The 144179-nt window shown below is 40.4% G+C and overlaps 1 protein-coding gene across 2 annotated transcripts; it reads left to right on the forward strand.

The window, feature by feature from the left end:
• The first annotated feature begins 18832 nt into the window (after positions 1 to 18832).
• Positions 18833 to 79165, forward strand: VEGFC (vascular endothelial growth factor C). Of its 2 annotated transcripts, none has more exons than XM_081333182.1 (7): positions 18833 to 19603; positions 56056 to 56272; positions 63263 to 63453; positions 66459 to 66610; positions 67358 to 67467; positions 67728 to 68061; positions 78310 to 79165. In XM_081333182.1, the coding sequence occupies exons 1-7, from the start codon at positions 19457 to 19459 to the stop codon at positions 78422 to 78424; spliced, it is 1266 nt and encodes a 421-aa protein (XP_081189308.1). In that variant the 5' UTR covers positions 18833 to 19456; the 3' UTR covers positions 78425 to 79165. The 2 variants fall into 2 exon arrangements, with proteins under 2 accessions (XP_081189308.1, XP_081189309.1); XM_081333183.1 differs by lacking the exon at positions 18833 to 19603 and adding an exon at positions 22066 to 22082.
• The last annotated feature ends 65014 nt before the right edge of the window (positions 79166 to 144179 follow it).

Below are 144179 nucleotides of genomic sequence, written 5' to 3' on the forward strand. Positions count from 1 at the left end.
TACAGACTGCAACTAAATGAAAGAGAAATGATTCGTGGATTCCATGAATACTTACGGACTCTGAATACCACTCCTATTTCTTCAAGTGAATGTGAACGTGGGTTTTCACAGATGAATCTAATTGCCACCCCTACAAGAGCTTCGTTAGAGACTAAGACAATTTCAGCACTTTTGTTCATCAAACTTGTCGGACCACCTCTGAGACTTTTCGATCCCTCAAAGTATGTTGATCTGTGGTTACTCAGAGGACAACATTCGACCATAGATACTAAGAGCAAGGAAAGGAGTCGAGAAGATTTGCCAGACGATAATTGGACAAATGTTTGGAATTTTCTATGAACATTTGCCTTAAATACAATAAATTAAATGTATGTTAAGAATTGAATATATAATTGCTTAATTATATAAATAAATATATAAATAAAACTATATAAATAAAAGATTAACAAGATGAGAGTTCCGGCACCTTTTTTTTTTAGAAAAAAAGCCCTGCACATATACATATACAGAGAGAGAGACATTCCTGAATTTTGTGAAATGTACTGAGTGCTAAAAGTATCCCAGTTGTTTAGGACCAAATGACAAACTTCCTTGTAACAGAAAAGATAGAATCTGGTTACCTTGGGAGAAAAAGAATGGAAAAAAAATTATATACATTTTTAAGATTCAAATAGAATTGGGTTCAAACGTCAGTAAAGATCATAGTGATTCAGTTTTATTCTACATCTGATAGATTATTATGCAGATTCAATTGCATAAATTCCTACTTTTACCAACTTTTTATTACATTCTGGATTTGTCATTCTTCATTAGATCACAGTAAAGCATGCATAGTGAATGCATTTAATATAAAACCAAAACCTGATGGATCAGTCAACTCCTTTCTTCACAATGGTTTTAGACATTACATGGAACATATTACTATGTAGATAAATAGTTTTTGCTTATGCTAATGACTCTTTTGACTTTGTGATTAGAAGTGCAAGTATTAGATCTAAGAACAGTTGAATGTATGGTGGCAAAATATTACATTTTGCTTGATGGTTCCAAGAGTTACTATTTAATTTAATTTAATATTAATATATCCAAGTTACATTGAATGTAAAGTTAATGCCATCCTCAGGAATAGGAAACCAGCAGTTTTCTGTAGATTCCTATCTAATATAGCATGAGCAACACTACAAAGAATTTAATTTAGTAATTAAAATATTAAAACATACATTAGTAATTCTTTAGATACTACTAATGTATTATTTTCTTAAATCTGATTTTTAAAAAACATTTTTCTGTTACTTCTGTTTTTGAAGGAGTGTTGTAGGTTTTTCAGGTGCAATTAGGTAAATTTTGGCAGGCAGTTAGATAAAATATCTTCAATGAGCAATCTTTCCTAAGGGGACCAATCTTCTTTGACCTCTAATTCAGTTTATTTCTCAGCATTCTCACCTAGGAGCAGACAACAAAGATAGACAGATGGCAGTTTCTACATCTTGTTCTTCCTAGTGTGTGGCTCACATTTATTACTAGAGGATTACAGTTAGCACCTGAACAGGTAGCAATAACAATGAATAAAAACAGGTTAGAAGCTGTCATGATTTGTAGTGGTACCCTCACCTAAACATAATCTTCCTTAGGCTAAATATTTATGTATTAAATATTTTTTTTATTGAAAAGTTTTACAGTGCATTTTATCTTTAACAATCCCCCCTCCCCCCACCCCTACCTAACCCCCCCTATCCCTCCCCCCATTTCCCCCTCCCACCCGACTTCCCAGAGCTAAGTACAAGGTATAAAAACAAAGAACAATCATAAACATCCATATGCTAACAACAATAAACTATTAAATCTATCGCTCTCTTGCTCATATAAGATAACTACAAGCAATATTAATATACATATAAAAAGAAAAAGGAAAAGAAAAAAGAAAGGAAGACTTATTCAAATGCTAAATGAAACTTTTTAGTCCCATATTTGTTCTGGATATAATCAATCCATTTTTTCCACTCCATAATATAACGTTCTTGCAAATGATCTTTCAAGTAAGCCGAGATCTTTGCCATTTCCGCCAGGTCAGAAACCTTTAGAGTCCATTCTTCTATAGTCGGCAGTCCCTCCTTCTTCCAATATTGACCTATTAAAAGTCTTGCTGCTGTAATTAAATTCAACATAAACTTAGTGTCCACAACAGTAGCATCTGTAATTATGCCCAACAAAAACAATTGCGGACAAAACTTTATCCTTTGCTTAAAGATCTTCTGCATATTCCACCAAATTTTTATCCAAAAAGCCTTAACCTTTTTGCAGGTCCACCATATATGAAAATACGTTGCATCTTCGCCACCACACCTCCAACATTTTGGCTGATAGTTCGGATACATACTCGCAAGCTTTTTAGGATCCAAATGCCATCTATAAAACATTTTATAAAAGTTCTCTCTTAGATTTTGAGCTTGCGTAAACTTTACGTTCCTCACCCAGATCTTTTCCCACGTGTCCATTGTAATAACTTCTTGGATATTCTGGGCCCATTTTATCATACAATCTTTAACAAGTTCTGTTTCTGAGTCAATTTCTATCAATGCAAGATATATCCGTTTGATATGTGCTGGACCCTGATTTCTAATTTGCTTTATCAAATTTTCATCAGTCATTGCAAAACCAATTTTCTGATCCTCTTTCCACCTGGCCCGTAACTGAGTATATTGAAACCAAGTTTGAACAATCTTCTCATCTCGCAAAAGGTTGTACGGCTTCAAACACCAGACATTTCTTTCCAAGCTTAAAATCTCCTTATACGTAGTCACATCATGTTTGAAGCCAACATTTATGTTTTCTATTGCGTGTTTTGGGATTGCCCACAACGGCATCTTGTAATCTAGCTTATGTCTATACTTCTTCCAAACTCTCAACAATGCCTGTCTTAAAATATGCACTTTAAACACATTATCTACCTTCTTATCATACAACAAATATGCATGCCAGCCAAATAACAAGTCGTGGCCCTCAAGATTTAATAATCTCTCTTGTGTCAAATTAATCCAATCACTTATTCCTGATAATGCAGCAGCTTCATAATATAATTTAAGATTAGGCATTTTAAGACCACCTCTTTCACGAGTATCCTGCATAATCTTAAGTTTAACTCATGGCCTTTTCCCTGCCCAAACAAATTTATTGATACCCCGTTGCCATTCTTCCAGATTAGAATCTTTTTTAAGAACCGGTATCATTTGAAATAAAAATAAAAATTTAGGCAGGACATTCATTTTCACTTTTATGTATTAAATATTGTTCAAAATGCAAAAACAAAATAACTATTTAGATAAGTATGCATTAATCTAATGAATAAATGTACAGTATCTATTCATTTACAAATAGATACACATTAGAATTAATTCCAATAGTAAATAAAAATATTAAATAGTGTATAACATTGTGGCCTATATAGCTTCTGGATAGTAGTCTTGAGGTCAGCTACCAAAGATTAGCAGTGGACACTGTATTCAGTAACATGCTTTGCTAATGTTGCAAACATGTCTCAGAATCTCACCAAGATCTTGATCAAGAATTGCTTCAAATCAGAAACAAACACAACATCTCTGAACTTTGCTAGCAGTTCGGCAGTTTGAGTCTTACCGGCTCAAGGTTGACTCAGCCTTCCATCCTTCCAAGGTTGGTAAAATGAGGACCCAGATTGTTGGGGGCAATATGCTGACTCTGTAAACTGCTTAGAGAAGGATGTAAGCAGTATATAAGTTCAAGTGCTTTGAAGCAATTCTTCGACATTATTTTCAAAGTATGAGCAATCCTATTGAATGTACCACCAATGATTATTATGGACAGCAATTTCAGGAATCTTACTTACTTTTTATATTTAAACCAGATGTAAAACAAGCTGAACAAATACTAGATCAATCAAGGTACTGCAGCATTTCCAATCAAGAACTGCTCTCTGTAATCTAAATTCTGGTAAGTGTTTATCTATATCACTTAATCTGTCTGTGATTGAAAACTGGATTGGAGATTGGAGACAGCTATTTAAATATAATCCAAAGAATCCAAAAATATTCCATATGTCTAAGTCTAAGGTTACTCACTTATAGAACCGTACGTATTCAGTAAAACCATCATCAGAGGTTTTTCAAAAGTCCACAAGAAGTAGTATCTTATAGAGCCGTATTTAGTAAAACCATCATTAGAGGTTTTTCAAAAGTCCACAAGTAGTAGTATCTGATCATAAGTTAACAGGACTGGTGGGTGACAAACAAGAAAATGAAGAAGGCACTTAAGTTGCAGGGGTCTGGAAATTTTAACATCTACATAAGTTTCAGCTATTATGAATATTATGAGTGACCCAATTATGTCACTCAGCAATAAAGGATTACATTTACTTCTGAATAAATCAATTTTCCTAGTAAGCCTTATCCAAGTTGTATTTATGTTTGTGACAGTTACATTTATGTTTGTGATTTCCTGATTTTATGCACATATCTTATACTACTAACATTCCCAGGTTTTCCCAATGTGAAATTATTTCAGGATCAAAGTCTCTTCAGGAGGAGTAAGTTTCTTGATGCACCGTTACTCATCCAAAATTGGACTAACAAATTCTCATTTCCCTTTCCCCGTTGTCCTATAAAGGTGGCATAATTCTATAATGTAACTGCTGATTATCATACATCAAAGAGTATTTATTCAAACTGTTTCCTTCAGATATGTGGGCTTTAGTTTGTTGGACATATAATTCAATACACAGAAAAGGGTTACAACACTGAAAACATTTTAGCAGATTCTTGGCTTACTACTATCCAAATTCCTCATGAAATGAGAAATTGTTTGGGTAATAATAGAATGGAACTCCAATGTGTCTCAGCATGTGTAGGCTTCACTTAATAAATGACTACTTCTTTAGTATGAAGACACTGATAGTATAAAGGGAAAACAGCACTATTTCCTGGGCTTTACAGGATTGAACTTGATCAGGAATCAAGCATAATAACATGTCAGTGCCAAGGATTGGCATTTCACTATTACAAATTTCATTATGTAATGCATATAGAGTAAAATATCTTCAGCTATATTCACACATTGGTAAAGAATGCTCCAATGAATGTCATACTTTGCAGAATAAATAAACAGAATAATTTAAGTTAAATATACATTTAACTTTCTCAAATATTTCAAGTATCATTGCCTTCCAGGTTGCATATTCTCTACAGTCCAGTTTTCATGATTTCTGTGTTGTTACTTCCTACATACTTGACATCTCAATATTTCTGACATGAAACAAGCACTAGAAGACATCACAGGTTATTCTTCAATGACCAATTATTGCTGTTGAATAAACCTATAACATATTTTTATTCACATTTTACCCTAATCCAAATTATTTTTATTCCTATTTTACCCTAACCCAAAATATTATTATTGTAAGCCATATGGAAACTAGGATAAAATTATTTTCAATGATTTCTGTTTGTACAATCTTAATAGATGTCTTTCTGCCCTGGACTGCACAGAATTGAAAACAAAAGCTGAAAAAGTCAAATAGCAGGTGAAGTCGTTATCAAGATCTATGCACAGGTCAATCTAATGCATCACTGCTAGATCTGAAGGCACTTCAAAGAGTCACTTATGCCCTTATCTCACAGCTTGACCATTGCAATGTGCTCTGCATGAAGTTACTCCTAAAGACGTTTCAACTGATACAAAAGATGTTTCAACTGATACAAAATGCAGCAATATGGGCAATGGTGGGCACGTCTCTGAATGCCCACATGACAGCAATGTTCTACTGGCTGCTCATATATTTCCATGTGTAATATTAGTTATCATCTATAAAGCCCTAGTGGTATAGGGCCAGGTTATTTGAGGGACAACTTACATTCCATAGTTTCTGCCTGGCCAGTTAGAGCCAAGAGTGGCATGCTCCAGGTCCTCTTGATAAAACATCAGAATCACAGAAGTGTGCCTTCTTTGTCGCAATGCTTGTCCTCTAGAATAATCCCTCCCTTAGATCTGGGTGGCTCCCATCCTGATGGCATTCCAGATGGATTTAAAGACCTGGCTGTTTCTTCAGGCTTCAGGCTAGGGTGAATGGAACCCCTTGCTAGTGAGTTGGAGATTTGTTTCTTGATATTGTATGGATGGATTCCCAGATTACATTATCTTGTTTTGTTTACATTGTGAGCACCCACAATTGGTCTAGAATTGGCCGGTGCTGAAACTGAATTAAATAAATAAATAAATTTGTCATAGAGCCACCCTACTTTTATACAATATTGAAACCCTATAATAAATAATTCAATTAAGCAAACACACACAAATACACAAAGATATATGGAGCCATTACACATTATTTCAAAAATAAGTTCCACAAAATTAAATGGGAGTTTTAAGTGTATGTATTCAAGTATTAATATCATTTAAAGTGACATTTTATATTCTGAAGGCACTTTTTATCCTCCATAATTTTTAAATAAGTTGGGCAATGGTAGACTATCTTTTGGCAAATCTCTGTGCTGCAGTGGCAGAAATATTTTCTGCTGGCAGAAGATTTCTATTAATAAAAATAACTTGTTCATGTCTAATTTTAATTCCTTCCCAGTACATTTAGAATTACAACTATTTCCTTTTATTGCAGATTTCTTTTTAATATAGCATAGTGCTGGATTTAAATATATTTTTGTATTAAAAATATTCAAATCATAGTAAAGATAGATGAAAACATTTTTCTTGGTAAATGAAGCTACTCTTCAATTGATAAAAATGGTAAAAATGATAGATAAATTGCTTAAAATTATAAAAAATGCTTTCAGGGATACTTTCCTGATACTATACACAAGGTATAGTAATTTGGTAATTGTCAGTAGTCCTACTGAATGGAGATATAGATAATAACTTTGCTCCTCACTTAGCCAAAATCAGACAAAACTACGAATAGATTATATATTTTTCATTTAAAAAAGCATGTTACAAAATTCAGATGTGAATACTAGAACAGAAATTCCAGCAGGCTGTCATAAATCTGGTTTGATGTGTAGCTGCAGTTATTTCAGTAGTGCTGTCATATACAAGGTTCCCCTCCCACCATCATTCCTGCACTAAACTAGACTATTACAATTGGAATGTAATAGCTTTTCTAAAGTGTAGCAATATAAAGAACCAGCAATTAGAAACTACAAGCAACATTAATCTTTCCTATATTCCAGAGAAGAGGATAGAATTAATAGACACACAAAGGAAGTTTTATCATGAACTTGGAGTCATAGAATGGTCATTTTATCTTCTGGAGTCAGTTTCTTGCATCAGTGATAATTTCCTACGGCTAATACTTTAAGGCAGAAAGTGGAAAAAGAACAGAGTATAGCAATAAAGAGCATGTTATCTCTGAGCTGATTGTTCTCTTTCAAATGAAGTGAATGTTCTACTCTCTTTTAATCCACATCTCTGCTTAGACAGTGGCTTCTGGTTCAAGTTGCAATTAGTTCCTAACATAGGTGTAGAGGATATTTATTTGTATCTCATCTTTATTATTTTTACAAATAACTCAATGTGGTGATATCCAACTTATTTTCGTCCTCCTATTTTCTCCACAACAAGCCTGTGAATGAGAAACTAATGACATTTATTATAATTTCAGTTCTGATACACTTATAAAAATGAATTATAATGTCAGAGAACATTATTTTTCAAAAATAATTGAAAAGCTTAATATTGCTCATTACAATGGATGCAATGCTTTGCTTATAAAGATGTTCCTATTCCTCTTAATATTTTTATGAATGTATAATAGTGAGAAAACAATAACTTGTCAAAAATACAAAATTAGATTGTATTAGTTGTTAGACTCTGCTGTAGAACAGTGGAGAAAGGAGCGGGTAACTAAAAAGAAATTAAATTTATGCATAGGTATAAAATAAACATTAAAATATACAGTTTTTTAGTGTCTAATAAAGAATTTAATCTATAATACCTATTTACTTTTGTGTTAAAGTAATCTGACAATCTCATTTTTAAATTGGAATACTTTTATTAGAAGAAAAGTAGGCTCAGTGGCTTAATTATTCTAAACAGATATTTGCCAGAGACCTTTCCAACAAATCACAGGAAATTATTACAAAACTGTTTAATTTTGCTATATTAGAATATTAAAATATTATATCTTCAGTATAGCCTTGAGTAAGAACTAGGAAATGAAATTTCATGTATTATTTTACTGCTCTCTGTAAAAAAAATAACCTTGATGAAAGGACTATGTAATGTCTGAATTACATTTATATGAAATAGTAATATCTTATTTTCATTTTGAATTAACATTTAGCTTTCACTTCATAGGGAAATACTATAAGCCTCAAGCCCTAATAGGATTTTCTCAGGATAGATGTACTTCAGATAAAAGCCTGAAACATTTGGATAGCTGAAATAGAGTACATATTTAAAGGATTTCTCCACTGTGATCTTGTTGTGTATGTTCTTTTTTCTCTGAAGTTAAATAAAATCCAAATGTCACATGCTGTTAATCTTAAGGGACTTAAGTCTAACCAATAACAAGAAGGAGACTATAGGATTGGCAGAGAGCCATTATCAACTGCCAAACGATTAGTGAGGCCTTGGCTTTTTGATAGTCATACGTCATAGAAATTCTCTCAGCGGAACCATGCAACAATAAAGAGGCTACAGGGCGTATGGCCTCTGCTCCCTGATTCAGTAATACAGAGCTAAAATGGAATTCACCAGGACCTGTCAGCTGGGAAATATCTCAGTTCAATGTCATTCTACCAAAGATAAAATGGAAAAATTTAATCTAGTTTTCTGGACATATCTTTTTTCTAGAAGATTTGTTTAACAATTAAATATTTGTTAAATGTTTAAATACAATCAGTTTCTTCAAAGTACATGTTAGAGTGTACATTAAAAGAAATGGAACCCAACATGCCAGCTTTCTAGTTATTATGAATCCAAATAAACAGTTAAACAATTTAGTCAATATGCATAGAAAGACTTAAATATTCAAAATTATTTAATTCCCTTATTTAAAAATTATAACTATTAGATTTTCTAATTATTTCTGGTAATTTTGTTTTTTTCAATCAATTGATATTAAGGTTCTCTATAATACATATTTAGCAAAACAGATCTATGTGGAAGTCACAGTTTCAAATTATTAATCACTTATAATTTCAATTTTATTTAAGTTGTATGCAGTATGAATAGTGTTATACTATTTAATTATTTATGAACATGACACCTTCCAAAATTAAAGATAAAATAGTCCAGTAAGAGGATTAAAAACCAAACTTGAAAGAACAAGAAAGAACAAATTGCAATGGAAATGTACTTTATGTCAAAGAAACGAAATCAATATATATTATACTAGGAAGTCTAATACTTGCCAAAAAATTTCTTCTTAAGTCTTTTTAAATACTTGGGTCTTAATGATTTTCATTATTAATTGTTAAAGTGATTACAAATTATTTTACTCCATAAATTTACCTTAACTAGCAAATCAGATTATATATTCTATTCCAGAACACCAGACTTATTGATGTCATTTCTTAAATACAGCCAACTTAAGATGGTGTTTCCAGGTTTAATAAGCATCAAGAATCAGTTTATGTATTAATCATAACATTTACAATTTTTATTATTTATTTCAAGATGGTTTAGAACTATAATGCAAAAAACAATAAATATATTGAAAACAGTTCCACTTTCCTTGGAATTAAACATCACTCAAGATTTATATCTGAATAGGCCTGTAGATATTGCATTGTTTAGACTCTTATGGTAGCTTCACAGAAATGTTAGAAGTTAAAGATTAAAGAAAATAAAATGTATCCTTATGGAACTTGATAATGCAAGGTATGAAGCAGAAGATCCCTAGATCAAGTGGAAATCTTCCAGCAACACTAATTTTAATTTACATTTAAAATATGCAATTGTGCATGTAAAGAAAGACCCATTCAGATATGAATCTACATAGAAAAGGATCCAGTTGGCTACAGTTTAATCAATTGAATATTTAACCTAATGACTAAATCAGCCATCTATTGAACAGAAAAACTGTCTTACAGAGTTGCTCCTGCTACGTGAATAATACAGCTAACTATGGAAGATTTAGGAAAATATTACAAGTGGTTAACTTTTTGTTCTAAAAATAAATGTGTAAAGGTTTTATTAACCAATATGTTAAACTGACGATAATTATTCAGGTTATGACATAATCTATTCAGCAGTTTTGGCAAAGACTGTTTAAGATCTAATATTTTGACTTGCAGAGGGGTTGGCCTATTTCCTGCCATTCTTTTTCTATTTTGTTCATGATCTGCAGCACAAAAATAAAAAATTCTAATTGAAGTGTAAGGTAGAGTAACCACAGTAGTGACTGGTAAAAAAAATTTTTTTAAAGCTAAATCACTAGTATGAATTTCAAATCTGCTCAGAAATGGGGTGGGGATAAGGCATGTAAGAATTAAGACTTAATCCCTTCCCTGTTGGTTATGACCAAGTCAAGAACATCTGATTCCATACAATTTTTCTCTTTTATCTCATGCAAGGGAAGAGAGGGAGACAAACCAGAATTAGATGACCCCACCTATTATCTATGATTGACCTGTCCTTTTTTCTGATCTACTGATGCAGTGGCCACCAAGGACAATAGATGTAAATAAAATTAAAACATGACCTGCTTAGCTACTAAGCAACATGTTTTGTAAACTGAAGGAATGAGTAAAAAAAGAATGTCTGTAATCTCCTAATTTAAGGTGTGGATTTGAACATCAAAGTAAGCGTTTAAAACATTTGTTTTCAGCATATTTTCCCCTTATAATATAAATTCTACCAGGAAGAAAATCCTTACATTAGTAATGTGTAGGCTTAAAGAACAGCATGGTATATTTTACATTGTTATAGGACACGGGTCAGCAACCCGCGGCTCCGGAGCCGCATGCAGTCAAAAAAAAAAGTGGGGCTAAAAAAGTTCAACCAATCAATTCAAACTTCTCATGGAAAAAAAACTTGTGAAGCTTGAATTTATTGGTTGAAGTTCTTTGGTTTGTGGGACTTCCCACAAGCTGTTTCTGGGACTGCCCAAAAACCTCTTTTCTTCCTCGGACTGCACATGGCGGCAGCGGAGGAAGAGACAGGAAGACTGCTGGAAAGGTGAGTGGGTCGGTCAGATGGGGAGAGTTCTGTGTGTGTGTGTGTGTGTGTGTGTGTACACGCATGCGCGCCTCCAAATCCGTTCATTACCAAAGTTTCTTCCCAGTGAGGAGGGTCCACTACAAAGAGGGGATTTAGCAGCTTAGTTGGTCAGCCCACAAGCTTTCTCTTACCAGTTTTGCTGGATGAAGAAAGACACAATCCCCCTTCCCAATCTGCACCCTCCCTAATACCCATTGGGCACCACTCTGTCCATTAGAAGGAAAGAAACCAAAAGCCACTCCTTTCACATTCCTCCTTCCAAGCAGGGAACCTTTTGGGGGAGGAAAGGGTGAAGCAATCACACCCCTCCCCCAACCATTCCTTGCAGAAGAAACTAAAACTGATCAGCTGCATTTATCAGGAAGTGGCCCCTCTATTCTGAAGAGCCAGCAGGGCCCCTACTTCGCTTTTCCTACATCAGCAGGGCTGGCACAACCTTAGCCTGGAAAAAGAAGAATAAAAAACTCAAAAAGATGGTTCTTGCTAGAGGCAGGGAGCTGTGAAGGTTGGTGACTCGGGAGAAACGACCGGGGGGAAGGTCGTGTTGGAAGAAAGGGATAAAAAGAAAGCTTTTATCTCGTTCTCTCATTCACTCACACGTTCCTCGCAAAAGCTTCTTTTGCTCTCATTTTCTCACATTTTGTTCTAAAAAGCCTGTTTCACACTGTCATTCACTCACACTTTTTATTTATTTATTTATTTATTATGGGACTTATATGCCGCCCTATCTCCCAAAGGACTCAGGGCGGCTCACAACAATAAAAAACCAGCAGTACAAAAGTTAAGAAAAAATTAAATAACAGCCCCAAATATTAATTACACAATTAAAATTAAAACTTTTAAAAACCCATCATCAATCCAGGTCAGCCTGATGGAAAAAAAACATCTTGAGGTCACGGCGAAAGGACCGGAGGTCCGGGGCCATCCAAAGCTCAAGGGGGAGTTGATTCCAAAGGGCTGGCGCTCCCACAGAGAAGGCCCTCCCCCTGGGGGTCACCAGCCAACATTGTCTGGCCGACGGCACCCTGAGGAGGCCCTCTCTGTGTGAGCGCACTGGGCGATGGGAAGTTGTCCCCGGCAGCAGACGGTCCTGCAGATATCCCGGGCCTAAGCCATGTAGGGCTTTAAAGGTAAGTACCAGCACCTTAAATCAGCACTTTGCTCGAAAATGTTTCTCTCTCGCTCTCATTGACTCACCAACTCAAAAGGCCAGCTGCGGTGCCTCCATTGACTTCCATGGGGACGCTTGGCAATTAAAACCACTCCCGCTACTGATGCTACTGCTAACTTTTTCACTTGCTGCTTGGTTCCGATTTAACCTGAGAATCCTTGAATGCCACTGCTGGAGGTAGAGGAGGCTGCCCGGGTTCAGCCATAGCGGAAGCCAATGACAGTAGCGGTGGATGCAGCGGCAAGAGAGACGCTGGAGGTCTGCCAAATGTCTATCAGCCTCCGCCTCCCCCTCAGAAACAAATCCCTGTGCGGGGGCCCCATGGCAGCAGAGCCCATAGGAGCAGGCAATCGCTCCACCGGTGGCGGCTGCTGTTGAGGAGACCTAGTGTGCTTGCTGAGACGCTGGAGCATCTGTGGCAGCAGGAGTAGCAATGCCTACCTGCCAGGCGGAAGAAACAAGAAGGCTGGCAGCGGCGGCTGCTTTTGAGGCAACTTAGTGTCCTTGCTGAGATATGGAAGTGCTCCAGACCCGCGCTCCGTGGCTTTGATGGTAGGAGTAGCAACGCCTGCCTGCTGGGTGGAAAAAACAGAAAGGTTGGTGGCGGCGGCAGCAGCAGCTTCTTTTCAAGCAGCTTAGTGCCCTTGCTGAGATATGGAGGTGCTTCAGGCCTGCGCTCTGCTCCTCTCCACTGTTGGTGACTCTGTACAGCTGGCCCTGACCTCCGCCAACTGGAGTCTGTTGGCGGAGGTCGGGGCCGGTGGTACAGTCATCAGCTGATCAGCGGCCCTGTGTATGCATCCTCCTGGGCCAACGGGAGCTCTGGCGACTCCGTAAGGCCAGCCCCGAACTTCACAAGTAGAAATCGAGGGAGGTTGCCAGGAACACGAGATCGGCATTTCTCACCCCACACTGATCTCGCACTCCTTAGAGTCTCCCTCTCTTTGTTTCAGCTTGCTTTCTGCAATAGAAAGCAACAGAAAGCAAGCTGCAACCGAGCGGGAAAGTTTGCAGGAATCTCGCGCTCCTGACAGTCTCCCTCTCTTTGTTTCAGCTTGCTTTCTGTTGATCAGTGCGCACGGAGAAATGCCCATTCCCTCTGCTGCGCCATCCCAGTTGCTTGCCTTGCAGAAGGCAAGCATTTGGGACAAAGACTCGAGATTCAGCGTTTCTCTGTGCCCACTGATCAGCGGGCACGGAAAAATGCCCATTCCCTCTGCTGAGCCATCCCAGTTGCTTGCCTGGAGCACCTCCATATCTCTAAAGGGCACTAAGCTGCCTGAAAACCAGCCGCCACTGCCAACCTGTTTTTCATAAAAATCTTTTAAAATAGTTGACAAATATTTTTAAATCATGTAACCCCTGAATACTATACATCTTTCCAAAGTGAAAATTTAATATGACTTGCAGTGATGATTATATCATTAAAATTAGAATGATGTAAAAATAATCATTCGTGTTTGATTAAGAAACAGGAGAAATTATTGGGCTACTTTTAATGTTAATATTGTGTCACTGGATTTAAGAAAATTCATCTCAGAATTATGGAATTGACCTACAAAATTTAGATAGCAGAGATTATGAATTTATATATCTTACACTCATTTCTTGTCAATTTTAAAAGCATCCTAACAACATTCTTATCTTGGAACAGTCTAAAGATTATCTTAGATAACCTAAATACTATATAATTTCTACTGAAATTTGAGCAAATTATTTTGTTTTTTATTAGATTAGTCATAACTCTTTAGACATTCAGCTGCAATTAATGTTCTTAATATTTAGCATAACTAAAAGACTTTATAAAGGGTCTTATACCTTAAGCTTCTAGTCTCATATTTGACTAAGTGAAGTGAAATCTTTGTGGTGCTACTAGAATTAATACGTTTTTTCCTTTGCTCAGCTTTTTTCTCCCTAATTCAACATTTCCTATAATTCACATATCTTGCTTTTAAAATAACCATGTGTTTGAACAAACATTTTCTATCTGCATACATTTAAACAAAAATGTGGTCATATCAGATAATATGACTACACTATACAGAGGAATATTTGCCTACTGTAGTGTACAATACTAATCTGTACATAATATGACTAAGCCGTACAGAGAAATGTACTTTATAGTTGCCTACTGTACAATAGTAACATGATTAAAAAGTTTGGATTTCAATAGTAGTTCATAGATTCCCTTGATAGGAACTCTTAACATCACTTAAATGTTTAAATCTTATATTAAGCAGAGACATTATATACAGTAAATACAGAAATGTATTTACCAGTACCAGTGTGTGTGTGCTGCTAAATTCTACTGATATTAAAAGGCTCTTTAAATATACTTAAACAGATTAGATATTCACCTTACAAAGGTATGACAATAAGTTAACTATGTTTCTATTAGAACTATACCTAAATGAAAAAAATATTTTTTATTTGAAACACCTGCTTTCTCTGAATCATGTTACTGAGATGTAGGTGTGAATGATATAGCACCATCTTCGTGTACAATAATATATAAATATTACTGAATATTAAATACATTCAATAATATATTAACATATTTAATATATTCAATAAATTATACTTATATATTATTATTGTTTCAATGTTAACCAACTTTATCTTAACAATATTTATTCATGATATCTATTTTTGTCAGAAATGCCAAAACAATATGAAATTAATATTTTCACAAAGTATTTAAAAAAAGAAAAATATTGAGATAAAATTCTAAAACCAGATAGCATAGAAATAAATTATTCTGCCTTATATTATTTGGTGTAGTTTCTTGTCCCATTCCAAACCTTTACCACTTGGCTATTTCAGTTAGTATTAAAGCATGGAAGTAATTAGTAATTTATAAGAAAACTTAAGCTTAGACCATTTATGGTTTTATTTAGATAAAATCAGCACATCAAATTGAATGAGTGCAAATGGCAGAAAGTAGATAAAAAATTCTCTGGTGATCTCAATCCTACTGAGACAGGCAATAGGATTTTGTGCTACCCGATGTTTCTCATCTAGCAAGAAGATTAGAATGCCAAATACTGTACCTGTGGTTCTTTAAATCCAATCACTAAGGAAATACGTGAACCTATATATTTGTCTAACTGATGATATGTTACCTAAATCTTTAGTTCCTAAAAGAATTAACAACCCTTCTCCCCCCCTTTTTTTTAAAGGAAAGAAATTATACCTTCTGTGGTATATGAAGTTCTGGGCTTTCTTTCCAAAATGAGCCAACTAGACCCTGAGTTAGGCCAAATAGATAAAAACATCCATTGTTTATAAGATTGTGGTTCAGCTTTATGGAAAAGATGCTATTCTGATCCAGAATAGCACTAAAATGTAAATATTATCATTAGGTTGTAAAGCTGTGTCCACGATCAGTATTTCTGGTACACAGAAAAAGCACATACAGTACAACCCTTCTGAGCACATCAGAAAAGATCCAGAGCTGGGCAGCAGAGAAGGAGGACATGCCAATCTCCAGTGCCCTGAGGCAAACAAAGCTGAGCATCTTAGCAATGGATTTCCTAGAGGCCAAGACTGAAGCAGCCTCTGAAAGGTGTAGGCTTAGGACCAAAACAAACATAAATGCTTGTACAAATTATTTGGAGTATATTTCTGGTTTGAGCCTTCGCAACTGCAACCATTACTGAATGCCTAGCAGTAGAAAATATTGCCAACAATTCTATTACCGTATTTGGTTTTATAACTGAACACTATCTTGATGGAACCCAGATACTGATAACTTAAATGATGCTGCTTAGAATATTAAACATGAACAACCTTTGCCCTACTTTGGAGGACTCTGAAATAACCTTTTTGCAGAAGATATAGGACTGCTTTTTTATGTTGTCTCTGATGGGGAAAGTACATTTTCTTATCAAACGTTTTGGGAGCTGCCATATATGTTCCTCAATCCAAGATTAGGATAGTTTCTCCTGGTTAATCTAGTGTGCATCTTTCCCAATGAGGAAATCTTGTTCCAAAACAACTATTGGTAGTCTTCAATTTATGACCATTTATTTAAATGGTTCAAAGTTACAATAGCTTTGGAAAAAGGGATTTACGACTTGTACACATACTTATGTCTGCTGCACCACCCCTAGTCATGATTGCAATTTGGGCACTTGGTACGCAGCTTGCATTTACAACTGATTTTAAATCCTGCAGCCATGTGATTTGTGACCTTTTTTAAAAATTTTCCATTGGAGAAACTGGATTTGTTTAATGGCTATCTGATTCGCTTAACAACTGACATGAAATTTGTCATAAAATGGGGCCCAACTCAATTTATGTTTTATGTTTGTTTATGTTTTATTTGATTTCTATACCGCCCTTCTCCCGAGGGACTCAGGGCGGTTCATAGGGCATATATAAATAGCGGTACAAAAGTTAAAAGGAAATTAAACCAGTGCCCAATTAAAATACAACAATAATAAAATACTAAAAAACCAATTAAAAACCCATATTCCCCCATCAGGCCAGACCAGCAAATTCAAATAAGTGGGTCTTCAGCCCGCGGCGGAAGGATCGGAGGTCTGATGCCATCCGGAGCTCAACCGGCAGTTGGTTCCATAATGCCGGAGCACCCACAGAGAAGGCCCTCCCCCTGGGGGCCACCAGTCGACATTCCCTGACCGGAGGCACCCTGAGGAGGCCCTCTCTGTGGGCACGCACAGGGCGGAGGGGAGTTGACGCCGGCAGCAGGTGGTCCTTGAGGTAACCTGGACCCATGCCATGTAAGGACTTAAAGATCATAACCAAGACCTTGAACCTCACCCAGAAGACAACTGGTAGCCAATGCAGCTCGCGGAGCAAAGGTGTAACATGGGAGTACCGGGAAACTCCCAAGACAACTCTCGCGGCCGCATTCTGTACCAGTTGGAGCCTCCGAGTGGTCTTCAAGGGAAGCCCCATGTAGAGAGCATTACAGTAGTCTAGGCGAGAGGTCACGAGCGCATGAGTGACCGTACACAGGGCATCCCAGTCCAGATAGGGCCACAACTAGCGCACCAGGCGAACCTGGGCGAAAGCCCCCCTAGTCACGGCCACTATATGATCTTCCAAGGTAAGTCGTGAATCTAGGAGGACTCCCAAGTTGCGAGCCCTATCCACGGGGGGGGGGGTAAGAGCTCACCCCCCATAGAAAGCGATGGAACATTTTGAATGTCCCGGGAATTTATGACTGCAACAGAAAATGCAGTCCCAGTTGTGGTTGTAAGTCCACATATAGGGCAAAGTGGGAGATTATTTTTGCTTTTATACAATCCTTGCAGTTGAAAAAGAAAAAATGAGCAAGCAGAGATAATAACAAGACTTCCACTGACTCACATATTCTGGACAGCCTAGCAGACCAAACATGCTCTAAACAGAAAGTTTGTATCTCTATCAAGAAAGAGCAAATTTTTAGAAAGCCTCTTCTGCCACACACCTATCATCTCCTGCCATTTCTCCAACTTCTAAAGTCTTCCATATCAAGGATGTAAGGGAAGCATCTTACTCATGACTGGGCATCTAAAAAGGTCTCAGCAAGTGATGCTTGTCTACATACAATTTTTAAAGTCTAACCTTTGGACAACAGAGTTTGGATCGAACAGGGTTTTATTTGCATGAATAAACTGGATTACTATTAGAGATTATAGAGGTTAAAAATCGCCCCAAATGGTGCAATGCTCAAATCTTATTAAGTGAACATGCAGAAGCTTTCACAACCTTTCTTATCAGTCCTCTAATTTCTCTTGCATGGCATAGCCAGAATAGCTACACCATGTCGTTACTGTTGCACAATGCAGAACACTGTTCTTGCTTAAAACCAGGTAAAATTATTACTGTACTGTAAGGCTACAATAAAAACCAGTCGAAACTCCAGGAAAGACATACAGAAGAGGACATAAGCATCTTTGAGATTGGCTCCCAGTATATCAGAAATGCACTATTCTGCTAAATTCAAAGGTAACGACAGGTATTGTGATCAACAGCCTAGCAGCTCCGCCTCCCTCGGGACAAACGGGGTTTGGCGGGGGGGGGGTCGCGTCGCCAGGCGGTCCAGCGGAAGAAACACCTGGATCATGGGCCGCGGAGAGGTGCAGCCTGAAGGATAAGGCGTCTTCTTTCCTTCCCTCCTTCGCGGCACTCTTAAGGTCCCAATAACCCGAGAGCGGCGAGTCTGAGCAGTAGAGAAACCGAGCTGCAGATCTCTTTCCCGGAGGGGCAGCAGCAGCTTCGAAGAAAGCGCGTGCACTTCAGCAGCGCGTGGCTCGGGTTTCTCGACTAGCTTTTGCCCGGGCCCGGCGCGCGCGAGCCTCCCTTCTCGCGTTTCCTCGCGTCTTTGGGGAAAAGTCTGCGAGGCGAGCGGCTACTTGTGGGAAAGTGCAGCACAGACGAAGGAAGAGGAGGAGGGAAAGGCGGCGAGGCAGGGAGGGGTGAGAACTCAAGAAACACGCGACCCGGGCGCCTTCCGTCCTTTCTCTTTCCTTCCCTCCCTTTCCTTCCCTCGCCAGCCACTCGCTCTCAGGCAGAGGGCGCTTTAGCCATGCCCGCCCGCCCCTGCGGTTACCGCTGCCGCACAGCTCCACGCGTTGGAGAGGCTCCTGCTGCCCGTCCTCTGCTAGCGCTGCTGCCGCTGACAAGGCACCCGAAGAAGCGAGGAGGGAACTGAAGCCGGCTGCTGCCCCTACTCAGCTGGTTGGCATAGAGCCCCCTGGTGGGGCTGGGGGCTGAAGAGGACACTTTCCACCTTTCTTTTGGCTTGGAAACTCCGCTGACCTCTCTCAGCTCCCGGGGGAGCCCGGTTCGGATGTCCGGTTTCTTAATGTCCCTTTTTTCCTAATTATCCCCACGCAACTTTGGAAGAAGACAAACGAAAGGAAAAAAGAAAACGCGACCGCCGAGCGAGCGGGCCAGCCAGCGGGAGAAGGGGCGGGAGTGGATTTCGTGGCCCCTTCCTTTGCTCCATCCCGGGGAGCCCGCTGCTTAAAAGGTCTGCCAAGCGAGTGCCAGGACCGGACGGGAGCCCCACAGCGTCAACCACACTCTGTCTTTACGGCTTTTGCGGTCGCGCTTGCCGCTTTTTGCACAATGCACTTGCTGGGATTATTCTCTTTGGGTTACTATCTGGCTGCTGCTGCTGTCGTGCTGTTACTCGCTCGCGAGCCTGCGATAGCTGCTGCCTATGAATCCGGGCAGGGCTACTATGAGGAGGAGCCCGATCTGGGGGAGGCAAAGGTAAGCGGGGGCCCCGGTTGCTGGCCTGCCCCAGGACGAAGTGACTTCACTCCGCGCTAGCTCCCCGAGTATTATGTGATGCGATCACTTGATCTAGATTAAGTACCCTTCCAATATATATCCTCCCTGACAGCTGTTTTTAAACCAGAATGATCTGTTGGTTGCTACTCCTGCTGGAACGTGGAATTAATATTTAGAATGTTCTCTACTGTACATAGATGTTGAGTGTGACTCCTAGGTCTGAGTCTACTCACATTGAGTTGATATATGGAAATATTTGCCACATATTTTAATTTGATAATTCTTTGCTGTGTTTTTGTTAGGAGATTATAAAGGTAATTCTTGGCATGTTCAGTGAAAGCAAACATTACAGCTCCTGAAGATGTGAAGATCAGTAACCCTAGTTATTTTTTCTCTTATCTATTGTTTGTATAAGACTGTAAGTACTAAAGAGACAGATAAAGTCTTGGAAGTCCCATTACTTCCCAAAGTATGCATGAGATGGTTTACACTAGTAAAAGTCTGGGAATGTACTAATGATACCTCTGTGTAGAAGTAACTGCTTGATGATAACTTCGCAGGGGCTTTATCAAGGGGAAAGTTGTAAGATTATATGGTATTCTGTATCCTCAAGAGTAAAATCAGTAGTTGCTGCTGACTTAAATATGTAAAAGTTTTGGAAAGCTAGTGTACAAAGCTAAATAATGCAACTTCAATAAAATTTTCCAAACAGAAATAAGAACTCTAATGCTATACGGCCTTCACTTTTTACAGTATCTAATATGGTTTTTCCAGAATGTAGTCAAAACTATTTCCAGGAAGTTAACCTGATTTCTGCATTTGACAGTGATACCTAGCTAATTCTTGATTACCCTGGTATATTGATGTTAGATAAAGAGTTCTACTTCATTGAACCTGTAAGGATATTAAGATAAAAAAAATAAGATGTGAAATTGTATATATACATTTTAAAATGTGATTAGACTGTCTGCTAGTATTAACTTTAAATATAGACTGAAATGATCTTTTCTTATTTACACAAAATAATCATCCAATAGAGGATTTACCAGAATTTAAAAGGATATAATCCAAACTTGTTTAATTTTTTTAATGTGCATATTTTGCATATAACCTCCCCTATGTGTACAAAATAGTTCTGTGTAGGCCTGCTACAATTGTTAAGTTTTCATGAATACAGATTTTTTTCTTTTAACAGAACATTTCCATACATGTGGACACTTCATTTGTTGTTGCTCTTTGCTGTCAGTTTAAAGATGATTGCTGGACATGAGATATTATATTTTTATACAATTTTAAATCATTTCAGTTCTGATAATTGAACATAGAACTAATCTATTTAGTTGATAATCAGTCTAATTTACCAATTTCCCAAAAGTTGAAAATTAAAAATAAATTCTTTTTTACATAATTTTACAAATCAGTTGACAGAGATTGTGTTTTATTTTAAAATTATATAATTTATGTAATTTTTAAAACAGTTTGAAAGCTGAAAAGTGTGGGTCTAAGAAGAAGTTATATCATAAACATATGTCAATATTGTAGAAAATCTCCTCCACAATCTGCCCTGTACTTTTTAAAGTTAAGTGACTATGCAGTAAACTTAGGCTAATCAGAGGCACTGAAAGAAAATGAACAGTAGACTTAAAATAGCATACAAATTTCTTGGGTTAAGGATAAGACTTAATGGTTGGAATCCAGAGAGAGGAGGAATGTGTTTGAGGAGTTAAATGCACATTTCTCCGATTGTTTTCTAGTAGGGCATTCCCCCCCCCCATCTTTTAACTGCCGATATAAATGACTTTAGTAGAACTTAAATGAAAATAATTTGAAGGATTAGCCCCTATTGATTTTACATATTTGCCTCTCTAAGATAAGAAATGATTAAAGAGAAATTCTGAAGGTATTAGAAAAGATTAGCTAAGTATACTGTAAGTAATCATTTTGAGGAAAGTTTTCTTTTTTGAAAGTAATAAAAATGAATGCTTTGGTTTTGTTGAATTTATACTTTACTTACCAGCTTTCTCTTCATATATGCCATTTTTTTAGAAATTTCAAATAGATAAAACAGTTTAATTACATTGTGCCATCCATAAATGGATGTTATTTCTATATTAGATATTATAAGGTGTCTGTTGTTTCTTAATGTTTGTAACTACTGATTATGTTAAATACTCATTGGACAGCACCTTTGCAGTAGCCTCTGCAGTATACACTGAATATAAATCATATTCATAAGGATAGCTTATAATTCACAACACCACATCCTATCATTTAATCATTTTTTAAGAATTTGAAATAAAGTAAGAATCTCTTGTAGGATGTCAAGTTGTGTGATACCTTGCATTCAGGAGTCACTAGATTTTTCTGAGGAGTATGTTATTATTTTTTGTACTTTCAGATCACGCTTCTTCTTAAGAAAGCTGACAAAACATGGATTTCCCAATAATTTCTCATTCCGGTGATTCATGATCTATACTTTATAACAGGGCTTTTCAACCAGTGGTACGGGTACCACCTGTGGTACATTGGCACCTGGCAGGTGGTACGCGACCATCCTAGAAAAGTGGTAGCAGGGGAGGGGAATGAGCTGAACCGGTGGCAGCACTGCACAAGCCTGAGCGAGAGACGGCTGGAGCTGCAGGGCTCAGCGGAAGCACCATGTTCAGCGCTTCTTCGGGGCTGTCAGGGCTCAGTGGAAGCGCCAGGATTAGCGCCAGCCTCCAGCTGGAGCTCAGAGCTGATCCTGGTGCTTCTGAGCCCAGAAGAGGCGCTGATCAGCTGGAATGTTGCAGCATGTCCAGGGTCTTGTGATTTACATTCAGATGCTTGGCAATTGATTCATATTTATGACAGTCACAGTGTCATGTGAAGTGACCAAAACCTGCTGCAACCACACAGCAGATGTGGGGTGGTGGAAAACCAAACACCCCCCACCCCACCCCCACTGCCAATCCTCAACAGAAATGCTCACAATAATGAAGACCTTGGACAGGAGGAAGAGCGCTGCCGGGCAGGCAGGCAGGTGTCTTGCTCGGCTGTGGCTTGGGGGGCACTTTTTTCAGTGCCATTGTAACTTTGAACAGTCACTAAGCAAACTGTTGTAAGTCGAGGACTACCTGTACTTCATCACTTTTTTCCTTTTTTTTTTTGGTCATCAAATTTTTGACACCTTGCTAGCCAACTGGTGGTACTCAGATGTTGCCATATCCTAAAAGTGGTAGAATGGGTGAAAAGGCTGAAAAGCCCTGCTTTATAAGCTTCAGCAATGGTACTATATAAAAACTGCTGAGTGCCAATTGCTGGACCTTTTCTTTCTTATTTTCAGTTGCTTTATTGTTTTGTAGCAGGATGCCTTCTGATAATATTTGTGAATATATGGATCTACTGATTATATAGCGTGAACTAAAGAAGTTATTATCCTAATAGAAAAGCTTTATTCTGTACTAGGCTCAGTATAACAAACAAACAAAAACCCTGTAATTCAGGAAAGGGCAAACCTAGGGTCTTTGAGATATATTTGACCAACTCTTCTCAGCATACCTCATCATTGGTAATACCAGCCGTGTTTCAGGAGTTGACCAGCCATGTTTCTGCTAAAGGACAGCAGAAAATATATTTGCTTATCCTACTAGTACACTGAGTTTTAGCACATGATTTTCTTAGGACTATCTCTTGTCTGAATTATTATGCATCAAAGATCCAAGAAGCAAATGCTACTTATATGTAACTTTGTATTCTAATAAAATAAACAAACATCTATGTAAAATCAACTGCACTTGGTTTTATATTATTCCACTGAATTTTCCTTTTACGTAAATTAACACGATTTAAATTTAAATTAGCATATTTTTACAAATAATTACAGAGATGCTCACCTAGTTATTTTCCCTCATTTGTCTGCCCAAGTATTTTTCATTTATCTAGAAAATTTGGGGGGAGGAAACAGGAAGGATTGGCCTTTGAAGAGCAATGGATTAGGAATAATTTGGAATAACTCATATGTGTAGCCACTTTGCTTTTCAGTAAGGCCTCTTCATCCTTTGCTTTATGTATTATAAGAGCTGATCTGATGTAATAGTAAGGCTTGTTCTATCGTACAGGAGATGGAACTCATGACCTTCCATGTAGGTTGAACTCAATATAACTTCCAACCAGATAGAATATATTTGTTGGAGAGGGAAAATTCAGAAAAGATAGCAAGTGTTTCAGCATTTCTGTCCTGTCCAGTGGGACTTTGGACTCATCAGAACATACTGATATTGAATCACTACAACTATCCTACTTTCTAATAATGATACTTTAAAAAGATAAAACTTCCAAGTGGCCTTCAAAGGTGGCTTCATACAGAGCGTACAGTGCAGTAATCATGACAATGACTAAAGGATGAATGGTTGTGGGTAGGTCCACCAATCTAGGGATTGTTGCAGTTGGTACACTGTACATTGGTATCAGTGGCGTAGTGTGGGGGGTGCAGGGGGGGCCGGCCGCACCGGGTGCAACATCTGGGGGGGGCGCGCTCGCACTGAGCTGCTCAGGGAGCCCCAAGGGCTGCACAGAGTTGGCTTGGCTCCGCTCTCGAGCTGCTCTTTCTTGCAAAGCGAAATGAGTCCGGCAGGTGAGATGGGCGGCCACATAAACTGAATAAAATAAATAGAAGCGGCCAACTCTCCGCCCAGGCTCAGGCCAACCGCAAGCGCCCCGCAGGCGCCCTGGCAGGTTTGGCCGAGCGAAGATGGACCCGCTGGCCGGCCGGCCTAGCTTCGTGCGCATGCGTGGCTTTATTTAGCGGGGCTCACGTGCGAGCTTGAATGCAGCAGCTCTTGCAGGTCGGAGCCCCGCCCAGCCGCCCTCGAGAGGGACCCGGAAGCATCCCGCATGCGCGCGACTCTTCTTGGAAAGTCTACGCCGCTGCGGGGCGCGTCTTTTCAGCAGTGCCGTGACGTCACCGCCCGCCCCTCTATTTCCGCTTCCGGTTGCCTTGCCCCGCCCCGGGTGCTGACAACCCACGCTACGCCACTGATTGGTATCCATCCACTAGACAGATTTGTGCAAAAGCCTTCCTGACCACAGCTGCTACTTGCTCCTGAAGCAGGCGCTGTAAGACCAGGACAGTCCTCAAAATACATACCTGTTCGGTTTGGATATGTGTGATTATATTCAGAGCTAAGGATAGAAAAATCCTAGGAGTGTGAGAACTGTGAACATAGAGCTACTTGGCTTTGTCAGGGTCATGCCTGTTCTTCCCTATCCAGACATTCTTAGCACCACTCACTAAGGCAAGATTTTGACAATATCACTATTGACAATATATCACCAGGGTTGATATATACAATCAATAAATAATAAACCTTTATTGTCAAAGTACAACATGTGTACATTGAGATTAGCTGAGCCTCCCCCCATGCTCTCTCCCCCCAACACACAGTGACAACAAACCCTCCATCCCACCACACCATGTGAACCAACTACACCACACACCGGCCTCCCAAGTCAATTCTGCATAAGATTATGTCCCATTTAAAAGCCTAACAGCCCACGGATAAAAGCTATTTTTCAGCCTGTTGGTACGGCTGGCTATATTCCTATATCTCCTACCGGATGGTAGGAGAGTAAATAGATACCGTCCAGGGTGTGAGTCATCCCTGAGAATCTTCCTCACTCTTCCAAGGCAACGAGCCCTGGCGATGTCATCCAGTGGTGTCAGGGAACAGCCCACAATGTCTTGTGCTGTGCTCACTACCCTCTGTAATATTTTCCTATCCGCGGCTGTCAGACCAGCATACCAAACCACAATACCATACGAGAGGACGCTCTCTATAGTAGACAGGTAAAAGAGGGTCATTAGCTGTTGTTCTACCCTGTTCTTCCGCAAGACCCTAAGAAAGTGAAGCCTCTGTTGGGCCTTTCTAGCTTTCTAGTTGTGTTAACTTTCCAGGTCAGATCTTCACAGAGGTAGACTCCCAGAAATTTAAAGGAGGAAACTCTCTCTACACAGTTCTCTCCGATGTAAAGTGGGGCAGGTTCCTCCTTTTTTCTCCGGAAGTCTAACACCATCTCTTTCGTCTTGCCGATGTTTAGTTGCAAGTTGTTGTTACTACACCATATGGATAGTTTTTGTACCTCCGCCCTATATGCTGTCTCATCCCCACCTGTAATAAGACCCACCACAGTTGTATCATCTGCGAACTTGATTATCGCAGTGGATGGGTCAGATGATACACAATCATAAGTGTATAAAGAGTACAGGTAGGGGGCTAAGCACACAGCCCTGTGGTGTGCCGGTGCAAAGCTTCAGGGGGGTGGACAAAGCAGACCCGACCCTCACTGTTTGTAACCAATCTCCAATACATCAGCTTACCAATGACACTGACCCTTCGCTGACAAATAACATCATCCAGTAGCCTCATGTAAACAGGGAGAAGTGTGTGAGCCCGCTGCCACACATACTAAGGAGATACGGTCATATTCCTCTCCACCCCATCAATATGGTCTGGCACTGACCTGTGAAGAAAGAGGAGAATCCACTGCCAAATCATGCCTCTAATTTCCAGCACCTGTAGTCAGTCCAGAAAATATTGTTGCATACTACCCTAATAGGGATTGGCGTACTTGGTACAAATAAGTTTGATATTTGCAACATAATTATTTCTTTTCTGTCATCTTTGATACTGTGCTCATTTAAGGATTGAATAATCTTAGGCTGAAATCACACAGTGAACAGAAATGCCTTTTATTCATTTGAACAAGCCACATTGGCCAAATTCACAATTGTTGCTAAGCTAAAAAACCAAGTTTCATAAATGCCAGTAGTTTGTGTTGACTGAAGTTTAGTATTAGAAATCTTATAGGGGAGTGGGAAGAGTATTATTATATAATACATTAAGTAAAAGTTGAGCCAATTATATTATGCCCTAATACATTATGGATGCAACCACAATCCAATTTAATTTAAATATATTTTGTTTATAGTTGCTCATCTCAACTTTTCTTATTTGTGCTGTGAGTGGTATCTACTTCCATAGCATCTTTAGTGTATATATCATTTTATAGTTTCATAGATCATAGAGATTTGTGAGTGAATTTTGAAGAAACTACAAAAATATATGACTACTTATATTGTTCAAAGAAAAGTACTTTGCACATGCTGAAGTTCCTGTAAAGCACTTCCTTGAAAAGATTTGCACAGACTTATGCGACTTTATTTTTTCTTAGCTATGTGGATTCACTGGCCCCTAGTGCAGAAAATATTCATTTAAAGTTAACTATTCTAGGGATTTGTTTTGAGAATTAGAACCTAAGTGGGACTCATCGGTTCTTTTCCATATATATCTGTTCCAGTTGCTGCAAATGTATTTATTTCAGCAATATAATTTAAAAGAGTAGATTCTTGCCAATCTGCCGTAAATCATCAAGAGGTTTGCTAGTTTCATATTTTTCCTAGTCCTGCAGTATCCTGCTAAAATAAATATTTTCTATTATTTTTTCCTACCAAAGCACTTGGCTGCACTTGCTATGTAAGTTGATTGCTTTGGGAAATGCCAACTATGTTTTGTAAAGTAGCTGCGTCCAATAAGAATATATTTACATACATATTCATCTTTCAACTTTTGTGTTTAGATAAATTCATCATATGATAGTAAATACATTCTGATATAACAGATATTCTTTTTGAACTCTTTAAGTTTTGGTGTTTAGGTAGAATTATTCTTACTGAATTATATTTTGTTTTGTACTATTTTTTTTGTAGCAGAAAGTTTTTTGTAACAGTACAAATGCTACATATCCCAAAATAATTCTTACATATTTCAGAATGAAATCCCCTGCAGATTTTTAGCTGAAATATTCACCAGATATTTTGTAATTATCTTTGATTTCTGTCATATTTTCCTCTTAAAATCATATTTCTGGAATGTAACATATATGTAACCAAAACAAATTGCTGGTTTTATTCCAATAGGGGTAAAAGGAAGAAATAACATCTTCTATTATTGAAATAATTACTTTTGCTGGAACAATTGTGTTGTTAGATTAAGTTTAGGAGTCTCTACTACATTGTTCTAAGGTTTCCTGTCGAGACTGTGTAATACAGTGATCGTTACTAACCTTGGCTTTCTCTAAAACTGTTAGCAAAATATGCATGGTGGAAGAATGAAGTTTAAGTCTGACCATCATAGTGCTGTTGTACCCTGCTTATGCTAGCTAACAAGAAGGATTAGCAAAATGCCAAACTGAATTCACAGAGGGGTGTCAAACTTCCGGCCCGTGGGCTGGACGCATCATGTGGAAGCCGTGCCCACCCCATTGCAGGCAATGGCAAAACAGTCCTGATACGTTGCACGAGATCACATGACATCACGAATTTGACATGTCTGGATTAGAGCTTCAGCAATGGAAGTGATGTAATCCTTTACTAGCTAAAATGGGTAAATCAAACTGGAAGACTGGCTAGTATCCCTGGTCTACACATTATATGGGCAATTGTTCCCATTTAATTGTTTTGAAACATTGCCTCTATTATGCCAGAAAAGGAGTGTGTGTGTTTGTATGTATATATGTATGTGTATGTATGTATGTGTGTGTGTGTGTGTACATATGTATGTGAATTCTGTTTCTGAGTGAATTTATTTTGTGAATAAGCAAATATTAAAGATAATATGTGGTGATTTGCTTTGTTTCAGTCTGAAGTCATGGAATTGGCTTATACAGGAGCATATTTCTTTGTACTCTTTCTTCATAGAGAAGAAACTGACTTTTCCTTTTCCTACTCCTGTCATCACTACTTTTTCTTCTTTCCCTACTACCAGTGCTGCATTGAGCTACATTATATACCTTTTCTTAATCACAGCTTTTCTTTGCCTTTTCTCTTGCTTTTTCTATTCTCTGCTTCCTTCGGTATCTGGGCTGCTAAAACTGGGCTGGAGGCATGGATTTTCATTTTATTTCTCTGTCCTTAGTGGAAAAGATTTTTAGATCTCACTCACTGGCATTGCTGAGTGACAGAGGTCAGCAATCAAGTTCATGTTGGCATCAGGGCATTCATAGCTTAACTGAATGGTGCTTATGGAGCCTAACGTTGGAACAGCAGTGAAAGAATTTTAAAAAGTCTGTAATTAAGATCACCAAATCTTGCTAAGTTTGGGATGCATAACATACATTTTTGTCTACTTGAGCTATCAATATTCTAATTCTCTGAAGTTTCACTGTACTATAGCAATACAAATCATATATATCATGAATTGTGGATAAACTAATTGTATGCCTCAAATACAAGTGTGAGTAGTTAAGATATTTTGCTAAAATTGTGAAGATCCAGGTACATGTCCAATCCCTTGGTAAAAAGAAGCTTGTTCAGCTGCACAGAAGCTCACTTGGATAACTTTGGGCTAGTCCCTCTCTAAGCCAGTATATCTCAGAGGATTGTTGTTGGGGAAAGCAGGAGGAGGGATCACTGTATATACTTGTACTGGGTATATGGAGATGACTTTAAGAGACAGAAGGCAAGGCATAAACTGGACAACCAGCATGTAAAAGGTATGGTATGTGGGAATGGCCTTGGGAAACAAGAAGGTGTTGCCAAGGACAGGATTCCCCAAACTTTCCAGGTTGGCGGCCTAGCACAAGGGAAGGGGGAGAGGGGATGGTTTTGTGTGAGGGGCAGGGACACATGCATGCACACAGCTTCATTTGTGTGAGTGGGTCTGTGAGCACCAGTGACCACCACTAGCGCTAGTGGGGCTGTGTGTCTGTCTGTGTGCCGCCTGCCACTTACGTGGCCCAGTTGCACATAGGCTGGTTGGGGCCCCTGGCCTAGGAAACATTTGAATAAGAGACAACATATCCCACAGTTGCATAATGGTGGAGAAAGAGACTCAGAAGGGATGTCCTTTAAATTTTCAGGCTGTAAAGGAAACAGCAGGAGATTTATACTTTTTCAGACTTTCAAGATGTTGTTAATGTTGCCTTCCCAAAGGTGCTTTTTCACAAGGCAACTGGACTTTTTCTTTCTTTCTTTCTTTCTTTCTTTCTTTCTTTCTTTCTTTCTTTCTTTCTTTCTTTCTTTCTTTCTTTCTTTCATTTTATATACCGCCCTATTCCCAAAGGACTCAGGGCAGTTTACAGGGCGAATTAAACAATACAAATAAATACAATTAAAATAGAATTAAATTAAGACTAGCCCACAATTAAAACAAATTAAAATTTAAAATTTAAAGTTAAATTGAAAACCCCTCAGTCCAGGCCAGAAAGATCAAATAACCAAGTTTTCAGGTCCCGGCAAAAAGAGCGAAGGTCTGGGGCAGTCCGAAGTTCCACCGGCAGTTCATTCCATAGGGCAGGTGCGCCCACAGAGAATGCCCTCCCCCTTGGAATCACCTGCTGGCATTCCCTAACTGGCGGAACCCTAAGGAGGCCCTCCCTGTGGGAGCGCACAGGACGATGGGAGGCTGATGCTGGCAGCAGGTGCTCCCTGAGATACCGGTAATCTTCTTTGAAGATGTTTCGCTTTTCATCCAAGAAGCTTCTTCAGCTCTGACTTGATAGTGGGGGAACGGAAAGAGTTATACTCCTTGCAGACAGCTGGTCATTTGCATTCTTTTAGAGAGTCGTTGATGCCACCTGGAGGTCTAACTGTGTCATCAGGGTCATCTGAGTAGTGCAAATGGGTGTGGAGGCTTTTTGGAACTGTTGAAAGAACTGTGTTGCAGACTGGAGATAGATGATGCTGTATCCCTCCCCCTCTGTTGAGAGAAGGCTATTCAGTTTTGACGTAGATGGCCTCTTTGACCCCTCTTTCAAATTATAAATAGATTGACAATAAATTATTTGGTTTATGTCAACCAAGGATTTCAATATTCAATAAAAATATTCTCTAAATATTTCAACTGATTTAAGTAAAAATACATTTTCCAAATTGCTTTTTCTCTTTTCTTCAATTTTTTATTTGGGGGTAGCAAGTGAAGTAGAATAAGATTTTTTTTTCCCTTACAGAAAATAAAACATCTCTGGTTGAACAGCTTCTTGAGTAATCCAAATGTTGACATTTGAAAGAATGACATCATATTAACAAAATAGAATTGTTTTGAAAAAACTGAATATTTACACTGTCATTTGCACTCCTGAAATAACATTTCATTAAATATATAATTGGGTATAACTGAAATACAGTTATAGAAAGTAATTAACTGTTTCCAGGTATGAGATGAAATATCTATTTTTCTATAGGACTTAGATTTGTCACAAAAAAGAAAAGTAGAAAAACAGATAACACTTGTATTGGTGTTCATTGATTTTAACTAAATTTAATTATTATTTTTTATGAAACTGCACTGATAGTGAATATATCCATTCTCATCTATCTTAAGTCATTGGCAGCTCAGTTAATGATTTCATGGGTTTTAAATCTTTATGCAAAATGATACTTCCTCTTTCCTTAAGATTGCAAGAAAAGACATCAATGGTATTGGAATGAAAGTATCTCACTCTTGTATTTATATAAGATATTTTTATGGCATCCTTGTTTTTTCATGGTTATATGTGACATTCTCAACTCCATCTAGAAAGCAAAATCTTTGTCTCTTCAAATAACTTTGCAACTCTGCATGGGTTCCTCTCTATGCACATTGAAAGTACATTGTTTCTTTGGTCCTAGTACTTCATAGGCCTAGTACTTCCTTCTTCCACCTTTTCTTTTTAAACTAGGGAATACAGGTGGCCCTCATTTAGTTACCACAGCTGGGAACAGCAACTTGGTCACTGTGCTTATGATCTTATTTAGCCTTCCTTTTTTTACAGACTTGTGAAGATCGTCAATCTGACAATTGATCTTTTTCATCAATGTCATAACTGCGGTCATTAAACAAGGCAATCATTAAACAAGGACTACCTGTACAGAAAGGCTAATAGCATCTCTGCCTTGACAATTTTTCAAGCTCTTATTTTTTTAGAATTAAAAAAGTTAGTTGTCTATTAAACCAGGGCTTTTCAACCAGTGGTACGGGTACCACCTGTGGTACATTGGCACCTGGCAGGTGGTACGCGACCCTCCTAGAAAAGTGGTAGCGGGGGAGGGGAATGAGCTGAACCGGTGGCAGCACCACACAAGCCTAAACGAGAGATGGCTGGAGCTGCAAGGCTGTCAGGGCTCAGCGGAAGTGCCAGGATCAGCGCTTCTTTGGGGCTGTCAGGGCTCAGTGGAAGCGTCAGGATCAGCGCCGGGTTCCAGCTGGAGCTCGGTGCTGATCCTGGCGCTTTTGAGCCCAGAAGAAGCACCAATCAGCTGGAATGTTGCAGCATTTCCAGGGTCTTGTGATTTACATTCAGATGCTTGGCAACTGATTCATATTTATGATAGTCACAGTGTCCCAGTGTCATGTGAAGTGACCAAAACCTGCTGCAACCACCCAGCAGACGGGGGGAATAAAAACCAAACACACCCCACTCCACCCCTGCTGCCAATCCTCAACAGTGAAAACCTCGGACAGGAGGAAGAGTGCTGCCGGGCAGGCAGGCAGGTGTCTTGCTCGGCTGTGGCTTGGGGGGGCACTTTTTTCATTGCCATTGTAACTTCGAACAGTCACTAAGTGAACTGTTGTAAGTTGAGGACTACCTGTACCTCACGTTTTTCCTTTTTTTTTTTTGGTCATCAAGTTTTTGACACCTTCCTAGGCAACTGGTGGTACTCAGATGTTGCCATATCCTAAAAGTGGTACACGCGTGAAAAGGTTGAAAAACCCTGTATTAAACAGTTTATTCTCATTTTTAATAAATCTGGCACTCAATTTGAGTTCCTACATTTTGATTACAATAATGTTTTATAACATTACTAAATTTGGAGAGATACAAGTGCAGCAGAAAGGCACATTACAAATGTAATGTCATGTTGTCAGTTGTTTCAGAATTCAGAATTAGGAGTTATTCTTAAAATCCCAAGGTAATATGTCAAGCTCAATACTTTCTTTGTTTTTTCCTCTGCAGTATATAAATTATTCACAATCTGCAAATGAAGGACTGATTGGACCTGTGGTATCAATAACACTCCCTGATGTGGCTTCTTGCATTTGTTTTGTAGCTAGTGCTTGGAACCGAGCACTACTGTATTGACCTACAGCATTGCTTTTTATTGTAAATAATTATACAGAATTTCTATCGAATGCTCAAAATATATAACAGGGGTATTACAATTATTTTACAACTGTCCAGTAGGGTGGGTTACATTTCATTCCATTTCATACTTCAGTGCATTAATCACTAAGTTAAGCAGAGCTCATTTAACATGGAGCCTAAAATGTTTCAGATGCAAATTAAAAGCAAAGCTTCATAAGGAATAAAAATGAAAGAACTACCTAATCTTTAGGAATTATTTTTTGACATCTGGCATAGTATATAATGTCAGTTCATAAGTGTTAAAAGCATAAGCTAAAATCAAGCCAATATTGACTGATTACCAAAATTTCCTTTCTTCATAATAATAATGTAGTTTTGATAATATGTCTGCATTTCTATCCTACTGGGGAAAGGGGAAAGAAATTATTTATGAATTCTAGAAGTTTCTTGATTTTAATTCTTAACCGCACTCTGTCAGCGGTTAACTAACTAAAATTCAAGATGTTACACTGTATTATTTATTCATGCATTATTTTTGTATAATATATTTTTTGTTGTTAGTTGCGAATTCGTGTCCGACCCATTGCAACCCCATGGACAACATTCCTCCAGGCCTTCCTGTCCTCTACCATCTTCTGGAGTCCATCTAAGCTCACGCCTACTGCTTCAGTGACTCCATCCAGCCACCTCATTCTCTGTCGTCCCCTTCTTCTATTGCCCTCAATCTTTCCCAGCATTAGGCTCTTCTCCAGTGAGTCCTTCCTTCTCATTAGGTGGCCAAAGTATTTGAGTTTTAGCTTCAGGATCTGGCCTTCTAAAGAGCAGTCAGGGTTGATCTCCTCTAGGACTGACCGGTTTGATCGCCTTGCAGTCCAAGGAACTCGCAGGAGTGTTCTCCAGCACCATAGTTCAAAGGCTTCAATTCTTTGGCGCTCAGCCTTTCTTATGGTCCAACTTTCACAGCCATACATTGCAACTGGGAAAACCATGGCATTGACTATATGCACTTTTGTTGACAGGGTGATGTCTCTGCTTTTTAGTGTGCTGTGTAGATTTGCCATGGCTTTCCTCCCCAGGAGCAAGCGTCTTTTAATTTCTTGGCTACAGTCCCCATCTGCAGTGATCTTGGAGCCCAGGAAAATAAAATCTGTCACTACCTCCATTTCTTCCCCATCTATTTGCCAGGAATTGAGAGGGCCAGATGCCATGATCTTGGTTTTCTTAATGTTGAGTTTCAAGCCCACTTTTGCACTCTCGTTCTTCACCTGCATCAAGAGGCTCTTTAGTTCTCCTTCACTTTCTGCTATTAGAGTGGTATCATCTGCATATCTTAGGTTGTTGAATTTCTCCCGGCAATATTAACTCCAGCTTTTGATTCATCTAGCCCTGCCTTTCTCATGATGTGCTCTGCATATAAGTTAAATAGGCAGGGTGACAGTATACAGCCTTGCCGGACTCCTTTCCCAATTTTGTACCAATCAGTGGTTCCGTGTCCAGTTCTCACTTTGCTTCTTGACCCGCATATAGGTTTCTCAGAGACAAATAAGATGGTCTGGTACTCCCATCTCTTTAGGAACTTGCCACAATTTGTTGTGATCCACACAATCAAATGCTTTAGCATAGTCAATGAAGCATAGTCAATGAAGCAGAAGTAAATGTTTTTCTGGAACTCCCTAGCTTTCTCCATGATCCAGCGTATGTTGGCATTTTGATCTCTAGTTCCTCTGCCTCTTCCAAATCCTGCCTGTACTTCTGGTAGTTCTCGATCCACATACTGCTGAAGTCTAGCTTGTAGGATTTTAAGCGTAACTTTACTAGCATGTGAAATGAGTGCAATGGTGGGATAGTTTGAACATTCTTTGGCATTGCCTTTCTTTGGAATTTGAATGTAAACTGACCTTTTCCAATCCTGTGGCCACTGTTGAGTTTTCCAAATTTGCTGGCAAATTGAATGTAGCACTTTTACTGCATCATCTTTTAAGGTTTTGAATAGCTCAGCTCAGATTTCCTAAGGCCCATTTCATTTCACATTCTAGGATGTCTGGCTCGAAGTCAGCGGCCACCCCATCATGGTTATCAGGGACGTTAAGCTTGTTCTTGTATAGTTCTGTGTAATTTTGCCACCTCTTCTTAATCTCTTCTGCCTCTGTTAGGCCCCTGCCATTTTGGTCCTTTATCATTCCCATCTTTGTATGAAATATTCCCTTTATCTCCAATTTTCTTGAAAAGATCTCCGGTCCTCCCTATTCTATTGTTTTCTTCTATTTCTTTGCACTGTTCATTTAAGAAGGCATTCTTATCTCTTCTAGATATCCTCTGGAATTCTGCATTCAATTAGGTGCATCTTTCTCTTTCTCCCTTGCCTTTTGCTTGCCTTCTTTCCTCAGCTATTTGCAAAGCTTCCTCAGACAGCCATTTTGCTTTCTTGCATTTCTTTTTCTTTGGGATAGTTTTAGTTGCTACCTCTTGTACAATGTTGTAAACCTCCATCCATAATTCTTCAGGCACTCTGTCTATCAGATCTAATTCCTTAAATCTATTTGTCACCTCTACTGTGTATTCATCAGGGATACGATTTAGTATTTTAGTTCATATCTGAGTGGCCTAGTGCTTTTCCCTACTTTCTTCAATTTAAGGTAAATTTTGCAATGAGAAGCTCATGATCTGAGCCACAGTCAGCTCCTGGTCTTGTTTTTACTGACTGTATAGAGCTTCTCCATCTTTGGCTGCAGAGCACATAGTCAATCTGATTTCTGTGTTGGCCATCTGGTGATGTCCATGTGTAGAGCCGTCTCTTGGTTTGTTGGAAAAGAGTGTTTGCTATGACCATCGTATTCTCTTGACAAAATTCTATCAGCCTGTGCCCTGCTTCATTTTGTACTCCAAGGCCAAACTTTCCTGTTATTCTGGTTATCTTTTGGCTTCCTACTTTAGCATTCCCATCTGGAAGAAGAAGAAGAAGAAGAAGAAGAAGAAGAAGAAGAAGAAGAAGAAGAAGAAGAAGAAGAAGAAGAAGAAGAAGAAGAAGAAGAAGAAGAAGAAGAAGAAGAAGAAGAAGAAGAAGAAGAAGAAGAAGAAGAGGAGAAGAAGAAGAAGAAGAAGAAGAGGAGAAGAAGAAGAAGAAGAAGAAGAAGAAGAAGAAGAAGAAGAAGAAGAAGAAGAAGAAGAAGAAGAGGAGGAGGAGGAGGAGGAGGAGGAGGAGGAGGAGGAGGAGGAGGAGGAAGAGGAAGAGGACCAACCCCCCTCAGGCAGGAAACCCTGTACCATTTCAGGCAAATGGCTGTCCAGTCTCTTCTTAAAAACTTCCAGTGTTGGAGCATTCACCACTTCTGGAGGCAGGTTGTTCCACTGGTTAGTTGTTCTAACTGTCAGGAAGTTTCTCCTTAGTTCTAGCTTGCTTCTCTCCTTGACTAGTTTCCATCCATTGCTTCTTGTCCTGCTTTCAGGTGCTTTGGAGAATAGCTTGACTCCCTCTTCTTTGTGGCAGCGCCTGAGATATTGGAAAACTGCTATCATGTCACCCCTCACCCTTCTCTTCATTAAACTACACATACCCAATTCCAGCAACCGTTCCCTATATGTTTTAGCCTCCAGTCCTCCAATCATCTTTGTTGCTCTTCTCTGTACCCTTTCTAGAGTCTCGACATCTTTTTTACATGATGATAAGGACATCATTTTTTGGTGTTAATTCTATAAGGTGCTGTAGGGCTTCATAGAACCGGTCAATTTCATCCTCTTCAGCACCAGTGGTATCTGCAGAACAAAACAGAATGTAATTCAGTTAAACAAATTGATATCATTGTAGACATTTCAAATTGAGTTTTTCCACATTTTTGCTTACTTTTTAAAAGTAACTTTGTAAAATTAGTTATCTAAGTTACATAAAATATGAAAATTGTGGATATTATATTTGCTATTGATGTGCTTGTTATGAACTGATAAAATGTTTTTTAAAAATCCACATTAGAGAAAAGATTGGAATTTTTTTGTTATTTTGGCCTTATACCAATATTGAAATTAGTATGTTGGAGGGAAAGCAGAAAGTTTATTCTGACAAATATAATGTCTTATATTTGGTTTGGATTTCCCCCAAAAGATTTTTTCTGTTGTACTTTTCACTTATTTTTAAGCATTTTATTGTTGCTGCTGCTCTTGTTATTTAGATAATGTATATATTTTTGTGTTTTGGTCTTTTTGTTCCTTTTTCTGTTAAAAATCATGTGTGCCATGAAATGTGAAACTAAATAATTGTGGAAGGATTTCAAGAAATAGATAAAATAAATCCAAGTAGTTTGGAAAAATTAATGAGTATGATTAAATATGCTTAAATATATGTGTAGAAGGTATAATATAAAAGCAAGGGGCCATTGCTTCAAGAACAGGAGTGATTGGCTTGATGAACTGGATTATGGACTGTGAGTTTTCTGTTTTTTAATGATGGTTTTTATTAAATGATTTTATGTTGTTTTCTTTTTCTTATTTGTAAAGGGCTGTATTGTTTTTTGTTTTTATATTTGTTGCAATTAATTGTAAGCCACCCAGAGTTATGTATATGAGATGGGCTGCTAAATACATTTGTTAAATAAAATAAAAAAAAATTTATAAGCATACATTAAATCATATCTGAGCCAATAGATCTAAGTTTAAGCAGGAATAGAAAATTGGAAAAATAAATGCATGTAGTCCTCAACTTACAACAGTTTGTTTAGTGACTGTTCAAAGTTATAACAGCAAAGTGACTTATTACAATTTTTCACATGACCATTGCAGCATCCCCATGGTGATGTGATCAAAATTCATAAGCTTGGCAACTAACTCATATTTATGATGGTTGCAGTGTCCCTTCTGACGAGTAAAGTCAATGAGGAAGCCGGATTCACTTAACAACCATATTACTAACTTAATACGACAGTGTTTCACTTAACAAAGGTGGCAAGAAATTCAGTTAAAATGGGACAAAATTCAGTTAATAAATGTCTCACTTAGCATAAATGTTCAGCTCAATTGTGATCGTAAGTCAAGGACTACCTGTAAATCTATATTGGAATTATAGCTCTAATAAATTCCTAGATGAAGTCAAACCACATAGGATTTTGTAACAAATATGTTGTAGCACTGTATAAACATTTTTATATGGGTTGATTACAAACCTGAAAACTGATTTATGGGCGATGTTATAATTGTACCAAGCTTAACCTGTTTTTAAAAAAAGAAAAGACAGATAAAATTTCAGTCAGTTACCTGATGCTACACTTACATACCCAAGGTAATTATAATTAACAAAAAAAGTAAGCCAACTCTTAAGGATCACAAAATATTTGCCTGAGAAATGAAAAAAATGTCTAAATCAAGAAACAGAAGTATATTTTTATTCTCTAATGCAGACATGTCAAACTCATGACATCACGTGATGTCGTGTAACGTATCAGGATGGTTTTGCCATTGCCGGCAAAGGGATGGGCGTGGCTTCCAGATGATGTGTCCAGTCTGCGGGCCAACAGTTTGACACCCGTGCTTTAATGCTATAAGCCATTGCATTATTTTATGTACAAATCTAAGCAGCCAAGTACAAATGTAATGATCCATTAATACTGGAAGGACTGTAAAATCTGAGTAATAACGGAACACCTTTTATCCTTATAGAATAAGACATGCTTTTTAATTCAGACATCTCACCTAGCTGCAAGGAATTTTACAACTAGGTTTTTCCCTTAAAGGTCCAATAATATTGTCTTAGTGAAGGCATTATAGCTTTACAGTATAGGAGCTATTCAGCAGTTACCGTAGGCATTATGTTGGAAACGTAATCAACTGACTTTTGAAACAGTTGATTCTGTGCAGATTAAAATAGCTTGGAACCAATGACAAGTACCATGGAGGTTCTGGTCTTCTCCTAGAGCAAAGTGCCTGTGGAATTGTGCAGTTGATCCCTAACTATCAGAAGACAATTCAAATAGAATAGATAAAAATGCATAAATATGAAAGGGGTCAGTTCCAAAGAAACAAATCGATAAATTATTCTCTGAGGTTAGAATCTAAAATATAGTGTAGCAGTATCAAGTATATTTTAATTGTTTTCCTTGCCTTCTTCTATACTAATTCTATAATTTAATTATAACTTAATTGTAGTATAATGTAATTAATAATAAAAGTAATAACTTAATTTCAACTGTAATGTTGGAGCTGTGGTGGACAGTGATTAGAAAGTAGTAATGCAGGCTAACACTCTCCATAGCCAAGAGTTCGATTCTGACCATCTCAAGGTTGACTTGGCCTTCTATCCTTCTGAGGTTGGTAAAATGAGGGGCCATATTGTTGGGGGCAATATGCTGATATTTGTAAACCATTCAAATGGTTTACAAATGTCAGCATATTGCCCCCAACAATCTGAGAGTGCTGTACAGAGTGCTATAAAATACTATGGAGCAGTATATGTCTAAGTGCTATTGCTATGTTAGAGTGATACTAATTCCGTGTTATAGTTCTGATTTTCCTGAAAAGGGTTGACTATAGCCCATGTTTATTGACTTGGCAGCTATATCCTTGCAGATGTACCTTCTTCAATCCAAACTGATCCATGGAACACATATATTTCAGAAGATGTTGCTAATGATTCTCCACTTCTGTGAAATCTGTAGTGTGGAAACCCATGGGTGCTGCTTTTTGACGGCACTGACAATTTTATGAAACGGGCTTCTGGAAAAGATAAAGTTGATCCCCCTTCTGGAATCTTTGAAAACTGAGTTATTCCAGAGAGTTTATATTGAATGATAAGACATCTGGTACTGCATAATTACTTATATCAGACATGTCAAACACAAGGCCCGGGGCCCAGATCCGGCCCGCAAAGTGGTTTCATGTGGCCCGCGAAGCCATCCTGGAAACAGTGAGGGAACGGCCCCCACTGTCTTCGCCCTTCTGTCAGAGACCCTCAGATCTGTCCCACTCCTGCCCAGGCCCCCATAGGCACCCTTGATTCAAACGATGTACAGCTGGCCATGCCCACCCAGTAGGCCATACACACTCTAGCCACGCCCACCCAGTAGGCCACGCCCATCCTGGCCATACCCACCTGGCCCCGAGGGCAACCGCAATGCTGATGCGGCCCTCAATGAAATTGAGTTTGACACCCCTGACTTATATTTTAAGATTTATTATTTTAATTATAATTTTAACCTATAATGTTTTTAAAATATGCACTATTGCATTTTGCACTTAATTACTGTAACTGCTAAAAATCTCATCGGTTATAGCACATATAAATATGATAAATAAAATCCCAAGCCCATGCCATATTAATATATTTGAATTACCAATTTATTAAACTTGGTAATGAAAATTCTATAGGCTTTTTTTTTAAGATGGGATTCCTTTTGTGGCCATTAAAAACTTGACTGGAGTTGTTAATGTAGCCTTTTGAAATAAATCTGGCCTTTCCAGAATCAGGCTTGAACCAGCTTCCAATTTGATTCTTCTCTGTCTTCATTTGGACCATATACAGACACTTAATTTCTTTAAATGAAGCCACGGGAGATTAAAACCAGGCAAATATCCTGGAATATGGACAGAAGCTTTAGTCTCTTTTGAGTAATATTCTTGGAGACAATACAATTCCTGACATGGAAACAATCCAGAATAATTATTATCCCAAAACTTAATAAATATCCTTAAATCTGAAGTTCAGTTGCTTTGTTAAATCAAGATGCTAAACTCATTATAAAACCTCCGACAAGATAAATGAATCTGTTCATTTCACTTATTGCTTTCATTAACACAAACTTTATTGAAGCCTCCATTAATTAAACAAATTTTAAAAATATTGCATTCTAGTTACTGGAAATATAGTAGATCAAGAGCTTCTTTAGCACACATGCAGCTATTTTATCCAATAGCAGCAGATTTGTAGAATCTGATTTTTTTTTCATAAAATTTCTCAAAAGAGTGATTTATAACAAAATGAGGGACTTACATTTTCTATACTTTCAGTGATACAAATAAGGCACTTAATAAGATTTCTTTTAGCAGCTACATGCTTAGATAATAAATTTAAGGTTCAGAAAATAATATATATCATTTGCAAATTCTTATTAATTGTTTATTATCTATAGTAATACAAACTCATCACCTCATGAACAATCCAATTTAAATTATGGACAGGTGCCATTGATATAAATAACCGAACAACTAAAATACTTTAGCTCTCCCCCTGGAGATTTCCCTTCTGCTTGTTTCACTCTGTAAAATAAAAACATAGTATCAAAATAATTGAATTCCTTAGAAAGAAGTATTGTTTATAGAAGATGCTATGGTTGCAACTTTAAGTTGGAAGAATTAAGTTAAAAAACATTGAAGTCATTATCTAAAATATTGACTCTGTTGTTCTGACACAAAAGAGAACACTGTCTTAATGTTCACAACTTATCCAGAACAAAGAAAATAGTATTTCAGATTGTTGGTAATATGCTATTCATAGCTATTATATTAGCCCTGGGTTCTATCTCAGAAGAGGATGTGATGATAGCATGAGATGAGAATAGATGCCTGTTTCAGCGCATAGCATATTTAAGGGTAAAAGCTGAAGTAGAATCAGACCTTGAAACATTCTTAAACAAACAGTCCCAAGCCTAAAGAGTGCCATACTCCTTCCTCTGATTAGCACTACATTAGCTCCTGCATATTTGACTTAATACTTTACATTAAAATACCTGGGAAAATCCTGGAAAAGATAATCAAAAAACAGACCTGCAAACAACTAGAAGCAAACAAAGTTATAACTGGTAGCCAGCACAAGTTTGTTAAAAACAGATCATGCCAAACCAATCTTATTTAATTCTTTGATAAAGTGACCAAATTAGTAGACCAGCGAAATGCTGTGGACATAGTATACTTAGATTTCAGTAAAGTATTAAACAAAGTAGACCACTATCTACTGTTTGGTAAACTAGAAAAAGGATGGATTTGTAGCTGGCTGACAAACCGTACTCAACGAGTAGTCCTCAATGGCACTACATCTACATGGAGAGACGTAAGCAGTGAGGTACCACAAGGTTCTATCTGAGGCCCAGTACTCTTTAATATCTTCATAAATGACTTAGATTAGGGAGTTGAAGGGGAACTCAACAAATTTGCAGATGACACCAAACTGGCAAGAGTAGCCAACACCCCAGAAGACAAACTCAGGATCCAAAAAGGTCTTGACAAACTTGAACAATGGGCCCTGTCAAACAAAATGAGTTTCAATGTGGAGAAAAACAAAGTTTTACATTTAGGCAGGAGAAATCAAAGGTACAAGTACAGACTGGGCGAGACTTGGCTTAAAAACAATAACTGTTAGAGGGACCTTGGAGTCCTAGTGGTTGATCACATGACTATGAGCCAGCAGTGTGCAGCAGCCGCCAAAAAGCTAATACAATCCTGGGTTGTATAAACAGAGGCATAGAATCAAGATCACGCAGGTATTAGTACCACTTTATAAAACCCTAGTAAGACCACACCTGGAATACTGCAGCCAATTTTGGTCACCATATCACAAAACAAATGCTGAGAGTTTGGAAAAAAATCAGAGAAGAGCAAAGGCCTGGAGACTAAAATTATGAAGAAAGGCTGCAGGACTGGGGTTTGGCTAGTCTAAAGAAAAGAAATAGGGGAGACATGATAGCAGTGTTCCAATATTTGAGGGGCTGCCACAGGGCAGAGGGGGCCAGGTTGTTCACCAAAGCACCAGAGGGAAGGACGAGAAACAATGTTTGGAAACTGAACAAAGAGAGAAGCTTCCTAGAATTAAGGAGAAACTTCCTAACAGTGAGGACAATTAACCAGTGGAACAGCTTGCCTCCAGAAATCATGGGTGCTCCATTACTAGAGATTTTTAAGAAGAGGCTAGACAGTCACTTGTCTGAGATGGTATATGTTCTCCTGCTTGAGCAGGGGGCTGGACTAGAAGACCTCCAAGGTCTCTTCCAGCTCCATTCTATTCCTATTAACTTAAAAGACGAATATCAGATACATACCAGTTAATACAAGGAAAAGAAAATATTACTAATTGGGCATAAATTTTATTTAAAATATTGAGTTTATTTTAGATAATTAAAATGTAGCATATAGATTTATTTTACTCTGGAATGCACAGTATGAGTGGTAGAGTTTTAGTAGACTGATCTTGTTATTTTAGTTACTTTCTTGAATTAAAAGCAGAAGTCAGTCTTTTGAACCTGGCACAGTAAAGAAACAGAAGTAGCAAGGAGTTCAGAAATGCTGTTTAGTGTTGTATGGTAAATTAATAGAATATTAAATGTCTGACAGAGTTTCTACCTATTGCCTTGTGGTGAGATGGGTGACAAATTTAATAAATAATAATTTATCACACTTTATATCAAATAAATCAACAGGAAAAGAATAAAATATTGTTAAGTCAAGCTTTTTGAATAGACAGGAAGCTGACAAAAAATGATAGAAAACCACATTAAATCCCCCATTGCAGTCTTAATGCCATCTTGCCTAGACATATTTGCTTCATAGAGGTATATAGCCTTGGCCAAATCTCATTGGTCTTTAAGATGGAGCTTTGTAGCCTTTTGGAGAATGTTAGAGAGTCAAGAAACAGTGAATTCAAGACCTTTCAAGGCAGGTCCCAATGCTTGAATGGGAGACATGCTATTGGAGGAATGCAGCAAATTACAAAAAAAATTGCAAGAGGCAATACCTTAATTCAATTGTTATACATGATATAGCAATGCAATACTAGTTGAGTAATGTGTTAATGTTCTCCATCTGTCCATTTAATTCCGGATGATGAGAACATGACAAATCAATAGGAATGTCCAGCAAGCAAAACACAACCTTCAAAAATTTAGGAGCAAGGATCCAAGATGATATAATTTACTAAGTCCCTATATTGAAAAATATGGTTCTAGAAAATGTTGTATTTTGCTGAGCAAGTGTCAGACACTCACATGGAATAAAATAAACCATCTTAGTAAAGGAATCTGGTATCACCAAATTCTTGTGTATCCATGAACATCTGGAATACTGGTAATAAAATCCAAGAAACCATGTCTTGATCCAGAAGAGGTGGGAAATGGCTGGAGTAAATCATGTGATTTAGCAATGATAATTTTGTTCAAGTGACAGACATGATTTGATGACATATAGTCTTTGACATCTGATCTTATCGTCAGCTACAACAATGCTCTAAGCACTAGATGCAACATTTTGAACACTCCCCAATATTCTGCAGTTTTATTGTCATGGCAAACATGCAGAACTTCTCTGAGAGGAAGAGAAATAACTGCCCTTCAGTCATGACGAAAGGAAAATAATCAATTTAGAGGTAATCAGTTGAAACCCTGACATATGGCTCAAGGAGCTGTAAGTGAATCCAGACTACCAAATCTACTGCTTGTCTCACACCACTGGCTTCTCTGGACTTGTTCTGACTCAAAGGCTGTAGTAAATAGTGTACCTTTGGGGAATAAAATTGTTTAACTTCAAGATTGTAATGTGTGAGGAAGACTGGGGAATATTATATTCAGCTTTGTATGAAAGTCATGTGGCAGTTTGTTCTATGAGCTAAAAATATAGGAGAGTGAAAAAAGAATAAGTGGAAGGGAATTGAGTCCAAATGTTCTGGTGTTGAGTCAGACTGGGCACTTTTTGTAGATGCTCCAAATTCTTATGATCTGTTTGTACCTGTACAGGGTGGTTTATGTCTTCCAAGAAATACTTCTATTTTTAAAATATTTTATGGATAGCACTGAAAACACTCTATTTCCTTGGTAACAGCTGGAATGAAAAGTAACTTTCTTGCTCACAAAGAATAAGTAACAAGATCAGCTAAAGGTACGTATTCTAGAACTCCACATTAAAAACAAAAAACAAAGTTCCTACTTTTGTCATTTTTCAACTGCAGACAAGGACTTTTTTGCCATGTCTATTTATGTAATGGAATGAATGGATGAACTTGGGAATGAAAGTAAGAGATGCTTCTTAGGAAACAAATAATCAAATAAGAAAGCAAGGAGCCCCAGTGTCTTAACAGTCAGAGAGAGAAACTTCAGAAGAACTTGCCCTAATGGAGCAGGCAATTAAAAGTGTGTATGTGGAGGAAAGTTTGTACTTTTGGGCCTGCAAGATTCTGTTAATGTACCCTTGCAGTAAAATAGAATTAGTTCATCTAATTGTGTTTCCTGTCTGCCTTACCTGGGAGGCCTGACAATTTGCAGGCATTCTATGAAGAGGCAACAGAAAGGGGAGGAGTGAGTGTGGCAAAAGGCTATAAAGTTTTCTCCCTTTGTGGCTTCCTCTGTGCCTTAGTCTTCCAGTCAGCCATCATTTAATATGAAATACTGTAACAGTTCTTCCAAATTCTTATATGTCTTGTTTTACTAATTTATCGATATTAGTTGATCAAAACTTTGTCATTCTAGTCTTGAATGTCTAGCACATAACTGAAAATCAACTCACAAACAAGAAGATTTCCTAATTTCAGATAATGAAAAGCAATTTTAATAATTGTATAAGACAGCATTTTTCTCAATGACTATAATTACCATCTGGTTGCTTCTTAGCAGATTGAGGAGTAATACAAGTTTGGCCAGATAAGTCTCCCTTCAGGCTCACCTTAAACAGTTTAAACAAAGTTGTCAAGTTTCCGACGTATGGGCTTTTCAAGTGACTCTGAGGCATTGTTTACCTTAAAAAGTCCTTTATTTAACATAATACACTGGCAAATGCTTGCTCGAAGGAAGCTGGAATCTGAAATCTCTGCCCCTTGCACAATATATTAAAACACAATTCTCCACCTTTCTAATTTTGTCATTAATCATGTTCTCCAATTAATTTAAAGAATCAGTTTCCCTTCTGTCAGAAAAACCGCCAAGGTCTTATCTTCTTTAGTTAGAAATGGTCTTGAAGGTACAATTGTCCTCTTCCCCCCTCCCAACCTTAACTCAATCTCTTAAAGCAATACACAAGTTTAACATATGAAATGGCTACTTCTTCATCTCTTGTCAAGCAATAACATTCGATGTTAGCAGCATTGACATCCGGCCCCCCTTACAAAAAGGACAGATCATGTAATGTAAACAAAACACAAGTTAGGAACTGGCTTTTGGTTTGTTGGGGTGTTTCTCATAAAACCATTTGATAAATCTGTCAGCTTTCACATCAGTAGATTTCACCCAAATGGCTTCAGACAATAGGTATCCCTTCCATTGTACTAGGTACTACAATTTTCCCTTAAAGATTCTAGAGTCAAGAATACATTTCACTTCATAATGGGTCTGACCTGCTACTACGAGGGGTCCAGGTGCTATCTTAGAGGGAGGTCTTAAAGTGGAGTTTTGAAAAGGTTTCAGCAGGCTACAATGGAACACCGGGTGAATTTTTCCCAAAAGTCTGGGTAGTTTCAATTTTACTGTGACTGGGTTGATGATTTTCACAATGGAGAAAGGCCTGAAGAATTTTGGTCCCAATTTCTTATTAGGTAGTTTAAGGAGTAAGTATTTGGTCGACAAATAGACCATTTCCCCAACTTGGAATGTTCTTTGGGGAGCTCTTTTTTGTCAGCTTGCTTTTTGTAGGTCTCAAAAGTCTTTTTTAAGGCCACCTTTGTATTTTTCCAAACTTCTTCCCAACCCCTCACCCAATGATCAAGAGTCTGGGAAGCGGAGGGTAACTGAGGGTATTCCGGTATAGGGTTGAATTCTTTCCCTGTGGCTACACGGAAAGGAGTGTAGCTGGTGCTGCTATGTACTGAATTATTGTAAGCCACCTCTGCAAAAGGGAGGAGGTCGGTCCAGTTTGTTTGTTGGTAAGAGACGTAGCATCTAAGGTATTGTTCCACCATTTTGTTGGCGGATTCTGTGGCTCCATTAGTAGCCGGGTAAAAATCAGTTGATAGGCCTTGAGATGATCCAATTAATTTAAGAAAGTTTCTCCAAAATTTCGCTGTGAAATGCACCCCTCTGTCCGAAATTATTCGCTTAGGGGCACCATGTAGTCGATAGATATGTTTTAGGAACAACTTAGTGAGGCGTTGAGCCAATGGAAGTCCTTTGCAGGTGATAAAGTGAGTCTGTTTTGAAAATACATCTATCACAGTCCAAATGACAGTATTTCCTCTACTGTCAGGTAGGTCTACTATAAAGTCCATAGCTATTTCTTCCCATGATTGAGAAGGTTCGGCCACCGGTTGCAGGGGTCTTTCCTGGGATTCCTTTCATGGTGGCACATACAGTACAGCTCTTGACATAGTTTTCTATGTCTCGTTTTAGTCCCGGCCACCAAAATTGCCGGCGAATGAGATATAGAGTTCTTAGATATCCAAAATGTCCAGCCTGTTTGACATCATGGCTGTGTTTGAGGGCATTAAGACAAAGAGCTTGTTAGGGATGTCTGATTGTCTTTAAACCATTGATCAGTGAGGAGTTCTCGCTTTATTTTCTTTACCCTGGGGTCATCAGGATTAGGGGTCTTGTGAGGTGTGAGTTGGGCTGCAGTTTGTGGACCGGGGATAATTGCCTCGTGAACTTCTTCACGTTTGCTTTTGTACTGTGGCAATCAGGAGAGCGCATCAGCTAGGAAGTTTTTTCTTCCTGGTATGTACTTTAGAGTAAAGTTAAAACTATTGAAGTACTGTGACCATCATACTTGTTTTGGGGACAATTTGCGGGGAGTTTTTAGTGTCTCTAAATTTTTGTGATCTGTCCATACTTCAAAAGGCACCTTGCTCCCTTCTAAGTAGTGCCGCCAGTTTAATAGCCCCCACCTAATAGCGAAGGCCTCCTTCTCCCAGATTATCCATGTCCTCTCACTTTCAGTAAATTTATTAGAGGTGTAAGCACAAGGTTGCAGGACCCCACTTTTATTCTTTTTCAATAACACTGCTCCGACTGCTACGTCGCTGGCATCTGCCTGAATTACAAAGGGCTCCCCTGGGCAGGGGTGCTTTAGGACTGGTTCAGCCGCAAATAGTCTTTTTAAATTTTCAAAAGCTTTCTGATAACTCATTGTCCATGCTAGCGGTTGGCCAGGTTGCAGTTTTCCCCTCCCTTGTCCGTTTTGAGTAGTTCTGTAACAGGTAGAGCAATCTCGGCAAAAGAGGGAATAAATTGACGGTAGAAGTTGGCAAACCCTAGGAAGCTCTGGAGCTGTTTGCGGGTCTTTGGGGGCTGCCATTCAATTATGGTTTTTACTTTGGCTGGGTCCATTTCGATACCCTCATTGGAAATTCTATAGCCAAGATAATCTAATCGGGTTTGGTGAAATTCACATTTCAACAATTTGACATAAAGTTTGGCATTCAATAGTTTCTTTAACACTTCTCTAACCAGTTTTATGTGGTTGGTCATATTTGTGCTGTATATCAGGATGTCATCAAAGTATACTAGGACCCCTTTGTATAGGTGATCATGTAGGACCTCATTAATCAACTGCATAAATATGGCTGGGGCCCCCTGCAGTCCAAATGGCATGACTTTGAACTGGTAGCTCCCCAAGGGGCAGTTGAAGGCTCTCTTCCACTCATCCCCCTCCTTTATTCTCACCTGGTAATAAGCTTATCTCAGGTCCAACTTGGTGAAGACGCTCCCCTTCGCCAGGTGGTTTAGCAAGTCTTTCAGGAGGGGGAGACGGTATCTATTTTCCACACTCACAGCATTCAGGCCTTTATAGTCCACGCAGAGACAAAGAGACCCATCCTTTTTCTCTCTGAACAACACAGGGGCACCCATGGTTGACTTGGCCTGCTCGATGAACCCCCTCAATAGGTTTGCATCTACATATCGCTGCATCTCCTCCATTTCAAGGGGGAACATAGCATACATTCTTGGTGGGGGAGTTTGGTCCCTGGTAACAGTTCAATGGAACAATCATTGTGACGGTGAGTAGGCAAGGTGTCGCATTCTTTCTCACTAAACGCCTCAGCTAGGTCCTGGTACTCACTGGGGATGAGCGGCTCACCAGGTGGCCATAAGGCAGCCATGTGCGCTCGCTCATTGGGTGGGCTAAATTCTCCCGTAACATCTGTTGAATAAATGGGATCGGGCCCTATGGGTATTCTCACAGTTCTCATTCCCCTTTCCCACCAGATCAATGGCTTCCATTTGTCTAGCCATGCTAGTCCTTCGATCACAGTTTCAGACATCTTTGGAGCTACCAGGAAGCGAATAAACTCCCAGTGCTCACCTATTTCTACGCATAAGGGCTCCGTTAATTGCGTGACTAAAGTCCCTCCCATTAGGGAGCCATCGGCTTGCTCAAACGTCATAAGTTTGGATAGCAGCTTAGCCCGTGTGGCCAGTCTCAAGGTGCATGACAAGCTAATGATGCATTGGGAGCAGTTAGTATTGACTGGCACTTTCAGGTCTACTTGTGCTCCTGACTTAGGGATTATGAGTTTAGCAGGCAATAAAAAAGGTAGGATGCGTCGGCTCACCATCGGGTCGTTCTCCCCTTCATCGTCGCTGTCAAAACCGGGTAAAGTGGGGGTGGGTCCGGTCGGTGGGCCAGTGTCCTCCTGGGTGGAGGACATAACCTGGGTAATGGGCTCCTAGGTGGCCCACTTGGAGTTTTCTCTCTGTGGCTGTTGTGCGGGTTTCTTTCTCGTTGTTGGATCTGGTCTACTGTGCTGTTGCGTGTAAGGAACTGGGCAGTTCGCTGCTCAATGTCCCTGCTGTCCACATCGAAAGCACTTGATTGGTGGACCTGTAGGTGGTCTAGGTCTTTCGGCAGTAGCAGTCATTGGGGGTTTTCGGGGGAGTGGTAGCCATCTGGATCCTGGTTTTGGCGCAGCTTCAGGTGGGAGAGGCTTTTTATAATGGGCGAGCTAGACATCTAATTTCACCGCTGCCTGGTACCATTCATGCAGCTGGTCAGGCACAGCTCGGTAGATACATGCCTGAGAAAGGTGGTCATCTAACCCTTCTCTGAAAAGATGAATCATTGATTGCTCAGGCCATCTCTCTATCTGACCTGCCATCTTTTGAAACTCCCGCATGTACTCTAGGGCAGGCTGGCCAGCTTGCTTTATCTTATGGATTTGTTCTTCCGCTTTGAGGGCAATGGATGGGTCCTCAAATCTTTCCCTCAGCCCCAGAGGGTCCTCTTATTCAGGGGCCTGCTCATTATATAAATTGTTCAACCATTCAGATGCTTCTCCCTCTAGGTTGGATACAGTCACATCAACCATTGCACCCGGGTCCGGGTAAATGTGACTCCAGAGATTCAAGTGAGACTGTACTTGGTTGAGGAAAAAAATCAGTTTCTCTGGGTCCCCATCAAAGGTTGCTCTGAAGGGTGGGCTCATCATTGCTTGCTGTGGCCCCCATTGCTGCTGGCCCCACCATAGTTGTTGGTTCAACGGCTGCTGGGGGCCCCTTTGCTGCTGTCCTCTCCTTGATTGTTGGATCAACAGTTGCTGGGCCCCCCACTGCTTTTGTGCCCCCAGTTGCTGTTGGCCCCCTCCTGGTTGTTGATTCACTGGCTGCCAGGACCCCCACTGCTGCTGTTGGACTCCCAGATGCTGTCTACCCCATTGGTGCTGTTGTAGGCCCAGGGGTTGCATGTTTGGGCCCTGCTGCTGCCTCCCCTGCTGTGGTTGTCTGAGGGGAGGGTGCTGTTGGTCGGCGGGATGTTGTGGCACCTTCTGCTGTTGTAGGCCCCTCAATGGTTGTTGGATGGGCGGGGGTTGCTGTTGTCTACTCTGGATTTGGGCTGCAGGGAATGGTGGCACCTTCTGCTGCTGACTTACTAACAGTCGTGTTAGTCTCAAAGGCTATGGTGCCTCCCTCACTTGCGGGCCCCTCAGTGGTTGCTTGGCACTTGGGGGTGGTGACCAGTCTCCATGGCTTCTGCAACATCCCAATCTGCTGCAAGGCCTCTATCAGCTGATTTAGGCTCAGAGGTTGCTGCCCCTCCTTCTTTGGGTGCTGCCACACTCCCCACTGCTGAGGTGGCCCTAGTTCCTCTTCTTCCGTGGGACTGGAGGCCCTAGCAGGAAACTCCAGGGGTTGGAGGGCCATTAGCTCTGTGAAAAGGGGGCTGGGGGCCTCTTTTGGCAGGAGCTGTTCTGCGCTTCTCACTTCTAGTTCTTCAAACCTTTCTGCTAAATTGTCAATTGATTGGCTTTGGGCTGCAGAATACTCACTCACCTGAGTATTCAATCTCAGCTGGCCTGGCTGCTCCCCACCGGTCTGGGAAATACAATGTGCAGGATTCTCTTTGTTGTTGTCCCACCTCCTCTTCCTTTGAAGCCCTTGGGGATGGCAAGGCTGCTCCGAGGCGCCTGGAGTCTCTGCTGGGCTTAATCCACCCTGACGACCAGACCAATTCTCCTGCCTGTTTGGGTCTAGCTCCCAGCTGAGAGGATTGCTGAAACTCTTTCCCTGCCGGCTTCTTTGCTGGCCCTTCCCCCACTGGGGTGGCTGCTGGTGCCGGGGAGCTGGCTTCAGGCAATTTTTCTTCCTCCATTATGGGATCTTCCCCAACTCTTTGCCAGACTGCGTCCCAAACATGAAGACAGCGACAGGAGGTCGGGACTCCCTAATTAGTTTAAAAAGTAGGAAGATTCCAGCTTGATGTCAAGTTTCCGACGTATGGGCTTTTCAAGTGACTCTGAGGCATTGTTTACCTTAAAAGTCCTTTATTTAGCCTAATACACCGGCACTTGCTCGAAGGAAGCTGGAATCTGAAATCTCCGCCCCTTGCACAATATATTAAAACACAATTCTCCACCTTTCTAATTTTGTCATTCATCATATTATCCAATTAATTTAAAGAATCAGTTTCCCTTTCGTTAGAATAACCCGCCAAGTTCTTATCTTCTTTAATTTCAGATGGCCTTGAAGGTACAATCCTCCTCTTCCCCCCTCCCAACCTTAACTCAATCTCTTAAAGCAATACACAAGTTTAACATATGAAATGGCTACTTCTTCATTTCTTGTCAAGCAATAACATTCGATGTTAGCAGCATTGACAAAAGTTGTAAAATCCAAGAATTTGATTTTTCTCTATCAACCCTCTCCCCTCCCCCCCGCCCCAGCCAATATTTCTAGTAGTTTTGTAGGAGCATGGAACATGATTAGCTGTGCAGCAGTTTGTAGATGTAGAGTAGCCGTATAGGTTGAGTAATGGCCATTTTGCATTTCAGTCATAACTATGGCTTTCCTGTTATACATATCACACATATCTGGACTGATGTATGTTATTCTTATCTGGGCTAATTACAATTAATAACAGTTTATAAAAGCTAATAACAGGATTTGCTTTGTATTTGGCTAGCATTTTTTTAGAGATGAATAACAATACAGTAGCTAAAATGTGGGCAAATTAAAGAATCTCTAGAGTTAAAAAAAATCTTGGAAGCAGTGGGTGCAGGTTCTTAAAGCCCCAGGAATTGAGCTTGACTCAAGGGATTCTTTATCTCCATTTGTTCTTGTGTCACATTTTAATTCTAAAATGTGTAAAGAAAACAAAAAGCACTTTAGACTTTGGACATGAGCCATATTTAATACCTGCTCCAGGCCCAACTCAATTTCTGCTATGCAATTTGTAGCACATTTTGAATTATATTTGGGGAGTTCTACTACAATTGCAAAGGTGATAGAAAAAATATATATTGGCCAGGATCACCAAACACCCATATCTCTGGAAAAATGTCACATTGAAAGAACAAACAATAGCTTCAACAACATAGTTTGCTTTCTAAATAAACAGTAAATATAATTTTTCCAATAATTTAGTTTCTGACTCAAGTAGGAAGGGAAGTGTCATTCAGTATATTGATCAGAACACTAAGGATCTCAGGCATGTCCATTCTTGAAGAAAAGTAGAAAGTAAAAAAAGTGTGTTTGATTTGGAATATAAATTTATTCCTTTACTAATATTATGGTATGTAACTTTTTCAAAACTCCATCTTTGTAATTTAGGCTGTTAAATTGCTTCATAAGGATATATTAGTCTTGCTACAACAATTTCTATCATGGAGAAATCTATTCAAGTAGATGTTTGACTGTCAGCTTTGCAGAAAGTGCCATAAAAATAGTGGCTAGTAAGTACTGATTTCTTGTGAGAAAAATCAACTGCTCAGTACAAGTGTAGATATAAATTTGTTAATAAGACATTTTATCAGAGAGTTCTAAATTATTATTCTGAAATGTATGATCAGGCAATCAAGGAAATAGCCTTTTTTGTTTGGTTAAATTAGCTGTTATTTAAGATAAAGATGGATGGATGGATGGACAGACAGATGGTTAGAAGGTTAGGATTACAATAGATACTGCAACCAGTATACTTGAATCTGTTCCTGTAATTAGAGAAGTGACTGTTGGGAAATAATTTTGCACACTGAAAGGCTGTCTTTGAAACAAAGACAAAAGATTAAATCCTTGCCTCTGTTTGTTGTAATGTTTATTGTATTTATGTTATTGGCAACTATCTATGAATCCCAACTTGAAAGCTCAATTCCACATTGCTGCTCTTTAAAATTTTAACAAATAAATCTTGCTATCTTTGAAATGTTCATAGAAAAATAAAATAATTATTTTGCACAGTCTCCACCTCTCACTCTCTTTAGCTATATTTAGTTTTATTTGTGTGTGGGATTCCTCTTCCATTTAGTAACTTTTTGGACCAAAAGATTTTACAACATATGAGATCAAGGCAAAAATGTCAACTCAGTTGTTCAGAAATCCATGTTATGCAAGATGTAGAAGAATGAATTGCTGTTATCAAGACACTTGGCTTTCTGCCTGCTACTACCTAGTTTGTATAAGTCACATAAATTCAGTTTTCTAATCCACATTTGCCTTAATCTGCTTGCCATCATTGTTTACATCTGCAGATAATAACACTTCAGATACATAATTGTACAAAATAAATAACCATTCTGAACATTACAGATTGTTTTGACCAAAATGTTACAGTGTTGTAAACTTATGTAGCTGTCTTCTTTTATTGATTAACTTGTTTTATGATTTGTTTCTTTTTTATTTCTGTTGACACTTTGAATACTTGTCTGTACTTGACATCAGCATCTGATTTCATATTTATACCTTCAATTACTTCCAAATGTTAAAAAGTAGCCTGTACTTTCTATTTAATGAAACTATGTTTCTGCCCTCAACATTTTATTTTCTAAAAAGATCACACTGAAATAAAGTGGTTTTTTTGCTTTATTTGATTTACTAGCAAAGCAATTGGAATGCTGAGTCCTTCGGGAAAGGGCGGTATATAAATCTATGAATCTAATAAAATCTAAATGTAATGGTGTTAAAATAAATGAAAATACACATTTTTAAGTACATGGAATATTATGATAACTATTGTATAATTAAAGTTGTGGTACATTTTGCTACTGTTCAATTTAGTTCCAGCCAGCATTCTTGCTTTCAAAATATAATTATATCTATTATGTCTCATGCTGTGAAGCATGAACAATCAGATCCATACATGAAAAGTACAATTAGCAATCTTATTACTCAAGCCTGTAATACAGGAATCGTCTCAGACTGACCGTTTGCACCTGGGTGAGACTAGATAAGGTTCAATAGAATTCAAGAGGGTGGTGTGCAGACTTTGTCTTGCTAGAGCAAATAAGTTCGTGATATCCTTGAGAACTGTTGTATCTGTCTGCATATATGCACTACTATCTAGTCTTAGCAGGAAGCTGTTATTTCAGCACTGTTATTTCAGAGTGGGCAGTTTCAGTTAGTTCCTTTACTTAATCTAGAAGAGGCATTGAAATAATTAATTTCCTTTTTATTCCTCTGCTTCCAAATAGTGTGAAATAAAAATATTAATGATTTCAACCTAAGTAGCATATATCAGTAAAGGTATTTTTCATCTTCAAATATATTTTGCACCTATACAATCTTCCTTCTATATTGATAAAAAAAAATCACAAGTAATATGTTACTTATACATTCTCAGGAGTCAACAGGACTCCTGAGCATGTGTAAGTAACATATTTTATATTATGCATAATGTGTGTGTGAGAGAGAGAGAGAGAGAAATTCTCGATTTACAACAGTTTGTTTAGTGACCAAAGTTACAACAGTACTGAAAAAAGTGACTTATGATCATATTTCACATTTCTAACCATTGCAGCATTCCTATGGTCATGTGATCAAAATTAAGATACTTGGCAACTGACTCATATTTATGACAGTTACATTGTTCCAGGTCATGTGATTACCTTTTGCAACCTTCTGACAAAGTCAATGAGGAAGCCAAATTCACTTAATGTTACCAACTTAATAACTCGAGTGATTCGTTTAATGATTGTGGCAAGGAAAATCGCAAAATGGGACAAAATTCACTTAAAAATGTCTCATTTACCAACAGAAATTTTGGGCTCAATTGTAAGTCAAGGTCTATATATAGAAGTAGGAGCAACACAAGTCTAAGCATTGTTAGCAGTTAAAGAAAACCTAAATACCGTGTTTCCCTGAAAGTAAGACCTACCCCCCAAATAAGCTCCAGTTTTGGGGCGAGGCACACACATAAAAATCAAGCCAGGGGGGCAGTGGAGTTGCTCCACATGCCCCGCACCCACTTAAAATTGCAGCCAGGCCTCCCACGAATCGACAACTGCCTCGCCCAGCCGGTCACTTATTCTGCAGCTGAAGGAAATGCCTCTGCAGCTAAGAATGGAGCTCCAGCCTGCATTTCGCCATCTGAGGCCTTTCTGCCGAGCTACAGAAGCGGCTGCAGAAAGGCCTGTAACAGCAAAATGCAGGCCAGAGCTCCTTTCTCAGCTGCAATGGCATTTCGTTTGGCCACAGAAGAAGTTAGCTGGCTGGGCAGGGCTATTGGTGCCTCTGCCGTAAGGTGACACTGTGGAAAAGGCACCCCCCCAAAATAAGACCTGGTGCCTTTTTTGGAGGCAAAAAAAAGACCGGGTCTTATTTTCAGGGAAACATGGTAGCATAAAACTATATGCATTTTATTACAGTAAGTGTTATTCCTTCCACTGGAATAACATAGTTTGGAATTTCATACACAGTAAATAACACAAAGAAATTTTCAACGTCAGAGCAAAACTCTATAATTTTATTTCAAAATGAAAGACTATTGCAGCCAGAGATATACAAGAAAGAAACTATTACTTTTTTCTAAAATTAACTTGTGTTCTATGTTCATATCTTAAAGGGCAGTTAACTTATATCAGTAATAATATAAATGTTTTTCTTCTTCATTGAATATGAAACCTTAAAGAAATGATTTTATTTTATGTAAATTTAGCCATTAATTTGATTAATATGTATCAGTATTACCCTAAAAAGACAAGTCATTAAGTTGGAGGTTTTTTTAATCTTATTTTCTTTAACCAGAATTATGCAAATAAAGAGTTGGAAGAGCAGTTGCGGTCAGTATCAAGTGTGGATGAACTCATGACTGTGCTTTATCCAGAATATTGGAAAATGTTCAAATGCCAGCTGAGGAAAGGGGGTTGGCCACACAGGGAGCAATCCAACTTTGATGGAAGAACAGGGGATTCAAATCCAATAAAATTTGCTGCAGCACATTATAATACAGAGATCTTAAAAAGTAAGTAATGTATAGTCTACTAAGTTGTTTAAATCTGTATATAAGAATGTATGTGTTCTTTCAAATAAGTTTTAAATTCGAAGCACTAAGAAAGTATTATATATTAATATATGATTTAACATGCTTAGAACAACACATCTGCCTTAATGACTTAAATATTAATAGTTTTTAACATAGTTTACTATAAAATATGTTAAAATATAAAATATAAATATGTGTGTTATGAATGTCCACTGTCTATTGGACTATCAGTGGACTATAAGATAAGAATAATCAAAGTAGGTAAGTACAAGAAAGATGTGTAGGGAGCATCTAAGCTAAGAGAAATGGAGAAATGAAGTTAGGAACTAAAAAGACAAGTATGCCAGTTCCTTTTGCATACAATTGACAGATTGTATAGTTATGAGAATTGAGAAGAATTTAGACTGGTGACAACAAGCAATTTCTCCTTTAATAAGTTTAATAATCTTTTTTATCTAAGAGATTTAACAGCTCCAGTTTCTAATGAAGCTATCAAAAAATGAGGATTTAGGAATTGCATACCAAGTTTATGGGAACTGGATACCCTTGATTTAGACTAGTTTTAGGCTTCCAAAAAATAACAAACAAGAAATGTTTATCTGGGAATATCTGAAATATCTGAAAATAAGCATGACTTTAAGTACTTTCATTCTGGTGATGTTTTTGTTAACTTGATTGATTTGGGTTAGTCTTTTTTTCTTTTTTTCTTTTTTTAGTCTGCAAAGTACATTTACATGAGGTTTTAGAACACTATTTAGAAACTTTCTAGAGCTCAGGCCAAGGAGATATAGTCATACAGTCAATATCAAATCCAACCCTCCCTCCCTCCCATCCAGTACATTAAATGTATCTAAGATTGCTGTCCATTACAAATCTACAGATTAGTTGTAACACAAAAGATAGCTGAAAACCATTTCTGACAGATGACAGTCCAGTCTCTTCTTGAAAGCTTCTAGTGATGAAGCTCCCACAACATCTGAAGGCAAACTGTTCCATTGGTTGATTGTTCTCACTGACAGAAAATTCCTCCTTATTTCTAGGTTGAATCTCTCCTTGATCAGTTCAGGTGCTTTGGAAAATAGGTTGTCCCCCTCCTCTCTGTTACAGCTCCTCAGATATTGGAACACTACTATTATGTCCCCCCGGTCCTTCTCTTCGCTAGACTAGCCATGCCCAGTTTCCCTAACTGTTCTTTATATGTTGTAGCCTACAGTCCCCTAATCATCTTGGTTGCTCTTCTCTGGACTTTTTCTAGAGTCTCAACATCTTTTTTATAGTGTGGAGACCAAAACTGGTTGCAGTATTCTAGGTGTGGTCTTACTAAGGCTTTATAGAGTGGTATTGGTACCTCACATGGTCTTGATTGAATCCCTCTGTTAATGCTCTGTTAATGGCTCATATTTAATTGATTGTCCATTAATACTCCAAGATCCCTCTCACAGTTCCTGCTATTAACCCTGGTTTCACCCAATCTATATGTGTACTTTTACTTTTCTCTACATTAAATTTCATTTCATTTCATTTATTTTTATTTTTATTCCATTTATATCCTGCCCTTCTCCGAAGACTCAGGGCAGCTTACAAGCTTAGCAGTAGCCTTCATTCTATGTATATGCCTGCTTATTAGGGCTTTCACACACACCCCAAGCGGCATTATTACAAAGTCAGCTTAGTTGCCCCCAACAATCTGGGTCCTCATTTTACCTACCTCAGAAGGATGGAAGGCTGACTCAACCTTGAGCCTGGTGGGATGCGAACCTGCACAAATTGCAGGCAGCTGGTGTTACTTCAGGAGGCATTAGCCCACTGCTCCACCAAGGCTCTTAGATTTTGTTAGATAGGGCCCACTGTATAAGTCTGTCAAGATCCATCTAGGGTGTTGGCTATTCCTGCCAACTTAGTATCATCTGCAAATTTGATAACTTCCCCTTATATTCCCTCATCTGAGTTGTTTATGAAGATATTGAAGAGTACTGGGCCTGAGACAGAATTTTGTGGTACCCCATTGTTTACTTCCCTCCATGTAGACATAGTACCATTAAGGACTATTGGTTGAGTACAGTTTGTCAGCCAGTCACAAATCCATCTGATGGTGATGCTGTCTATTCCACTTTTTTCTAGCTTTCCAAGAAGTAGGTTGTGGTCTACTGTACTTTGTTGAATGCCTTACTGAAGTCTAAGTATACTACATCTGCAGTATTTTGCTGGTCTACTAATTTAGTTACTTGGTCAAAGAATGAAATAAGATTGGTGTGGCATGATCTGTTTTTAACAAGCCCATGCTGACTTCTAGTTATAACTTTATTTGTTTTTAGATGTTCACAAATCTGCTTTTTTATCATCTTTTCCAGTATCTTCCCAGGTATTGATATTCGGCTGATTGGTCTGTAGTTTCTTGGGTCTGTTTTTTTTTTCCTTTTTTGAAGATGGGAACCACATCTTTTCCAATCCTCTGTAGTTCCCCCAGTGCTCCAAGATTTTTGAAAGATATGGTACAGTGATTCTGAGATGACATCTGCCAGCTCATCTTTATGTTCATCAAGATCAGACAGGTGTTCTCTTACCATTTTTTTTATTTTAACTTATTTCTAGTCTGTCTTTTTCAGATATGTTTTTGGTAGGTTGTGCTATAATTTCTTTTTGCGTGAATACGGATGCAAAGAATGAGTTAAGCAGCTTTGCTTTCCTTCTACTGCCTGTTACTTCCTTGCTGTCTTCTCTCTTTAGTGGACCGATTGTTTCCTTGATTTTTTCTTGTTATTTGTATGTTGAAAGAAACTTTTTTTTTATTATCTTTGACTTTTGTTGCAAGTCTTTGTTCATTCTGAGTTTTTGCTTTCCTGACTTCGTCTTTGCAGATTCTGGCTATCTGCTGATATTCTGTCTTAGTTATGTGCCCCTCTTTCCATTTTCTTGCTGGATGTTGACCTTTTGATGAAAAAACTATTTGTGCACCTAACTCCTTGACCTTCTTGCCTAGCTGCTTGTAATCACTCAATATTATTTTCAGGTCCATTTTCGTGTCATTCATCCCTACATGTAGTAATAGAAATGGGTAGTAATCTGTTGGATTTATTAATTTTGTTAGGTTCTCACCCACATCTTTGATTTTTCCTCCAGGGAGACAACATACATCTCTGGATTGACTGTATAGTTTACAGATAGCTGATTCTGTTCCCTTGAGAATTGAATCTCCTATCATCAACACCTTTTTTTTCCTAGGGAGTTTTGGGGTATTTTTCTATCACAGAAGCACTTAATGCTACTATTTTAGGGACATTTGATGATGCTACTTTTCTAGGTGTCTCCATGACTTCTTCCAGGAACAGTCTATGAAATCGATTGCTTAGCCCCAGTGGGGCTGCATCAGAGTGGGTTGAATTAGATAGGGTTTTTTTTCTAGGTTTGTGTTTTTTTTCTATGAGTGACATGTTTCCATCTCTCTTTTTCTTCTAAGGGATCAATTCTTTTAGAAGTAGTTTGATCATTATTATTTTCAATTTGGGCACATTCTTCTTGCAAGATTTGGGGTTTCTCATTTTGTAGGCTGGGTTTCAAAGTGGTTAGAGTTTCCTCTAAACCAGGGGTGTCAAACTTGCAATGTCACATGATGTGTCACGATGCATCGTGACTCTTTTTTCCCATTGCCGGCAATGCAGTGGGCACGGTTTCAGCATGACGCATCCAGCCCGCGGGCTGGCAGTTTGAAACCCCTGCTCTAAACCTTTTACTTTGTCTTCTAATAACACAATTAATTTACATTTGGTACATTTATAGTTTGGATCTTCTGTAGCAGGGTTTTTCAGCACCTGGCTGGTGGTATCTGAGCCCTAGCTAATTGGAGTGGGGGAGGGAAACAGTTAAAACAGAGCTGCACAGACCTGGACGAGATCAGTTGGAGCTGCAGAGCTTGTCTGAATCCCCAGGATCTGCCACGTCACAACATACTAATTGGAATTTCCGGTGCACCCGGAAGAGAAAAAGAGGAGGGCAGAGAGAAGAAAAGGTATAAAAGGGGCAGACCGGCCTGTTCGGAGGAACAGCGAGCAAGGAAGGGTGAATGAGCAAGCAGCGTGTTTTGGGGGGAAGGGCTAGCAAGCAAAGGGCTCCTGCCCAGCTCACTTGCGGAAAACATGTTGCTTGCAAAATGAAGCCCCAAGATCAGCACCGGGCTACGGCTGTATCAGCTGTAGCCCACTGATCCTGAGGCTTCACTTAGCAAGCAGCATGTTTTCCGCAAGCAAGTAAGCTGGGCAGGAGCGTGGGATCAGCATTTCTGAGTACAGCTTAGCTGTAGCTGCACACACCGATCCCACGCTCCTGTCCAGCTTGCTTGCTTTGCACAAGCAAGTGAGCTGGGCAGGAGCGCATGATTGGCGTGTGCAGCTACAGCTGAGCCACGCTCAGAAATGCCAATCCCGCATTTCTGCCCAGCTTACTTGCTTGCTTTCTGCTTGCTTTCCACAAGCAAATGAACTGGGCAGGAGCGCATGATCGGTGTGTGCAGCTATAGCTGAGGTGTGCTCAGAAACGCTGATCCCATGCTCCTGCCCAACCCACTTGCTTGCGGAAAACATGCTGCTTGGCAGCGGCTGGCATGAACCCTACTAAATGTGTCCTGCAGGAGGGTGCACAAAGAGTGCAGGCACATAATGAGGTCCCGCCCTCCCCAGGGACTCATTGTGCAGCAACTGGATTCATTTCTTCTCGTGCACACAGGCCAGCAGGATCCATGTCACCCTTGCCCCCCTTCTTACTTCACAAGCAAGCCTGAGCTTGATAGGGAACAGAGCCGTCCACTCCCTTGGTGGGAAGGGGTTTGAGACCGCTTGAGTCGTGGTCCTGAGTGTCCACATCACAACCGCCCCCTCCTTCTTTTCCCCCTTCTGTCTCTCTGTTGTGGCCTTGCTCTCTTCCATCTTCTTTTCCTCTCCCTCCCCTCGAGCTTGCGATACCCTTCATGGCCCTCAGGTTGCCTCCCGGGTCTCGAGACTTTTCCCCCTCTCCTCCTCCCGAGGCACCCGACTTTATGGAGGGAAAAGCAAAGTGGCCACATGGTGCACACCCTCCCAGAGAACTCGTCCCACAGCAGCAGGTGGGAACCGAGGCCCACATTTTATAGTTTGTTTTGCTGACGAGCACCAGGTGAAGCCAACAGAACACAGGTGTGAAGGGAGAAATGAGCCTGCCTGACTCCCTCCCCCCACTGTTTCACAGCATTTAACCCCTCTCCATTTCTGCAACAGCCGGCCTGCCCACCTGCCCGCCAGTCAGTTTCCCCTTCTGGGCCAGCAAAAGCGCACAGTGTTGCCTGTATCGTGGGCTTAAAGTCTGAAACAGCCGGGCTCTTGGCTGACTGATTGCCTTTCTCCCCCCCCCCCCCATCTTTTCAGGGTTTTTTTAACTCACCGCTTTAGAGGCAGTGTAAAGGCAAACTCTGGGAAGCATGCACGGGGCAAGTGTCTCAGTCACCTTCCTCTCCACTGCTTTGCTTTTTTTCCTGCCTTTTCCTCAATGGCCTTGAACACGTGCTGAGGAGAAGTAGAGGTGTCCTGCCCTTTTTCTCTCTGCCGCTGCCGTTGCCAGCGCCATGTTGAAACAGCCATTGTTGCCGCCCTCCCCTCAACCTTCTGCGCCTTTCTCGGGCCCCCTTCCTCTGACCATGCCGCCGCCGCCTGTTTTCCGCAAGCAAATGACCTGGGCAGGAGGCCAGGCGACACCGGTGCTTGTAGCTTTTCTACAGCGCAGACCCGAGAGCTGCTTCATTCCCGCTTGGCCTCTCGCAGGACCCGGGCTGCCTGCACTGGCGTGAAATGCGGCGTTTCTTTTTCTGCAGTGGTGGAGCGCAGGCATCACTTGGCGACTCTGCGAGATGCCCCTTTGTAGTGGGTTTCCCGTTCCATCAGATATCGGAGGTTTGAAAGGCAAGCTGCTCCCAGGGCATAAAAATAGAGGGTCCTGAGGAGACCGTGCAGCTCCAGCTGATTGGGGTGGCAGCTGGCCTCACGGAGTCTTCAGGCAGAGATTCAGCTGGAGCTGCACAAAGCATTGCCTGGGTCCTGCTGAAGGGGAGGAAAGAGATGATATTGAAGGGGGTGAGAGAAGAGATGATATTAAAGGTTAGGACTACCTGTACTTCATCACATTTTTCTGGTTTTTTTTTCCTTTGGTCATCAAGTTTTTGACACCTTGCTAGGCAACTGGTGGTACTTGAATATTGCCATATTCTAAAAGTGGTACAATCAGTGAAAAGGTTGAGAAACCCTGTTCTATAGGCATAAGCCTATATACAGAACATGTTTTGCTGATCACAATAGCAACAGTTTCTTTTTTCCATTAGTGGATTAAAAAAATGAAAATGAGAAGAAATGAAAATGAGAATGTAGAAGGTTTTACCACAGATTTTTAAAAGAGAAAAATGTCCTGTTTAGAAATTGATAATCTAACAGATCATTTAAAAACTTAGGGGAAAATATGTAGTTTGAAAATTTAAAATTCTAGCAGTTTATTTAAAATGTCAAATTTTAAAATTTTCAGTGTTGAGTGGGGCTTAAATACAAGGTTGTTTCTTATCCTGTCCAGGTATGTTCTGTAGTTGTCCCTTTCCTCCCTGCCTTCTTGTGAGCTTTATTTGTCCCTTTCTTCTCTACCTTTATATGTGAACAAACCATTCACTGATGCAAATCTCCCATAAGAAGGGCAAAATATTCTTTGGGTAAAATAATTTTAGGAATTGTTATAAGCATTTTAACTCTATGTCTATAAATAATTAGATGAAACAGACTGAATCCTGCAGATACTGTCACTAGTGTCTTGCTTAACTTGTTCCATTCTCTGAAACATGATTGCCTAAATAGGACTAAATGTGGATTTCACCATGAATTATTTTATAATCAAAGATTGGTTATGAGTCTGATTTAAATTATTAAAAAGAACTATCTTATAAACTGTAAGCTTCTAACTTGGCAGGTATTGATAATGAGTGGAGAAAAACTCAATGCATGCCACGTGAGGTATGTGTAGATGTGGGAAAAGAATCTGGAGCAACAACAAACATCTTCTTTAAACCTCCATGTGTGTCCATCTACAGATGTGGAGGTTGCTGCAATAGTGAAGGGCTACAGTGCATGAATATCAGTGCAAGTTACGTCAGCAAAACGGTAAGTTGTTTTGACTGCATAATATTTAGATCTCTACTTACATTTAAAGTAAATGCAATATTTTATAATAAAATAGTAATAAAGTTTTTCTAGAACACAAAATGGCTTGTGTTAATAGCACAATAGGCAATAATCAGTTGCATAAATGGTGGAAATAGGAAAATATAATGATTAAATATAGCATATGAAAGGATAGAATGGACATCCTGTGGCCCTAGAGTCTCATGGAGCTTATGAACTCATTTTGTGAAACTAGGCCTTATCAGTAATCAGTGACTGATCGTTTCTGCTATTTTAATCCTAGGATTGATTTAACATCTTTTTAAAAACAACACACAAACAATAATATGCCATTAGTGATAAGAGGAATAATGTTCTTTTGCCTTTACGAAGATGTAAGGACTCTCTAAGAAAGAGTGCACTCCAAAAATATAAATTATGAATAATGTTTACATGAATAGAAATAGCTTTTCCCTTTATTATAACCCTAATATAGTGAATTACATGGAACAATTTCATTCTGTTGCTGCCTCAGTTATGGAAACAATTTACAGCTCCACCTGTTAATTTACCTGGGATATAATATTGTCTGCAGCCAGTATTTGAGATGCCAAGGCATATGTCAATAATGACCTTCATGCTTGCTTTCCTGTACATCTAATTCAATTGTTTCTTTATATTTTGATTTATTTAGTATTTTTCAGTGGCTTCTATGTGGAAACCACATAGAAGCAGACATGTAGAAATATTCTCTTCTGTTTACGTATGATTTGAGTTGCACAAGATTTCTTCTCTACTTATAGTCCCTCAGGTAGGCTGCTGCTCAATCTTAAAGCAGGTAGAAAATTTTTCTTTTGTTGCAATTTGCTTTCTTTTGGCACAAATAATTGAGTCATGCACAAAAACAAATTCAGTATTCTTTCTATCAGGACAAACCATTCTGTTGCTCCTGGAATTCCATTCTTTCTGAGCAGACAGTGATAGCAGAGAGAATCATAGCATCTCTTTCAGAAAGCTTTTCCCGTTTTCTAATAGACTTTTGTGATACTAGAAACCTCAGAATTACTAGTTCATGTGGATGCAATAACAGATGATGGAGAATATTTTCATTGTGGTACACATTATAAGGAAAGCATATATAAAGTACCCCATTCCAAAGAAACATTTATAGTTAGAAATTTGAGATCATACTATGAATTAAATATCAGAGCATTTATTTATTGGCAAACTATAACATGATTTGGAGAAAAATCTAGGCAAGGCAGGTAGCTTTAATATAGTGTATTATATCAAGAAAAAGTATCTTCAGTTTTTAAAATGTTGCCCATATTTTAGCACATATCAAAGAAATAAATAAAATAGTATCAAATGAAACAACACACCTCAATCAGTAGTATATAACTAGTTACATTTATTTATCTGCTTGATTTTGACCTTGACTTCTTTTTGTAACATTGGAATGATTTACATGCAGTCTTCCTACAATTTTTAATGGTAATACCTCATATGCCACACATCACTTAAAGATTTAATAATTGGGGGGGGGCAACTTTAAGCTAATCTATGTCTTAAAATACCCTGTTTCTGAAGTTATGTCTTACATACTAGTTGCTGCTTTCTCATGAAGGCTGCATTATTTAATCAGGCTTTTGATGGGTGATTTTCATAGTAATAATATTCTTTACTAAGATCATAAATAATTGCCATGATTGGGGAGTCACAAACAGTGTATGAAAATAACTTATTTTCAGGTATTGGCTACTAAGACCATTATTCTGAAAGCCTCTTCTCCCCCACCCCCCACATACACACATAGATGAGTTACGTATCAGTGAAATAATAAAGTTTTCATTCATTGTAACAAGAGCCCTGTTGTGTTGAGAGAGAGTGATTGGCCCAAACTCACCCAGACGGCTTTCATGCCAAAGGAGAGACTAGAATTCATGGTCTCCTGGTTTCTAGACCAGAACCTTAACCACCAGAGCATTTATTTAGTATTTAGGTTCCTTTTATTTTATTGAAGAAACCGAGGAAATGTTTTCTTACTCCTCTTTCTGACAGCTGTGTTAAGAAAAGGGAACAGTTGTAGTACACATAGCACTCAAGTTTCTAAGTCAGAGATAAGCAATCCTTTGGCTTATGTATTAGAAAGGAACTGCATTGAGAGATACAAGCTGCTAGAAGTATTGCTTTACAACAGAAATGAACTTTCAGTATAGATACATTTCATCATGGGCCAATTAGAGACCAAATATGATAAAAATGACTTACAATATGCAAGAAAGACCACACCTTAGTTTCTATTATCAATTTTATCTGTAGTATAGTGGCGCATACAGTATTTCATGTGCAGTGTGCATTTTTCAGTATTGCTCCCCAAAATTATTTCAGTGTATATGTGAGTTTCTTCTTGACCCCAAATTGCATAAAGGAATAAAACTTACACTCCTAATACATTTCATGTTTTTGAATCTAATAGTTGATAATGTTTCAAAGTCAAAGCAAATCTGATAAATTGATTTATTTAGAAATAGCGATCACTTCATTTTAGGTACTTGTTGCATGAATAAAAATAAACATTTGAGGACTAACTAAGTACATTAATTATTTATCATATACCCACTATTTATTTAAAACCTTTAGGGGGCTGCCTTGAGAAGAGTATGTCTCTTTGTTATAAGCTGTTTAGAAGAATTTTATAACTATTTTAAGTATGCACATAAATGTACAGTGCTATTTTTCTGCCCATTTCCAAAACCTGTAGTTACAAAGTCTTGTGTTATCTCAATCATGGAATTTACAGGTCTCGCTCACAATGTATTGAGTTAACTGCTTAAAAGAAAGAAGTGTAAATTTTGTGGAGGGGAAAAGACTTTAATTGATGAATCCATTTAGGTTTGAACATTTTAACCCAATGGAAAAGCTTTGTGAAGGAAAAAGGAGGAAAAGAAAACATAATAGTATAGTCTTGATTTACTTCTTTTTTCTTTTTCTGCTCTTTGTAGTTGTTTGAAATAACTGTGCCCCTCTCTCATGGTCCCAAACCTGTAACAATCAGTTTTGCCAATCATACTTCCTGCCGATGCATGTCCAAACTAGATGTCTACAGACAAGTTCATTCAATTATTCGACGCTCCTTGCCAGTGATACAAACACAGTAAGAAATTGTATATTTCTTTCCATATTGTTAAAAAACTATTTATAAATAATATCAATTTTCTTAGTGTGTTCTAAAGATCAAAACCAGGATATGTAAAGATATGTTTATTCTTAAAATATATTGGGGGCCGTGATCTAGTACATATTATTGAAGCTTTGTTCTAGCTTGGAAAACAAAAGGTACTGTCAGGCACAAGGAACCAGGCCTACATCATGAGTTGATAAAAGTTACTTCTTTATTGTTGCAATGCCTATTTACAAGGATCTCACCAGACTGATTGTATTCTTCATTGTATTGTATTGTATTGACTTAAAAACAGTCAACCAGAAATAGAATAACAAAGTGAGCTCGCAAGTCTTCTAATCCAACCCCCTGCTCAAGCCCTGTACTTATTTGAGATAAATGGCTATCCAGTCTCTTCTTAAAGGCCTCCAACGCTGGGGCACCCACAACTTCTGAAGACAAACTAATCCATTGGTTGACTGACCTCAGGGTTCTGCTGCAAATAAGGCTTTAGGGCTCTGGGATAGGTAAGGCCTGCACCACTTTCTGCTGTGCAGAGACTCTTAAAGTTCGGCTCCCTCTTCACATCACCTCCTCTCTAGTTGGAAATTCCAACTATAATCTCCACATGCACATACAGTAAAAGATGCTATTTGTTTTCTGAAACACCTGTGTAACATATGTACTATCACTTGTCTTAAATTTGCTTTGAAATATATCAATATTATGTTTTGCCCTTAGGTGTCAAATAACAAATAAAACTTGTCCAAAAAGTCTTATTTGGAATAATCACTTATGCAGATGTCTGGCACAACATGACTTCAGTTTCTCCTCCTATCCACCAGATACTGGTAAGAAATATGGGATAAAAGATTACTGACAGTTATTTAGTTTAATTTATAGAAAAGAAAAAATGCCCACAAGATCTTTGTACAATTTTATAGTTCATTTTTATTGAACAATGTATTCATATTCGTTCACTCCATATTGTGCAATGATATAGTAATAAATAGGAGAAATGAATAATTTCCACTAATTACAAAAATTAGCAGATACTTGTTTTACTCTTTTGCAATGCCTGAAGCATATTTTTCTTATTTCAAATGCTCAGATACTGCTGAAGGATACCATGATATCTGTGGGTCTAACAAGGAACTTGATGAAGAAACCTGTCAGTGTGTCTGCAAAGGAGGAGTGACACCTTCTAGCTGTGGAATTCACAAAGAACTAGACAGAACATCATGCCAATGTACATGTAAAAATAAACTGCTTCCCAGCTCTTGTGGACTGAACAAAGAGTTTGATGAAGAAAAGTGCCAATGTGTGTGCAAAAGAATATGCCCTAAACACCAGCCATTAAATCCTACAAAATGTATTTGTGAATGTGTAGAATCACCAAACAAATGCTTCTTGAAAGGAGAAAGATTTCATCACCAAACGTGCAGGTAAGCAATATAACTGGAAAATAACAGATTTTCATAGCTTTGTAACTGACAGTGGGTATAGTTTCTTGCATTTTCTTATATTTTCGAAGCTTGCTACTCTTCAAATTTCTGACATGTAACAGATGCTTGAGGACCAGTTTGGTATACTGGTTAAGGCATCAGGCTGGAATCTGGAAGACTAAGTTCTAAACTCAAATTGGGCACAGACCAGCTGGGTGATCTTGGGTCAGACACTTTTAGCCTTCGGGAGCAAGCAATGGCAAACCATTTGAGAAACCTTGCCAAGAAAACCTCAGGGATTATTTCAGGCAGTTGCCAGGAGTCGCACTGATTCAAAGGATATATATATCTTCATGCTTATCATACTGAAAAGCAGGCAAAACATGTCACTAGTCCAGAATGAAACATGTCATACAGTATGTAAATGGTGAAAGAGAAAGAGATGATGTGTTCATTGGTTATATATTATTTGTCAATATTTATGATCATATTCAGATTATTTTATCAGAAGGTGGACTTGAAAATAATTGTAGGATAAAATGTAGGATGTTTACTAGGAAGTAAACATAGAATAAGTTCTATATGGATTTTCAATATGGTAATATACTTACTATGTATAATTGTTATCAAGTGATAGGCAGATATGTATAAATTATGCCAATTGATAAGTGGAAAATATATGCTTATTAAATACTTAATAAAAAAAAATAACTTACCTAAAGATAAGTTTCAAAATGAAAGCTTAAAGGGAGAACACCAATCCTTATATGGTGCTTACGGATAAGATAAAACTGCAGATTAAAAGTCTTGGGTGAACCATTAATCTATCATGTTTTATTTTTTCCCATTTAACGTGACCTTTAATATGCACTCCATGATTGTATCTATGCCAGATAGTTTTGTTATAAATTTCCAACAGGCATGATGTAACTTGAGATTCAGAATTGTGTATAATATATAAATTTGTCAAGCTAGTGTGGCAAGTTATACAGAAAACTTTGCACAAGATGTGGCAGGCCAGGCCAGGATGATTACAGCTCATGTGTCTTTGCCATTCTTTGGTGATTTCCTCATAACGCTGTCGATTTGTTGAAAACAAATTGGTTCTAATGTAACTTTAATTCTACAAACACGGAACACCAATGTGTTTTGGCAGAACACAATTTTCTTTGTTGAGGTCATGCTCAGCTATTATTAAATGCCTATAAAAATCTTAGCAAACAACAGTTTTTGTGAATAATGTGATATTTTAAATCAAACTTATTTGGGTAGCTCCTAAAGTGTGTTTGTTGCTTCAACACTGTTTCCTTTACATTTGTTGTTGTTAGTTGCGAAGTCGTGTCCGACCCATCGCGACCCTATGGACAATGTTCCTCTAGGCCTTCCTGTCCTCTACCATCTTCTGGAGTCCATCTAAGCTCACGCCTACTGCTTCAGTGACTCCATCCAGCCACCTCATTCTCTGTCGTCCCCTTCTTCTATTGCCCTCAATCTTTCCCAGCATTAGGCTCTTCTCCAGTGAGTCCTTCCTAGGTGGCCAAAGTATTTGAGTTTTAGCTTCAGGATCTGGCCTTCTAAAGAGCAGTCAGGGTTGATCTCCTCTAGGACTGACCGGTTTGATCGCCTTGCAGTCCAAGGAACTCGCAGGAGTGTTCTCCAGCACCATAGTTCAAAGGCTTCAATTCTTTGGCGCTCAGCCTTTCTTATGGTCCAGCTTTCACTGCCATACATTGCAACTGGGAAGACCATAGCCTTGACTATACACACTTTTGTTGACAGGGTGATGTCTCTGCTTTTTAGTGTGCTGTCTAGATTTGCCATGGCTTTCCTCCCGAGGAGCAAGCATCTTTTAATTTCTTGGCTACAGTCTCCATCTGCAGTGATCTTGGAGCCCAGGAAAATAAAATCTGTCACTACCTCCATTTCTTCCCCATCTATTTGCCAGGAATTGAGAGGGCCGGATGCCATGATCTTCGTTTTCTTAATGTTTAGTTTCAACCCGAGTTTTGCACTCTCCTTCTTTACCCGCAACAAGAGGCTCTTTAGTTCTTCTTCACTTTCTGCCATTAGAGTGGTATCATCTGCATATCTTAGGTTGTTGATGTTTCTTCCGGAAATCTTAATTCCAACTTTTGATTCATCTAGCCCTGTCTTTCTCATGATGTGCTCTGCATAATCAGTGGTAATCAGTGGTTCCGTGTCCAGTTCTCACTGTTGCTTCTTGGCACGCATATAGATTTCTCAAGAGACAAATAAGATGGTCTGGTATGCCCATCTCTTTAAGGACTTGCCAGAGTTTGTTATGATCCACACAATCAAAGGCTTTAGCATAGTCAATGAAGCAGAAGTAGATGTTTTTCTGGAACTCTCTAGCTTTCTCCATGATCCAGCGTATGTTAGCAATTTGATCTCTAGTTCTTCTGCCTCTTCGAAATCCTGCCTGTACTTCTGGTAGTTCTCGATCCACATACTGCTGGAGTCTAGCTTGTAGAATTTTAAGCATAACTTTACTAGCATGAGAAATGAGTACAATGGTGCGATAGTTTGAACATTCTTTGGCACTGCCTTTCTTTGGAATTGGAATGTAAACTGATCTTTTCCAATCCTGTGGCCACTGTTGAGTTTTCCAAATTTGCTGGCAAATTGAGTGTAGCACTTTTACTGCATCGTCTTTTAAGATTTTGAATAGCTCAGCTGGAATACTGTCACCTCCACTAGCTTTGTTGTTGCTCAGCTTTTCTAAGGCCCACTTCACTTCACATTCTAGGATGTCTGGCTCGAGGTCAGTGACCACCTCATTGTGATTATCAGGGACGTTAAGCTCATTCTTGTATAGTTCTTCTGTGTAATATTGCCACCTCTTCTTAATCTCTTCTGCCTCTGTTAGGTCCCTGCCATTTTGGTCCTTTATCATGCCCATTTTTGCATGAAACGTTCCTTTCATCTCTCCAATTTTCTTGAAAAGATCTCTGGTCCTCCCTACTCTATTGTTTTCTTCTATTTCTTTGCATTGTTCATTTAAGAAGGCATTCTTATCTCTTCTAGCTATTCTTTGGTATTCTGCATTTAATTGGGCATATCTTTCTTTTTCTCCCTTGCCTTTCGCTTCCCTCCTTTCCTCAGCTATTTGCAAAGCTTCCTCAGACAGCCATTTTGCTTTCTTGCATTTCTTTTTCTTTGGGATGGTTTTGGTTGCTACCTGTTGTACAATGTTGCGAACCTCTGTCCATAGTTCTTCAGGCATTCTGTCTATCAGATCTAATTCCTTAAATCTATTTGTCACCTCTACTGTATATTCAACAGGGATATGATTTAATTCATACCTGACTGGCCTAGCGCTTTTCCCTACTTTCTTTAATTTAAGCCTAAACTTTGCAACAAGAAGCTCATGGTCTGAGCCACAGTCAGCTCCTGGTCTTGTTTTTACTGACTGTATAGAGCTTCTCCATCTTTGGCTGCAGAGCATATAGTCAATCTGATTTCTGTGTTGACCGTCTGGTGATGTCCATGTGTAAAGCCGTCTCTTGGGTTGTTGGAAAAGAGTGTTTGCTATGACCATCGTATTCTCTTGACAAAATTCTATCAGCCTGTGCCCTGCTTCATTTTGTACTCCAAGGCCAAACTTGCCTGTTATTCTTGTTATCTTTTGGCTTCCTACTTTAGCATTCCAATCCCCCATGATGATAAGGACATCATTTTTGGGTGTTAGTTCTATAAGGTGCTGTAGGGCTTCATAGAACCGGTCAATTTCATCCTTTTCAGCACCGGTGGTTGGGGCATAGACTTGGACTACTGTGATATTGAATGGTTTGCCTTGGATTCGAACTGAGATCATTCTGTCATTTTGAGGATTGTATCCCAGTATTGCTTTTCCTATTTTTTTATTGACTATGAAGGCTACTCCATTTCTTCTGAGGGATTCTTGCCCACAGTAGTATACCTGATGGTCATCTGAATTAAATTCACCCATTCCTGTCCATTTTAGTTCGCTGATACCTAAGATGTCAATGTTTAGTCTTGTCATCTCTTGTTTGACCACGTCCAGCTTTCCTTGATTCATGGATCTTACATTCCAGGTTCCTATGGAGAAAAAATCTTTACAGCATCGGACTTTCCTTTCACCACCAGACATATCCACAGCTGAGCGTCCTTTCGGCTTTGGCCCAGTCGCTTCATTCTTTCTGGTGCTACTAGTACTAGCCCTCTGCTCTTCCCCAGTAGCATATTGGACGCCTTCCGACCTGAGGGGCTCATCTTCCAGCGTCATCGTTTTGCCTTTTGGTACTGTCCATAGGGTTTTCATGGCAAAGATACTGGAGTGGGTTGCCATTTCCTTCTCCAGTGGATCACGTTTTGTCAGAACTCTCTGCTATGACCTGTCCGTCTTGGGTGGCCCTGCACGGCATAGCTCATAGCTTCATTGAATTATGCAAGCCCCTTCGCCACGACAAGGCAGTAATCCATGAAGGGGTTCCTTTACATAGTTACTTTTATTGAAAAAAATTCTTATGAGCTTGATGCTCTTTATCAAACTCATAAGAAGTAATTTGTAAACAAACAGTAATTCAGTAATGCTGTATTTTTGCCTTATACTATTTTATCTTACTCTTTTATATTTACTAGATTTTATTCTACATGTAGTTCTCAACTCATGACCACAATTGAGCCCAAAATTTATTTTGCTAAGGGAGACATTTGTTAATTGAGTTTTGTCCCATTTAATAATTTTTCTTGCCATGGTTGTTAAGTGAATCACTGCAGCTGTTAAGTCAGTAACAATGGTTGTTAAGTGAATCCGGCTTCCACATTCATTTTGCTTGTCAGAAGGTCACAAAAGATGATCACAGGACCCCAGGACATTGCAACTGTCACAAATATGAGTCAGTTGCCAAGCATCTGAATTTTGATCATGTGATGATGGCAATGCTGCAGTGGTTGTACTGTAAGTGTGAGAAACAGTCATAAGTCACTTTTTTCAATCCCATCGTAACTTTGAACAGTCAATAAATGAATTGTAAGTCGAGGACAACCTGTGTTTTATCTCTCTGAAACTATCTATCACTTCACTGTACCTTGCCTCATTTTATTGTGGCTGATGTTTCATATTTTATATGGTCAATTGATTAATCAATGGAGTATATCATATCATATTGATACTCTTTTATATACTTTGATACTGAAAAAAGATCCAAACACCAAATCAAAATGACACTTTAAAGAGGCACAGTACCTCAAGTCGTGTAGAACTATAATTGTTATATTAGTATTGTCCAACCCTCTTCTAGCATCTGTCCAGATATCTATAAGGTACAGCTATATCTGTTATATAAAGCCAAAAACTTGGGAACATTCTAAAACATTTAATGAATCTGATAAGCCATAAGAAAAATAATAATAACGTAATGTAGTTCCACATACTATATCTGTAGTAGGCCTGTATAGGATACTAAACAATCCAGAATTGTTTTAAACCTCATGCAGGTCCAGCAGTTCTCTGCTATTCATTAATTTTCCAAAGCAGTCTTTGGAGTCAGGCTTCTTACATAAATACAGAGAGACGTTACACTTACGCAAGGCCAAAAACAATTCTTCTGAATCATTTTCCATGTATGTTCAGCTCCAATACTTAATGGCTGAGCAAATCCTCATGAACAGCACTCACAAAAGTAAGTTTTCATGTTTTAAACCTATAGTCACGATATTGAAAGTTGATTATAAAAAGTGCCTATTTTACAGGTATGTATTCATACTTCTCATAATTCATAATTTTTGAAGAAGGGATCTAATGGCTGGCATTATTTCTTCTTTTTTCTTCTGCAACTGCTTTTGCTTATAGTTTAGAATATACAGTAGATTCTGCCAAGTTTCTGTTACAGATTATAAATTGTAGAAGTTTCCTCTTTGTTATTAAGTCTTAGAGAATTTGTCTCATTTTTCCTGGGGTTTATTTCCATGGCTCCAATTACTCATTATATCTGGATCGTTAAAATTCTACAATCAATAATTTTGCAGCTCTTTATAAATAGGCAAGGGAAATGCAGTAAGAGTTTACAATTATTATTGCTTAGGTCAGAATTGGAAAAAATACATAATGGCTACTTTAAATTTATGATATTTCTATGTTAAAGACACATTTCGTATGTGAATAGCTGTATTAGCTCACATGGTAACTCTGCAAACATTTGAACAGCTGAATGTTGTCAAGTAGTTAGAGGTTACCCATTGCTTCCTAGGAAATGTTTTACATATACATGGAAGTATAATAAGTTATATTTAAAATGTCATTTAAAAGGAATTTGCTAAGTTGCATAAATTAATAATGCATTGTAATTCATCATATAATTCTATAAATTTGCCCCATCAAAAATATATTGAAAATGCTTTAGAAAATTAGAGGGTAGGTGAAACACATAGTAAGTACTATGTGGCGCATCTAAAATTTGTCAGTAAAAATTAATGCACAATTAGAAGCATAAATAGTGAAATCTGAACCACTTGAAATGTAAAAGATCCCATTCGATGCAAAATATCTCGTTATATGTATAAAACAAGTGTTGTGAACACAAAAAGTAATGTTTCAATCATTTCAGATTAAAATAAATGTTTTGCACATGAAATAGTGTCTTAAATCAAAGTGGGATGTTTCAAATAGAAAGCAGTTAAAAATCGTAATATTTTGCAATGTACATGCACAAGTAACATTAATTGATCAGAAGGAAAATATGTAGTTTGAGGTTCAAGAGAAGAACAAAGGAATTGAATTTGACAAATATATCTGCACTGGATCTTTTATTCCGAGAATAAGGTTTCCTTCTGCAGTATTTTTGTTGCTTGAGATATGGGTTATAGTATTTGCTACTGGAGTTAAATCCCAATTCTGTGACAAGATGCAGAAGCCATTTTGAATTAAGCTTAATGAAGCAGGGAAGTACAGATGAACTTGGAACAGAAGGAGGAATAGCAACTTTTTTTTCTGGCCCACCATGATATGAAAGTAATAATATTTATTTACAAACTGGAGATGTAAATGAGTTATTAATTATGAGCCATGCCCATTATAGTACTATGCTGTATAAAAATAGAACAAAATTAAAAGAATTTAAACTATAGTTGTGTTGAAACTTGAAGCATATACTTCTCATTCTTGGTTCACTGCCAATGTTTAAAACACCCAAAGACTAAACTTTGTCTACATTATACACCAGAGGCTTTTTGCTTGTCAGTGTGAGGTTATGTTAGGTCAACATGGTTTAAAATCAGCCTTACAGAATTATAATGCTGTGACATACTTGTTTATAGCTTTTTTAATCATTGTAGAAGCAGATTATCTACCAATGTAAAATATTTATCTTGTAAGCATGAATTATTGGCTAGTAAAATACATTATTACTTTCTAGACCAAAAGTAATAAATGTACACTATAAATTACCACTATCTTTTTCAGATTGTCCTGATATAAGCTCTGAACATGCACATTGTTCTTCTAATGTAACCAAAAAATACCCCAAAAAACGTGTGAGCAAACTATATGTATTTAGCATGGCTTCTGTCCAGATATTATAATCAGGTATTTCCATGAAAATAAAATAATTCAGATTGGTAGGATAGCTCATTCTCTCTAGGAATGAAATCTTTGGACTAATAGATCCTGAAAGTAAAAGCTCATTAAAATGAAAACAGATATGAATATTAGCTGTATACATTTATTTTAAAAATATTTATTAGCATTCATTTTGTATAATCTGATATAAATATTTATGATTGGTAGTATTAATGGTGTACAGTAATAATCCCTTTTGAAATATCTTACATTGCCCAGTTATTAGAAATGGTGATTTACTGATGGCCTCTGCTTTTGTCTCCAAATACATGTAATGTTTCTGTGGCTTTGGTCAGTACTCGACAATGTTCCCATCTTCTGCCCCTTGGAGAAAGAGATGTTAGCAGGGTGTCGTTGTTGTTTTTTTAGCTACCATAGCTTCCTATGATCCAGCTCCTTTCTTACACCTTTACTACAAGTAGTCCTTGACTTATGATCTGAGCAAGGGAGTTGTTAAAAGAGTTCTGCCCAATTTTATGCCTTTTTGCTATGGTTGTTAAATCATGGCAGTTGTTAAGTGAATACAGCTTTCCTTATTGAAGTTGCTTTTCAGAAACAATGTGGGGAGGTTGCAGATGGTGATCACATGACTCCAGGATGCTGCAACATGCCCATTGCCAAGTGCCTGAATTTTTATTATTTATTTTTAAGCACAGAATTTTTAATATTTATTATCCGGGTGAGATTCAAGGTGTTAATAATGACTTACAAAGCCCTATATGGCATGGGTCCGGATTACCTACGGCAACACCTGCGGCCGGCGTCAACTTCCCTCCGTCCAGTGCGCTCCCACAGAGAGGGCCTCCTCAGGGTGCCTCCGATCAAAGAATGCCGATTGGTGGGCCCCAGGGGGAGAGCGCTCTCTGTGGGCGCGCCAGACCTATGGAACCGCTTGCCGGTTGAGCTCCGGACGGCCCCCGACCTTCGCTCCTTCCGGCGCAACTTAAAAACATATCTATTCGAGCAGTCTGACCTGGTCTGATGGGTTAGGGTAGGGGTTTTAATATGTTTTAATACTGTTTTAAACTGGGCTAAATATTTAATCGTTTTTTTTAACTTTTGTATTCCGCTTTTTTATATTTATTGCCCTGAACACCGCCCTGAGTCCTTCGGGAGAAGGGCGGTATAAAAATATAATAAATAACAATAAATAATAATTATGTGACCATAGGATGCTGCAAGTTGCAAATGCAAGAACTGGACATATGTCACTTTTTAAGTGCCATTGTAACTTTGAATGGCCAATAAATAATAATAATAATAATAATAATAATAATAATAATAATAATAATAATAATAATAATAATAATAATAATAATAATTTGGAAGGGACCTTGGAGGTCATCTAGTCCAACCCTCTGCTAAGGCAGGAAACCCTATACCATTTCAGACAAATGGCTGTCCAGTCTCTTCTTAAAAACTTCCAGTGGTTGTAAATCAAGGATTTCCTGTATTTCTGTTTTTTATGGCAAGAAGAATTTTTTTTTAAAAAAAATGAATGATTGGATTGTTAATATACAGTATTTTATATAGTATTGTTTCAAAAAAGCAACTACCTGTCATATAGTTTAAGTTCAACATTGCTAAAATTTGATCGCTTCATTTTGTCTTAAATACAGTCCAATTTAATACAGGAGGATTTGATTGATTTCTCAACTTTTTATAAGTTTGAGTAAAAAATACTAAGAGTTTATGTATATAACTGTGCTCTTAAATGAAAGCCATAAATTACCTCCCATATATGTTAATGTGTACTGTGACTGGATCTCACAATATACGTAACTTGTTGCTGAATTAATACATTTGCATAGTACATTGAATCATATACTGACGAAACACTCTGTATTTGTGTAAGATGCTTATCCATTAAAAACTATCCAAGATTAAAATTATCTGAGTTTGGCATGCAGGTCTTAATCTTTTAATTGCCTTGGTAAACCTCTGTGTGAATCCAGCTCCTGGGTGACTGAAAGGGTCCTTTTCTTTCAAGTAGCTTAACTTATAGGATTTCTGTGCCTTGGAAAAAATCAAAATATAAATGAAGTGTCTATAAAAATAACAGTTCCAGATATAAATAATTGTGGAATGCAGTAATGTCTTTGGAATGTATTCTGCTTGTGAGAAGTAAAAGAGAGAATCTGCAAACCAGATAACAAATCCATTGAATATTGTGTCCTGTTTTCTGCAGTGGCCAGTCAAGAGGCACAAGCAGGCGTGAAAGCAGTGTCGCCATCCAGCACAGTTGCCAGAGCAACTGGTGTTCAGTGTCATGCTGCCACTGAGCATGAGTTTGCTATAGATCAGTGTATAGTCCCTGTTTCCTCACCCTCTTAGCAAGAATGCTGATCTAGGAATATTGCTAAACACTTCCTGATGGCTATTATTGTGATTATGAAATAATGGGTGCCAATATCAATGACTAATACAGGGTTAAAACAGTAAATAACTTTGGGTTGTATGCAAAATTGCAAAGGCCAATGTGCACTCCCAAGTACAAAGAAAATAAATAAAAACCTATTCCTGAAAACAAAATTAATTGAAATCTGCAACTCACTTTACCCTATTTTTGATAGTTCTGTCCATTTTTTAAATGCATGTAACTTGTATTATACCTTTTTTCAACATACTTTTTTCCCATTTACTCTCAGTTGCTACAGACGACCATGTACAGTTCGAAAGAAACGCTGTGATTCTGGATTCTATTATAGTGAAGAAGTTTGTCGCTGTGTACCCACATACTGGAAACTACCACTTATCAATTAGAAAAGACAGTTCATCTGATGTACATTTTTTCCTGTTTCTACTTTTTAAAATACCGGACTGCTAATGTGTGGATTTACAATGCAGAAGGGACGTAACGTTATTGAAAAAAGGCACATTTTTACTCTGAGACACGTGGGAAGTATTTTTTTTTAAAAAAACTGGGATTTTCTTCATGGAGATTATAATTTGTCAGTGATGAAGCAGACTAAATTTTCTTCATTGTGATTTTTTTAAAAAGATAATGATTACATAATTTATTTTCTTTTAAAGATACTGTATGCAATCATTTTTTATACCAGAAACAATTTTTTAAATTTCACTGTGATCAATATTTTTATATCTTGCAAAACATGTTTTAAATAAAATTGAAGTGTATTATATGTTGTTTGAGTAAATGCAGCATTCTGTCCTGTTAATATATTTAAATGTAATTGATATAACAGAAAAATAGAATTGGGAAGAATCTTGGAAGTCAGAGATCCTATACCATTTCAGACAAGTGGTTAAAAGCCTCCAGTGATAGGGCATCCACAACTTCTGAAGGCTGATTAATTGTTCTATCTGTGAGGAAATGTCTCCGTATTTCTAAGTTGGTTGTCTCCTTGATTAGTTTCCATCCATTGTTTTTTGTTCTGCCTTCAGGTGCTTTGGAGAATAGATTGACACCCCCGCTTTCTTTGTGGCAATTCCTCAAATATTCAAAAATTGCTATCATGTCACCCCTAGTCCTTCTTTTCATTAAACTAAATATACCCATTATCTACAACTGTTCTTTATAAGTTTTAGCCTCTGTTCCTTAATCAACTTTGCTTCTTTTCTCTGCACTCTTTCTAGAGTCTCAACATCTTTTTTGCATTGTAGCAACCACAACTACAAGTGAATATGTAACACTAAGTTCTTCTCTAAGATTCCTGTTTAGATTTCCTATGCAGTAAAGTGAGTGATAACTAAAATAAGAACAGTGGTGGCCCAAGTCTGCACTTCTGATATATTACCAACATAATTGCAATCAGAATTTTGCCTACTCAAGGAGCTCTCCAGTGTGCAACAACAGTTTGTGCTAAAAAAAAATTCTGCCAATGAGATTGCACATGATTATCATTAATAGTTAATTGAAAATAGTTTTCCCTTCATAAATAGATAAATGGCTTGGCTTGAATTTTAGGAATGTTCAGTCAAGTAGATTTCTCCTTTGGATTTTTTTCCTTATTCTTCACAACTGAACAGCTAGAACTCCGTCACAGATGTTACCTTACAGAGAGAGAGAGGAAGGAGAAAATATCAATGTATTTTTGACCGTTGTCAAAAACACTAGAAGCCACTTTATAATCTTTATTTTTTCCTTTTCCTTCTTTTCCTTTTATTTTGCCTATTCTATTTTCTTTTTCTTTCTTTCTTTTTATTTTTTTATTATGGTTTTTATTACATTAAACATTTTTTTAATAAAATTATATACAAAAGGCAAAAAAGAACCCTGTCACAGGAAAGCATTCTTCCTAGATTTTGGCAACAGAGTACTTCAGTAATTAGTTACATAACATTTTTTTCAGTTATAATTTCTAAATCTTTCACACAATAGTTTAGTCTTGCTAGACCTTTTTGTTCCATGTCAATCTTGCACACCAGTCTTTGGAATATAAGATATTTGCACATGACTGAATAATATATGTATGAATTCTTGCAGTAGCTAGGATTGTGAACAAGAACTGATAATCTACTTGCCCCTCCCATGAAACATCTGACATTATAAGGTTTTGGCCTCAATTTTATACAATTTGTATATAATAATTTTTCTTCTGGTGCAGCTGTTGCTGTAATGCTTAAAATCTAATTGTAGGAGGCATGACTTGAGTCATTTGAATTATTTAATGCAGATGCACATGTTTAATATCTATACATTATTATGAAATTTTAAAACTGTCATGTTTAAAAATACATCATTAATACAGATTCTATGGACAATTCATATCATGCTATTTCCAATTATTTTAATTTAGCTATCTGCCAAATATTATGAAAATAGCTGACCTTCACTTGTCAGCATAAATAACTGAGAAAAAGTTTAGATTTATATTTTAATAGCCATTATCCTTCAAGATTTGGGAGGTCATTATAAAAATATAGATGCAATGAAACCTATTATGTTTTAACAAAAGAAAATTTTCTTTTAGTTCTGCACAAGCAGGAAAAAATGATATTAACGATCATCACCTTGAATCTGCTGATGCTTTTATAAATGCTAACATTTTTCTTGAATCCCTTAACTTCCTAGGCATTTTACAAATTAACAGTGTATCATAATATCAGTTGCAATCTCAGTTTGTAATATGGGTTGCAACTCCAACACTTTTTAACTAGATACTTTTGGCCTTTTCTGTGTAGGCTTTCTATCTCTTTTCTCTCCATTTGTTTTCTCTTCACCCAAGAATACAGATGTCTTGTGCAGTAACCATACTACTTTAACAATGGATGGAGATGTTTGGATGTTGAAGGAAAAAAAATTATCAAAGGTGGAAAAGAAAAATATAGGTTTGGAGGGAGAAAAGGGACATAAATGTGAGAGTTATAACAAGGAACAATATTAGGAAAAGATACTGAAGAAAGACTGAGAACATAGTATAAATATGCTTGTACTTTAAAGAAAGTACAAGAAATAAGTGAGAAACACTACAAGATATATTTGTGGCAAATATACTTAAAAGTAGAATGATAAGTATTGAATCGATGATCACATTAATCTTGCAAAAATAAGTGGATCCAGAAAACAGGAGTGTAAGACTATATTAGGATTTAGCCTAGTTAAATCAGTTTTGTTGCACACAGCAGCCATATATACTAACAGAACTGGAGGAGAGTTGAAAGCATCCAATTCAGAAACTAATATAAGGTGCCACTACAGCATCCAAACTTTGCTAATTTAGGAGAAACCATAATTTTATGAGAGATATTTTAATGTTGAGCAGCTCTTATCAACAGAAATACTTAAGATTTAATTGAAATGCCATTTTGTTTTAGTCATACAAAAAAACAAGTTACTCCATCTTCTTAAAACTTGCTCTTGTAGGCCCTGTTAATTTCTTTATTATGCAAAGTCAACTCACCAATAATGATTTTAATCATAATGATTTGGGGCAATTCATTGTAATTTTGGATGTCAGATATCTCTAATGTCTTCCCCGCCCCTGTCTAAAATATGCTAGTCACTGATTGGATGGTGTGCTTTTTAACAGGTGTACAATTAAGTCTTATATCTATTAATGTATGTTAGCTCACTGATTCAAATCCTATAAAAAGGGTTTGGGGTCATCTTAATCTTAAAATAACATGTAGGGGTAGGTGGATGTACAGTGTTGTTACACTGTTACTGGTATAACTTGCCTTATATGAGATCAGCTTATCAATCAAAATCAAATGGAGCAGACTAGACAAAGGTAATTTGGTGATATAATTTCATTTCTTTCTTCTCAATTTTTATATGATATGAAGCAGTAATCATTTAATAATCACAGGAAGGTTCAGGATACAACTGAGGCCTAGCATTCTGTTTTCATTCATTTGAGGTTATGCACCACATTCCACCCATATTTTAATTATGAGAAAACCAAAGCTGGCATTATGCCACGTGGAAGAATTCATTTCATGAGAACTCCACTCTAATCATAAAAGATACAGACCAGTAAGAACAAATTATGACCAGTTCATATTTTGAAACAGTTTTTTTAAAGCACAATTTTGTACTATATTCTATAGAATCTCTTGCATTCTATAGAAATCAGCTCAACTAATCTTGGTATTCTTCAAGGACATCTTGCAAAAGAGGGTAAAAGGAACAACATTTTACAGTTGTTTTAATTTTCTCTAGTTACTTCAAACTAGTATGTTGAGTTAAACTCAACTACCCATCCTCAAGGCCTTAAGCATATTCTGGGATAACAATCAAAATTATTTCAACTATTTAGCATCTATATGAAATCAGTGGAGTAGCTATCTCTAAACTGGAGTTCAGTCATTAATATAAGGGCCAGTTATATAGAGATGTTACTCTATATATTTTTAAATGATTAAGAGATTTTAGGTGTGTTGATTGAGGTCTGATTTCATTCAGAATAGATTGAAGGTGGCTTTACAAATTGAGATTTAATCCAAGCAAGATAGAAGTGGTATTGGTCAAGAACAAATATGATCCAGGCTAAGAAATAGAGTGTTGTGGTTCTGACAAATGAAAATCTTCAAATAACTTCAAGGCATTGTTTACCTTAAAGAATCTTTAATAGAATAGGATATTTTTGGCACATACATGGTTGAAGCCGAAATCTGAATTCCCCTCTCCTAAATACATAGTATCAAAGCAAAATTCCCACCTCTAATTTGCAGTCATAAATCACATTCTGCAATTAATTTGAAATGCAAGCTTTCCCTCCTGTTTCCAACCGCCATTTCTTATCATCTCTTATTTCAAAAGCCCCAGAATTGTTGTCTAATTAACTCCCATCACATTCTTTCTCCTTTTTGAGTAACATCTAATTCTAAGAGTAAAGCATAGAAAGAAAAAGGCTGCATCTCCCTATATTTTCAGAGCAAGAACATCCGCCCCCTTTACAAAAAGGACAGACCCTGTAGCATAAACAAAAGCATATCTTAGGGATTATCTCTCGGTTTGTTAGGGTGTTTCTTATAAAAGATTTTGATGAGTCTGTCGGCTTTCACATTGCTAGATTTCACCTAAGTGGCTTCAGACAATGAGTATCCTTTCCATTGTACTAGGTACTGCAATTTCCCTTTAAAAATTCTAGAGTCAAGAATACATTTCACTTCATAGTGAGTCTGACCTGCCACTATGAGGAACCTGGGTGCCTTCTTAGGGGGAGGTCTTAAAGTGGAGCCCCAAAAAGGTTTCAGCAAGCTGCAATGGAAGACAGGGTGAACTCTCCCTAAAAGCCTAGGGAGTTTCAATTATACTGTGAGTGGGTTTATGATCCTTACGATGGGGAAAGGCCCCAAGAATTTTGGTCCTAATTTCTTACTGGGAAATTTGAGGCATAAACATTTAGTTGACAGATAAACCTTTTCCCCAACTTGGAATGTTCTTTGGGGAGCCCTCTTTTTATCAGCTTGCTTTTTATATGTCTTGAAAGTCTTTTTTAAAGCAGTTTTTATGTTTCTCCAAACTTCTTCCCACCCCCTCACCCATTGATCAAGTGTCTGGGAAGTGGAGGGCACCTGAGGGTATTCAGATATTGGGCCGAACTTTTTTCCTGTGGCTATTCTGAAAGGCGTGTAGCCGATGCTGCTGTGAACAGAATTATTGTAAGCCACCTCTGCAAAAGGGAGGAGGTCAGTCCAATTTGTTTGTTGGTATGAAACATAACATCTGAGATATAGCTCCGCCATCTTGTTAGCGGATTCCGTGGCCCCATTGGTAGCTAGATGGAAACCAGATGACAGGCCTTGAGATGATCCAATTAATTTAAGAAAGCTTCTCCAAAACCTCTCTGTGAACTGCACCCCCTATCCAAAATTATTCACTTAGGGGCACCATACAGCTGGTAGTTATATTTCTGGAACAATTTAGTCAGTTGTTGGGCCGATGGGAGTCCCTTGCAGACAATGAAATGAGTCTGCTTTGAGAACAGGTCTATTACAGTCCAGATGACAGTATTTCCTCTACTTTCAGGTAGGTCTACTATAAAGTCCATAGCTATTTCTTCCCATAGTTGAGAAGAGTCTGCCACCAGCTGCAGTAAACCAGGGGTTTTCCCTGGGATTCTTTTCATGATGGCAAATACAGTACAACTCCTGACATAGTTTTCCACATCCCATTTTAGCCCCAGCAACCAAAATTGCAGGCAGATGAGATGTAGAGTTTTTAGATATCCGAAGTGTCCACCCTGTTTGACATCATGGCTGTGTTTGAGAGCCTTAAGGCAGAGGGCTTCAGGTAAATATAGTTTTTCCCCACTTGTAAGTCAAACCATCCCTACACGTTAGGGAGGTTTGATTGTCTTTCAACTATTGATCAGTGAGCAGCTCGTGTTTTATTTTCTTTGCCCTAGGGTCATCAGGATTAGGGGTCCTGGGAGGCGTGAGTTGAGCAGCAGTTTGTGGATTGGAGATAATTGCCTTGTCAACCTCTTTGCATTCGCTTTTGTACTGTGGCAATCTCGATAGCGCATCAGCTAGGAAGTTTTTTCCTCCCAGTATGTACTTTAGGGTGAAGTTGAAATGGTTAAAGTACTGTGCCCACTGCACTTGCTTTGGGGACGATTTGTGGGGAGTTTTCAGTGCCTCTAGATTTTTGTGATCTGTCCATACTTCAAAAGGCACCTTGCTCCCTTCTACATAGTGTCGCCAGTTTAATAGTCCCCACCTAATTCCAAAGGCCTCCTTCTCCCAGATTGCCCATCTCCTCTCGCTTTCAGTAATTTTTTTAGAGGTGTAGGTGCAGGGTTGCAGACCCCACTTTTGTTCTTTTGCAGTAATACAATCCCGACTGTCACGTCGCTGGCGTCAGCTTGAATTACAAAGGGCTCCCCTGGGCAGGGTGCTTTAGGACCAGTTCAGCAGCAAATAATCTTTTTAAATTCTCAAAAGCTGTTTGACAGCTCATAGTCCATGCTAGTGGTTGGCCCGGTTGCAGTTTCCCTCCTCCTTTGCCTGTTTTGAGTAGTTCTGTAAGGCATAGGGCAATCTCGGCAAAGGAGGGGATGAATTGACGATAGAAGTTGGCAAAACCTAGAAAGCACTGGAGCTGTTTGCGGGTCTTTGGGGGCTGCCATTCAATTATAGCTTTCACTTTGGCTGGGTCCATTTCAATGCCCTCGTTAGAAATTCTATAGCCAAGATAATCTAATTGGGTCTGGTGAAATTCACATTTTGACAGTTTGACATAAAGCTTGGAATTCAATAGTTTCTTTAATACTTCTCTCACCAGCTTTATATGATCAGTCATATTCATGCTATATATCAGGATGTCATCAAGATACACCAGAACCCCTTTGTATAAATGATCATGTAGGACCTCATTAATCAAGTGCATGAATATGGCTGGGGCCCCCTGTAGTCCAAATGGCATGACTTTGAATTGATACCTCCCCATGGGGCAGTTGAAGGCAGTTTTCCACTCATCTCCCTCCTTTATTCTCACCCAGTAATATGCCTCTCTTAGGTCTAATTTAGTGAAGACATTCCCCTTAGCCAGGTGGGTTAGTAAATCCTTTAGGAGGGGGAGGGGTATTTATTTTCCACACTCACAGCATTGAGACCCTTATAGTCTATACAGAGATGAAGAGACCTTTTTTAAAAAATAACACAGGGGCCCCCACTGCAAACATGGCTCATTCAGTGAATCCCCTTGCTAGATTTTTATCTGTGCATCGTTGCATCTCCTCCATTTCAAGGGAGGACATAACGTACATTCTCAGTCATGGGAGTTTGGCTCCCAGCAACAGTTCGATAGAGCAATCAATGGGTTGGTGAGGAGGCAGGGTATCGCACTCTTTTTTGCTAAATGCCTCCACTAGGTCCTAGTACTCACTGGGGATGAACGGCTTGCCTGGTGGTGGTGATGCCACCATGTGCGCTTGCTCATTGGGTGAGCTAAACTTTCCTGTAATGTCTGTTGAATCAGTGGGGAGCTTGGTCCCTATAGGTAGCCACACAGTTCTCATTCCTTTCTCCCACCAGATAAATGGCTTCCATTTGTCCAACCAGGCTAATCCTAGGATCACAGCCTCAGTCATTTTTGAGCCACCAGGAAGTGAAGAAACTCCCAGTGCTCACCTATTTCTAGGCATAGGGGCTCCATTAATTACATGACTAAAGTCCCTCCCATCAGGCAGCCATTGGCTTGCTCAAACCTCACAAGTTTGGAGAGCAATTTTGCTCGTATACCCAATTTCATGGCAAATGGCAAGCTAATGACACATTGGGAGCATCCAGAATCAACTAGCACCTTTAAATCTACCTGAGCCCCTGACTTAGGGATTATGAGTTTGGCAGGTAGTGAAAAAGGTGGGACATGTCGGCTCACCATCAGGTCATTCTCTCCTTCATCATCACTGTCAAAAGAGAGTAGAGTGGGGCGGAGACAGCCTGAGTCCTGGCGTCCTCCTGTGTGGGGGATGTGACTTGAGCAACAGGTTCTTGGGTGGGGTGATCTGGTTGGATTTCCCTCTCATTGGTTGCTGGGCAGGTTTCTTTCTTACTGCTGGTCCTGGTTTTGATCTATCCTGTTGTTGGGGGTAGGGGACTGGGCAATTCACTGCTCGAGGTCCTTGCTGTCCGCATCAGAAGCACTTGATTGCTAGGCCTGGAGGTGGCCTGGGCCTATCAGCAGCTGCAGCAGTTGGAGATACTCGGGGTGGTGATTGCTGCTCTGGCCTCAGCTTGGCTTCAGGTGGGGGAGGTTTCTTATAGCAGGCGAGATGAACGTCTAGTCTTACCACCATATGGTACCATTCTTGTAGCTGATCCCAAAATTCTTGTAGCTGATCCCAAAATACTGCTTGATAGATGCAGGCCTGAGAGAGATGATCGTCCAAACCTTCTTTGAAGTGGTGGACTAGGGACTGTTCAGGCCACTTCTCTATGCAACCAGCTATCTTGCGAAACTCTCTTATGTACTCCAGAGCAGGCCTGCCAGCTTATTTGATCTTATGGATTTGTTCTTCTGCTTTGAGGGCAATGGAAGGGTCCTCAAATCTTTCTCTCAGTCCTAGGAGAAAGACCTGGGGGTCCTCCAATTTGGGGGCTTGTTCATTGTATAAATTATTCAGCCATTCAGATGCCTCTCCCTCTAAGCTGGACACAATCACATCGACCATAGCAGATGGGTCCAGGTAGAGATAGGCCCAGCAATTCAAATGAGGGCATACTTGGTTAAGAAAAAAAATCAGCTTCTCTGGGTCCCCACTGAAGGTTGCTTTGAAAGATGGAGCAATCACTGGCTGCTGGGGTCCCCACTGTGGCTGTTGCACCCCCAGTTGCTGTTGGCCCCATCCTGGCTGCTGCTGCATGCCCAGGGGTTGCAAGTTCGGGGGCTGTGACTAGTCTCCTTTCTGCAGTAGTCCTGCCACCAGCGGATGACCTCCTAGCTTCTGCACAACCCCAACCTGTTGCAAGGCCTCTATTAGCTGTGGCAACCTCAGAGGTGTCTGTCCATCCACCTGTGGGGGCTGTCAAACTTCCCATTGCTGCAGGTGCCTCAGACTGGGATTCTCTCTCTCTCTGTGGGGCTAGAGGCCCTTGCAGGGGATTTCAGGGGCTGGAAGGCTGTCTGATCTGCAAAGGAGGAGCTGGAGGCTTCTCTCGGCAGGACTTGATTTCTGCTTCTCTGCTCTAGCCTCTCTACTCTTTCCACTGTCTGGCTACAAGCTGCAGAGAGGCATTTACACTCACCCAAGTTCTCAGTGGTAGACGTCCTGGTGGCTCTCCCCCAATCAGCTTTTGAAGCCTTTGAGGGTGGTAAGGCAGTCTCAAGGCTTCTGAAGTCTCTGTTGGGCTGGGCCCAATCTGATGACCAGATCAGCTCTCCTAGCTGCTTAGGTGCTTCCTCCAGCTGGGAGTCCTGCAAAAGCTCTTCCTCCCCTGGCTGGCTGGTTGTTGCTTCCCTCCCTGGGTAGCAGCTGCTGCCGGGTTGCTGGATTCAAGCAGTTTCTCTTTTCCCATGATGAAATCTTCTCCTGAATCTTTGCCAGCTTCCCTCAAGTCTAGGGACAGCGACGGGCTCAGGACCCCTAAATAATTTGAAAATTTGTAGATTTTGACTTAATGTCATGGTTCCGACAAATGAAACTCTTCAAAGAACTTCAAGGCATTGTTTACCTTAAAGAATCTTTAATAGAATAGAATAGAATAGCTTCTGCACATACATGGTTGAAGCCAAAAACTGAATTCCCCTCCCCTAAACACATAGTATCAAAGCAAAATTCCCACCTCTAATGTGCAGTCATAAATCACATTCTCCAATTAATTTGAAATATAAGCTTTCCCTCCTGTTTCCAACCCATCATTTCTTATCATCTCTTATTTCAAAAGCCCCAGAATTGTTATGTCTAATTAACTCCCATCACATTCCTCCTCCTTTTCGAGTATCATCTAATTCTAAGAGTAAAGCATGGAAAGAAAAAGGCTGCATCTCCCTATGTTGTCAAAGCAAGAACATCCGATGGTAGCAGCACTGACATAGAGGCTCTGCAAGACAAATTAGGATATTTAATCAATACTATATTTGCAGTTTCAGAGGACTGGGAAAAACTGATCACAAACTTTAGCTCAGGTAGGATTGCAGTATGGCTGTTCCATTCCTGCATCATACACATCTGGGAAATGCCCTTATTTCCTGAATAGATTGTAATGCATTCTTGTTGGACATTTTTGAAGAGTATTCTAAAACTCAAGCAAATAGGGGATTCTTCATTGTTTTCAATATTTGCTATATTACAGCAGTTCTTTCTTTTTTTAAAAAAACCCTAATTTTAATCTCCAGTTAGTTTTCAGTTTACAATTCAAGTGCTGATTATTGCTTATAATCAGGAAGGCAATTTATTCTGTAGCAGAATGCTTGTACCTCGCATTCACATTGACTATCTAAAGCAGGGCTTTTCAACCTTTACACCGATTGTACCACTTTTAGGATATGGCAATATTCGAGTACCACCTAACATGGTGTCAAAAACTTGATGACCAAAAAAAGGAAAAAGGTGATAACGTACAGGTAGTCCTCAACTTACAACAATTCACTTAATTATTGTTCAAAGTTACAATGGCACTGAAGTTACTTATGGTCATTTTTCACACTTATGACCATTGCAGCATTGCCAGGGTCATGTGATTTATATTTGGATGCTTGGCAACTGTTTCATATTTATGATGGTCAGTGTTCCAGGGTCATGTGATCCCCTTTTGTAACCTTTTGACTAGCAAAGTCAGTGACAGGCCTGCTGGTGGCCAAGTGCTAAGGTGAAACTTCCTTCAGAACCTCCCTCCCTTTCATTCCAATCTCCTTCCCTCCTCTCTTCCTTCCTGTTTTCCTCCCTCCCTTCTTCCTTGCCTCCCTCTTTCTCATTCCCATCTCCTTCCTTCTGAAGGAAGAATTTGACACACACATACACCAATATTTTCCCCCTTCCATATATTTATCAAACAAGGAAAAACCTCCAGAAACAGAAAAGACAAGTCACAGAGGGAACTAGCTTAAAAAGGTGCATTGTCCTTTAAGAATTAGCTACTGGCTAGAAAGGAAAGTTAAGGAGCCAGCAGCCAGCACTTAAGGAAAAAAAATGTAGCAAGTACTTGTTGCCAGCTAAGGGAGCCTCCACAAATGGCTCCATTCATAAGTGAATGAATGCTACAGGCAAAATCCATTAAGGACAAAAATACGTCAAAATCCTTTGCAGCAAAACTTACAGCTAACAATAGAGCAATAGAATTAGAACCCCAAATCCAACATGGGACATCATTCACAATAGAAATTGCCAAACATTCCTTAAGAACACAAAGCCTACATTGCATAAATCCCAGAACTTCAAAATCACAAAATCACATAGGAATCCTTCCATTCTCCCAGTTTGTTGTTCAGCTGATCCAGAACCAAACTGCTGAAATGGCACTTCACTTCTGCCAATAAACATCCTTTCTCGAGCAGCCAGAGCAGCCGGTTTCCTTTCGCCTATTTCAAATGGCAGCACTTCATTTTTTTAATCTTAAAGGTATAGCCTCCTGGCTGGAAAGCAAGGCCCCAGCTTTTTCTTCGAACACTTCCTTCCTTTCTGTTACCCTCCCTCCCTCCTGCTCTCTACCTCCCTCTTTCTCATTGACATCTCCTTCCTTCCTCCCTCCCGCCTTCTGTGCCTCACCTCCAGCCGATGTTGCCTTTCTTCATTCCTCATGGAGGGTGACCCCTCCCCAGCTGCGTTTCATTTTTGTTGCTGCCACCTTGTGCATGCCCAGCATGGATGGCTGCCACAGAAGTTGTAGATCGAGAGTTTCCGGTGACGTCAGCTGAAAACAGAATTGGGGAAAGGTCTCTTTCCTCCCTGGGTCCGAATTCTACCAGCTGGTGGGTCCAAACGGACTGAATACTGTCCCATAGAGGCAGCCCCCAAAGGATGAATGTCTCAGGACTGTGTCTAGGTGGTGGCCAGACCATTGGTCCCAACAGAGCCCCTAGAACCGGCAGGAAGAAAGGCGGATTGTATTTCATACAACCCACCATTGCCAGCTACTTAGCGGAGACAAAAGACTTCTAATCTGCATGCAAATAGTCTGGCTGGGTGAGGAATTTCCTTCTACTCTCTTTACAAGCCAAGACCCTTAGCGATTAGCAAATTTTCAGCCTTTGGGAGCGAAACCCTTACTCGAGGGAGGGGGATGGAATTTTCTTCTATCCCCCCCTTCCAATTTACAAGCGGCAGTTTAAGCTTCCAGCAAAGTGAAAACACTACTTTATCATAGGGCTGCTTTTGGCTTGAAGCTTGGGAAAGCTTTTGTCTCTATAAAATTGGGTGTTTGTGTGAAAGCCACCATAATTTTTACTTTTTATTTTTACTTTTAAAATTTTTTTTAATTCTTTTTAAACTTGAAAGTTTTTCCCCCCTCTCTCCTTTTTATCTATTTTGCCTGCAAAGGGTGGGACTGGATAGATAATCCCATCTAGTGGTGAAACTTGAACATTTCATCCACCCTCCCTGAATGGTCTTGTCTCACACTGGAATCTGGCTGTTTGCCCAGACATTGCCCTGAAGGTCCTTGGCAACTTTGTTTTCGAAAGAAAAAAGGACTCCCTTTGGTCTTTTTGGCCTGCTGGTTTTGAAGATTACTGTTTAAACAAGTCTGTCCTTGAAGCTATTTGATTTCCTTGGATTATAAGTACAGAGAGATTTGGAATTGCTATTTACTTACTTTTAGTAAATTTTTTATTGAAAATTTTTATTTTTCTATTTTTACCTCTTTTTATTATTAGCCTTTTGTGGGCTTTCCCCCCCTTTTCCTTACTGTCTATTTTTGGGGCATCTCCTCTTTTGCTCCACTATTTTTCAACATACTTCTTATTTGGCTCCTTTATTCTCCTTTATTATTATTATTATCATCACTATTTTTATTTTTGCTCTTTTTTGCTTTTATTTTCTTTTTTCCTTTTTGCTTATCAGCTACATTTTTGGGACTTCTATTTTTTTTTTTTTGGTTCCCTTTACTTTTTACTACCTTTACTATTTTTGATGGTTCATCTCTCCTAACTATTAGGTGCTCCCTGGATTACAAAACTTAACCATTGGGCAGAGGTACCACACGATATGAAGGAAAAGATGAATATTTCTAATTTATCCAAACTTGGGAAAAAAGGCTCTTCTGCTCCTGCCTCAACTTCTGCAAGCCCAGTTTTCCAGAAATCAATAACCACAATGTTACAACAGGAGAAGACCGATACCCAACAGAAAGACACCCAAGCTATCCTACAAGCAATTTTTGATGCCAACGCTGCCCAGTCCACTACAGCAACTAAAAGCCAAGAAGAGTTGAAAAGTGACCTAGACAAAATGAACCAAAAACTCAACAACATAGATTCTCAATTGGCAGACTTCAAAAAGATGATTGCAGAAAATCAGCAAAGAATTCAAAAAATGGAACATAGGTCAACGGAGGCTGACCACCAAATAGCAGACCTGAAAGATGAAAACCAAAAACTCATCCAAATAAATGGAGAACTGGAAGATTCTTTGATAACCATAGAAATGGAGCAGGCATCGTGTTTTCTAAGATTTCAAAACATACAAGAAGACAAGGAAGAGGATCTTTTAGAATTGATGACAGAGTTGCTGGCAGACGTTCTAGGCTCAGGAAAGTCACGAATAGAAGGAGAGGTTGATCAGGTCTATAGTGTCAGCTCAAACTATGCCAGAAGAAATAAGGTGCCCAGGGAAGTCCACATCAGATTTTTAAAAATAACCACAAGAGATGAAATCCTGAGAAAGGTAAGAGATGAGCCGCTGAAATACAAAGAAAAAGAAATTGTGGTTCTTAAGCAAATTCCTAGAAGGATAAGAGAGGCTTAAAGAGACTACCAATTTCTAACTAAGAAACTTGTTGAAAAAGGATTGAATTTTAGATGGCTGATTCCAGAAGGGATTTTACTCTACTGGGATACAAAAAGATACAGACTGGATACACCACTTAAAGCATTGGAGTTCTTTGACAGTCACAGAGCCTTTTTGGAGAAAGATAATCCGGAACCCCAAAAACAAGAGGAAATGCCTGTTCAAGGTGAGGCTGACCAAAAAGAGAGGGAAGAGACCAAAGAAACCAAAACCACATATGCCTATTCAGAAGAGGGTGCGAGACCAAGAGACCAGAGACAGATAAGATCAACTAGAAGATTAAGACCCAGATATAATTGAAAAGGATGGAAGAGATGGGGATACTCTCAGTAAATATTAACGGTCTAAATTCCCCCTCAAAAAGAAGAAATTTTTTCACACGCTTACAAAAATTAAATATGGATATAATTTGTCTCCAAGAACTGCTCATTAAGAGGCAACACACCAAAATTCTAGAGCAGCCAAAAATAGGCAAACTTTTCTTTGCATTGGCATCCCAAAAGAAAAGAGGAGTAGCCCTTTATATCAAAGAAAAGATGAGTCCCAAACAAATTTATGTGGACAAAGAGGGGAGAATTTTAATGGTGGAAATTATGATGGATCAAAAGCAAATACTAATCATTGGAATATATGCGCCTAACGATAAACAAGAACAATTTTATCTTAAACTTTATAAGAAAATACTAGATCTAAACTACCAAAATTTTTGTATAATGGGAGACTTTAATGCAATTGTGGATGGCTCTTCAGACTACAAAAGTGCCAAGCAAGGAAGGAAAGGAGGAAATCTTTTACCTAGAGCATTTTTAAAAATGATAGAAGAATTTAGCATGTTAGACATATAGTGAGAGAGAAACCCAGAGAAACTACAATATACATTTTACTCAAATAGACACAAATCATGGTCAAGAATTGATATAATATGGATCTCATTGGACTTGAAATCGATGATTCAAGGGGTAGAAATTGAAGCCAATGACTGGGCAGACCATAATCTAATAAAAATGACCTGGAAAGGAACCAAGAAGAAACTTAGATGGTCTCTAAATAAATTGATACTGAAAGAAAAAGAATTTCTACAACTAGCGACAAAGGAAATGGAATTTTTCTTCAAAATAAATAAGAAGGAAGAAACATCACTCCAAAATGTTTGGGACATTGCTAAAGCATATTTTAGAGGCTTGGCCATAACTTAAAGAAAAGAAACAGCTGCAACTAAACTTGAGGGAGGAACTCAGAACACTAGAAGCAGAATTACAAACAGATCCAGATAAAGTATCACTCAAGAAACAAATGGAAATAATAAAGCATAGGTTAAATTTAGCTGAGATGGAACTAATGGCCCAACAGATCAAATGGGCCAAACAGAATTTCTTTGAAAATGCAAATAAGCCGGGAAGATGGCTAGCATATAGATTGAAAAAAGAAAAAGAAAAGAAAATGATAAAGAAATTACAAAATACAAATTGAGAAATACAGTTTCAAAATGACGCAATGAAAAAAATTGTTAAAGGATATTTTTAGACACTTTACAAAGCAAAGGAAATCCCCAAGGAAAAAATACAACAATACTTAAACAAAAGCAAACTTACCAAAAATTTCCCTGAACATCTGAAATATATTGAATGAACCAATATCGATGATGGAAATTACAGAAGCTATAAAAAGGCAAAAAACAGATAAGACCCCGGGGCCAGACGGACTACCTGCAGAATTCTATACTGCTTTACAAGATAGCTTAACTCCAACTTTGAAAGAACTTTGCAATGAAATTCTCCTGGAAACTAAAATTCCAAAGAAAATGGACTGAAGCTAATATTACCTTAATACCTAAAGAACATACAGACTTGACACATTTAAAAAATTATAGACCAATCTCATTACTCAACGTGGACTATAAAATCTTTGCTTCAATAATGGCAGAAAGAATTAAGAAATTCTTGAGTGAATTTATACATATTGATTAAAACGGCTTTTTACCTAAAAGACAGATTAAAAATAATTTAAGAACAATCCTGGATATCCTAGAATACTATGAAGCCGATCCAGGGAAACAGATGGCTCTGATATTTCTTGATGCACAAAAAGCATTTGATAATCTAAATTGGCAATTTATGTTCCAACAACTTGCCAAAATGGAATTTGGGGGAAACTTTATGAATGCAATTCATGCAATTTATGATAAACAGACTGCTAGAATAATTGTAAATGGAGACTATACATAAATTTTTAATATTAAAAAGGGCACAAGACAGGGATTTCCTTTATCCCCACTACTATTTATACTAACTTTGGAAGTATTGAACAGAAATATTAGACAAGACTCTGAGATTAAATGACTAGAGATAAATCATGAAAAATATAAATTACAAGCATTTGCAGATGACTTGGTTTTTATACTGGAAGAACCTTTGGAAACGAGCATGAAACTGTTGGATACAATAGAACAATATGGTGATGTAGCAGGTTTGATAATAAATAGAGAAATAACTAAAGTTTTGACAAAGAACTTAACAGAAAAACAGAAAACGCAACTTGAAAAAAAACACTTTCAAATAGACAAAAAAGTTAGATATCTTACTTAACAGCAAGATGTGCAACAATAAAAGAGGACAAGTACATAAAATTACTGAAACAAATAAAACTGGACTTAGAAAACTGGAAAAATCTCCAACTTCCAATGCTGGGGAGAATAGCTACAATTAAAATGAGCATTTTACCGAAAATACTCTTTCTATTTCAAACCATTCCTGTAAAATTAGAAAAAGCTTTCTTTGACAAACTGAACACTATAATATTGAAATTTATTTGGCAAGTGAAAAAAAGCACGAATTAAAGTGAAAATGTTAGAAGACGTTAGAGAAAGGGGAGGATTGGGACTCCCAGATTCGAAGTTATATTACCAAGCTGCTATTCTAATGTGGATTAAAGAATGGATAACACTCAGAGATAAAAAAAATATTATATCTAGAGTGGCATGATCTGCAGATCGGCTGGCATACCTTCTTATGGTATGGGAAGAATAAAGCACATAGATATTTTCAGAACCATACCATAAGAAATGCACTTCTCCTAGAATGGGAAAAAATAAAGGAAAAAAACTTATATTAAGATACCTAAATGGCTTTCAACAATGGAAGCTTTTGCTGACCCAAACTTAATTAATTATGATAAACTTGTAACATATAAGGAAATTGGATAATGAAGGAAGACTGAAATCTAGACAAGACCTATATCAACAAGGTATTGATTTAGCATGGTGGCCATACTTACAAATTCAAACAAGATATGAAAAAGACTTGAAAACAACAGGGCCCTCCAATGAACAGACAGAACTTGATTGTATATTGTTAAAAACAGATGAGAAGCTGATTAAAAAACTTTACAGATTTCTGCTTAATTTAAAAATGGAGGAAGAAAAAAGTTAAAGAAACAATGATAATTTGGGCAAAAATGTTGGTCACACTACCGAACTTGAAGAATGGGAAAAGTTATGGGACAGAAATATTAGATTAACTAAAGCTGTATCATATAAAGAAAATCTGTATAAAATGTTTTATAGATGGCACATGACACCAGTGAGACTAGCGAAAATGTTTAAAAATACTCCAAGTGTTTATTGGAAATGCAGCCAAAGACCAGGTACCTATTATCATCTCTGGTGGACATGTTCTAAAGCCAAAAGGTTTTGGCTTAAGATACACTTATGGTTTGTTGAAGGTGGTTAAAAAACAAATAGAATTTAAACCAGAATTGTTCTTGTTAGGAATGATAGATCCCAGTTATGATAAAGAGACTTGGTATTTAATATTATATGTATTAACAGCAGCTAGAATTATGTATGCTCAATATTGGAAAAATGAGAATTTACCAACTGAAGAAATGCTAATTAAGAAAATATTAGATTGTGCAGAAATGGATAGATTAACTTTAGAGATTAAAGAAAAAGAGCATTTAGTCTATTATAGAACCTGGAATAAATTTTATCAATGGCTAGATAAATGAATTAGAGAGAAAGGAATGTGACACTTATTTTTTACCTTATTTTACTAAGAAAAATATCATAGATTGAAAATTTAACATTGTTTACTATAATTTGCTATATCTATTACTGTTATCAATCATTATTCTTACTACTTTTATTGATATATATTTACCCAGACAATATCCTATTTGCTAAAAATTGAATGTTATTGGGGGAAACCCCAACCCTTCTCCCAACTTTCCCGCTATCCCAACCCCACACCCTATCCCTTCACTTTCCTTCCCACCCTTATAAAAACCAATAAAATCTACATAAAAAAGAAGAAGTTATAGATCAGTTCCCGGCTGGCCTGTTTGATCTCGTCTCCTCTCAGCCTGTTTGATCTCGTCTCCTCTCGCCTCCTCCTCCTCCTTCTTTTCCCTTTGGTGCAGCTCCAGCTGCGTCTTTTTTTCTCTCTCCCTCTCCTGCCCAAACTGCGTCCTTTTATAATGTCTCCAGTCTCCACCCCCTCCTCCTACTTTCTCTTCCAGGTGAACTGGAATTGCTGATCCTGGGACCTTTGTCTCTCCCCAGCAGCCCTGCAGCTCCCAAGGACTCTCTCACGGCAAGTCCTGCACAGTGCCACTTTGGCTCATTTCCTCCTCCACTACACTTGGCTATGTCCCACCTGCCAGGTGCCAATGTACCACCAGTGGTACGCATACCACCAGTTGAAAAGCCCTGATCTAAAGCATTCTACTACAGGTAATGGTTGTCAGACTGTTTTATAATGAATGACTTACCGTGCTAAAATAATAGATAGAAATGCCTTACTTGTGATACCTCCTATAAATCCAAGTCTATTAAACATTCCATATATTATTAAGGGGAACTCTCTCTCTCATTCTATTCCTTCTGTTGCTCTGGGTTCTGCCATATGCTGCAGCTGTTTCTTTGTGTTCTTTATCACTACAATGTATCTCTCGCATTTCTCTTTGAACTGTTCTCCCTTGATGTCACTTTGCGGGGGGGGGGAGAAAGAAATGATCCTCCGGCCATCTGGCTTATCTCTCATTTCAGAAGGGAAGGTGCAAAGCCACAACAACATCGCTATGAGCCTGGGAACAACCGGTGTTATCAGCAACTTTCCCACAACAGATTTAACACCTGGGGATTGGCCCATTTGAACTGACCAGATGAACTATTGCTGGGGACTCTTTTAATCTATTGATCTCAGAGGGAAACCCTCAGATCCTGTTTATTATGCCTGCTATCAGCTTCTCCTAATAAAAGTTCCTTTTGGAAGAAACTGCTTCCACGAGTTCTGCTTTCTTAGGATGAGGTATTGAAGTGGGCCCTGACACATTTATCAAAAATCTGCTGCTGTTTTGGTTCCTTTCTTTTATTTCTTCTGTGTTAATATACAATCCTAAATTCCTCAGTACAGTGATATGTACAGCTGTCTTCTATAAAACAACATTTGCATTGAAATATCTCAATTAGAAACTTTCAGATTCCAAGTATTAATCAAGTAAAAATTAAAAACCTTTGCAGTAGAATCAATAAAAAGGTGCAGCTAATCATCAGACCTATCCAAGGTGGTGAGATAGAACAAATGGAGAAGATCCAGGAGCTTTAAAGGCAAATGGGGAAAAGATAGAATAAATTTGGAATTCAGGAAAACAAGTGAGTTTTGTGTTTTTTGTGTGGGTGGGTTGCATACTTGCTTGAGATTGATTGAGACAACTATTAGAAGGCATATGAAGTCCCAGTTGTGACAACTCTTTCAAGAACTATTGGAAAAGAGGAAGGAGGCACACATAGTAGTAATTTAAGGTCAAGGAGGGCTTTAAAGAAAGTTCCTTCAGCAAGAATTGAAAGAGAACATTTTTAAAAGAGCCTGGAAAAGGAAGGACACAAAAAGGAAGAGAAAAGGAAGATAACAAAGGAAGAAAAACTTTAAGCAAGGGAACTCTAAAATCTAAACAAGAAAAACTTTATCAAACATCCTCCTCCAAGACAAGGATAAATTCAAAAGTAGTGCAGTAGAAGATAGGATGGTGAAATAGGGCTAATAAAAAGAATAAATAATATCCAATTTTTTATTACGAACAAATTCTCCCATACTTTCTTAAAGAGAGGGACTGGAAGGCAACACATTTTCCAAATCAGGTGATGGTCAATGCTAATAAAGAATGAAAAATGGAGAAAGTATAGCTAGAAGATCAGCACAGGGACTGAATGATATTCTGATATTTTTGCAGGGACTAAAATTATCCATATATTTTCAGTGCATGTTTCCCCAAGTTTCTTTTTGATTGGCTAAAAAGGATTCTCTTCCTCTTGGGGGCTGAAAATATGACTCTCAAGATGCATTTGTGGCCAAGATCAACTAAAGAGAAATGCAAAACTTGAGAGAATGAATGGCTTAACTAACTCCAAACAATGCTCCATTGTAGCATTGTTGCTACAATGGTGACAGAAGAATTACATGGGAAAGATGGAAACATGGACCTTAAAGATGCCTACAAGAATAGGAAATAGTTTCTGGTAAAAAGCTTTATCAGTTTTTGAATGTTGCACATCTGCTGTCCTGAGATGATCAATTGCAAAAGATATGCACCTTTTTACAGCAGCATTTAACACAAGAAGGCATTTGTTACCAGGCCTTCTCTGCTCTTTTAAGTATAGCTAATAGCCAGCATAATAAAATATGTCAGACCTTTTTATATAGACATAAAATCTTATACACGCTCAGCAATAGGAAATTAGACTCAATGTGGCTTTGACGGAATTACTAGTAAAAGCTGAATGCTTACTATTATAAAACCACATTGATGATTTGATTGGCTGCTATCAGTTAAGGAAACCAACTACCAATCTCAGTAAATCTAATCAAAATGGATTTTTAATTAAAAATTATCTCCAGATGTTCAGATATTATCATATATTCATTTTCTCGTGCCTTATGATGCCATATTGAGATTGATTGATTGATTATATTTATATGCTGCCCTTCTCCCCAAGGACTCAGGGCAGCTCACAACAATAAAAACTAAAAAAGAACATGAAAATACAAAATTTAAAAAAGAATTAAACAGTAGATATGTTCAATACATAGTAATTTAACCCCATAAAACCAAATTTAAAACCATAGTCAGTCCAGGCCCGATTGTTGAAACATCCATGTCTTCAGGTCACAGCGAAAGGACTGAAGGTCGGGGGTCATCCGCAGCTCTGGAGGCAGCTCATTCCAGAGGGTCGGCGCGCCCACAGAGAAGGCTCTCCCCCTAGGGGTCGCCAGCCGGCATTGCTTAACCAATGGAACTCTGAGTAGGCCGACCCTGTGGGAGCAAACCAGGCGATGGGAGGTTGACAATGGCAGCAGGTGGTCTCGCAAATACCCCGGGCCTAAGCCATGTAGGGTTTTAAAGGTAATTACTAGCACCTTGAATCGCACCTGGAGGACAACCAGAAGCCAATGAAGCTCACGCAGGAGTGGAGTAACATGGGAGTATTGAGGAACTCCCATAAGTAGCCGCGCGGCTGCATTTTGCACCAGCTGAAGCCTCCGGGTGTACTTCAAGGGCAGCCCCATGTAGAGAGTGTTACAGTAATCCAGGCGAGAAGTGAAGAGTGCATAGGGCATCTCGGTCCAAAAAGGGGCACAACTGGAACAACAGGTGAACCTGTGCAAAGGCCCCCCCTTAATTTGTTCTTCCAAATTAAGCCGTGAATCCAGGAGGACACCCAAGTTGCGAGCCCTTTCAGAGGGGGGCAATACCTCCCCTCCATCAAAAGAGATGGAACATGTTGGACAATACGAGATGCCGGTATCCACAGCCACTCAGTCTTGGAGGGGTTGAGCCTGAGCCTGTTCCTTCCCATCCAGACCCGTACCATTTCCAGGCACTGGGACATCACGTCAAGGGCATCACTGGGTTGGTTTGGGGTGGAGATGAACAACTGGGTATCATCCACATATTGGTGATACCTCACCCCAAAACTATGAATGATCTCACCCAGCGGCTTCATATGTTAAACAGGAGGGGGGAGAGAACTGACCCCTGAGGCACCCCACAAGAAAGAGGCCTCGGGGTGGATCTCTGCCCCCTTGCCAATACAAACTGCGAACGGCCCAAGAGGTAGGAGGAGAACCACCGTAAAACAGTGCCTCCCACTCCCAACCCCTCGAGCCGTCGCAGCAAGATACCATGGTCGATGGTATCAAAAGCCGCTGAGAGGTCAAGTAAGACCAGGACAGAGGAACAGCCCCTGTCCCGGGCCCACCAGAGATCATCTACCAGTGCGACCAATGCCATTTCCATGCTGTAACCGGGTCTGAAACCGGACTGGTACAGATTAATTGTGTTTGCCAACTTCACATTCATTTTGTAATTTTAGCAAACAATTCACTGGTTTTTATTTTTTTTGGTAATGTTCCTCTAAAAAGACTGATTCATCCACTTGCTTCTGTATTCTCTGCTTTTAAAAAAACTTAAAACATTCAGATATGAAGACACATGCATGCTTTCTCATATGATAAGGCATCATACATTCTTTAAGTGTGCTTGGTTCAAGTGCTGAGCTCAGTGTAAGCAGACTGTAGAACTGAATTCCAAAAGCAGAGTAATAAAAAAGTCTGAGTGTCAAAACAATACTAAACAAGGTCTCCAAATCTTTTCCGCTATTCACCGCATAATTTTTTGACATGAATTCAACTATTGCTGTACTTAAAGTTGGAATGGTGGGGCTGGTTATTGTCAGAGACAAATTAAAAGGAGCAACTGAAAAGATTTTTGGAAGGAGGACAAAATAATAGTCATAGCACTTTGATTTAAGACAAAAATAGTACCTCTTGTCTTAGAAAGAGAACAGTGTATTTTGTATACTCAGTGTTTCCAAACCTGGGAACTTTAAGATGTGTGAATTTCAACTCGCAGAATTCCCCAGCTGAAGTTAAGTTCACACATCTTCAAGTTGCCAGGTTTCAGAAACACGGCTATAAACAGTATTTCTTCAGCTAATGCTTGATAGTTCCCATTATTAGTCCTATTTCTGCACCACAATTACAACATATTTTCAAAGTGGAAAACACTGTACGTATACTATTAGTTAAGCACAAGTTTTTCTTGTGTTGCTTTATTTCTCTCATAGCACCTTTTGAATAGAACGGTGGTTATGCACTAGATCCCGCTTTTCTTTGCATTTGCAGTACTTTTCATGCCTCAGTTCCAACTCATTTTCATAATGAAAATATTTTTACTTCTTTGATTTCCAATCAGTCTTCATATGCTCCTCTTTTACCCCCCCACCTGTACAAATATAATGCCACATTTCTGCAAGTATCAGCAATGGACCCAAAGTATATGACTAATTCAAAGTATTTGAATTGAGCAACAAAAATTATTATGTCAGAAGGAAAATAATCAGTTATCTGATTGTGGTTCAGAGCAATCGGTAATCAGCCAAATGATGTCTAGCCTCTATTTCTTCTGGAGGGATATTCAGGAATCATAGATTCAATCCTGGATGTATATTTTCTTCTCTAAAGCAGGAGCAGGAAGCAGGAAGATCAATCAAGATTGGCTAAGAAATATTGTTTACTGGTCCTTCATATTTCTAGCTATTCTGCTCATTGAGAAAACATTGCAAGAAAACAGCATATCTAAACTGATTTAATCTGTTACTTTATTTGTCCACAAACAACATAATGCTTTATATCAGGTCATGGAGAATAGCTGCACATTGTACATCCTAGGTTTTCTATATAAATCTCAGTGTTCTGTATATTACATCACATAGAAAAAGAGCACTACAAAGCAAATTCTACTTACTGAAACACACAAATACCAGGAATTGATTTTGTCTACAGGTTTTGGAAGAACTGGTTCATGTCAATATACAGATGCATTTTATGCAGCTCTTTCAACTATGTATATGCTTGTACAATCAATCAACCTTTTGCAGGCAGCACTGAAAAATGTTTCTGCCGCTATTTATTCTTAAGCAAAGATGCTTTCTGGCAACTCTTCTAGTTGCTTTGGCCTAATGCACTTATAAAATTCAATCTAGCTGTGTGGTTATTTACTTTTGTTGTTGTTGTTAGCTGTGAAGTAATGTCCGACCCATCGTGACCCTATGGACAACGTTCCTCCAGGCCTTCCTGTCCTCTACCATCTTCTGGAGTCCATTTAAGCTCACACCTACTGCTTCAGTGACTCCATCCAGCCACCTCATTCTCTGTCGTCCCCTTCTTCTATTGCCCTCAATCTTTCCCAGCATTAGGCTCTTCTCCAGTGAGTCCTTCCTTCTCATTAGGTGGCCAAAGTATTTGAGTTTCAACTTCAGGATCTGGCCTTCTAAAGAGCAGTCAGGATTGATCTCCTCTAGGACTGACCGGTTTGATCGCCTTGCAGTCCAAGGGACTCGCAGGAGTCTTCTCTAGCACCATAGTTCAAAGGCCTCAATTCTTTGGCGCTCAGCCTTTTTTATGGTCCAGCTTTCACTGCCATACATTGCAACTGGGAAGACCATAGCCTTGACTATACGCACTTTTCTTGACAGGGTGATGTCTCTGCTTTTTAGTGTGCTGTGTAGATTTGCCATGGCTTTCCTCCCCAGGAGCAAGCGTCTTTTAATTTCTTGGCTACAGTCCCCATCTGCAGTGATCTTGGAGCCCAGGAACATAAAATCTGTCACTACCTCCATTTCTTCCCCATCTATTTGTCAGGAATTGAGAGGGCCGGATGCCATGATCTTGGTTTTCTTAATGTTAAAGTTTCAACCCAAGTTTTGCACTCTCCTTCTTCACCCGCAACAAGAGGCTCTTTAGTTCCTCTTCACTTTCTGCCATTAGAGTGGTATCATCTGCATATCTTAGGTTGTTGATATTTCTTCCGGCAATCTTAATTCCAACTTTTGATTCCTCTAACCCTGCCTTTCTCATGATGTGCTCTGCATATAAGTTAAATAGGCAGGGCAACAGTATACAGCCTTGCCAGACTCCTTTCCCAATTTTGAACCAATCAGTGGTTCCGTGTCCAGTTCTCACTGTTGCTTCATGGCCCACATATAGGTTTCTCAAGAGACAAATAATATGGTCTGGGTACGTCCATCTCTTTAAGAACTTGCCACAGTTTGTTATGATCCACACAATCAAAGGCTTTAGCATAGTCAATGAAGCAGAAGTAGATGTTTTTCTGGAACTCCCTAGCTTTCTCCATGATCCAGCGTATGTTGGCAATTTGATCTCTAGTTCCTCTGCCTCTTCGAAATCCTGCCTGTACTTCTGGTAGTTCTCGATCCACATACTGCTGAAGTCTAGCTTGTAGGATTTTAAGCATGACTTTACTAGCATGAGAAATGAGTGCAATGGTGCGATAGTTTGAACATTCTTTGGCACTGCCTTTCTTTGGAATTGGAATGTAAACTGATCTTTTCCAATCCTGTGGGCACTGTTGAGTTTTCTAAATTTTCTGGCAAATTGAGCGTAGCACTTTTATTGCATCATCTTTTAAGATGATGGAATACTGGAATACTGTCACCTCCACTAGCTTTGTTGTTGCTCAGCTTTTCTAAGGCCCACTTCACTTCACATTCTAGGATGTCTGGCTTGAGGTCAGTGACCACCTCATTGTGATTATCAGGGATGTTAAGCTCATTCTTGTATAGTTCTTCTGTGTAATTTTGCCACCTCTTCTTAATCTCTTCTGCCTCTGTTAGGTCCCTGCCATTTTGGTACTTTATCATGCCCATTTTTGCATGAAACGTTCCCTTCATCTCTCCAATTTTCTTGAAAAGATCTCTGGTCCTCCCTATTCTATTGTTTTCTTCTATTTCTTTGCACTGTTCATTTAAGAAGGCATTCTTATCTCTTCTAGCTATTCTCTGGAATTCTGCATTCAGTTGTGTGTATCTTTCTTTTTCTCCCTTGCCTTTTGCTTCCCTCCTTTCCTCAGCTATTTGCAAAGCTTCCTCAGACAGCCATTTTGCTTTCTTGCATTTCTTTTTCTTTGGGATGGTTTTGGTGGCTACCTGTTGTACAATGTTGCAAACCTCTGTCCATAGTTCTTCAGGCACTCTGTCTATCAGATCTAATTCCTTAAATCTATTTGTCACCTCTACTGTATATTCAACAGGGATATGATTTAATTCATACCTGAGTGGCCTAGTGCTTTTCCCTACTTTCTTCAGTTTAAGCCTAAACTTTGCAATGAGAAGCTCATGGTCTGAGCCACAGTCAGCTCCTGGTCTTGTTTTTACTGACTGTATAGAGCTTCTCCATCTTTGGCTGCAGAGCACATAGTCAGTCTGATTTCTGTGTTGACCGTCTGGTGATGTCCATGTGTAGAGTCGTCTCTTGGGTTGTTGGTGTTTGCTATGACCATGTTATTCTCTTGACAAAATTCTATCAGCCTGTGCCCTGCTTCATTTTGTACTCCAAGGCCAAACTTGCCTGTTATTCCTGTTATCTTTTGGCTTCCTACTTTAGCATTCCAATCCCCCATGATGATAATAAATTAATTTAATAATTTAATTTTTATACCGCCCTTCTCCCGAAGGACTCAGGGCGGTGAACAGGGCAATACACAATAAAAATAGAATACAAAAATTAAAAAGCCATTAAACATTATGCCCATAAAATTAATACATATTAAAACTAAAACTATTTATAAAAACCCAACCCCATCCCGTCAGACCAGGCCAGCTTGTTCGAAAAAGAAAGTTTTGAGATCGCACCGGAAGGAGCGAAGGTCGGGGGCCATCCGGAGCTCAACCGGTAAGTGGTTCCAAAGGTCTGGCTGTCACGACGTCCTCTACCAGGAAACAAAAGCACTCCAAAAGGAACGGGTGAGCAGGTTTATTTCTTCCACAAATCAAACCGCGGTAAAGTCAGCGTTGAGGCACCTAGCCTCAACGCTCTTTTATCATGTTACCACACCCTAACCCCACCCCTTCAAAGCAAACCGGCATCCGCCCGCCTCCCCATAAACGCCCCACCCATCACCGTGCATAGCCACCACCCATCGTGTGCACTGCTGCAGCCCGTCAAGCCCCCTCCCAGGTGAGTTCTGTCCTTCCGCTCCCTCATGCGCCCCAGTCCGTGCTGGCGTTGCAGCTGTTACTCTCCCCCCGAGCCCTTCCACGCGCCCAGTGACAGAGGGTGGCAAAACGGGCACAGCCACACACCCCTCCACAGTTTGCTGGGGCGAGTCCAACTGTCCGCTTGGTTCAGCCCGTTGCTGCCCGGGCGCCATCCGCAGTTCAGAGTCCAGCCGCCGAGGAGTTGAAGGGTCCTGGGCAAACGTCAGTGCCAGACCGGTGGGCGCCCGGCGCCGTCCCCGCCGACAAGGCGAGCGTGCGCCCGCCGACCGTCTGGGAGCGGGCGCACCGATCAGCCGAGTGCCGGCCAGCTGCTCGGCAGGAGTGCGGCAACGCGCTCCGCGACGTCCGGGCGAAGCCACGCCCTCCAAGCAAGCGTCCGGGGGTCGGGAAAGGTGCTGTCTGGGAGCGGGCGCGCTGATCAGCTGGGCACCGGCCAGCTGCTCGGCGGGGCTGCGGCGGCGCGCTCCACGACATCCAGGCGAAGGTACGGGGTCCGGTCGTGAGAGAGCGGGCGCGCCGATCAGCTGGGAGCCGGCCGGCTGCTCAGCGGGGCTGCGGCGGCACGCTCCGCGCAGTCCAGACGAAGCCACGCCCACCATCCGAGAATCCGGGGCTCGACGGAGGCAATGTCGAGGCCCGAGCGGACGGGAGGCCGGCGGGGCTTGACAGTCAGCTCCCCCTACCATCTGCCCTCCTGCAAAAGAAGAACGACAAGATAGACCTCCACGAAGACAAGCCGCTGAGTCCCCAGTGCTACCCCCCGGTTTGGATGGATGTGTTCGGTGAAAAGCCGTGACCAGACGATCTGCCTGAACATCCCCTTTCCTCACCCATGAAGCCTCTGCCAATGGATATCCTTTCCACAACACGAGATACTGTGTCTGGCCCCTCCGTACCCGGGAGTCTAAGATTGCTTGTATTTCGTACCGGTCCCCGTGAACAGGCCCCGGAGCATTCCCACCCGCCTTCTCTGTTATTCCCCTAGCGGGCTTTAGTAGACTACTATGGAAGACAGGGTGGATCTTCCCTAGGAACTTTGGCAACCGTAAACGGACGGTCACGGGGTTGATCACCTGAACCACTTGGAAAGGGCCAAGGAACTTAGGGCCTAGCTTCCTGCTCGGTACCCGTAAGTGCAAATATTTGGTTGACAGATACACCCACTCCCCGACCTTGGGGGTGTCGAAGGGCTCCCTTTTCCTGTCTGCCTGCTCCTTCACCCGTGCCTGGGCTTTCACCATCGCCTCCCTAGCGGTTTTCCAGGCGGCCCCCAATTGGTGCATCCACTCCCCAAGCCCGGTGGGTGTCGCCGATCCCTGTCCACACTCCGGGACAGGGACAAAATCATACCCCGCCACCACCCGGAATGGTGTCAAACCCGTGCTGCTATGCACGGCGTTATTGTGGGCGACTTCCGCAAGGACCAGGAGGTCTGCCCAGTCTGTTTGCTGGTACGACACATAGCTCCTGAGGAACCTTTCCACCGTGGCGTTGGCCCTTTCAGCGGCCCCATTAGTGCTTGGGTGGTAACTGGAGCTGAGGCCCTGGGTAGAGCTGATGTGTCGTAGAAACTCTCGCCAGAACTGTGCTGTAAACTGGACCCCGCGGTCCGAAATAATCCGTCGGGGGACCCCGTGCAGCCAATAGATATGAGTCATAAACAGTCGTGCCAACCGTTTGGCGGACGGCAGCCCCTTGCAGGGGACGAAGTGCGCCTGTTTGGAAAAAAGGTCGATGACTGTCCAGATTACCGTGTATCCCCTGCTTTCCGGCAACCTGACAATGAAGTCCATGGCAATGTCTTGCCATGGCCGTACAGGGTCCGAAACTGTCTGTAGCAGACCCAACGGCTTCCCGACACGGGGTTTTGCTGTGGCGCATACGTGACATCTCCGGACGTGGTGTTCCACGTCCGCCTTCATGCCCGGCCACCAAAATTGACGGCGTGCCAAGTGTAAAGTTTTCAGGAAGCCGAAGTGACCGGCCTGCCTGGCATCGTGACATTGGCGCAAAATGGCGGGGCGTAGTGTCAGAGGCACATACAGCTTATCCCCGTGCCAGGCCAAGCCGTCGCGCATAGTTAGAAGACCGGGATGCTCCTTCAGCCAGGCGTCTGTAGCTAAGGCCTCGTCCATGGCACGGGACAAATCGTCCCCCACGCTGCAGATTGCCTGGGCCGCACTCGGGGATGCACTAGGTGGGATGAGCTCTTGTACAACTGCTTCTCGTTTGGTGTTGTATTGCGGTAGCCGTGAGAGTGCGTCAGCAAGAAAGTTCCGCCCCCCCGGTACGTACTTCAGGACGAAATTAAACCGCCGGAAAAAGAGAGCCCATCTGACGTGCTTGGGCGCCAGTTTCCTCGGGGACTGCAGGACCTCCAGGTTCTTGTGGTCTGTCCAGACCTCGAAGGGATGGACAGCCCCCTCCAGAAGATGTTGCCACGTCTCCAAGGCCGCGCGCATGGCAAACGCCTCCTTCTCCCAAATTGCCCACGAGCGTTCCGTCGACGACAGTTTTTTGGAGGAGTAGGCACATGGTTGCAGCACGCCCTCCGTGTTCCGTTGCAACAGCACAGCCCCTACCGCGACATCACTGGCGTCGACTTGGACCACATACGGACGGTCGGGATCAGGATGTACCAACACCGGCTCCTTAGCAAACAGGGCCTTCAAAGTCTCGAACGCCCGTTGACACGTGGTGGTCCACGCCAGCTTCAACCCCGGACGTGGTTTCTCCCCGGATTGCCGCGTCCGCAACAGGTCCGTCAGCGGCAGGGCTGTCGCTGCAAAACCTGGGATGAACTGGCGGTAAAAGTTCGCGAACCCCAAAAAACTCTGCAGCTGTCGCCGCGTCCGTGGCGCCTGCCATTGCAGGACGGCTTCCACTTTGCGAGGGTCCATTTCTATGCCGCTCGCAGACACTCGATACCCCAGATAATCCAGCCTCGTCTTGTGGAACTCGCATTTGGTGAGCTTCACATAAAGACGGGCAGCCAGCAGCTTCCGTAGCACCTGGCGCACGAGGGCGATATGCTCCTCCATAGTCTTCGTATATATCAAAATGTCATCCAGGTACACTAGCACCCCGCGGTACAGGTGCTTGTGAAGCACCTGGTTTATCATCTGCATAAAGACGGCTGGGGCCCCCTGGAGTCCAAACGGCATGACTCGGAACTGGAAACTGCCCAACGGACAGTTAAACGCCGTTTTCCACTCATCCCCAGCTCTGATCCGCACCCGATAATACGCCTCCCGTAAATCTAGCTTCGTGAAGATGCGTCCCGTCGACAAGTGTGCCAGTAGATCTTTCATGAGTGGCAGCGGATACAGATGTTCGACGCAGACCGCGTTGACGCCTCGGAAGTCGACACACATGCGAAGCGTGCCATCCTTCTTCTCCCGGAACAGTATTGGCGCTGCTATCTTGGATCGGGCAGGTTGGATGAACCCCCTCGTGAGATTTTTGTCGATATAACGGCGCAGCTCCTGCATCTCGCGAGGCGTCAAAGCGTACTTGTGCGGTTTTGGCAGCTTTATGCCCGGCTCGAGCTCGATGGCGCAGTCCGTCGCACGGTGAGGAGGCAGAGCGTCACACTCTTTCTCGTCGAAAACCTCTGCTAGGTCGGCGTACACCTGTGGGAAGCAGGCTTCCACCACCCCCTCTGCCCCTTGAACCCGCTCACCACCTAGCTGCTCAGAAGGACCCACATATGCGTGTGGTGGTGGTTGTGGCCCTGTCCCCAACCGTAGGTGCCGGCAGCCCTCCCCCCACCAGATCGTGGGCCCCCACTTGTCGAGCCATGTCAACCCCAGAATCACTGTCTCCGTCATTGATGGAACGACTAAGAATCGCAAAGTCTCCCAATGGGTCCCCATCTCCAATCGAATAGGACTCGTCACCCGAGTGACTGGAGCCCCCCCCAAAAGGGATCCGTCCACCTGCTGGAAACGAAGGGGAGTTGGCAGGCGGCGCACCTCCAAGCCCAGCCGGGCAACCACCGCTTGGCTGATAAGGCACCGGGTGCTGCCTGTGTCGATCAGTGCTGGGCAAGCCTCCCTATGTCCCGTTCGCAGGTTGATGAGCACGACTGGAACTGTGAAAGGCACCACTGGGTCACTCACCATAGGGTCCTCCTCCTCCTCCAGGCTCTCGTAAGGCTCTGGGTCGTTGGCCTCGGGTGTTTCCGCGCCGATTGCTGATGTCGTCATCAGGGACGCCAGCTGGTGAGCAGCTCTTGTTCGCTCCACCGACTTTCGTGCTGTGGGGCCCTTTCCGGCGGGGGTTGCTGCGGCGGCACGAGGTGCCGGCAAGGGGCAAGTGGCCACTCGGTGTCCCGGCTGATCGCACCGGAAACATCTTATAGCTGGTCTCGGAAGCGGCATAGGTGGGTTTGCCGTTGGAGCCACGGCCTTCCGATCCTCCTCCTTTGGCCTCTCAGGGGTCCTACGGGTCCCGACCACCCCCTCCGACTTACCCCTGCATTCGCGCAGCCGGACGTCAAGTTCTACAGTGATCCGGTACCACTCCAGCAGTCGCTCGGGCACTCCACGCACCACGCACGCCCTCCGCAGCGCGCCGTCCAACCCCGACTGGAAGTGGTGTACCAGCAAGCGTTCCGGCCAAGAGCAGAGCTTACGAGCCACCCGGCGGAATTCAGCGACATACTCTGCTGCGGGCCTGCCTTGTTGTCGCAGCCCCACCACCTCCGCCTCAGCCCTGTGGGTGCGGGCCACGTCCTCGAACTGCGTCCGCAGTGACTCCAGGAACAATCCGATGTCAGCCAGCTCCCGAGCATGCTCGCCATACAGGTCAGCTGCCCAGGCTGCGGCCTCTCCCTGCAGGCTTGCTGTGATAGCCACCACCATGGCCCATTGGGAGGTATAGGCTGCCCCGTACTGATCCAGGTGGTGAATGGTGTGGCTTAGGAACATGGTGAGCCGGTCAGGGTGGCCGTCGTACGTCACTGGCAGTGGTGGAGGGCCCCAGAAAACCCCCGGGCCCCAGGGGCCCCCCTGGGCCCTGGGCCCCCTTGTACCTGGTGCTTGGTGCCGCCCGCTCCATGGCCGGGCAGACGCCCCGGCCGTTGTTGCCCACCTGGTGGCCTCTGCCTGGTCTGACGCCCCGCGGTGTTGTCGTTCGGCCTGAACGGCTCCCATCTCCATCAGCCGTGATGGCGGGCCCCGAAACCTTGGGCCTGCCAGGCGGAAACTGGCCTGGCCCGACTGGCCGGGTGTCAACCTCTGTAGCGACCATCGCCGCGTCTCCTGGGCCGGTCCCGAAGGCGACCAAGGTGCAGTGTCCTGATACCCAAACTCCCCAAAACGGTCCCGCAACACATCCATTGTATAGGCCCCTGGGGCCGTAGAGTAGCTCCACTCCTCGCCTTCCTCCTCCGTCAGCCGCCGCTCCCTCCAAGCCGACACTGAGGCCCGTGAACGGCCCTGTCCACGAACTTGGTCCAAACGCTCCAAGGGAGGGCTCTGCCACCCCTCCCCGCTCTGAGCCAGAGACCCTTCCTCCCAACTATCACCAGCTGCAGCCGAGGCCATAACCCCCTTGGTCTTCAGCCACACTGCTGGCCCCTCTGTCACGCCAGGATCAGGTGGAGTTGCAACTGCAGCCCCAACAGCCCCTTCCTCCTCGGCTGCCAAATCAAGCCCCGATTGATCCTCTGCCATGCCCAAAGCGTGAGTAACAGCAGTAGGTATCCTGGAACAACGCTGACTTACTGTCACGACGTCCTCTACCAGGAAACAAAAGCACTCCAAAAGGAACGGGTGACCAGGTTTATTTCTTCCACAAATCAAACCGCGGTAAAGTCAGCGTTGAGGCACCTAGCCTCAACGCTCTTTTATCATGTTACCACACCCTAACCCCACCCCTTCAAAGCAAACCGGCATCCGCCCGCCTCCCCATAAACGCCCCACCCATCACCGTGCATAGCCACCACCCATCGTGTGCACTGCTGCAGCCCGTCAAGCCCCCTCCCAGGTGAGTTCTGTCCTTCCGCTCCCTCACGCGCCCCAGTCCGTGCTGGCGTTGCAGCTGTTACTCTCCCCCCCGAGCCCTTCCACGCGCCCAGTGACAGAGGGTGGCAAAACGGGCACAGCCACACACCCCTCCACAGTTTGCTGGGGCGAGTCCAACTGTCCGCTTGGTTCAGCCCGTTGCTGCCCGGGCGCCATCCGCAGTTCAGAGTCCAGCCGCCGAGGAGTTGAAGGGTCCTGGGCAAACGTCAGTGCCAGACCGGTGGGTGCCCGGCGCCGTCCCCGCCGACAAGGCGAGCGCGCGCCCGCCGACCGTCTGGGAGCGGGCGCACCGATCAGCCGAGTGCCGGCCAGCTGCTCGGCGGGAGTGCGGCAACGCGCTCTGCGACGTCCGGGCGAAGTCACGCCCTCCAAGAGAGCGTCCGGGGGTCGGGAAAGGTGCTGTCTGGGAGCGGGCGCGCTGATCAGCTGGGCACCGGCCAGCTGCTCGGCGGGGCTGCGGCGGCGCACTCCGTGACATCCAGGCGAAGGTACGGGGTCCGGTCGTGAGAGAGCGGGCGCGCCGATCAGCTGGGAGCCGGCAGGCTGCTCAGCGGGGCTGCGGCGGCACGCTCCGCGCAGTCCAGACGAAGCCACACCCACCATCCGAGAATCCGGGGCTCGACGGAGGCAATGTCGAGGCCCGAGCGGACGGGTGGCCGGCGGGGCCTGACACTGGCGTGCCCATAGAGAACGCTCTCCCCCTGGGGGTCACCAATCGGCATTCTTTGATCGGCGGCACCCTGAGGAGGCTCTCTCTGTGGGAGCACACTGGACGGAGGGAGGTTGATGCCGGCCGCAGGTGTTGCCATAGGTAATCCAGACCCATGCCATGAAGGGCTTTGTAAGTCATCACTAACATCTTGAACCTCACCCGGAGAGCAACCGGTAGCCAATGCAGCTCGCGGAGCAAAGGTGTAACATGGGAGTATCGGGAAACTCCCAAGACAACTCGCGCGGCTGCATTCTGCACCAGTTGGAGTCTCCAGGTGGACCTCAAGGGCAGCCCCATGTAGAGAGCATTACAGTAGTCTAGACGAGAGGTCACGAGCGCATGAGTGACTGTGCGCAAGGCATCCCGGTCTAGATAGGGCCGCAACTGGCGCACCAGGCGAACCTGGGCAAAGGCCCCCCTAGTCACAGCTCCAATATGCTCTTCCAAAGAGAGCTGTGAATCTAGAAGGACCCCCAAGTTGCGGGCCCTATCTACGGGGGGTAATAGCTCACCCCCCATGGCCAATGATGGAATAATCGGAATTTCCCGGGATGCCGGCACGAACAGCCACTCAGTCTTGTCAGGGTTGAGTCGAAGCCTGTTCCTCCCCATCCAGACCCAGACCGCCTCCAGGCAACGGGACATCATGTCGAGGGCATCACTGGGGTGGTTTGGGGTCGAAATAAAAAGCTGGGTATCATCAGCATATTGGTGATACCCAACTCCAAAACCACGAATGATCTCACCCAGCGGCTTCATATAGATGTTGAACAGGAGAGGCGAGAGAACCGACCCCTGAGGAACTCCACAAATGAGAGGTCTCAAGGTCGATCTCTGCCCCCCTGCCAACACTGACTGCGAATGTCCCAGAAGGTAAGAGGACAACCACTGGAGAACTGTGCCTCCCACTCCTAACCCCCTGAGACGTCGCAGCAGGATACCATGGTCGATGGTATCAAAAGCCGCTGAGAGGTCTAAAAGGACTAGGACAGAGGAGCAACCTCTGTCCCGAGCCCGCCAGAGATCATTCACCAGCGTGACCAATGCCGTCTCCGTGCTGTACCCGGGCCTGAAACCCGATTGGTACGGGTCTAGGTAGTCAGCTTCATCCAAGAACAAAGGGAGCTGCTGCGCCACCACACTCTCAACAACCTTTGCCAAAAAGCGAAGGTTGCAGACCGGACGATAGTTGTTTAAAATTGCTGGGTCCAAGGCAGGCTTCTTGAGGAGGGGTCTCACCACCGCCTCCTTCAAGGCGGCGGGAAAACTACCCTGACTCAAGGAGGCAGTAATCACTGCCTGGAGCCAGCCTCGTGTCCCGTCCCGGGCTGCATAAGTCAGCCAGGAGGGGCACGGGTCCAACAAACACGTGGTGGAGCTCAGCTTCCCCATGATCTTGTCCACTTCTTCAGGAGTCACAGGATCGAACTCTTCCCAGATTAAATCGACAAGGCCGCCTGTATCCTCTTCATCAGACTCTGCCCAGTCGGAGTCCAAACCAGTCCGGATCCGAGCGATTTTGTCCGACAGAAATCGACTAAACTCCTCGGCTCGACCCTGCAAGGGTTCCTCCCTCACCTCCTGATTAAGAAGAGAGCGAGTTACCCTAAACAGGGCGGCCGGGTGATTATCTGCGGACGCGATGAGGGTGGCAAAGTGGTTAGACCTAGCCACCTTCAACACTGCGAGATAAGTTCTCGTAAATGACCTTAGTCGTAACCGGTCGGATTTGGATCGGCTGGACCTCCAACAGCTCTCTAGGCCCCATCTCCGACGCTTCATCTCGCGGAGCTCCATGGAGAACCATGGGGCCCGTTGGGATCTGCGTCGGGTCAAGGGCCACATGGGTACAACTTGGTTGAGTGCCTCTGTGGCTGCCCTTTCCCAGGCTTCCACTAGGGCATCGACCGAGCTGTGAGCAAAGGAGGCAGGTGGGGGCCCAAGCGCCGTTTGGAACCGCTCAGGGTCCATAAGGCGTCTAAGGCGGAACCATCTTGTTGGCTCAGCAACCCCACAACAGGGAGTGGCAAAACGGAAGACCATCCGCAGGAGATGATGATCGGTCCATGACAGGGGTGAATTAATTGGGGAACCCCCCCCCAAGATCATCTAACCACCGTCCGGATAGAAAAACCAGATTGAGCGTGTGACACCCCCCCCATGAGTTGGGCCCAGAATAACATGCTTCAGGTCCATGGCCGTCATGGAAGCCATGAACTCCCGAGCTAACTCAGATGATCCCCCCAGGGATGGTAGGTTGAAGTCACCCAAAACTATAAGTTTGGGGAACTCAACCACCAACCCTGAGAGGATATCGAGAAGCTCAGGCAGGGCTGCTGCCACGTGTCTAGGTGAAACGTACACCAGCAGCAAGCCCAACTGAGCTCTGGGACCACATTTCAGGAGGAGGGACTCACACCCGGCTATCTGGACTGTGGTGGCCTCCCGCGGACATAAGGTCTCCCTCACAACAACTGCCACTCCACCGCCCCTACCCTGAGCCCTAGGCTGGTACAGCACCCGGAAACCTGATGAGCTAAGATCAACCAGGGGGACCCCGCCCTCTGGGCCCAACCAGGTCTCCGTAATGCAAGCCAGGTCCGCATGCTCCTCCTCAATCAGATCACGAATGAGAGGTGCTTTATTCATTACGGACCTGGCATTGAAATACATGAGCCTGAGCTCAGGTGGCTGCTCATCCTCGCTCCTGGTACCACGTGGTGAAATCAGAGGGTCGGAGCGCATCACCGCTTGAAGACAGCGGGGACGCACCCCCGGGTATTGATGTGGCCCTCTGTTCCTACACCTGCGGCCATTCCCAACTGCCGTGGGAATAGATAATCCCACACCCTGCCCCGGGGCCCTGTAGGCCCCCAGCCCAGCCCCCACCACGGCGCGATCAGTCCCTGACCTGGTCTGAGAAACGGTTGGTGGAACCCCCCTAGTTTCCAACCGAACCGGTAAACCCACCCCCCTCCCTAACCCCTCAAAACATTTGGCTAAAAAACACACCAGGGGCCTCTTGTTAAATTTGGAAGAGAGGCTCCTGTCCCTGCCCAGCCATCTCTCGGGGTCCCAATAATAAGGACATCATTTTTGGGTGTTAGTTCTATAAGGTGCTGTAGGGCTTCATAGAACCGGTCAATTTCATCCTTTTCAGCACCGGTGGTTGGGGCATAGACTTGGACTACTGTGATATTGAATGGTTTGCCTTGGATTCGAACTGAGATCATTCTGTCATTTTGAGGATTGTATCCCAGTATTGCTTTTCCTATTTTTTTTTATTGACTATGAAGGCTACTCCATTTCTTCTGAGGGATTCTTGCCCGCAATAGTATACCTGATGGTCATCTGAATTAAATTCACCCATTCTTGTCCATTTTAGTTCGCTGATACCTAAGATGTCGATGTTCAGTCTTGTCATCTCTTTTTTGACCACGTCCAGCTTTCCTTGATTCATGGATCTTACATTCCAGGTTAGCATCGGCCTTTCCTTTCCCCACCAGACACATCCACAGTTGAGCGTCCTTTCGGCTTTGGCCCAGTCACTTCATTCTTTCTGGCACTACTAGTACTAGCCCTCTGCTCTTCCCCAGTAGCATATTGGATGCCTTCCGACCTGAGGGGCTCATCTTCCAGTGTCATATCATTTTGCCTTTTAGTACTGTCCATAGGGTTTTCATGGCAAAGATACTGGAGTGGGTTGCCATTTCCTTCTCCAGTGGATCACGTTTTGTCAGAACTCTCTGCTATGACCTTTCTGTCTTGGGTGGCCCTGCACAGCATAGCTCATAGCTTCATTGAATTACACAAGTCCCTTTGCCACGACAAGGCAGTAATCCATGAAGGGGTTATTTACTTTGGTAAAACCTATATATTCAGTGCTCAGTTTTACAATATTAATTTCAGCTTTCATTAGTGAACAAATAATCAGCTTTTAACTTTGTAACCTTAGGATATTTCTAAACTGACAGATAACAAAAAAAAACCCTCTAATCATTGACCAAAAAAAAAGTTCTGAACTATCCTGTGAATATTATCACAAAACTAACCTTAAAACAATGTCTTATGTGTTAGAAACTTGCTATATAATTGAGTTGAGAAATGCCATGAGCTGTTGAATGACAGTTATTTCCATTGTTTGTTATTATCTAATTAATGCTAAATGTATCCACTTTATTAAACAAAACCTACATGGAATATCATCATTTGTTTTATAATTGAATAGCAGTTCTAAGAAGCTGCAAACTTTTGAAAAAGGTTGCTTAACCAGTGCCTTGCTGGCTTTATTCTACTCAAAATCTTTCTGGTTGCTTTCCTACCTACAAACTTAGCCACATAAGTATATTTATCTTTCTTCACATTACAAGAGCAGTTGGAGATGAGTTATTAAAAATAATACCAAAGAGGAGCAAATTGTTAAACAGTCCCTCTTTTCCATTTCTCTCACTCATTACATTCTTCACTCAAATCCATATTAAAACTTTATTTCTGATTTGAAAAAAAGTAATAAGCAACTGTGCAATGTTTAATATGATCCTCAGTGCCCAATGATTTGAACTGAATTGTTATTTTTGAAAATGGAAGAAGTTGAAATTGTAATTTTGCACCTGTCTTCTCTTTCTGTAGAAATACAATTTTAAGTTATGATTTCCTGTTCTAATGTCCATAATACATAGATTGACTGTTCTTTGGTATGTAGCTTGATTGTTCTAAAATGGCATCTTTCAGCATCAATGTGCCTAAAATACACTTTATTCGGTATCAGCCAGGCTCCTGGGTAAGAAATAACTAAAATTTCAGTGTCACCCAGAAACTATAAGCATTCTTAGCAAATAAAAAGGGTAGTTGGAGCATCTGAGTGCATTGCTTGAAAATGCATGCACTTACCAGAAAAAGCCAACCGAGGTGTACAGAAGCATCCCAGCAGAATGAAGATGCTACAGGGAGGTTTATCTCTGATTTGCTTTTTCATTAACTTCTTTTTGTGGCTTCAAATGGCAACCATTTTATGGAACTATTTTGAACTTAATCCCAAAGTTCATACCATACCTATGTGCATACCAGTTCAAAACTAATAGTGTAGAAAACTGATACCTGCAACAAGGGACTGCCTCTCTCCAGTAGATTTTCTTGACCAGTATGATCCAGCAGGATGAGCATATTCTTGGTCTCATCGATTATACAATGTCATCTTACAGGGCCTAGGAAGGGTCCTGAAGGCCCTCTTTGGCATGATCTCCCCTCACAGATTTGTACGCTTTCCACTATTAATGTTGTTCAGGAACTATTGAAGACCTGATTATTCAGGCCAAAGTAGAGGGTGATTGTGGAATCTCCTTTGTGCCTCCTTTTGGTGGGGAGGATTACTTGATTTATTTTAGTCTTGATTTGAATACCTTGTTTTTCTTGTCCATTGTGTCTTCTGTATAGTTTTATATGTGTTGATCCAGAGTCATTTAGGAGTTGAGCAGCAATTAAGTAAAAATAAAAGCAATACTTGGGATTCCAGATAGTTATCATTTGGTCATGAGAGGAATGACAACTTGGCACCCTCAAAATATCATCAACTATATCTGTCATAACCTGTTATTTGTAGCCACATTGCTTATGGGTTATGGAAACTGGATTTTACAACATCTGGAAATCACCAAGTTGTCTGCCCTAATCTACAGTAAATGAAATCAGTATGAATATATATATATATATATATATATATATATATATATATATATATATATATATATATATATATATATATATATATATATATATATATATATATATATATATATATATATATATATATATATATATATATATATATATATATATATATATATATATATATATATATATATATATATATATATATATATATATATATATATATATATATATATATATATATATATATATATATATATATATATATATATATATATAATTTCATATACAAAGTGGCAAAGGAAAAACAATTGCTGATAATATTTTCAGCTATTGCTTATGATGATCTCTGGAGAAAATTGGGTTCAAGGCATTGTTTTTAAGACTGAGAGCTTTATAAAAATCAGTCCTAGCACTGAGATACCAAATTGTTCTTGTTTTCTTAATGTTAGTGTTTCCTACAAAGAGCTGTGACTAGGATATATCTTTCCCAAGAGACTCATGAGAGTGTCTAGTGTATACTTGAAACTTTTCAGGAAAGCAGCAGTAGCAGCCATTCCTTGTTTCCATTAATTCACAAATTAGTTATAAGTGAATTAAAGTGTATTCCACCTCTTCCTTTCCTACACCTGAGAATGCACTTGACCACAAAGTTGTGTTGTAATTCTATTGTTTGACTAAATTGTCCCTTGCTGGATTTTTTGTGTGAAAATGGCATGAGAACTCTGATCTTCTGACCATTTTAGTCATTCTGAGAAACCTCATAAAGTCCCCAGAGAGTGTTAAGGAACAATCTGCCTGCAACAAGGAGGTAAAAAAGGAAATGCCAACCCAGTGGAAATGTATTTATATGTTTAACGCCTACTGAAATAACAAAATCTCTGCCTTTACAGGCAAACATGGCATATGCCAAAGCAGTTGAACTAATGTAACTTTGAACTTGTAAACATTATACAAGTAAGTTACTTAAAAATTTTAATTTCCCTCCCCCATACTTTAGTTAAGAAATGGCTGAAAAATGCAACATGAAACTAATTTTCATTTGAAATGAAAGTTTTCTTTCTTACATGAAATGCACTCAGAACCATTCCAATATGCCAAAAACTTCAAAATCAAAAATCGCAAAGCACAAAAACAAGATTTAATGATCTGTTTCTTATAATAGGTAGTGCTATGAAATATCTCCCTAAATATTGATTGAATGAATGAATGAAATCCCAAGTGAATAGGAAACATCTACATTTATACGAGGTCTATAGCCATCCTTTCGTTTATAAATATAGGAGTACCATATACTCCTCATATTATTCTCAAGAATACCAATCCAGTGAAGCAGGTTGGGCTGAGGGAAAGTGATCTTGAAAGTCACCCAATAAACTTTTATGGGCAAGAGTGGACAGTGGGATCCACTTTCTCCTAGTCTACAGTTTAACTACTGCATTTACTTGCTCTCAGTGTGTTCTTAGTTAGTAGCATCTCTGTCATGGTTCTGATAGATGAGACCAATAAAAACAGAACTCCAAGGCAAGAAGTTTTCTTAAAGAACATATTTATTGGCTACAAAGTATTGGCATGATCAAAACTGAAACAAAGACAGACATTCCCTCCCAAAGGTTACAATGTTGCAAATTTGAACTTCCCACCCCAGCACTATGTCATAAATCACATTCCCCAATAAACGACTTTGGCGGGCTTTCTAATGGAAGACTCAGCCCACCAAAACTCAGGCAGCAATGACCTTGGTTCCCACGAGACAATTTATTGTTTTGTCTAACCTAAAAGCACACATCACCCCTCCCATACTGTGGCAACCGAAAATGAAGTAAAAATGGCTTCAGCCAAATTCGTTGCAGTTTTGACAGTCGGATCCCCTAAAAAAAGAAGAAATCCTATAATGTCCAAGGAATTTTGGTCCTAATTTTTCACTAGGCAATTTGAGTCTCAAATGTTTTCTAGAGAGATAGACTCTTTCCCCCACACGAAATGGCTTCTGTGGACCCCTTTTCTTTTCAGCCTGCTCTTTCTAAATTTTTGAGGCTTTTGCTAAAGATTTTTTTGCATTGTCCCAAACAGTTTTCCAGGAAGTCACCCACTGATCTAAGGTTTGAGAAGTGGGAGGGTATTCAGGCATAGGAATGAATTCTCTTCCAGTAGCTATTTTAATAGGAGTGAGTCCAGTGCTGCTATGTAAAGTGTTATTTTAAGCCATCTCAGCAAAAGGGAGGAAGTCAGCTCAGGTCGTCTGTTGGTAATCAACATAACATCGAATGTATTGTTCCACCATTGAGTTTGCTTTCTCAGCCACTCCATTCATAGATGGATGAAAAGCCTACAATACTCTTGTCTGGATCCGATCAGTTTAAGGAAGTCTCTCCAAATTTCCAGTGAATTGGACTCCCCTATCTGAAATAACCCATTTTGGTGCTCCGTGGAACATTTTGGCTAGTTTCTTTGCCAAGGGGAGACTGGAACAGGCTATGAAGTAAGCCTGCTTTGAAAAAAGGTCAATAACAGTCCATATTACCTGTCAAGTTTCTGACGTATGGGCTTTTCAAGTGACTCTGAGGCATTGTTTACCTTAAAAGTCCTTTATGAGCCTAATACACCGTCAAATGCTTGCTCGAAAGAAGCTGGAATCTGAAATCTCCGCCCCTTGTACAATATATTAAAACACAATTCTCCACCTTTCTAATTTTGTCTTTAATCATATTCTCCAATTAATTTAAAAAATCAGTTTTCCTTCTGTTAGAAGACCCGCCAAACTCTTATCTTCTTAGTGAGAGAAATAGCCTTGAAAGTGCATTCCTACTCATTCCCCCTCCTAACCTTAAACTAAAACAATACACTAGTCTTAAAGCAATACACAAGTTTAACGTATGAAACAGCTACTTCTTCATCTCTTGTCAAGCAATAACATTAGATGTTAGCAGCGTTGACATCCGCCCCCCCTTAGAAAAAGGACAGATCCATCAGGTCGTTCTCCCCTTCATCGTCGCTGTCAAAACCGGGTAAAGTGGGGGTGGGTCCGGTTGGTGAGCCAGCGTCCTCCTGGGTGGGGGACGTAACCTGAGTAAAGGGCTCCTGGGTGACCCAGTTGGACTTTTCTCTTGATGGCTGCTGTGCGGGTTTCTTCCTCATTGTTGGATCTGATCTACTCTGCTGTTGTGGGTAAGGAACTGGGCAGTTCGCTGCTCAATGTCCCTGCTGTCCACATCGAAAGCACTTGATTGGTGGACCTGTAGGTGGTCTAGGTCTTTCGGCAGTAGCAGTCATTGGGGGTTTTCAGGGGGTGGTGGTAGCTATCTGGATCCTGTTTTTGGCGCAGCTTCAGGTGGGGGAGGCTTTTTATAGTGGGAGAGCTGGACATCTAATTTCACCGCTGCCTGGTACCATTCATGCAGCTGGTCGGGTACAGCTCGGTAGATAGATGCCTGAGAAAGGTGGTCGTCTAACCCTTCTCTAAAAAGATGAATCATTGATTGCTCAGGCCATCTCCCTATCCAACCTGCCATCTTTTGAAACTCCTGCACGTACTCTAGGGCAGGCCAGCCAGCTTGCTTTATCTTATGGATTTGTTCTTCCGCTTTGAGGTCCTCAAATCTTTCCCTCAGCCCCAAGAGGAAAAGGTGGGGGTCCTCCAATTCAGGGGCCTGCTTGTTATATAAATTGTTCAACCATTCAGATGCTTCTCCCTCTAGGTTGGATGTAATCACATCAACCATCGCACCCGGGTCTGGGTAAGAGTGACCCTAGCGATTCACATGAGAGCGTACTTGGTTGAGGAAAAAAATCAGTTTCTCTGGGTCCCCATCGAAGGTTGCTCTGAAGGGTGGGCTCATAATTGCTTGCTGGGGCCCCCATTGCTGCTGGCCCCACTCTAGTTGTTGGTTCAATGGTTGCTGGGGCCCCCACTGCTGCTTGCCCCCTCCTGGTTGTTGATTCACTGGCTGCCAGGCCCCCCCTGCTGTTGTTGTGTCTCCAGTGGCTGCTGGCCTCACTCTGGTTGCTGATTTAATGGCTGCCATGGACCCCCTGCTGCTGGCCCCTCTGGTCCTGCTGTACATTCAGGGGTTGCACATTTGGGTCCTGCTGCTGCCACCCTTGCTGTTGTCCTCCCACCAGCTCCTGATCTCCAGGCTTCTGCACCACCCCCAGCTGTTGCAAGGCTTCTATTAGATGGGGCAAGCTCAGAGGTTGTTGGCCTTTCACTTGTGGGGGCTCCCCAAACTCCCATTGCTGCAGAGGCCCAAGGCTGGGGTCCTCTGTCTCTATGGATCTGGAGGGCTTGGCAAGGGACTCCTGGGTCTGGCAAGCAGTCTGATCTGCAGACAGGATTTTCCACGCACCCAAGTATTCAGTCTCAGCTGGCCTGGCTGCTCCAAGGCTCCTGGAGTCTCTGCTGGGCTTAATCCACTCTGACAACCAGACAAATTCTCCTGGTTGTTTGGATCTAGCTCCCAGGTGTGAGGATTGCTGAAACTCTTTCCCTGCTGGCTTCTTCACTGGCCCTTCCCCCACTGGGGTGGCTGCTGGTGCCGGGGAGCTGGCTTCAGGCAATTTTACTCCCTCCATCATGGGATCTTCCCCAACTCTTTGCCAGACTGCCTCCGAATCTTGGAGACAGCAACGGGAGGTCAGGACTCCCTAATTAGTTTAAAAAGTAGTGTGGATTCCAGCTTGATGTCAAGTTTCCAACATATGGGCTTTTCAAGTGACTCTGAGGCACTGTTTACCTTAAAAGTCCTTTATTAGCCTAATACACCAGCAAATGCTTGCTCGAAAGAAGCTGGAATCTGAAATCCTACTCATTCCCCCTCCTAACCTTAAACTAAAACAATACATTAGTCTTAAAGCAATACACAAATTTAACATGAAATGGCTACTTCTTCATCTCTTGTTAAGCAATAACATTAGATGTAAGCAGCGTTGACATTACCATATTTCCCCTACTTTCTGGTAATTCCACAATAAAATCCATGGCAATCTCTTTCCAGGGTTGGGAATGGTTTGCAACTTGTTGCAATAATCCAGGAGGCTTACCAGGATGTTTCTTCATGGTTCCACATGTGGCACAGCTTTTCACATAGTTTTCAACATCCTTTTTCAAGCCCAGCCATCAAAATGGCCTCCGGACCAAATATAAAGTCTTTAGGTATCCAAAGTGGCCAGCCTGTTTGGTATCGTGGCTGCGCTGAAGTGCTTGGACTCTAAGTGTTTCTGGCAAATACAGTTTTGATCCCTTCCAAGCTAACCCATCTTGATAAGTCAGTATGGTTTTGTTTTCCTGGAACCAGGAATCAGTTTTCAATTCCTCCTTAAGCTTTTTCATTAATGGGCTATCTGGTTCAGGTAGGTTTGCCTGCAGTTGCCCTCCCAGGGTTATTTGAGAGATTGACTGTGGTTGTGGAATGATGGAGTTCACAATCTCTTCACAGCAACTTTTATACTAGGGCATTCTGGATAGGGTGCCAGACAAGAAATTCTCCCCCCCCCCAAGGATATACTTTAGTGTAAAATTGAAACAGTTAAAATACTGTGCCCAGCGAACTTGTTTGGGAGATAACTTCAGAGCCTCTAAATTTTTATGATCAGTCCATACTTCAAAAGGCACCTTGCCCCCATCAAGGAAATGACGCCACGTTAGCAGGGCCCACCTTATCGCAAAAGCTTTCTTCTCCCAAACAGCCCACCCTTGCTCAGTGTCTGTTAATTTCTTGGAAGTGTAGGCACAGGGTTGTAAGTTTCCCCTTTGGTTTCTTTGCAAAAGGACTGCCCCCACAGCTACATCACTAGCATTCATTGATGATGAATTGCTCCTCAGGGTTGGGGTGTTTGAGATCAGGCTCAGCTGCAAACAGTCTTTTTAAGTTCTCAAAAGCAGTTTGGCATTCCATACACCATGGTGGGGGATGACAAGCTCATGGCTTCCCCCCATTTTTTCCAGTTTTTAACAGTTCAGTAATTGGCAAAGCTATCTCAACAAAAAAGGGTATGAATTGCCAGTAGAAATTTGTGAATCCCCAAAAAACTTTGAATTTGTTTGCGGGTTCATGGGGGTTGCCAGTGTATTACAGTTTTAACCTTGTCTGGATCCATCTCCACCCCTTCATTTGAAATTCTGTATTCTAGATAATCTAGACACGTTCAATGGAATTCACATTTTGAGACTTTTGCGTAAAGCTTTTTAGTATTTCATGCATTAATTTAATATGCTCTGCCATGGTCTCTGTAAATGAGGATGTCATGAAGGTAGACTAAAACTCCAGTACTTGATTGATCAATTGCATGAATACGGCAGGGCCCCCCTGCAGACCAAAAGGCATAACTTTGAACTGAAAACTTCCCAGAGGGCTATTAAAAGCCATTTTCCATGCATCTCCTTTTTAACTCTTACTCGATAGTATGCCTCTCTTAGATCTAATCTGGTAAAAAACTTTCCTTTTGCCAAATGGTCCAACATGTCTTTTATTAAAGGGAGGGGGTACATATTCTCCACGCTGACTGTGTTTAACCCTTTAAAATCAATGCACAGCCTCAGCGACCTATCTTTCTTCTCTTTAAAAACCATGGGGACAGCTACACGGGATTTTGCTGGCTGAATGAATCCTCTGGCTAAGTTCTTATCAATGTACCCTCTCAGCTCTTTTAATTTACAGGAGGTCATTGAGTACATTTTTGGTTTGGGAAGTTTAGCTCCAGGCAGAATCTCAATAGTGCAGTCAGTCATTCAGTGGGGAAGCAGGATGTCACATTCCATCTCACTGAATGCTTCAGCTAAGTCTCGATATTCCTAGGCAGGGAGTCTGCGATGGTTTTCAGGATCTCAAGGAACTTTCCCTGGTTTTCACTTGTGCTGCTGGTGGAGGTAGGAGAAAATGTTCCCATCGCTAATCTTAAAGTCCTCATTCCATTCTCCCATCAGATCATGGGTTGCCATTTGTTAAACCAGGCTAATCCCAAAATTACATTTTTGGGACCACTACAAAGCAGATGAGTTCCCAATGCTCCCCCACCTCTAGGCTTACTGGTTTGGTCAAGTGTGTGGCAGGAGCCCCTCCTATAAGAGATCCATCTGCCTGCTCATGGGTATGGGCAACAATTTGGCATGAATTGTTTAGCTTAAGCACTGTGGGGAGGTTGCTCAGGCATCGGGTGCAGCCTGAGTCAATTAAAACATGTAAGTCCATCTGGGCTCCTTTCAGGGACTAGGAGCTTTGCAGAAAAGGAAAAAGTGGGACAGGCTGATTCACTGTAGGGTCATCTTCTCCTTTGTCATCACTATCATAAGAAGCAGGCATAGGCAAGCGTTCAGCCGGGATTTCACGTTTCCTCTGGGGAGGAGAAGTAACCTGTGTGGTTTGCTCCTGGCTGACCCAATGGGACTTCTCATGCACTGGCCGGGGTTTTTTCTTAGGTTTTATAGAAGCAGTAGGCACTCTTAGTTGGAGAAAAAGGGACTGGACAGTCAGCTGCTCAGTGTCCAAGCTGCCCACATCTAAAGCATTTGATCAGGGTCCCAGTAATTGCTCTAGGGAAACCAACAGTAATGGCAGGTGGAGGACGTTGGGACACCTGATGCCTCTCCTAGCCTTGCCTTGGTCTGGATCCTGATAATGTAGGTCTTTGGTAGTGGTCCAGTTTGATGTTTAAGTTTATAGCCAGACAGTACCATTCATGAAGTTGGTCAGGAATCCCTATGTAGATGCATGCTTGGAATAAATCATGGTCCAAACCGGCCTTGAAGTGGTGAATCAGTGATTGTTCAGGCCATTGCCTGATCCGCCCAGCCACCTTTCGGAATTCCCTTACATATTCTTTTGCTGGCTGGCCCCTCTGGTTCGAATTGTGGATATCCTTTTTAGCTTGTAGGGCTTGAGATTTGTCTTCAAATCTGGCTCTCAGCTTGCACGTAAACAAGATAGATGTCCCACAGCTCTGGTGCCTGCTTGTCGTGTAGGCCAGTCACCCACTTGGTTGCTTCCCCTTCTAAGTTTGCTGCCACAGCATCAACCATTCCAGCCCTGTCCGGATAAGTATGGGCATAATGATTCATGTGAGCCCACACTTGATTCAGGAAGAAGCACAGCTTCTTGGGATCCCCATCAAATGTGGGCTTAATTGGTTGCTTCCCCCAGTAAGCTTGCTGTATGCCTGAACACAGTGGAAACAGTGAGGGAACGGACCCCGCTGCCTTGGCTCCGGCCCAGGCCCTCAGGAGCCAATCTACAATTTTGTGGTGGTCATCTATGCTGAAATACATTCAGTCTTAGCTCCACAAGGCCATCTGGAAACAGCGAGGGACCGGCCCCTGCCACATTGGCCCCGCCCCCTGGGTGCACGCTAGGGAGATATCACCCTTTGTGAGGAATGAAGAAATGCACCATCGCCTGGAAGTGGCCAGCACATGGCCCTGCCTACTTCGGGCAGGCTAGGGGCTGGGCAGTGTTGAGCTTCTCTTCAGATTCGTGCCACCCGGCTCAGCCTCTTGGCGCTTTGAGGAGAGGGCCATGTACTGGCCACTTCCAGGCAATGGTGCATTTCTTGATTCCTCATGAAGGATGACACTTCCCCAGCTGCTGTTTTTCTCCCTCCCTCATCTCAAATATTTTCCCATCACTCTATTCTTAGGAAGGAAGGAAGGAAGGAAGGAAGGAAGGAAGGAAGGAAGGAAGGAAGGAAGGAAGGAAGGAAGGAAGGAAGGAAGGAGAGGGAGGGTCTGAGGGAAGTCCTGCCTTAGTCCTTTCCTGCTGCCCTTTCACCATCCCCTTACCCACTACTCCTGGCCTAACCTGGGTGGTCTCCCATCCAATTGCTAAGAAAGCTTTGGATACAAAGCCAGGTCTCCTCACATGGAGAAGAAGTGGGCCTCCCTCTTGACGTTGCCCTCATACCCATCATGAGCAACCTGGCTAAGGAGAGCAAGCACAGCAGCTGGGCACCCCCTTGGGGAAGTGGGGGTGAGCTTAGTGCTGCAGGTGCTTGAGGGCTAGGCTGGGCATTTGACCTCCGCACCACCGTGCAGCCTCCCCCCCTGCATGGCCTGAGAGGAACAGTGAGGCTCCTCCATTGGACCATGCCTTGGCACTTGCCCCAGTCCCATCTCCTTCTTCCAGAGACCCTCAGATTTGTCCCACTCCTGCCCAGGCCCCCATAGGCATCATTTACACGAACAATGTGGAGCTGGCCATGCCCACCCAGTAGGTCACATACACACTCCAGCCACGCCACCCAGTAGGCCACACCCACCCGGCCCCTCAAGGGTAACCGCAATGCTGATGCAGCCCTCAATGAAATTGAGTTTGACACCCCTGCTCTAAGCGATTTACAGAGTCAGCATATTACCTCCAACAATCTGGGTCCTCATTTTACCAATCTCAAAAGGATGGAAGGCTGAGTCAACTTCAAACCTGTCAGGATCAAACTCCAGACTGTGGGTAGAGTTAGCCTGCAATACTGCATTCTAACCACTGCACCACCAGGGGTCTTCTACTAAAAATGTGACTACTGGAAAAGAAATATGTCAAAAAGAAGTAGTCTTTAAGGTCCTACATAATGTGTAAATTATAATGTTGTTGTATCTTGTCAGAATTTAGTGAGCAGAATGGTATCATAAAGGTTCCCTTTAGTTATAATTATATTATTTGGACACTTAATCTATTTTTTTAATAAGAGTTTTTATTGAATTATATAGGGTTAGGAAGAGGATATAACCAGGGTAAGAATCAGGTTTTGTGATGGGGTTGGGATTGGGATTGGGGTAGAAACAGGGTTGGGAACAACATTGGGGTTACCCTCCCCAATAACATTTTCAAGCTTTAGCAAACAGACTATTGTCCAGGTACATATGTTCAATTAACACTAATTAATATAACAGTAAATAGCTACTGTATAATATATATGCTAAACGATAATCATATACGCTATCAATTAGTCAATACATATCATTCTCCTTACTAATATATATTCAAAATAACATATCACGTTCATTTCTCGCTAGTTCGTTTTCCTAACCATTGGTAAAATTTATCCCATGTTTTAAAATAAATTGAATTCTCTTTCTCTTTAATCTCTAAAGTTAATCTGTCCATTTCTGCACATTCTAAAATTTTCTTGATTAAAATCTCCTCAGTTGGTAGGTTTTCATTTTTCCAGTATTGGGCAAATGCTATTCTCGCTGCTGTCAATACATGCAATATTAGATACTCATTCTCCTTCTCATACTTAGCTCCTAATATTCCTAACAAAAACAGTTCTGGTTTAAATTCAACCTGTATTTTAGTCATCTTTTCCAACCATGTATGTATCTTAAGCCAGAACTTTTTCGCTTTTACACTTAATCTATTATTGATAGATCTAATAAAATTACCTATATCTATTTGGGTCATTTTGGGGGGCTATTCCAACAGTTAAATTGTAAGTTATTTTACTTTCCTGAAAATGTCATATGCATTAAACTATATCAGTATTGTTTATAGAAGAGGTCTTTTCCCTATTTCAGAAGTTTACAGAAATTATGCATTACTGAATTGTGGCTGCCTTTAAAATACTTAAAGAAATTTAAGAAATTTAAATAATTACTTTACGTAATCAGCATTACAAGTAAAGAAGAAACAAGTTAACATATCAATAGTAATAGTAATAAGACTTACTGTCTCTTATTATCAGTATTATTAAAAGGGTACTGCTTTTCCTGCAATTTATAATTTTACAACACTCTTTTTGATATACTAAATAAATTAGGATGTCAAGCATATATTTTATTTATATTTTATTTAAAGTCAACCCTGCTTCACATATCCAAGATCTTTCTCTTATGTTCAAAAAAACTCAGTATATTCCTCACTGCAATTACTGCAAATTGCAAAACTCCAATTAGGATTACAGCACCACCTAGTGTGATCTATATTATTCTTTGCTGTTAGTTGTAATTATTTTTTGTTTTCCATTTGATATTGACTTGTTAATTGTAAAATAATAATTGAAAAATTTATTATTCTAGATACCATAAAGTCTGCCCTTATGAAACAATAGGTTCACACAGTGTAATTTAACATTTTTATTCTTGAGAGATTATAAATATATAGACTCCCAAGTATTTCATTGTCCAAGGCTACAATAAATATAACATTGTATTCATTAACTGTGGACACCACCATATTAACTCCCCAAACGTGTTTGAAAACTAGCATCAATAGTCTTCACTGCAGAGAGTCTTGAAGAATGCTACGAGTGCTCCTTTCTCTGACCTAGAAAAGAATCTCAAAAAGGTCATCCAATCAGTGCTCTACCTGCTGAACCACTATGAGCCCTTGGAGGAACTCTCTCTCACGCACACATATTTGAAATAATTGTGAATGTTTTCATACTAGATTGCTATTGTAGGTGACTATGTGAGAGATGGTAATATGTAAAATAATGAAATATCTGAACCACTTATCACCATCACTAGATGGAGTGTAAAAGCAACTGAAACTGCAAAATGATGTCATATTTTCACTTTGTCAACCAAGTGCAGCCCCAATATTTTCAACCATGTTACCTATAATGGCTGGACTGGGTGGATAATTATTCTGAAAAATAGGCATAGGAATCCAGGAATTCTACAATAAATACAACCAGGTTTGATCTGATAAATTCTGAGTCTTTGCAGTGCTGCATTTATAGCCCAAGCAAAGTGAACAGCAATCTACATGAATAGCATTTTGTTTTGTTTCCCCCCTTCTCTTCAGCAAGGAAGGCATTATCCTGCCTACAAAGTCTTATTTCTTTCATCCCTACCCTCCTCTGATATAACTTCCTTAAAGCAGAAGACTTGCTTATGTCCAGAAGCTGCATATCGGGGGACACATAACTTCAAGAGAAAAGCCAGTTTTCAGTCTCAAATAAAACAATAAACAAATGAAGTAAAAGCAAATCAAAGGATTAGTCATTTCTCAAAAGAAGCCAATGTCACATGATCAGAAAGATACAGCTAATTCTAAACTGGAACTAAATTTTCCTGGAAGATTGTCTTAGTTTGAAGATAAAGAGAGAATTTGGGCTGTGGAAAGACAACAACCAGCCTAGTTACAGTAAATGTGTGTGTGCCCTCAAATCAATGTTGACTGCTGGCGACTGCCACCCAGCTGGTTTGTGCCTATGGTGGGATATGAATACACAGTCTCCAAGTTTCTATCCTGGTGCCTTAATAATTACACTGTCTTTCCACAGTAACTAGGACAATTCTAAGTCAGGCTTAGATTTCATATTACACAAATGATATAGTTTTTTTATGATAATAAACCTATAAAAGATAAAAGTGACATTAAAAAGATAGATTGTGCTAGTTCCTGAAATTCAAGTTGTGAAGATATGATATTTAGGACAGACTGGCTAATCTCTGTAATTTCCAAATGTGCTTCTTAACAGTAGTCTCAGTTCATAAGACAAAAAGCTATATTTCTTCAATAAAGAATTTGCCTAAGTGAATGTTGGTAAGAATAACTACAGCGTAAATCCATTTACCGTACTTTTTATTTTGATTGAATCTTATTATTTTAACTCATTTTAAATTATTGTCATTATTAAAGAATAAAACCTTTTTAAAAAAAGAGGAATCAAAATATTTACATTAAGAAACAGTGACTGAACATTTTAGCAGCATTTTAAAGTACATTTATATTTACAATAATACTTTTCTGTATATACCTAATTGCTTCATCACAGTTTTATAGCAACCCCAAACATGTTCTGAATCTCCCAATTCTCACTCTATTCTTATTAATTTCAAGCTGCTGTTTAGCCAATAACAGATAAACATGATAGGCAAAATATGCAAAGCATGGTTTATTGTCATGTGATAGGAAAGGTGGGCTTAGAATGGAGGATCAGCACCATCACCTGCATTTCCAAAAGGACTTCCTCAGGGAAATCTTTTTTACATATTTCCCACAGCCCACAGCCAGATCCAGTCCAAAATTTCTTTTTTATTATATTTAGCTATATGTTTATATTATCTTTTCTATTGCCATTTCACCATTTATACATAGATCTTGTAATTCATGAAAACACTTTACATCAGATCTTAAAAATATTTTCCAATTTTCTGAGATTAAGTAATAAGGAATTCAGTGGAGTTTACTTTTGATGAGACTCATATAAAATGGAACCACAGATATGACTTTCTCCAAGTGTATCACACATGTATTGTAAGAGTTGAAAAAATGAGACATTTAGGAGTGAAACATGCATATAATCAGACATTGTATGTATAACAGCTCTCAACTATTTTTGTAGTATTTCAGTGTTAATAGATCCATAAATTGAAAGGAAAGTACATTTTCCTTTTGTATGTGATCTTATGGCATGATTTCAAAATTTACCTCTTGGGACAAGATAGCTAGCACTTCCTAATCTTGAGAATTTCCAAGGCAACAGTAAGAACTTTAGCAAAACCCTTATTAAAAATAAACTAGACTTAATTTACTTTGATTTGCCATGATTGCCATTTCATAGTAAAATTATCTTTGAGCAATTGCCTTGGTGGAGCAGTGGGCTAATGCCTCCTTAAGTAACACCAGCTGCCTGCAATTAGTGCAGGTTCGCATCCCACCAGGCTCAAGGTTGACTCAGCCTTCCATCCTTCCGAGGTAGGTAAAATGAGGACCCAGATTGTTGGGGGCAATAAGCTGACTTTGTAATAATGCCGCTTGGGGGGGGCAAAAGCCCTAATAAGCAGGCATATACATAGAATGAAGGCTATTGCTAAGCACATTGATTTGTGCTTTAAATTGTAAGCTGCCCCGAGTCTTCGGAGAAGGGCGGGATATAAATGGGATTAAAATAAAAAATAAAAAAAATATTTATGATTATATTTTCAGTTGATTTTATGTATGTGTGTCTGTGTGTACTGAGACCCTTAAGCTTTAAAAAAATAAAGCTTGAATGATCTTAAGAACTGGAAGTGATAGATTCTAAAGCATATTCTTTTTTAAAATACTCAAGTTTTTCTACATAAATTGTGTTTCAGTTACAAAAAAAATCAGCTCTGACTGCCAAATGTTGACCACTCTAAGGGATGTTCAAAGTCTAATGCATCCTGCACTGAAGTCATGATCATCCAAATTTTGGAAGGGAAGCATGCTGATTTGGGTAAATTAGTATTTCAATCAAATCCTGGCAGTTGGCTTCTCATCATTAGGCTCATTTTACTTTCTCCAAAATGTCAGGATGTCTAGTTGTCCTGGATACTGGGGATAAAGTCAAAATCTTTGTGGCCTAAGGGGCCTCAAATAACTCTTCAGACAGTGCAGCAGCTGAAAGGAATATCAGCATATGAGCTAGCATAAGCATTCTCTGGGTGTTAGCGGCATAACTATGACATCTAGGACTACTTTATTTTATTTATTTTTATTTAATAAATAAATAGATAAAACTAGGACTACTTAAATAACACAGATAGAGTGGTGGCTCTTCATATGCATAGCTATGGTGTATGCATAAACCTTAACTTTATCAAAAGACTGACAAGTTTTTCAAGCATGGTCTAAATAATTCCAGATCATAGATTGTCCAGTCTGTTCTGATGTTGATATTTAGGGAAAAATTAATTAAAACAGAACTTTATTCATACTACTGAGTGAATAGAAATTCCAGTAAACTGATTCAAATCTATTAGCAATATAAGATGCAAATTATATAAATACAGTAGGATTAGTGTAGATGAATATGTAGAATTTGCTAAAATTTGTATTAACAGTAACACCTGGAAAGAATACTAATATAAAATTTTAGGAATTGAGCAGAACACATACAAGAATCGGGATATCTTTGGGTCCATTATAAAGTAAATTTTCTTATATTAGGTACAGAAGGAGAAAGGAAGATTAGTAGTCTGTAAAACTAAATTTAATCAGTATGAAATTAAATATATGTGGGCATTATTGTGGGAATTGCAGAAAAATATTCAACCACTATTTATAAAAGCCAAATGATTGGATATGTAATAAAATATGTGATACTTATTGAAAAGAAGGAATTACTCTTAGAATTTGCTGACTGTGATTCAGAAGAGCCACATGGACCCAGTCATAATAAAAAGAATCATACTTTACTACTGTGATCAGATTGATAAATTAAAAAAAAATACCAGGTAGACTAAAATAGTTTAATATTTCTAATTGTAATTCCAAAATCACTGACATGAGATGGGTGGCTATATAAATTTGCTTATATGGATATATAAATAAATAGCCATTAGCAGACTAGTCTACCATTTCATCACTCCAGTATTACAGGACCCAACTTAGTATTTCTTACAGAAAAATCTCCTGCTGTTTCAATAGGGTTTTTTTAGAAGTGAGAAATTTAGGGCTTATAACCGTAGAGGAAAGTATGATGAACAGGATATCCTGCCTCTCGCCTATCATGTAATTTCCTACCTAAACAAAGAACACAAAATGATTTACGCCGCTTAAGGTTAATTGGAATCATTTTCATATTTCCTTTCTAATTAGAAGAATCACTCTAAATATTTTAAAACAAACAGTTAAGGTTCATTCACTTTGAGATTGTAAAAGTAATCAACATCTTTGTCAAATGCCAATCTTCTACTTTCTGCGTACTTACTTCATCTACATTTTTTTCAACCCCCTAAAACTGATTCACTATGTTATCTTCAGTATAAGTGGCTATTTTGCACAAGCAATATAAGTTAATGATGTATTCAATGCTATTGAATGAATTATTCTAGTGTTAAGTATTTATTAAATCAAAGGAATAAAGAGAAGGAGAAGGAGAAAGAGAAGGAGAAGAAGGAGGAGAAGGAGAAGAAGGAGAATGCTATGAAGCCTGTGGTATGCTGAGATAGGAAACTTAAGTATAAACATCCAGTTCCTGAAAAAGGAAAATTATATTTTAATTGAAGTATGCTTGGCAGTTCTTATGTCAATATGATAAAAATATTATTTGGCTGAGTGGTTGATCAGTAATTCCCACATTGGCTATGTTGTTAGGAGTCCACCTCAAAAAACCAAACAAAGACTTGTGAGACGTAGCTTTGGGGATGGGTGTTGATGAAAAGGTTTCCTTGTATTATTTTCCCTGTGTTTCCTGCTAGCCTCATCACTAAGGACTGTGCAGTGAGCCAAAAAATATTAAATTGTGAATGTCTTTTGTTTCTTTTTAACTTATCTTAAAGAATTATTCCTTTTATAACTTAAGCTCCAGGGTGGTAGCTTATAAAATGACAAGGAAAACCAGGATGATTTAGTGGGAACCAAAGCTAAACATTCAGGAAGAAAGTAGGCAATTTGGCTATATATGAATAAAAATAGGCCAGTGTAGATATTTTGAAATAAACAAAATAAAATATACAGTTCAATAGTATTATATTTAGTTGATTTGAATTTGCACATTCTGCTAAACCAGAGTGTGTTTAAATAATAGATTTTTGAATCAATTACAATTGGCTGGTTTCACACAATACATTAAGTTTCAAGTCCCAAGGAGATATGCAAGGGGCGAACCAATCTGTCTACAATTCTTTTGATAGATTTTTGACAAGACTTTCTGCTACATTTCACAAAGAAACACCTCTCTACATACAAACACACAGATACACACACATACTGTAGATACATGTGCACATTAGGTTTGTGTGTGTGTGTGTGTGTGTGTGTGTGTGTGTGTGTGTGTGTGTGAATTACCTAGAGTTGAAAGTATCTCAGAGGTCATCTAGTCCAATGCCTTGATCATTTCAGGCTCTGCTAAAGAATTTTATGATAGAATTTTGTCCAAAAGATCTCCAAATAACATTTTACTTTTATAGCATCTAAATCACATTGTTTGTTCATGTTCCATTTGGGATCTACTAGAACAGCCAGATCATTTTTACAAATACTATTTGTATTTTGCTAGCGGTAAGATCTGACTGTTGGGACAGCAATGGATTCTATTGCAAGTTGGGGCTGTTTCTGAAGGAGGCAGAGAAGGAATGGTCCCAGGACTTTTGGAGCAAAGGAACTGGATGAGGCTGTCGGCATGCCCAGAGGAAGGGAGAGAGGTGTTGTGATTCAGGGTCAGCCTGTGGGTTCGGCAGTTGGGTCGGATGACTCAGAGGAGGAGGAGGAGGGGGGTGTTGAAGAGCTTGCTGAGGGGATTGGACAGCTTGATGAGAGCCCCCAGCCAGGCCCCTCTCATCTGGTCACAACGCAGACCCAGCTGTGTGAGCCTGACAGCGTGGATGAAGATGACCTACAGCTGGCCCTGTTCAAGGACGCCTGACGCAGGAGGCAGTCAATCAGGAGTAAACAGAGGAAGGCAATGGGGCTCCTCGGAAGGAGGCAGACAGAAGCCACGCCCTGAACTGTATTTAAGGGGGAATGCGTGGGAGGGCTGGTTTGCTGAAGGCAACCGCTTGAAAAGCTCCTGTTTCTTGGTTTGTGTCTTGTTCTATTTGTTTTTGTAGCAATAAATTTGGCAGGCGTAATTCCAGCCTCTTGCCTTCTTGTAAAAGGGGTTGTCCCTGCCTTTTCTGCAGGGCCGGTAGCAGGCTGGTACAGAACAAGAGGCTTTTGGAGCAGTTGGAGGCAATGGCAGCATGCTCCAGGGGCAAAAGGGAGCGAGGCCCCTTTAAGGAAAAGGTGGAAGAGACAGGATCAGGAAAAGAAAAGAAGGTGAGATTGTCATGCAGGAATCCAAGCTAAATTGAAGGCTAATTGTCAGAACATATTACTATTTCATTTCATTTCTATCTATCCTCTCTGATCTAAAAACAAATCCCACCTTTCCCTGGGTTCTGCCAAACTCCCAATGGGGGAGGGGGGATGTGCCTGCAGAGTTATTACTTTCACTTCCTCTATTCACTACAATGTAATCCTTTACTTTCTTTATTGGGTCTGTATCCTCGACCCCCCCCCCCACTGAAATGTAACAACTTGTTTCCTGCGTTATCTCTCTCTCTGAACTCTATCTTTTAAACTGTCAGTTAGAACAAAGGAGGAAATAAGGAATGTAACCTCAGTGCCTGGTTTATGTCTATGCTCTCAGAGGAAGGTGTGAAGAAGCTGCCCACCCTTGCTATGTGAGCTGGAGATGGGCCGATGTTATCTCCCTGTTTCCCACAATGGACTTAACACTTGGGGATTGACCATCCCACATCGGGCAGTCGATCTATGGGGTGGGGGTCTTGCTTGGGGATACTATAATCTGCTGCACAGGAAATCTCAGATCCTGTCTATTATGCCTGCTATCAACTACTCTTAATAAAAGTTCCTATTGGAAGAAATTGTTTCCAAGAGTTCTGCTTACTTAAGATGTGGAGTTGAAGTCGGTCCTGACACTAATCCAACATGGAGCACAATTTCTATCTGTCCTGTTTGCCAATGTTCACTTCCTAGAGATTAAAATGGATGATCTGAAACTTGAGCTGGCCACGAACAAGGAGGTGAGAGACTGCTGTGCTATAATCCTGACAGAGACATGGTTAAAGTCATCTATTCCAGACAATGCGATCAATATGATGGGCTTTTCAAAATTTCGGCTGGACAGAAGCAGTGATTTGAGTGGAGAATCCTGTGGTTGGGGTGTATGTATTTATATTAGTGAGAGGTGGTATACCAATGCTGATGTCGTGTGTTTGGCTGTGAAATGTGGACCCTTTTATTTGCCAAGAGTATTCATTGTTGTCGTAAGCTTTGCTGTGTATATTCCCAACAAGAATGTGCCAACAAGAATGAAGCCCTGAGTGCTCTTTATCATACTATCAGTGACTTGCAAACTATCCACCAAGAGAGGGTTTTCATTGTGGTAAGGGATTTCAATCAGACTGACTTGAAAGCAGCCCTCCCTAATTTCCATCAATACGTGGATTTTGCTACTAGAAGTGCGAATTTTCTGAATTTAGCTTACTCTAAACATCGAGAAAACATTTAAGGCTGCCCTTGCCCACATTTTGGCTCCTCAGATCATCTCTCTGTGATGCTTATGCCAGCACATAAACCTTTGTTAATTAGGAAGAGACCAATTAGAAAACAAGTGAGAATGTGGCCTGCAGGAGCTGTGGAAGCTCTACAAGACTGTTTTGGGTGCACAAATTGGAATATATTTAAAGAGGATGCAACGAATGGACAACATACTGATGTGAATGAGTATGCTTCTACTGTGTCTGCTTATATCCAAAAGTGTATGAAAGATGTCAGTGTTCTTAAGTCTATTATCATGCGAGCAAATGAGAAACCTTGGAGATGTCGCAGGAGGTCCATGCAATATTGAAGGTGAGAAACACAGCTTTCAAATCAGGTGATGTGGCAGCCCTTAGAATAGCAAGAGCTGATTTGAGGTGTGCTATAAAATCAGCAAAGCAGGCCTATAGTCAGAAAGTGCAGAATTTCTTTCAAGATCCTATGGACCCAAGATATATGTGGCAAGGTATTTAGGTAATTACTGATTATATGGCAGCTTTCCTGACATGTAAGGGTGACTCTCTAAACAAGCTAAATATATTTTTTGGATGGTTTGAGGCCACAAGCAATGTTCCAACAAGCAAGGCTGTTCCCCTTCCTGATGAGCAGGTTCTCAGGTTTAACACAACTGCTGTTCAGAATGTCCTGCAGAAAGTATCTAATTGTGTATACATCAATAGTATCAAGAATTGTAATTGTCTAATGAGAGGAAAATGGAAAAAATATGGGGAAGAAAGGGGGATCAAGGAAAAAATACTGGATTGTGCAGTACTGAATAGTTTTATATTGAAGAAGTTAATGTTAAATATATAAACCCAGACATGTTGTTTACTAAGCTCTAAAGATTGTAATTTAAAAATTTAATAAAATTTATTAAAGAAAAAAGTCTGCAATCATTGTACCAGTGCCCAGAAAACTATAATCACATGCCTTAATGATTACTGTCCAGTTGCACTCACTTCCATTATGATGAAGTGTTTTGAGAGATTGGTAAAGGACTATATGGTTTCATGCCTTCTCCCTACATTTGACTCACTACAGTTTGCCTATTGGAAGAACCGCTCTGTAGAAGATGCACTTTCCTGTGTGTTTCATCTTAGTTTGGCTCACTTGGAGGGGAAAAATACTCATGTGTGAATGCTGTTTGTTGATTTCAGTTCACCGTTCAACACAATCATTCCTCAGCATCTGGTGAAAAAACTGGTCGTACTAGGTTTAATACTTCTTTATGTAATTAGATACTTGATTTCATTATTGATAGGCCCCAGTTTGTGTGAGTTGGAAAGAAAGTTTCCAACTCCATCTCCTTGAGTATGAGTTCCCCACAAGGTTGTGTCCTGAGTCCGCTACTGTTCACCTCATACTGTTGGCTGCAGTACCTCAGATAGAAAGCCCATATAGAGAATGGTAAGGACAGCCAAGAAGATCATAGGAAGGTCACTCCCTGGTATTCAGGATGCTGTTTATAAGTGCTATGTGCTTAGAGCTCAAAGCATTGTTAGAGACCCCACGCATCCACTTTATGGTCTGTTTCTGTTCTTCCCCTCTGGGAGGAGGTTTCAAAGTATTTCTAGCAGGACTACCCAATTCTGTAATACCTTTGTTCCCTATGCCATCTCTCTGGTAAACTCACAAGATTAGTTTTTCTCGCCATACACATGTATACATAATCTGAACTAAATTGTGTTCTTTCTCTATGTCATATAATATATATAGATATATGCATAATTCTGTATTTATTTATTTATTTTTGCCATATTTATGTAATATATATATTGGAAGTGGTAAACCTTTGAGAGCTGAATGCAACAAAATTTCATTTTAATGTATACTGATTAGTGTACATTCAAAATGACAATAAAGTTATTATTCTATTCATGAAGTCTGGTCTCCTTTAGAGCCATGGTGGCTCAGTGGTTAGAATGCAGTATTGCAAGCTAATTCTGCTGATAGCCAGGAGTTCGATTCTGATCGACTCAAGATTGATTCAGTTTTCCATCCTTCTGATGTCAGTAAAATGAGGATCCACATTGTTGGGGGCAATATGCTGATTTTGTAAACCACTTAGAGAGGGCTGTAAACCACTATGAAGCAGTATATAAGTCTAAGTGCTATTGCTATTGCTTTCATATGGACCTATATTTATGCATTTAATTTTTTATTCCCAGATATGGGATACAGTATATTTTCCCTGATAAATTTTATTCCAGTTAAGTTTTCTCAAGCCTGTCTTGATCTTTATTAAGGGTTCTGTTTGTGTTTCTCCTTTAGAGTGTTAAGTAGTCTACTTAGAGTTACATATTCTCCAAATATCACCCTCTAAATCTCTTCATCAAGATAATTTATGTTGATGTAAATGCTAAATAGCACAGCATACAAGGTGTCATGTCTTGAATATGGAGCGTTTTATGAACATACTTATGAACATACTCATACTCAAGTGTCATTCACCCAAATATGAATTCATCTAAATAATATGATCAAATGGCATTATCATGGCAGACGTTATCATGAGAAGAAGAAGAAGAAGAAGAAGAAGAAGAAGAAGAAGAAGAAGAAGAAGAAGAAGAAGAAGAAGAAGAAGAAGAAGAAGAGGAGGAGGAGGAGGAGGAGGAGGAGGAGGAGGAGGAGGAGGAGGAGGAGGAGGAAGAGGAGGAGGATTTGTTTGTAGCAACTTTTGCTTGTGCCAATTATTGTTAGTTGTTGCATTCCCATCTTAGTTCTAGAAAAATTTATTGCTTCATAATCTCAAGAAACATGCCACCATAAACAACAAACTGACAGGCTTGCAATTTCCCAGATCCTCCTTTCCTTTTTGAAGATAGGAACAAGATATGCCCTCCTTCAGTCCTAGGGGGCATAGTTAGTAGTCCAGAAATTCTCAAAGATAACAGTCAATGATTCTACAATCACCTCCACTAATATCTCCAATATCCTACAATGTAATTCATCTGGTCCTCAAAAATTGAATTAATTTAAATTAGCTAAATGTCCTTTTACCTTCTTCTTGTCTGTTCTGAGCTGCAGCAATTTCTTCCTCTAATGGCAATATTAGCTAGGGCTTTATTTCTGAGACATAAAATAAGACTTAAGACATTCTGCCTTCTCACCATCTGATGTGTCCATTATATTTCTCCTCTCAAGATACTTGTAACATTTCCTTATATTCTTATTTTTGTTTTCAGCCTTTTAGAAACTTCAGATAAAAAGAAAGCATGCTGCAAATTCCAAGGCAATTCTTTTGGTCTCTTGGGCTACTTCTTGCCATTTCTTAAACTAACCTGAGAATATCCAGTCCAGGTGGAAGTTTCCTGGCAAAGGGACCTATCCAGTTCAGATCATGGTAGTGCAAGGCCCATTTGGTCATTGCCCTGTTTCTTGCCTTTTTCATCTGTGCAGGGAAGAGAAGCCTCATTTGCTGGCTTCTTTGTGGCTTCTTCTACTTGTCTCTGCCATTTGTTTTTAGGTCACTGATCCCTTCCCACTACTCTTCATGCCACTCCTTTACTGTCTTAGATGGTTGCACACAAAAATGCCTTCATATTCCCCCCCCCCATGCCAAATTATCTTTTTTGAAACACAGACTCCATCCATTCTCCCATCCTCCAATTCTCCTATAATTAAACTGATTTTTTTTAAGCTCCTAATCTTTTTGAAGGGCCATGGTAATCTTATAGCAAGACAGGACCAATAGATTAGTTTCATAGAAACAATGTAGAAATATTGTGACTTAAAGATATTTTAAAAAACAGAAAAAGGAAAGGAAGCTTTCCCCAAAAATGATCTGAGTGAGGAGGCCAGTCTTTTTTTGATCACTAACTTGTTGCTGGCCTAGGATATTGGCTCAGCAGTACAGGAGCAGCTAGAGCAGAATAAGATTAGGCAAAGGGCCTTTGACAGCAAACACTGTGCCAAATGAATTGAAAAAAAATGAAAAAGCAGACAAACTTCAATAGCAATTAAGTTATTTCTGCTAAAAGGGATTTAAACTATTGGTTATGTTACATTACATTTGCATAATTTAACATAAAGCTGACCTACCTTGTTCTTTTAAATCATACTAAATATATATCAAATCCCCTTTTATCACAGTTTGTTTAAATGATTTTGATTTTTTCTTATATTTCAAAGTAGCCTTTTTGGGATGTACTTGTTAAACTTCATGTGTTGCTTCAAACATAAGAGTAGGTACTGTGCAATTTTAAAGGAAGGAAAAGGGATGCTGGATCAACTTTTGAATGTGTCACAAATTTAGAGTTCTTTTTAACAGTCAGGAACATTATTGACCTAGTAATGGTTATTGGCAGAAATTATCAAGAAAGTATCAACATTTTATTGGGAAATAGAAATTTCAGTGATATTTCAGACCAGGCTTTAAAGCAATTACCGTATTTTCCGGCGTATAAGACGACTGGGCGTATAAGACGACCCCAACTTTTGAGATGATTTTCATGGGTTAAAGTCTTATACACCGGAAAATACGGGTAAGTAGGAAGTCAGGGCTGCTTCTCAATTAGGTGAAGGTTTATCAAGAGCTTTTGGTCTCGAGATCAGCTTTGCTCTGCCTCACCTAAACCTCGTCTCCTCTCGCCTTGGCGCCCCCTTCTACTTCAGCCACACGCACTGGCTGTTTCGGCCAGGAGCGACGAGCATTGTGGCCCAACACTTCGGGAAGGCACCAGGTCTGAAAGAAGGCGGTTCTTTCTGTAGGTTAGTTAATGAACAGGGCGGCGGAGGGTGGGGTGGTGGTGGTGAAAGAAACGGGCTCAGCCCTGCGCCGCAAGTTTGAGATTCCCTCAAAGAAAGCCCCAAGTTTCCAAGTAACTAGAAACCAGAAGGAGCCCTGTGTGGCACTGAAATCAAGAAGCCCATTTACCCTCCCCTGCATTTTGCTGTGCTTTTCTAAAGTTTTCCAAGAAAATGCAAACTCGGGGTTTTTCCTCCTTTCACTTGCATAAGTTATCGCTGGAGTATACAGAAAGGGGAAAAAGAAATAAAGGGGAAAAACCCCGCACATATTATAATATTTATTTTTCAAAAGGCTGCCTTCTACTTCAGGGTGGAGGGGCGACCCCAGGTTGCTGAAGCCCCAGCGCCAGCTTTCCGCTGTGGTCTGCCTGTCACAATTCCTGAGCTGCGCCTTCCTGGGCGGGTGTTGCTGTAGGTCTGGCCACGGCACCACGCCCTGAAGTCGAACTCCCAGGGTCAGGTGAAGCTCAGCTCCGCACGAACATGTCAGGTCGGCCTCCGCCTGGCTTCCTGCGCTCCCTTGAGCTCTCGTGCTCACCAAGCGCCGGCGGCTCAGCACGCGCTTGACTCCTGCTCCCTTCCCAAAAAAAAGGGGTCTGCTGCCCTAGGACGCCGGTAAGCTGGAGCCTCAGCCTCAGTTGGGCTGGTCGGTTTATTTATGAGGAGGCCGTCTTTCACCATTCTCGAGCGCTGGATTTGTCCGTTTCCACTAACGTCTCTGCTCCCGAGGATTTACTATTTTCCGGCGTATAAGGTGACTGGGCGTATAAGACGACCCCCGACTTTTGAGAAGATTTTCATGCATTAAAAAGTCATCTTATACGCCGTAAAATACGGTATTAAAGTTATTCAGAAGCAGAAAACCTGTGAAAATATCTGTGCATTTTAATATGTTTGTCAGTTTCCATTTAACTGACTTCAATGGAAGCATTTTGCAATCATGATTTAAACAGGAGTGTCCAACCTTGACAATTTTAAGACTTGTGGACTTCAATTTCCAAAATTCTCCAGCCAGCATGATTGGCTGAGGAATTCTGGGAGTTGAAATCCATAGGTCTTAAAGTTGCCAAGGTTGACACCCTTGATTTAAACAGTACTTTTGTAATCAACAGTTGGCTCTTTTGTATAAAAAAATATTTAAAAAAAAACATAGTTCTACTTTCATTTCCTTGTACAAATATCATCCCAAATCATTTTACTCATATGGTCTACCTGTCAAGGTTCTAACTGATGATCCCAATGAAGTAAGCACAGCTGAGATATTCCAACCTCTAATGTAAAACTTTATTGAGTACAGCATATCGGCACTGATGAATAGAAAACCAGCTCTGGTGAAAATGGTGCCAGAACAGTAAATTAAAAGTATAGAACCTCCCTTCCCCACTGATAGTGCAGGTCACATTCCCCAATTAAGTGTCAGACATTTGTTATGAGAAAAATCTTCAGTTCCCAGACAAATGGTTCTCCAGTAACCTTGGTTCCCAGGCTAGACCATTTACAGGTGCGCTGAGCACTCCAAACATACCCCCCCCCCCGGTATCTGTAGGCAAGCTAAGAAACAATAATGGCTGAAGCAGATGCTTGATGCTACCATTTCCACTTTTTATTTTTCAGGGAAAGCATATTAAGGAAAAATCCATAACAAAATAATTTGAGGGAAATATTTTTTCTCTGAAATCACATTTTCTCCGTGAATGTTCTGCTTAATATCCATATTCTTAATTATCTATTTATATTTTGCTCTATCAGTCATAATATTAGTTGAGTTGAAGAATTTTTAAATGAACAAGCAAAAGCACCAATTTTGGAACCAATATCTCACCAAAAGTGAATTATAATTCAAGTGAATTATAAAAAAAACATTTCAAACCTTCCAAAAATCAAGCAAACCAAAAGTCAAAATAAATAGACAGAAGATGCTTTAACTATGCTTACACTTAGTTGTAGACTTAGGCATGGCTTAGATATGGGTTAAAGATCCCATAACTTCTAGTCCAGAGTGAATCTTCAAGTATTGTCTTTTTAAACTTTTATTTATTTTTTTAATTTTAATTTTAATTCCATTTATATCCCGCCCTTCTCCGAAGACTCAGGGCGGCTTACAAGCTTAGCAGTAGCCTTCATTCTATGTATATGCCTGCTTATTAGGGCTTTCACACACACCCCAAGCGGCATTATTACAAAGTCAGCTTATTGCCCCCAACAATCTGGGTCCTCATTTTACCTACCTCGGAAGGATGGAAGGCTGAGTCAACCTTGAGCCTGGTGGGATGCGAACCTGCACTAATTGCAGGCAGCTGGTGTTACTTAAGGAGGCATTAGCCCACTGCTCCACCAAGGCTTCTTTAATGTCTTCTGTCTTTTTTCCTTTCTTATTTCATATTGCAAAAGCTTTTTTCATATGATACATAGAAAGATGACCCTTGTTCATTAATCCATTTAAATAATTATTGACCCTTGCCTCAAATTTCCTAAAAACTTTAAGAAACCTC

The sequence above is a fragment of the Vipera berus genome, assembly GCF_964194415.1.
Source record: "Vipera berus genome assembly, chromosome: 7".
NCBI lineage: Eukaryota > Metazoa > Chordata > Lepidosauria > Squamata > Viperidae > Vipera > Vipera berus.

Coding starts and splice junctions, on each gene's coding strand:
- VEGFC (XM_081333182.1), top strand. CDS start 19,457: ATGCACTTGCTGGGATTATTCTCTTTGGGTTACTATCTGGCTGCTGCT. Junction 19,604..56,055: donor CCGATCTGGGGGAGGCAAAG/GTAAGCGGGGGC, acceptor TTCTTTAACCAG/AATTATGCAAATAAAGAGTT. Junction 66,611..67,357: donor TTGCCAGTGATACAAACACA/GTAAGAAATTGT, acceptor TTTTGCCCTTAG/GTGTCAAATAACAAATAAAA.